Raw genomic sequence first — 144,179 nt, 5'->3', positions numbered from 1 at the left:
ACATACGATTGTGCACATTGCTTTCTGATGACAGTGACAAAGTGTAAACAGTGCAATATACTGTTGTCATGTCAGTTGTTACTATTGTGTTTACCTTCATGGCCTGTAAAATTATTTGATCAAAATCTTCAAGTGAATTTGGTTGGACATAACTTAAATATTGATTAGATAAATCAACTCTTGTAAAGTCTCTGTTGAAACCTTTATAACTTTAATAACACATGCACTTAAAGGGTATACAGTTCTGGTCGAGGTGAGGATTTAGCTTTTAACGTTTTGCGAGATATTCAGAAACCACTCTACGAGATGTCAAAGAGCATGCAGGTCCTAAGGGGTATCAAAAGTTTATTCGATGGAAATCGGTTTTGAAATGGCTGAGATATCCAAAAACAAGGTGAAATAAAGAGATCCTAATAAAGTTGTGGCATGTCGCCTTTTATTATTAGCACTTTTTGGGATATCTCAGCCATTTGAAAACCAATTTTCATCAAATAAATGTTGAATCCTTCTTAGAATTACATGCTCTTTCATATTTCATAAGAGGCTTTTCATTATCTCACTTAGGAATGTTCAAAACATGAATCCCCATCTCAACCAGTACTGTACAGTCCCTTTAAACCACAAGTTCACCTTCAGATACTTGTGGATTGAGGAGAATAACATAGAGAAAATATAAAGAAAATACAACATATTTTCACTTTTCTCACATAATAAAAGAGCACTTACCTCTTTTCAGAAGGCGGGGGGGGGGGGGGGTGGTAATATTACCCTTCACATACAGTATGTCCCCAAAAAATTACAACATGGCCCTCCGCAATGATATCTTTAAAAATAGTGAATCAATCTAAATACAAATTTAGGGTATGAAACTATAACTCATTGCCCACACCTTACAGAAAACCCCAGTCGATTTGCTTCAGTGGTCAAAGAGAAATACGGAATTTTGTAGAGGATGTCAGGAATCTCTTTTGTCCAAGTTCTGTCTATTATTCACACACAAGATCATTGAAATGCTAAACTCGGAAGAATCTGATTCATGACATGCTTTACAACAATCCACATTTCTCTGTGACCGCTTAACCAAATCGAATGGGGATTTCTGCAAAATAGAGCTAAAATGTTATATTTTAAGACCCTGAAGTAGCATTTAAAAAATTTAATCATATTGGGCATTATCAATGCGAAAATCTGATTGTAATTTTTTTTGGGACATACTGCAATAAGCCTCCTCAAAAATTACAACCAAATTTTCGAATTGATAACACCTAATATGATCAACCTGTCTAAGTGCTACTTCAGGGTCTTAAAATATAACATCTTAGCTCTATTTTGCAGAAATCCCCATTCGATTTGGTTAAGTGGTCACAGAGAAATGTGGATTGTTGTAAAGCATGTCATGAATTGGATTCTTCCGAGTTTAGTATTTTGATGATCTTGTGTGTGAATAATAGACAGAACTTGGACAGAAGAGATTCCCGACATCCTCTACAAAATTCCGTATTTCTCTTTGACCACTGAAGCAAATCGAGTGGGGTTTTTTGTAAGATGTGGGCAATGAGTTATAGTTTCATACCCTAAATTTGTATTTAGATTGATTCACTATTTTTAAAGATATCATTGCGGAGGGCCCCGTTGTAATTTTTTTGGGGACATACTGTACATGTACGTCAGTAACAGGTCGAGGGAGTGTGTACTTGAGAAAGAAAAAGGACATTTTGTGGAATTCTCTTTGTATTTTCTTTATATCATTCTATACATGCGACATCACAAACTATTGTTTGTCTTCTCATCCAGCAATGGCGGCACTGAAACTTCAAAAATTTGTAACTTTTGAATGGATTGTCTGATTTTCCTCAAACTTTCACTGATGTGTTCTACTAATATTTGCATCTACCCAATCCACATGTATTTAATCTTTAACATGAAAGTGAGCTTGTCATTTAAGGCCAAAGGCCATAGTGCCATGGGAGTAGATGCACACCATAAAAGAAAACCCTGCCATGACAATTCAACCATAAAAATGTCTAAGAAGCAAGAAGACATGACTACTGCTCATTTGCATACAAGGTACTTGAGGTAACTTCAAATATTGTGTGCTACGTAGTTCCATGCGGAAGTAGAGCAATAATCTGTTTTGATGTGCAATTACAGCACTACCTATATGCATAATGAATATATAGCTCATTACAGTCTCTCGATAGCTCGCTACCTTGGGGGGGGGGGGGTTAGGGGGTGGTGATTTCAAAACAAAGCATGATATCCATTGCCTTTGTTTTGCATGTATAGTTGCTCAAACATGAAGTGTGCCAATTTATCTCCATGTAGTCTTTTGTAGCCAAGCCCAATAATGCCATCAGGGAGCATTCTTGAATGTTGTTTTAATACAGGGATATAATGTTTTAAAGTCGTCATCATCATCCGTCAGAGATACATGTACATGTATGCTACATGTCAGATATTTTGAGTCTTGAGTACATACCCTCTCATTCCAATGAAGGTCTTGTCATAAGTGTTGGGGATTTATATAGCACTGAAACAGAAAGTGTCAAAGGCTAGATTGATCAGGCACATGGTTTTGACAACTAGTCATTATTTCAAGTGTTCCAGTGTTGTACGTAGTTTCCTCAAGTGTTGAGGAAGATATCAGGTCCACAGGTAACCTGAAAATATAACATCATTAGTGGCCTTCACACTGATGCAAATCAGCATGATACAAATCTTGAGATTTTCATTACTACCATATCTTAATTTTTTTCTTTTTTTTTTGCCATCAAATTTCAGTGTGGACATAAAAATCACACGAAATAGTGTGATCAGCATCACGATCCACATCACAAGAAATCTTGTGATTATTACCAAATTACTGTGATTGTGTATGAGCAGTAATGCAATAATTTGCACTTTGGCTAGTGTGTGAAAGCCGGGGCAAATCTCGATATTTTTTGTCCTATCATTGAAAACATTCATTATGACAGCTCATGAATACAGGGGCAAGGGTTACCATTCTTCTGCAGATTTCTGGCATGTGCAGTTTGGCCAACATATTATTGTGATCAGCAATTAGAAGGATAATTTTGCACGTCTGAACGGGCATAAAAAATCATGGTATTTGGATTGTGGTCATTATCCCGCTTTGTTGTGTGTGTGTGTGTGTGTGTGTGTGTGTGTGTGTGATTGACACTGTTGATATTATTATGATTCCAAAGGTATAGAGTTTATAAGGTATGATGTTAGTTTATGCTGTAGTGTGTTGTGTGCATTTCACCCCTCAATGTCATATCGGGGGCCTGTTTCATAAAACTTGTCATCAGTGACAACTGCCACATTTCTAAGACAAATTTGCTCTCAGCCAATCAGATGCAAGGATTGCAAAGATGCAAGCCAATCAGTGACAACTCCCACATTTCTAAGACAAATTTGCTCTCAACCAATCAGATGCAAGGATTTCAGTAGCTTGTCACATCTATGACAACTTGTCACTGATGACAAGTTTTATGAAACGGGCCCCAGATGTAGAGTCACATCAAGAATGATGTAGTAATTGTCATGATAAACTGTGCCATAAGTGGCATTCCACATGTATATGACATCCAATTTAACATGGATGTCCAATACTTGTATTTTGAGATACTGATTCAACTTTTATGAGAGAGAGAGTCTACTGCCATTTGATGCACACACACAGACAAACACACTTGCAATGAACGAAAGAAAAAGAAATAATGTGTCATTTTGCTAATATATAGATATGTATGTGTATATATATATATATATATATATATATATATATATATATTTTTTTTTTTTTTTTTTTTTTTTTGGGGGGGGGGGGCATTCCTGCTAGCTACAAATTCTGATTGAGGATTAATTCTCCTATGTCTTTTTATAATTTTGTGAGCATACACATGTGTATGTAGCTGGAGCAAGCATGCAGCATCAATGAGCATAAACCCTATAGTGTAGAAGTTTCTCCCCCAAACATGATTGTATTAGATAGTGATATGCTCTTTAAGAAAGTCTGAGAAAAATCAGCCAGACTGTACAATGTCGCCATATAAGTTTGATATGAAGAAAACTATACAGAAATTTCACAAGTACTGTTAATTTTGTTGTAAAAAAAAAGTACATCTGCATGTTCCTTTGGTATGTTTTGAGATTACGGGTACATTATGTATGTCAAATATTAACCCCCATGCCTTCTGGGAAAGCTGCAATGTACACCAACTGTAGGTCAAGTGCTGTTTTGCTGGTCTTCGCTCCTTTCATGTTTTCTGTAAATTGTTTTATTACTATGGCAGTTGTTATGGATACAGGTACATTGTATTGTCATTTCTGGGCACTTGATTGTTCCGCGGAGGAATATGTAAATAAAGAGTTCGACAAGATGACCGAGATCGACCAAACACCTTGTTTGAGAGTCTGGGTATTTTGGTGGTTATGATGGTTCGCTAGGCCAAGTTAACCTCCGTAACACAGTACACATTGTTCCCATCTAGACTAGAGATTGCTGTTTTAATGATTCATAACTTTTGAACAGATGGTTTAATTTTCTTTAAAGTTTCACTGAATATATCATATAGTCATTCTACATTCACTGGATCCTCATTTATGTTTTAGGGAAATCCCCCCTTTGAATTCAAAGCCCTTAGTGTCACCATGGTGTCACTATTCAAGATTCTCAAGTGAAAGTGAGGCTTGCGAGAAATGTTTTTGCTGTTCATTCTAGTCTTGGTTCCAGACATGTTCATTTGACCCCTCCTGAATGTATATCTAAGGAGATTTATTCCCAATTCTTCTTGATGTTATATGATGTTAGACACAGTGCCTAGTGCAAAATCTGATAGGTGTAGTCTACATTCAACACTTCGTCAATGTATTGAGATCTGAAACTTTTGCAGATGTGCAAGAGCACAAACACCTGGTGGCCAGACTAGGTCTCCCCATGTGATTCACACAGATCATGACTAATGGGTAGGCCTATATAAGACTGACAATGTAGGTTTGATGAAAGTAAAAGATTAATCACCCCCATTCCTGTATTTTGACAAGAATGGAAATCTGACGTATGGGTGAGATGTGGAGAAGTATGGACAGAGGGGAAATTACCGGTAGATGGATAATTCTCTGCCACAATAGCCATACTTGAACATTAATATGTCTATATATGCAAGACACCTTATTCTCTGGACAATATTGTTTCTATTATTACCTAATGCAATGGGGTCTTGTTTGTACAGACTATTTTGTAGATGGTGAAATGGCCTTCCTGCTATATAACAAGCAGAAAGAGAAGAAAAAGTGAAAGGAAAGATATCCTACTAAAGCACCATGATTAGACAGAGGCTTTCTCCCGACTTGACTCACTCATGTCATTTGCATTTGGCTTGAATTCTACCAGCACATGTGCCAGGGTCATCTTCAGTTTCACTTCCTGGTCAAACCAATCCCCCCTACCTCCCTATACTACCCCTACCCCCTCCCCACCAGCACCATCCTTGTTTCAGTGAAAGATTAGTCTTCCCCATCCCCATTTGATATGTGGGTGTGTGTAGACTAGGCGTTAGTTCTGCTCTGCTCTTGTCTGTCTGTTTATCCGTCTGTCTGTTTCTCCTTTCCATGTTGTCGAATGCGGGGAGGAGCAGATTGAGAGCGGTGGGAAATCTCTCACAGGATGGTTTAGGTTTTCCTTAGCCCGTATACTGGTCGGATATCTTCCTGCCTGCAGAGCCGTGGTGGCAATGAGGTGGTAGACGGGAGAGGAAGGAGCGCGTAATAATAGCCCGGTGCGAAGTGAAATTAAAATACAATCAGCGAGACACAGTTGGGCAAGGAACAAGCTATTGTGTGGGGGTAGTGTGTGTTTGTGTGTATGTATTACAAGCACTTTCCCCTGGCACAGGACTTTTGTGGATGCCCCAATATTACCCCCACTTCCCTTCTTGTGGTGGAAACACCAAGCCATAGACTCCTGATTGATTTCGCAGAGGCCGGGCAGTTTAACCAGATTTCAGGGAGTTTCTGCTCCCTGCACACATGGAGGAGGCATTGTAACCTGCCATTGCCCCTTTGAGAGAAGACCGAGTGGAGGCAGGTAAAGTGCTCCAGCAGCTGCAGGTGACCTGATGCAGGTCAAAGGTCATTCAGGGTCAGACTGAGGAAGGTGAGAAGGTTTTGGGCTGGACAGGAAAAAGCAGCGAGTGGCACTGTAGGTCACAGGACGCAGCTTACACTTTGCTAATCAGCTACATTGTTGCCATCAAGCAGTACATCCCATCCAAGCAAACAGGCAGGCCAGCAGCCAGCAGAAGTTGTCGGCTCGCCTGATCGTTGACTCTTGGGACAACCCTTACTATCAGACTGGGCCGTCTGTGTGTTTTGCTTTGCATTTGCTGGATCCACTTTCTTCTTCCATACATGTTGGGGGTGCCAGGAAATTACACAGCAAAAATTATGGCTTCCCTCAGGTGAGTGTATGCAGAGTCAGAAAAACACACTGTCTTTTGCTCACATGCCCTCTTTAGAATTGGCATGAAAATGGCCTCTTGTTTTGTTTCTTCTGTTGATTTTGCTCTTGTGTGTAGCGGTGTTAGCCTCTGGGTATACAAATTGTACCCTATGTGTCACTGGCCAGCATACAGTGAAACCTCTCTTGTAATTAATTTCAATAGCTTACATTCGATCGAATGCTCCCTTTCATCATTTATTTTCTCTAGAGTAGGTCTACATGTACAGCTATGTATGTGTGTGTAGGGGAAAGGGGGGGGGGGGATCCCTCACAGGGAGGGGTCAGATGATGGCTTTGGTTGTTGTTATTGTTGCCTTGTAAAGTCCTTTCTCTCTTCTAGTCACAACTGAGAGAAGAATACATAAGTTAATATTGTGATGTCCAGTACCACTGATGGTCACATTCTCCATATAGCCATTAGGGAGGCAGGCAGCTGGCCACAGGGTAGATGGGAATCCTGATGCACACAGCCCATTGACCTTTCCCTTGTCAGTTTCATGCTTACAAAGCTGGACTTCACTGGGTAATGATGTCCTTAGTAATACAAATGAAGGCACTAGTTGTAGACTGTCTAGCTGTGTACATATGCTGTGGGTGAGTTTGTGTGTGTGTGTTTCTCTTTCTTTTGTGTCTCTCTATGTGTATTGTGTCTATGTGTGTTTATGTGTGCAATAGTGGTCATTATACAGATGGGCCATGCAGCACTTGTCAAATTCATATTTTTTTTTTTCTTGCCTGCCCCTATATACACTCTCTGCAATGCGAATACCGGTACTGGTAGTTTCGAACCCTTTGTGCAATTTTCTATGGCTGTTTAGCAATATTATGTTCAGGCCGTGCCTAACAATTCTCCCTCTCATGTTTCTGCATTTAAGATGCTCACATGTGGAGAGGAAGTGATCCAGTCTATGCTGACATACTTTCAATATACACACTACGTCCTGTCCTATAAAGGAATCTACATAGAAAAGTTAAAGATATTAGACATGTGCTCTATCCCATGATGCATAGATAATCAAGGAGTCATGGGAAGCAGTATTCTTGATGCATAGTACATCAATACTGGATGACAAAATTCCACTATCTGTCAAATCTCAACTTGATGCATAGTACATCAATACTGGATGACAAAATTCCACTTTGGTTGCTATCTGTCAAATCTCAACTTGATGCAGGAACATGCATTGGGCATGACCCAAATATGAACAAGGAAAGATTATCAAATCATATAGGGTCTTATTTACTCTTTCCAAAGTCCAGACATGATTGCAAGAATATTGTTTGATTATCAACATGTTATGGGAATAGTACAGTTTGCTCTGATATCAATATATCATCTGAAGCGGAACAGTATCTGAAAAAAAGTGTGCCAATATAAAAGCTCAAGCCCCTACCAGTATATGTCATATATAATTCTCACACATTTTAACCTGTGTATTAATATAGGGTTTCTTAAAACTTTCGTATTATTCTTGCAGAAATTCTAGGTAATCTATGTGCCAAAACTGATGAACTTACAATTGTATATTGAAACATTTATTTTGAATCAGTGTGTCTCATCTTGAAGCAAGTGGTATCTGATGCATCTTTCTTGCCTTTAACTGCGATAAAGGAAATTCATTCACACAGGCACTGAAAGTAACCACTCAGCAATCTGCATCTGAAACCATTGTTGATTACCAGTATGTATTGGGTTTCAAAGAGAAAGACACTGTGCAGTATAGACACCACATACATGTACCTCTTGTGTGGGAAATGAAATACATGATTAGTTTTGTGCAGATATCTGTGTGTTCATTGTGATTTGGACTCTTTCCTCAAACTTTGGAAAGACTGCAGGGGCACAATTCATGGCAAAATGTACAAAGACATTCGAGAAATGCCTTAATTTCTCACTGCAAAGACAGGTGGCGTTATAAGCCATAATTTGGCACATTTGTCATTTTGATACCAAATGCCCTTGTCCAATGAAATTTTGAAAATTCAGGATGACTTATGAATGTTAGCTGCAGTAGTGAAGATCATTGCTTAAGATTTTATCAATATTTGTCAAGAAGATTGGTATGGTTGTCTTTTTTCTCCTGTAGTGTTAACAGACATTCCTCGTATGATATAATAGACATGGCATGGGTTGGTTTAGTCAACGTCTGTGAGATCATTTATGCACACGCAGCATCTGCTAATGCAATTTGATAATGAGCTGACACTTTTGTGGTCCCGAGAACATCTGAGGTCCGTCTATCTCGGCTCGCCCGTGCTCTGTGATGAAGGCGCAGTGAAAGTTGATAATAATCGCATTATGATTTCATGCTTGAGTATGTGATGACTGTCGGGACTTGGAATGCATTGCTAATGCACACATGCTCACACATGCAACCCCCCCCCCCCCCATGCACACACAAATACATAAAGAAGACACAGTTAATCATGAGTAACACTTTGCCATATGTTGGAGCATACATGCTCAAAGAGCTATTAATCGATAGTCCGTGCAAAACATTTCTTCAGAGATATTGCAAACATTATTAAAGACACTTCCTGATGCACCTGTTCAGATCAAACTATGTTTGACTTGCTACTTCCCCAAGATCTGTTTTTATCTCAGTAGCTCATCAGTCAAAATTCACATTGACTTGTTTTATTGAGGATTCTTTCTCTGCTTTGGATTTCTCTGGAGGTCACATGCACACCTTGTAATACAGGGGATGATTTGATGAACTGAAAATGTTGTGTGTATGTTTGATTTTCACTCTAAACAGAAGGCTGTCATGGACATGGCCATATACTTTCAGGGGAGAGTTTTTATTCATTTCAAAAATTTAATGTGAATATTGACCATCCAAAATTTCATGTCTCACAGTAAAAACACTGATTAAGTATTTACGCACCAATGGTCAGGAGATTGCCATTTTTTAAATTTTTACAAAGATCATGCGTGTTCATATTTCACCACTGCCGAGAATATTATCTCAATTTTAGAGGCAGAAAAAGTGTGTTATTCACTGCTGTCATTGATATCAAGTGTTGTTTGTTTGTTCTTCTTTTATTTTACTTTTTCTTGGATATCCCAGACAATGTAGAGACAGTTTAGGGTCTGAAAATGTAGGCTATACCAAAGGAATGGTCCTTCCATGTATTATCACTTCATTGGTCAGAAGTCAATAAACAAATATGCTGGTGAAAGAAATTCTCGAAATTCTGCCTGGGGCAGTCGGTGAGAGACCATTGTATGTAATAGTATATGAATGTACATTTATGTATATATAAAACACATCTGCATTACTAACTTGATGAAGTGATGTAGGATATACGACCATTCGCAATACATATGTAATAGTTTTAATCAGCATTTAGAGGCATTTGTATTCAACGAAATTTGATGAAACCAGAGCAGTTTGCTATTTGAAAGCGAAATCAGACAGATTCCTTCAAAGTTCTGGCTGTCCAGAGGAGAGTGAGTTATCTTTATCAACCATGGCATTCTGTGGAAATCTTGATATGGTTGCTATGGCAACAGCATTGTGATGTCACAGGAAGTGGCACCATGCTGGTGATATGGCTTTCATCGTAATCCTTGTTTGGTTTGTAAACGAGTTTGTATGCCAAAATGGGGTTCTTTCCCAGATTGACACTGAGGAGCTAACTTCCTCTTTCAGGCAGATTTGGAATGACATGATATATCCGTGATGTTTCATTGATATCATGAGTGAAGTCGTGAAAAGGAGAAAAGAAGAGGTGAAAGTGGTTACTTTCTGTCCAGAAAGCAAGTGGAGATTAGCAGGCAAATATTGCTGTGTATATATAATATCGCATGCTTATTACTAAAACAACTTAACCTGAGGTGCCTATAAATGTATTTTGCCATAACATTGATTTGTAACCAAAATGTGTGTGTGTGCTATCTGTGAATATTCATTTACCACTGAGTGGCAATTAACTGAAATTAGGAAGGATTGAAAGGAGAAAAGCATAAAATTATTACTTGTGAATATTGTTTGATTGTTTGCATTTTTTAAATGTATTTTTTTTTAATGAGGGGGAGGTATTGATGCATAAGGATGTGATTAAACATCATTTAGCACTTTTGAATATATATGTGAATAGGTATATATTTTTTTTTTTTGGCAGAATAGTATACATGTTATTTTCAGCACTGCTCTTGTTTCAAATCTAAAAAGAAAATAAAACAAAGAAAAAAACACCCAACATAAACGGTATGTATTTTTTTTCTTTAAATGGTTGAACTATGCAGTCCATATTTTGACTACTAGTACCAAAAGAATGTCCTCTTCCTTTAAGGAAGGACAAATCTGCTAAAAATCTACATTTGGCGATATAAATGTCAAAGGCAAACAAACATTTAATGATAAATGTGACGCATACAACTACCTCGTCACACACATCGTAGAATGTTCGCTGCAAGACACCGCATTATGAATGTTCAGAACGAGAGACTGCCATAAAATCATCCTCTCATCATCGATTTATCAGAGACATAAAATTGCAGGGAAGGGCTCTATCACCGATGAGACCGTGATGACGCAGGATGGACTCAAAATGTAATCCACAGATTAGCTAATCCTGAAGATTTCTGCCAGTTTCTCCTGCCCTGCTCAGGATTTCATCTTCTGCTCCTCACTCCATCTTCCCCTGTCTTATTATCATTAGATTTTTTTTTTTTTTCAATTGCACTGGATCAGACTCTAGTAGGAAAAGTAGAATGATAAATATCATTATTCAGGCAAGTTGTGACAAAGATGTTTGCAAGACTTATCCTTTTTTGATATGATTTTTTCTTTGAAGTGAGATGGTTTTGATGATGATGAGGAATATAATTGAACATTTTACAATTTTTAATCATCTATTCATTTTATAAACAATGTCTTTATCATTGCTGTAGCCATTCCCTATAAATCTCCCTGTTTCTCTGTCTGTCTGCCTACCTGTAGATCTGTCTGTCTGTCTGTTTGTCTCTCTTCTGTGTGTGGAAAAATGTTATGATATCTTGGCACTATATGTGACCCTGCATCACAAAACCAACAAAAAGTCGCCAGACACAGTTGAGAGCAGATTCTGAAAGATCAGACATTAAGCTTCAAAATGATGTATAACTCACTTCAAATGGACTCTCCTAACCTATCCTAATTTTGGAAAGAAAGCACACAAGCTGGAAAGTGTGAACTGAGAAAAGAGGCTTTGAAGTACAGAGTCTATTCAAGCACTTAAACTTCACCAATCTGTGCTAGCTGTGCGATGAATGGAACAAAAAAAAAAACAGGATGTAAACCACTGTAGCAACAACAATGGAGAGATTATCAGATTACGCTGAAATTGAGCATGCTTCATTAACACATTCTGTAGATGAATAACGTCAACTTTCAAAGCAGTAGCATTATCCTTTCCAAATTTAGTAGAGTTGAAAGTGAAGAGTATGGACAGGGTTTTTAAGAAATGAAAAGGGGATTCTATAAAGATGCAACTCATCAGCTTTTCTCTTTCAGCTAATGTAAAAATCTCAATATTGGGTGGGTGGACCCATTTTACCTATTTTCAGTCCTCACACAAAATCTGTGCGGGCGACTTTTTGTTTGTTTTGTGATGCATGGGTAGCCTGGTGTGTGAGTTTACCTGCTACGTGCATCTTTACTTTAGTTCCTCCGTATTATAGGAAAATGTCTTTTTTTTTTTCCATTTAATTCAGAGAAATTTCATGCATGTCTGCATGCATCTTTACTACGGCAAATAATCTCAAGACAAAGGCTGTAAAGAAGTAATGAATGCATGCTCTGCATGCCAACTAGCTACCTTACAACTTACACCTGCAAGCATTGAGCTAGCACAACAGTCCAAAGACTTAAGTGTAATCGTGTTGTGCAGGTTAACCCGTTGAGGACGAGTCCCGCGTATGCTCGGGCAGGTGTCTATGGGAAATGCATGTTGTAGCAAAATCAGTCAGTCTTCAACGGGTTAAGTGAGGGGGAGGGGGATGGGAGATGCCAACTTGCCTAGAGATACACACTGATAATTACGCACTCAACGCACCCAGCTGCTGACCTTTTCACACACAGCTTCCTCTCCTCGGAGAATATCAGCATATTCGAAAACTTTGCCATCCTGCCAGACCTGTATCATGCCCCGTTCTAATGAGCCTCTAAGAAACAAACCAGAACACCTTTGCACTGCATAGAATGATGGAGGTGTTCAAAATAACTTCCTGCCAAATTTTCTCTCGATGATAACAGAAAGAGATTATTGCCAAATGAACATAGGAAGTGCGAATGGATAGATAAACTTGTGCAGAAATGCAGTTGCACATATAAACTGAAGAAATGAAATGTATGTGATTACCATTCTGCCATGTAGCTGTACAGGACACAATGCCCTCTGTTATATGGCTATCTACTTTTGTTATGATCCAGTTAATATGTGTTGAGATAGTATCATAATTCATATACTAATGTACAAAAAGATTTTCCACTACTTCAAAAGTGAAAATTTTCGCGCAAGTAAGTTTTTGCGCTGGGCCGGGTAAGATTGATTTCGCATGATTTTTTTTTTTTTTTTTCATTTCAAGGATGGTCATGACAAAAGTTTGGACAAGTGTTTCAAACAGCTCACACTGCCACATTGGTGCAGCACATAAGTATGGAAAAAAGGTAGCTGATTTACATTATGGCAACAAATTCACTCACCCTATGGGACCAGCAATCATGACAGAAACTACTATTAACATAGTGGTTATTAATGCCACTACTTTTTAAAGTAAGTCCATCATCAGATGATGATAAAACAAAATGAAGCAAAAAAAAAAAAGCAAAATAACACAGAATATTCTTGAAATTGTGATTAAAAATGTCCCATATGTACTTATTATTTTCTGTGTTTTTTTTATCAGCTTTAAACATGACTATCTCAAATTAATGGGAATGGAGTTAACTCCTTTTGCAGTCAAACTCTTTATTTATTCCAAAGACCTGTCCTGTGCCTACTAGTAAAGTTACGTTTGCCTTTTTAGAAGCAGTAGAGACAAGATTAAATGGGGGGAAATAAAAAAGGTGATATGTGATAAAAGATGTAATTCTAATTAAATTTGCTGGAATTGAAATTCTATTTTGAGACAGAGTTTTCATTACTGACATGGAGGCATAATTCAAAAGGAAATATGAGTAGGATACAATTTGTAGTAAGGAAGAGTTAGACTCATGACTAGGTATAGCTGAATGAGTGAGATGAGCTAGCTATGTACAGTGTGAGACACATGCCGCGTCAATGCACATCCTCAAGTGAAAAGGAGCGTATAGCTTTGCTGCAGGTTTTCCCAGTAGAAATGTGTTCTATTTGCTCTATTGAGACATACTGCTAGTGAGTATACTGTGAGGGATTGATTAGTTTTTGCATAGATTAGAGAATAGTTCCATTTTTTTTTTCTTTCTGTTTCAGAAATGTTTATAATGATTAGAGAAGAATATTTGGTCTCGGATTCAAAAGGGAAACTCCTTTCCATGGTTGAGTTTGCTTTCATTGATGAAGATAAGATTCACGCAAATTGAACAGTGAAAGCTTTTTAATAGAATGGATCCCCCTTTCAAAACAAAACAAAAAATGAAACAATGTTGTGCAGTTTCACACAGTCTTAAGTGCTTCAAAACAGTCACAACTGTAGTCACAACTACTTTTAAAAATCCAAGATTATATGATATAAATGGACCACAATCTGTTTTTTTAAATATTTTTTTTGGTGATTATTATTATTATTACTGTTATTGTTATTATTATCATTATTTTTTATGTACATGAGAACTGCTTTGGAAATTGCATATGTAACGACACAGAAGAATCAGAATGAATCTATTTAACAGATTTTATATTCTTACCTTTGAGCTTGATTTATGAAGAGAAAAATGGAGATTGCTGTACCGTAGCCACCAGGTGATGTCGTGCTATTTACATCCTGCTTTGTACTCCAATGAAATTTAAAGGACAAGTTCACCTTCATTAACATAAGGATTGAGAGAATGCAGCAATATTAGTAGAACAGATCAGTGAAAGTTTGAGGAAAATTGGACAATCGATGCAAAAGTTATGACTTTTTAAAATTTTTGTGTAGGAACCACTGGATGAGGAGACTACTAAGGCTCCTGATGTCATATGAGTACAACAGTATAAAGAAAATATGAAGAAAATCCAACATATTTTCACTTTTTTTGCATAATAAAAGAGCACTTGACTTGTCTCTTTCTAAAGGCAATGGCAATGATATTACCCATAACATATGTCAGTAACGAGTCAAGGGAATGAATACTTTTTTCAAAAGATGAAATTTTGTGAAATTCTCTTTATATTTTTCTTATATTGTTGTACGCATATGACATCATGCACTGCAGTAGTCTTCTCATCCAGCGGTGACTGCACAAAAACTTTAAAAATTCATAACTTTTGAACGGATTGTCCGATTTTCCTCAAACTTTCAATGATGTGTTCTACTAATATTGCTACATTCTCTCAATCCTTATGTTAATGAAGGTGAACTTGTCCTTTAATGAAACACTATGTCACAAAAAAAAAGAAAAGAGAAAAAGATGTGGTAATGAATGATAATCCCAACCTTTAATTAGGCAGCTGTATGACTGTAGGATAACGACAATGATTTGTATACCTTTGTAATGTAAAATCTGAAGGGAAACAGCATTGTATTATACAGTGTATGTAGTTCATCAGATATGGATATTTTAATTCACTCACCCTGGAGGGTACCAGGGATGACATTAATCCGTCATTGTGAATTAGGACCCATTTAGCCTAAGCAGATGAATGATTAAAATTTAGCCATACAAAAACAGACTTTTAAAATGTACTCAGTACAGTGCAATTTGATTTAGCCCATTGGCTACAAGAACCTAAGTTATACACTCTGTACACAGGCTATGCATCTTTTAGAATCTGATGAGAGGAAACTGGTTCATATGCTTCTTGGAACACATACAAATTTGTATATGTGACGTATTGTCAATTCACAACCAAAGGATGTAAAGACTATAGCCGTGGAATAGCTGCAAAGCCCTTCTTGCTCTTAACCACAGATATTCATATGGTACCCTTTGGCTCCGTAATGAATGAAAACGTTCAATGGTAACGTGAAACAGATTAAACAACAATGAATTATGAAAATATGCCCCTTGAGCCTATGACTAGACTAGCAACCAGCAGCCAAAATTTGATTGATTATGATATTATGCACAACTCGTACATCCTTCAGTTGACTGTACTCTTTTTCCCTTCACTCAAACACTGTCTCTTATATATCACCAAGGGAGAGGGAACCATTGTCACAAAACAAAGGGAGTGAGAGTGGGATGGACACAAACAAAGTACCATTCATCATGATGAGGCCCGAGGTACAGTGGAGAAATGGGGGGTTGGGGGAGGGGGGAGTTGAAACAGGAAATGGTAATGCATCATATGTTATTTTGTGAATGCTAATGATTCAGGCTCGGAATATTGGGTCTCTCACTATTTTTCTGCCACTCTATCTCTCTTGCTCTCCCTCGCTCTCTCCTTTTCCCCTTCTTCCTTCTGTGTCTCTCTCGGTACCCCTTTAAGAACCCCCTTTTTAGCGTTGTTTAGGAGTGCTGGACAGGGAACCGTTGTAGGGCTAGATACACGTCAGTTTTATTGCAGTTTCCTGATTAAATTTGTCATCTCATGAGCTGCACTCCAGTTCTCGCTTACCCTCTCCTTTTCTTTCTTTCTTTTTTTTTTTTTTTTTGGTAAAACCCCCCTTCTGTATTTAAGGGTTCGTAGCTAAGGGCTTACAAGCATTCAAGAATCAGAGGGTCTCTCTTGTCGGACAGACGGACGGCGTGTTTGACCCTCTGTTATTACAACCCAGGAGTGCTGGACACGTCTGTTCATTACCTCGCAATTACTCTCACTTTTTGTCTGCACATCCGTGGAGGAGTCGACTTTCCATGCGAGGAAGCATACGGAGAGCATCTCAGCATTTCCTTTGTTCTTGTCGTCATGGCAACCCCTCCAACTGGGGATGACTTTCTCCCTGAAACTTCGCTCTTTTGATACTAATACATATATATGTGTGTGCATCACTGCCTGCACGCAGATCATTAGGAGATACCGCTGTTGGGAAGGATTCACTTTTGTGTGGAGAAAACATTGTGAGGAATTTAGGACAACGATGTACATGAGGACTGTCAAGTTTCGGGTATGTGTATTAGGATAAGAAGCAGTTGCTAAATGATCATAATGACATTTTAATTGCAGTCCGACAGTATATTATATTTATGAGGTCATCATGTTCATAGTACAGCACAGCAAGATGTTATCAAAAGTAGCATCAGATAATATTCTGTGTACAGTAGTGGAGTGCTTATTTGCAGTTAGGCCTAATTCACTTCAAATGCAAGTTTGCTTTTTTGTGTTTTGTTTTTTCAATCAGATGGTTTAAAAGGCAAAGTTGTAAAAAATGATGGGAGGATTTTCATTTAGTTTGCTGTAAGTACTATTTGTATCATGATGCTGTTACCCTTTTATCTTATTTCTGATGCATGCATTTGTTCTGAATTTTCCAATCAGGAAAATAGGTTTGTAATAATTTGATTTGATCATAGAATTGTACTATGGTTAGTGAATCATTCATAAATCATGAATGTCCATTGACCATTTGCATTCTATTTCACTATATCGTATCACTCTTTTGCTGCCTTTCCCCCTCATACTTGCATTTATAATATTGGACTAATATCCATCTAGAAGTATAAATGTTGGTCGCTGATCAAAATCATGATACCTTGTGCATCACTTTTAGAATGCAGCATTATTGATAAGGATGAATAAAGGGTTTAGTTGCACCTATGTGCATTTTTTTTTTATCAGTTTACTACGACATCTACATTACATCTACTGAGTACATTCCTGAGGGCTCATCGTTGTGTGTGTGTGTGTGTTTCCATTCATTTTTTTTTTTTTTTTTTCATGCCTGCAAGCCCCAAGTCAGATCCTACTTGGGAAATATCCTTCAAATTATGGACAATTTGGCATGTGAGCCAAGAATTCTCCTCCTGTTTTATTTCTCCTGCAGGTGGTAGGAATGGTTGGTGACAAGTGACTATTTATATGGGTATTTTGAGTCAGATTGCATTAGTGATCCCGTCTCAAACACAGATGAGGTTTACGCGATAACTCTGAGGAGACGATGGTGCTTGTGTAAGTGTGTGTTCATATTACACACTTTAGTATGACGGATACGTGTTAATGAAAGTGTGGGTATAGGCCTACTTCAAAGCATTGATAAATAAATGCAATTATATAGTCCTCTTGCTAGTGATTACACAGGATCAATGAGAGCAAAGTTTACTCAGTTATCAAACAGAGTAGCAGATTTAGAGTTCCAAAATTTTAGTCATGATTACATTTATTCAAGATAGCAGTACTTAGTAGGAAATGTTTATTCATATCCTACCCAGTGTTACAGGAGTATTCCACCAAAACTGAGGTGCCCTTATGTGTGAGAGAATGCTGTTTTTCTATTTCTGTGTCTGTGTGTCCAGTATGGCAAGAAAAGATGTTAAAGAATGCCTTAGAATAGCGCACCTTTTCTCATGTATGGATAGTTCATTATTTTGAATGAAGGTATTGTGATGAAAAATGATGAAGAGTGAAACCATGATAAATTGTGAACATTAAAGGGATGGTATAGTTTTTCTTGAGGTGGGGCTTCAGGTTTCAAAGTTTTTTTGTGAGATGATGAAAACCCTTTTATGAAATAAATACATTTAAATGCATACAATTCTAAGAGGAATTCAAAGTTGTTGATGAAAATTAGTTTTGAAAAGGTTCAGATATCCAAAAATAAAGAGGTCCTAATAAAAGGTGGGACCCACCTTTTATAAGGACCATATTGTTTTACTTATTTTTTTTTTGATATCTCAACCATTTACTTTCTTTTTTTTTCACATCTAAGCCATTTCAAGACTGATTTTCATCAAATAAACTTTGAATTTTTACTTAGAATTTTATGTTGTCTTTAATGTTTCATAAATGGTTTCTAATTATCTTGCAATAAGATCCCCCATCTCAAGCAAAACTATACCATCCCTTTAAAGTACAAAGGACAGACAGACTATGGAAGATTAATGTGACAGACGGAAGGTATTAGAGGTGAACAATTATAAGAATGCATAACAGATGTGCAAATGTAAAAAATAGTTTTTCTGACCAGATGTATATAATGATGCATCCTTTGCTATTACATACAAATTATATTCACTCTCATTATGCCAGACAGCTTGTATTGATGAGTAGGATGTAACAGCAACAAATAATTTCTTGGTTGATTAAAATATATATCTTAGAACTGAAAATTTTGATGTCATGATCAATGAGCTGTTTTGTCTTTTGGATAGATATAATACTAATTCTTCTAGCTGATTGTATGTAATTGTAATCTGATGTAATGCTGACCCATAATGATGATTATGATGACATTCATTCTTCTCATAGAACAAAATTATAATGGCTGTGGCCTTTTCTCGGTCATGCCTAGATGTATTCAATCTTTGTTGTCATGAGATGATGTGGATCTAGTCATTAGTTAGTCAAACTAATGGACTCACTATCAATCTACTGCGGACTTTACTGGCAACTCGGCCTGTGCAGTCAATTTCACATATCATTGGCGAGCAAATTACTAGCTTTTATGTGCACAGCCGTGCCATTAAGAGCTATACGTGACATAGCCTTTGTGGGGGTGCACAAAGGCAGTCAGCTTGTATACTTGAGAATATTATGCAAATGGCCCTCAATTTTCATTTTCTTTTGCCCCCCCCTTTTTTATAGTATTTTCATAAGTGTGTGAAAAGTGTATGTTGAGGGAAAGTGGTTTTTGCCCAAATAGATGTAACTATTGTAAGAAATGACCATGTGTTGATGTCAGTGTACTTTATTTGATAATGGTACCTTTTCATCTTCTTGACCAGTTATGATACCTCATCCTGCCCTCCTCTGTCCCCTATCCCTCTCCCTCTCTTTTTTTTTTCTGTGTTAGAAAGGGCCTCTCATGACTGAACTTCATGACGATTACCCATATTTTCTACTGGTCAAAACTGTCTTTGTCGGACTAGTAGATAATAAGTTTTTCCAATCTTTACTGGTCCAAACCTAGGATTTACTTATCCTGTTTTCTTTTTCTTTTTTTTTGACTGGCCCTGACAATGTTATTCTTTATTTATTATTATTTTTTTTTTTGTGGTACTGGTCATGTCAGACCAGTAAATTTGCCATTTCCTGAATTAAGCTACTGGCCCAACGGTAAGCTTTACTGGTCTGGACTGTCGGACCACTGTTAAAGCAGCAATACCAATCCAATATTGTATGCATTTAATTTTTTCCCCCACTCCTGAGATATCGCTCGGTTTACAGTGCATGACTAATAAAGGATACTGATCTAATGAATTAAAAGTTTATTATATGGCACATTAGCCCATCAAGATGAGATTGATTGTGTCTTGTGATCAGGTGCAAAATTATAATAGTTTTTATGACTTGATTAAATCTAATATCATAATGAGTTAATTCCATCAAATTATTTTTGACAAATAGAATTAAAGACTAGATATTAATTCATAGTTGAATGTAAGCAACAAAATCTCTTTGACATGAAGGATTAAAGTCTGGGTATTAATTCATGAAGCATATCTTACCATATTGCGTGCACATATTATCAGGGCAGTGGCATTGAAATATATAGGCCTACTGTAAAACATGATATATTCGCGGCACAAAAGTTTCGCAAATTGGAGCCGACGGCCTTTTTCGTGGCATCAAATTTTCGCGAATCGCCACTGGCGTCCAATACATATAGTGTAAACAAGAAATTTCACGTGCATTTTAATTTCACGAATCTTGGCTCTCGCGAAATTAAAATGCACGCGAACATTCCTCGTTTTGCAGTAAGTATTTGTTTCATATCATCAGATGAAGAGACACCTCTGTTCTCCTACCTATCAGGATTTGTCCTATACATTGTCTCAAAGAAACAATGAAAAAAAAGGAGCAAGCTTTTATGCAATTATTGCCAATATCATGTTTATCATTGTTGGTGCTATTATTGTGTTGATAATGAAAGTGATGCAAAATGATGATGATTAGGATCATGATGATTATTACCGATACTAGTATCACTGTTTTCATCATTACTATCATTCATATGATATACAAGTGTTATGATTATGATTATTATTAGGTAATTTTATCATCATTATTGCTGTTTGTCGTATCAGAAAAGTGTTTTGGTTTTGACCATAATTTTGGGTGATACCAGCCTTCCGAGGGGGCCAGGGCAGTGTAAGCAGATGTGGTAGGAATGAAGAAACATGTATCATCGCCCCTGACCAGCTTGTATCTCCAGCTGTGAGACGCTGGGCACAGTTTGTTGGCAAGGTGCTGTCCCCCCTGGCCATAGCGGTCAAGCGATCCTAACTGGATTATCGCCACCTGATGGAAGATTTCCTGGTCTAGAGCGTTATCGCCACCTTGCCTCCTGTCCCTCCCCTCTTTCTTTTGTTTCCCTGGAGATGTTTCTGAGACCGCAGGGAAGTCAAGGGTAGCAGTGATCATCATCGATGTAAACATGTAGGAGCAACATTGATCATCACCAATACATAGGAGCAGATGTGCTCTATAACTGTGCTGTGCATCCCAACTTAATCACTGTTGATATTGACACACTCTCCGTAAAAGTGACTTGATCTAAACAAATGGGGAGAAAAGTAAGAATCAGAGACCAGCTGCAGTTGAATTTACAGTTGTGTGCTTAAGTTGCTTAGGAAAACTTTGATAAGTAAATCCTTGAGCTGTCTAAATTTGAAATACAGGGAAAGTTCACTTATTGTAATGTTTTGCCCAAGTCTATTTCTGTTGATTCTGACTGCCTAGTATTTTGGATCCCACGGTACAGGAAATTTTTATACAATACTTGTCACCATGATCCCGCCAACTTCCTTTGGCATGCACCTTCATCAGTGTGTGATTTTGTGTGTTTAGTACAGGTGTATGCTTCAAGGCATATATGCTGCCCGCAATAGATGTTATCATGCATTCACCATACTATGTGTGTACACATGGGAAACGCAGTAATAGAGAATATGCTGCCAGGTTTTAGATTGGTCTATAAACAATAAATATCCAGCATTTCACACATCACCTCATAATACTAAGTTTGCTACACAATTCATTATGCAGGATGGAGTTTGTTTGAAAAGGAATGTTTAGAGATCTATACTGTGGATGTTCTTGATATTGCACTAGTATGTACTAGTAATTCAGAGAATCACTCTGAACCTGGTCAAATCATCACTGAAATGCCTGTGTGTATTAGGCACTCACACAAGTAGAACACTTGCAGCCCATGAAAAGTATGCATATTTTGTCTATGACATGACATACGAAGATATGTTGTACTTTGCAAACAATGATATCATTAAGTTTGAATGACTGGAATTTGATGGCATTTCATGCATGTTAAACAGACTCTGAAGAGAAGTGCTCACTTGACATGACTGTCATGTAAATCATAGAGCCACTCTCAGTGCTTAGACAAAGTTCCATCAGCTTGATTGCTTGTGTCAAAAGCAAACAGTCATTCTTATTTCTTTGTACTTCAATTACATTTCTCTCAGTGAAAATGCATGTAGTTTACAAGTGCCCATCTAGCTCTCTGAAACGTACAAGTAGTAAGGAGTACCATGCTGTTATTATGTCTGAAGACATGTTTGGGGAAACTTCACTTGACTTTTACACTTTCCTACGATCATGTGACATAAATCATTACCGATAGCTTTCTGTTTATTTCTCCAACCACAGCTTTTGCCCGGTGATCAATGTTAGAGATAAAGTAAAAAAATGTTATGGCAGAGCTATATTTGTAACATGGTATTGGTACCTATTTCATGGGTGGGCAGTGAAGCGACTAGTATACTTGGCTTGTAATCAGAGGATTCTACATACTGTTGTGTTCATGTAGCTGTTTGCATGATTCCCACTTGGCAACTATATCATGACATTGCATGTTCCACCAACCTGATGGTAGAGCTGCAGCTTTATGTTGTGACCTAAACAGAGGCATTTTCACTGGTTGATTGCGGGGAGATCAGGGCTCAACACTATTTTTTTTTTTTTTGTCTCCAATAGCCCATTTGTGCTAGTAAAATCTTTTCAAATTTGAAATTTTGATGGCCCTAAAAAGAAATCTGGTGGCCTGTTACAAACGGAAATGTGGTGGCCCAATATAAAAGGAAATATGAAAAATGTGAATTTTAGTTGCCAAATTGGGCTACCAAAAAATATAAGTTTGGTGGCCCGACATCAATTTTGAGTAGCCCCAGGCCATCGCTGATGTCAAGCCATGGATATGTTCACGAGATGAAAAGTAGGTGAGTTAAACCAGAGAAATCACTTGATAGAACGATATTCAAAAAACTTTGTTGAGGCAAAGACACTCATCACTCTTGATTTCCTAAGCCATTTTTTCTTTTTTATTATACCCTGAATATGAATCAAATTTTGTTAGATATATAAAGTAAGTATTAATCTCGCTCAAAAAAGAAAAGAAAAAAAATCTCAGGATTCCCCCCCCCCCCCCCCCCCCCCCCCCCGCTAGAAGATGTTTAGGAGTGACCAAACCAGGATGCTAGTAATGAATTCCCAGCGTGCTACTTACTACTAGCGTTATGGCTACTATGAATTCCCATAACTGTAGACAGAGTAAGGGAGCAATGAAGTTATCAAGACCGTAATATCAAAAGTTAATAATTATGTGAATGAAATTCTCTGCAGGGGCATCCAGTCCTGTGTACGTAATGGTTCCGGCATTTCGCTGATAAGAAGAAGATGTGTATGTGCATTTGTATATACCGGAATGTGTGTGTGATGGATTGGGCGTGGGCTGCGGGAACCAATTCATTTGGCTCGGACGGCCGCTCGGGAGAGAGAGTGTCTCCCCTCATTAGTGTGGGAAGAGAACTTCGGGAGAGAAGTCCGGGGAGTGCGGGCTGATTTCCCCTCAATTTGGACCATTTCTGGCAGGGTCTTGGCTCGTAGAAGGACTGAGCACTGCATTTCCCCCTTCCTTAATATGTGTGGACAAACATGGCATTAGGGCTATGGATTTCTGTTCATACATGATATATGTACTAGTAGATTATCTTTTTAAAAAAATTCATTTATAACCTATTGAGACGTAGTAGCCATATCTTCAAATCAGGTTTCTTAATCTCAGTAGGTTGTATGAAATGTGACTGCATGAAATTAAAATGCAGAGTAGATCATCTTGTTTCTTGTGATTCATCTGTATGGATTGCTACTGAATGCAAGCATTATGTTCCTATAGTTACAGTACGAGCATAACCTACGTGGTATAATTATGCTTTCCTATAAAGAGTGTATTCTGAATGGATGGATTATTTGGAGACCATTTTTTTTCTTTTTTTAATTCTGTTGTAGACTGTGCCAAGAGAACACCCTTTAATAGTTGGCAGTGTCATTGTGTATTGGATTATAACATTGTTTATAAGATTATAATGTGCCTTCTCTTATCTGGATGGATGGGCTATATTAAGACCAAAATGTCTATTTCTTTTTCGCTGAATTTAAAGATAGACAGAACAGCATCAAGTGTGCCAAGCAAGCGTTTGCTCACATTAGATAATTGATTTGCTCCATGTTTACTATGTAGGATAATAGGAGGTCGTCAAAGCACTTTTGAAGATTGGGGGTTGTAAAGTAAACAGAAAGATGGGAAAGCATGGAATTAGTTTAAATTTCATCTTTGTTGGACTGAATTAATTGTAATAGCAGAATCATTCTTATTCATGACTGAGAGGAGATATGGCCAGTAATACCCCTTTCATAAACTCAATAATGCGGATAATATCCGCAACATTTGGTCGTAAAATCGGAGAGGGGAAAGAATAATGCGCATTATTTCGACCCTTCTATTATCCGCATAATAGCAGCGTCGGGACGAGATTTTGAGTTTATGAACGCAAACCCAAATAATGCGGATAATTGCCGGGGTGCGGTCAAACGTCACCTGTCTTTCCCGCAGAAGGGGGGTGTGCAGTCACCATGACGATTATCCGCCTTTTTCACGACGGGCGCTCGTAAAAATAATGCGGATTATTTTCAGAGTTTGTGAACGCATTTTTTATTGAATTGTCCGCATTATTCTTATGCGGATAATAGGAGGATGAGTTTATGAAAGGGGTATAAGTTTGGTGGGTTCTTCATTTAAAAAAAAATCGTATCTTAGTAGCTCAGGAGGAGTTGGGTGTTTCCCCATACTATTTCAGGCCATTTTGGAGTCAATTACATACAATTCTGCATAGAACTAGTTGTTTGTTGACTGTCCTTGACAATAGTCATAGAGATTGATTTTATTATTGATACATGTTTAGTATTGCAAAACTATTCTTAGGGACCAAGTATATATGTAAGTTAATGTAGCTCACAGAAAGTTGATAAATAGATTTATATTTGCATGTGTAGGTATGTAGATCTTTAGATGTAAAGTTGTCTTGTTTGGACTGCATTGTGGAAGAAAAGGGGAAATAGCAAATATGGTAGAATGCATATCTGAAACCAATCAATGTGTACATGGATATATCCACATAATGTATAAATTTGGTCATGAATGAATACCCATAACATCAAACTCTGTGCAATGTGTGGCCTAATACAAATGCAGTCTAACATAGTAGGTATCTATAAAATGGTAGGTTAAAAAAATATAGGCCTATATATAAGTTATTATTGAAGAAGCACATAATAATCATTGAAGGTATTGCCTTCTATAAGTATACATAAAGCATGATGTCCTTGTAATTCTCTACCAGTCTTTCTTACTGTCTACTCAGTTCATGCAACATGGAGGTGTATAGTATGTTATAATGTGCATGCACATTTGTTTGTTGCTTCTTCTTTTTTCAATGGCCTTGCAAGAAAGGTCTTTACCTTCCCTATCTGTCACTACAACAAATATGGAGTGTACTGTTGCTGGGAACAGGCGTTCCATAACCCTGACCCAGCCATCCTTGTGTTTTGGGGTTAACGGTTTGTGTCATGATAGTGATATTTCTTCTGTTTCTTATCATCAATTTTTTTTTTCTTTTACCATAGTGGATGAGAAGTTTATACTAAACAGAAAAGTGTAGCACCAAGCCTTGTTTTTAGTTCATAGTGTATCAAGGTACACACAACACACAGCGTCATAGGACACCTGCGCTTGTTGCGTATCATATTAAAGAAGAGGAAATGGTGGGTGTGATTAATACTGTAGCTAGACAGGGAGATTGGTAGCTTGACACACTGGACCCCGCGTAATACATTGCGTACAGTTCTCAAAATTTGTCACTTCATTATAACCTGTATTGCACCTACAGACATTTGGAAAATGAAAGATCAAGTAGTATTAGGAGCGATATGAGCTTGGAAAGGAACAATTTTCACAACAATGCCAACATATTGGTGATTTCAAATCAATGAGTGTCGAAAGATCAGTGGAAATGGCAGTCTTAAGTTTGAGGAAAATTAAACAATCAGTTGCAGAGTACTATGAATTTTTAAAGTTTCTATTTGTTCCCAGTGCTGTCCTTTATGGATGGGAACTTTGCTATCAGTTTTAATGATGTTAGAATAGTAGAAGGATATTACACAGAAAAAAAAAATATTTTCAGAAATCGTACTTCTCCATGAAAAGTATGCATTCCCTATACCTGTTTTGAATACTGGTTAGCATTTAAAAGGCAAATGTTATTCTTCATGCCTGCTGTAGTGGCTGAAGTAGGTCAAGTACTCTTACTCAGTCCAAGAAAAATGAGTCTATATGAAATGTGGAGATCCTGAGATTACTTTTGTGCTTTTACATGGTGTTCCATTAATGGTGCCAAAAATGTGTCATCATTTTGCAGTAGATGATCAGAGCATCAAAATGGGGAATTTATCTCGAACATGTGGGTTGAGGGAATGCAAAGAAAAGAAAATATTGGTGGATTTTGAGGAAATTTGAAGGAGCCATTCAAAAGTTATGAATCTTTTGAGTTTTGGTTAAAATTTAAAATCATTCACCTTCAACACTGGATGGGAAATCTCTGACAATTTGTGATAATGTTCCAATGTACGGTGAAAAAATATGAAGAAAAAATGAAGAGAATTCCACAAAATTAAATTCTCTGTGGAAAGTATGCATTCACTTGACTTGTCTCAGACTTGTGCTAAGGGTAGAATAAGGTTTTTGTTTTGTTTTTGATTGTTTCTTGTTTTGCTCCCTAAATCAGGTAAAGCTGGATCTCAAAAGCTCTATCAGTATACAGTCCATATTTAGAACCCTGTGAGGTTCTCGGGTGACAGATGATAGGGATATGATGTCACAGATTTTGTGCGGTCTATACTTATTTTCGACTCATGTGTGCCTGGGAATTTTTTTGATAGCATAGCAGGGGCAGAATACCCTGTAAATAGTGTCGAGCTCACCGATCTCCCTTCAAACATGTAGCCAGGAATGCTATCTGGACCGACTGACTGATGCGAGTGTTTGGTTTTTCGAAATTGAGATGATATCAGCTGGGGTTGTCGATGGCCAGGGGTTATGCACCTCGCATTCGTCCCATTCTTGCAGCATTAGATCGTGGCAACCCGAGACGGGGTCTGGTCTGGAAGTTATCAGGATGGACAATCCCCATCTGGTTCATTGTGAAATACATATGACACATGACTTTACAAAGTCAGCTGTGTACCTATTTTGATCACATGGGTTGATGCGATATTCGATGCAAATTTGCTGTGTAACCTTTTCAATCTCTCAAAACCTTTGAAGTAAACACACATGTACAGTAAGATGTTTTTGATCATTATGTTGCTTAGGAAAATACTCAGAAGCTATCATATTGCATCAAAGCAAGCAACTAAAATGTTATTCCTTTCTCACAACCTTCCACCCACACAGAAACCCTGGAACAAATCAAACTGCCTCTAATGTGTTCCCAAAGTTTGTCATCTATGTTTGTTGTTTTGAAGAAGTGTATGATATTTCAGCAGCTTTGCAGTTTTGATTATTTAGTTAATTTGGTTGTGCTGAAAAATTCACATTCAGATTTTTGTTTTTTTTAATAGAACTTTGCAGTTTTGATTACTTGAGTAGATATGGCTTTGCTGCAGAATCTATGACTAGATGGATAGTCTAATAAACCATACCATCATTGCATCAAACAGTTTATGTTTTGACAGTTATATGGGCAGAATGCATCACATACAAATTATAATGCTGCATGCCTCAATTCTGTAGGTGATTTTAAGAAATCATTTGTAATTGGAAGTTTTCTATTGCAAGTTGTAATTTAACCTGAGGAAATGAAACAATAATATTTGTGAAAATGTGGGATCTCCCATGTGAAAATGGGGTGGGGCACAAGATATGCTTTGTAAATAGCACACGTCATGCTGAAACACAAGGTGGGCGTGTATTCAATGATACATTCAGCATGCATCATAATTGCATAGCACTCATCCGAATCCTTGGAACAATAATAATTGTACCGTACCTGCCATAGAGCACAATATACCAGTAATGTAAAGACTTGCCATGTGGTACAACCAAGGAGGTACTAGGCAAGCTTGCCTAGTACCTCCTTGGTACAACAGCGTGCATGCAGATTACATTGGGACCCCAGGCCACATACGTGATATGCACTTTGCATTGCACTGCAGACATGAGTGTATGGAAAAAGAAAAAAAAAAAACAAGAGAGTAAGAGCGAGATAAAAAGGGGAAAAATACAGGAAAATAAATGACTTGATAAAGCGAGAGTCGGAGAGAGAAGGGGGGGGGGTGAGGGGGAGAACAAGTGAGAGGTTGATATTTTTTATTTAATTATTCCAATCAAGGCAGAGAAGACAAGAAAGGATCCAGAAACACACACACACACACATACACACAAACACGTACGCTAGTAGAAAGAGAGAGAGGGGGGAGATTTGCCAATATATAGGATAATAGTGATGCAGTTTATTGGATTATTGTGAAAGACATTAGGTGGGACACAGACGAGAGGAAATCTCGCAGCTCTATTGGATCAATACGAGAGTTCAGTGTCTATAGAGTGGTCGGGTGTGGATCTGCCGGTAGTGCGGTAATGCGTGTGTGCACAGTGTTGTGTTTGAACGTGAAACCAGATTCTCCTGAGCGTTCAGAGCTAGTGGAAAGTCATTCATGTGAGCTGTGCCGGAGAGAGAAGGGGCGGTATAAGGAAGAGGAGTAGTCTTATGTGCTGAGGAAGGGGGGAAAGAAAAGAAAGGCATTTGGTAGTGCTCCCCCCCCCTTTTTCTTTAAGGGGTGCTGAGGCCAAAGTGGATGCAATCGGTGAGGTGCAGTGATGCGCTTTTATTAAATGATGCTAGTGCGGGAGGAGGCCATGCAAGATGGGTGTAAGTGTGTGGCGTGCCGGCATAATTTCCCGCAAGAATTCGCTCATGTGAGTAAACTGCTTATTATTCGGTCGTGATGCTGTAGACATGCATATCGTGCCATATTGTGTAGCGTATGATGGTATTTCTACTGTACCATTGTGTGCATTGCTACATGTATCAAATGTATATCCATACAATATGTTTCGTAATGGAAACATGGCCTCTCGCATTTTGTGCGGCTTCAAACGCCGTATAAGTCCCTGTATGGTTTCAAGTTATACTCTCTGCAGTTTATGTATACTTTTGTCTGGAATCAGTGGAAGTGATACAGAGTATAGTCCCTACATATTGTTTGTATTTGTTTATAATATGGATACCTATGTATGTGTATCAGTATTTCGGCCCATATTCTGAAGCACAATCAATATCAAGTTGTATATCAAAGTCATTTTAACTGTTTAAAAAAATACTCTATCTTGAACTCCACAATGATGCAGTCAGCTGAGAAAAAAATTGGCTGTTATTGCACTTTTTTCTGTGATTTTGATACCCCTTTGCCAAGGAAGTAAAACATTACCCTTGTTCATACCTCATGCAGAATGCATCTATATTTAGTAAAGACAAAATGAGTTACCTTGTGTCTATCTATGCTGCCCAACCTCCATGATTTTTCAGGAGGCTACCCCAAAAAATTAACTATTTTTTTTTACACCCTGATAAAATGAAAAGTCTATCAAAGACTCACTGCTTTAAAAGAAACATTAGCACCTACATTACCAGATACATTTTCAATGTATGTAACTCACAAATACCTCTGGGATAGGATTGGTACAATTTCAGGAATATATGTGTTTTGCTGTGTCACGCAAATGTATTGTGATGACATCTCAAGCATAATCTCAATTTGAGAATAGAATGGAAAGGGCATCTTGCAGTCAGACATTATACCAGGTGGTACCCAATCAAGAGGATATCACCAACCTGCATTGCATGGAATATTCCTAGAAAGATTGCTGCAGCACATGCTTAGAAATAGCACATTGTGTTTTGATTGTTATTTTAATTGGTATCATATCAAGTATTGAGTTGTAGGTTCAACCTTCTCTCCAATGTATCGATGTTGTACTCAAAGGAGAGAAAAAAACCCATATATATATATATATATATATATATATATATATATATATATATATATATATGATTATTAAGTTGTTCTCAGGAACTGTTGGGTGATCTACCATGTTTTCTGAGTTGGGAAAATGCAGCATTACAGGATTTTGTCTTTATTATCTACTCTGTCTTTTATACGAGATGAAATGAGAGAAAAAGAGAGGGTGAGAGGGTGAGAGGTAAGAAAAAGAAAGTGTGAGAGATGAAGACAGAGGGAGATGTTGAACAAGAAGGAAAGATAAAAAAGCAACAACAGATTGTGAGATATAGAAAATTGGAAAGAGATATATACTGCGTAATGGTAGTGCCCAATATACCCGAGTGTTGTCATAAATATATTAATTACAGTCTTCTCATAGGCTGTATACATACAGAGAGTTATTTACAAAGTAATACATTGGTGATTACTAGAGGTTATGGCCCAATGGTAAACAATAGGGGACTGTCTGGTTGATTAGGTTATATGGATTTTTCACAAGTGCCAAGGATGCAGTCCAAATTCATGCATGAATGGTCACGATATTTTGTCTGCAGACAATTGCCATGGTACGAGATTTGTAAAGGCAGATGGATAAATTGATATTGTGTGTGCCACCTCTCGCTGTAGATTTGAATGAGTGGAGAAAAAGGAGCATCAATTCGTATAACAGCTAGGACTGTTTTGGCAGGGAAATGAACCACAGGAAAATATATACCATTGCAATTATTAAACTGATTTTAGTATGACTGATATTCTCCACAGATGAGTTTTTCGTAATATTTCTTAAGAACCAGTATATAAATATTCTAAAGAATCTCTCTATTTTATCAGTGCTCTTGAAAACAAGTGACCAAATTCAAAATGTTGTAGTTATGTTGTAAACTTTTGCTAGATTTGATACAACTTATCAGCAACATTACAGTTCATAAGGCATCAAACATTTTGAGGCAAAGGGTAATGTTAAAAGTAAGCTATTGACTGTGAATGACCATTTATAGAATACTAATAAAGCATATCTAGGTAAATGAAGGTGTATGTTTTGGGGTTTTTTGAACAACTTTGCAAGGAAAACAAAAGGAAGGAAGTAGGGTTATGACAATAACAAGATGTGAATATTTTTGTGCTCAAGTACTGCTCATTTCTCTCTCCTTGAAGTGAAAGTATAAAGAGAAAAATAAAGAGTCATAAATGTATTTTTAAGAGCTTTTTGGAACTAATAATATTTTCACATTCGCTAATATACCAAATGTATATGTAGTGAGTAACTAAAACTGGTTTGGGATGTGTTCATAGCGAGGAGGATATGATAACCAGGCTGTGGCATATGGTATGATGTGTTCACACACACTCAACACACACACATAAATGTACACACACCAACACAACTGGATACTTCTCAATGGAATTATGTGTCATGTCAGTGACCTGCGGGTGCAACAGCAATACACACATGCTCCCCTCATTCATAAGATGAAGTTCATGGCAGGCCTACCGGATGACTCTGTCTGTTTGCACTGCGTCACTTTTAAGGCGTGAACACACCATTCCCACACTGAACCAAGGCTGTGGTGCTGTGATGAGGCTGTAGTGGTAATGCCCTTTGAATGAAGGGGGGTGTGAAAGAGGAGAGTTCAAACACATGAGTAAGGACAGTGTTTACTTGGCCACACTAACTGCTCACACACACACACACACACACACACACTCAAAGGGTCTTCTCTCTGGTCAGTGACTTCTTGAAACGAGGACAATAAAAAAAAAAAATCTGAGTCAGCGTGGATATCAGGATAGTTTGGTTGCCACCTTTTAGAGTGGCTTCTCTGTTTGATGATTACTGGTAGCTCTGTTGGGGGATAAGACAAAGATACTCTCAAGCACAGTGAATGCATGTTTGTACACCATTACTGCCCTAACAGTTTTACGTTGATTTTCATTTACACAGTGCAGATAATGCAGTGGCATTGATGTGGAAACATTCTCTCTTTTTCTGAGACTAGTCAGTTGCTCAGCCATAAAATTTAAGTTTCCTTGTTTAAAAGACACATGTGTTTAAAATCAGTGCTCTTTGCTCTCTTTGGAAGAGAGAGAGAAAAAAAAAATGCATATGTCTGCAGTGAACTGGGTCATGCTTAAAAACAAAGCACTTGGCTAATGTGGAGAGCGTGCTGTTTTGGAAGTGTCCAGTTTCTTATTCTTTAACTTCCTGTATGATGTGGAGACACAGATAAGTTTCGATATGCTCATTTTCACTCAGTGAAACAGAAGAGGTAGGTGTAGATGTCGTGTGTATTGTGCACATTCATGACTGTGTAATATGAATACATACTGTATATATGTGTGTGTATATATATATATATATATATATATATATATATATATATATACCAGTAGATAATATTTGTGTATACATATATATGAATATATGATACATATTTTGATGTATGCATTGTAAGTCATGTATCTTTTTTTTTTGGATGACATTTGGATGACCTCACATGAACCAAGTTAGCTCTTTAATATGCCATATTATACATCACTACTCACACAGATCATACAGTTTGCTCTTGACTCAGCTGAAACTGGTAGTTTAAGTGCATATTGTGTTGATGAAGTATAAAGGGAGGTGGGAGAAAGTTTGAGTAGAAGGTGCAAAATGTACCGATATTAAAGTGGCAGGTTCTCCTTGACACCCTGTCTGACCAGCTTGATGCAGCAGTGATGTCAAGTTTAATGTTTAATGTGTGATTCCACTTGGACCAACAGGTGCAGACCACCGATAGCGGCATGGCGGAAGGGGTTGGGGTGGATGACACCGTCTATGCTGTGAGGGTTCACCCGGGCACTGTGGACCCCGATCGGCACTACGTGGTCATCGACGCCACCAAGCAGACCAGCACCGCCGACCTGCTGGACATCCTGTGCAGAAAGCTGACACTGAGTCGGCCAGAGGAGTACTACCTGGCCGAGGTTTGCCAGGATTCCGGCCAGAGCTGCAAGGAGCGCCGACTGGACCCTGCAGAGTACCCCGTCAAAGTGCAATTACTCTGGCCCAAGGTTTTTGTGGGTCAGGAGCAGGACGCGGCCACCTTCCAGACGAACTATCGCTTCTTTCTGCGCGGGGTGAACGAGACGCCGGGCTCCGTGCCCGACATGTCCGACATGCAGAGCATCGACTCCTTTGTCAGCGGGTACTTCCCGCAGCCCTCGGCATCGGGGGACTGCCATGACCTATGCAAACTGCCGGACCTGAACGAGACCACCCTCCTGGACAATCTCTCGGCGCGGTTCCGCAAGGGGAAGATCTACACGTACGTCGGCTCAATCCTCATAGCTGTAAACCCGTTCAAATTCTTTCCCATCTACAACCCAAAGTATGTCAACTTGTATCAGAACCACAGATTCGGGGAACTGCCCCCTCACATATTTGCGATTGCGGACGCTGCTTTCCATACAATGCTTCAGGAGAAACAGAACCAGTGCATTGTGATATCAGGAGAGAGTGGGTCAGGAAAGACGGAGAGTACTACGTTATTAATCCACCACCTGACTGCACTGAGCCAGAAAGGAGCGGCCAGTGGGGTGGAACAGACTCTTCTTGGGGCTGGCCCAGTGCTTGAGGTAGGGAAGTTTTGTGCATGTTCCTTTATCTGCTAATCCACGGAGTGTTCGTATTGTGTTCATGATTATAATGCAATATCCAGAATATGCAGTTGTACTTCTGATAGTCATCCAGTAGACCTATGTTACAAAATCACCTTAAAGCATTCATGTGACTGGGTATTGTTACAGGTGTCTGTCTGCTCTGGACTCAAATAGACTTACAGAGCTTTCGAAAATTAACACAAATTTGCTGCATACCACTTATATTAAAGGTCCAGTTTACCTTTGGGAGCAGTGATTTCAAAAATGTTCAAGATATCACATTTGATGCATATGTGTAGGTCTGCTGTATCATAAAACATCCTACCATATGAAATATTTGCAATGAAACCTAAAATATAAGGAGATATCAGGGGTTTTCTTCATAAACCATAACTGTATACGGTTTAGTCTGGAAACATCTTTATTATAACTATTGTTCACATTTTGTGTATTAAACAACACTTAACATCGATTATACGGATTCAAATTTTGACAGTGGTCGTTTCTATCCCTAACTCACATTTTAGAACTATTTTAAAGCACTAATGCTGGGTTTTTGTTTCATCTGCAAATGGTAAATTATGTGGATAGAGATTTCTAGCCTGAAACTAAAGAGTGAGAACCATTATTGTTCTGTTTTTCACTTTAAGAGGGGGGATGAGTGGCGCTTTCATCTAATACAGTATTTATGTCAATAGCATGAAGATTTGGTCTGAGGACTCTTCTTTAAAGGAATAATGATTTGTAGCCAAGCAGACACCAGCTGGTTGTGATGATGGTAGGCCCTAATTGACCCTTCGAGGACCCCCATCCAAAAATTGCATAGAGATTGCACACATTAATGATGTTGATGGTGATAGGAGAGTTAATCTCCGTGCATTGATACACCCAATATCTCACTTTGTTTTCACAATCTTTAAGCCAGACAGTAATGATACTTGTGTTTTCAAGTACAACATGTCTGCATGCATAAGTAGGAACTGTAGACAATGATTAGAAAAATAATAACCAGTGTGGACAAGAATTTTGAAGTTGAACTTGCGAAATGTTAGGTAAACGGTATATTAACCTGTTGAGGACGAGTCCCGTGCATACTCCTGCAGGGGTCTATGGGAAATGCGTGTTGTAGCAAAATTAGCCCGTCCTCATCAATGGGCTAAAGAAGTACTCGGTAACATAGATAATTTGCTTTAAAAGAAATTGTGTTTGTATCCTGTGTATAAGCTAAGTTTCATATTACAATTGACACATTTGATACCAGCTTGATTTTCCTGTCAATACATGTAGACATACACTGTACATTGTAAAAGCTGATACGAAAAATATGGTCATGTTACTGCCTGTAATGAGAGATATAATCTAGTAGGAAGCAAATAAACTGCAAAATTTGCAGAATTTTAGTCTATATTTATACAGCCTGAGTTTTTCTTCTTCTTTTTTTTTCAATTATGTACTAAAAGCAGTTCCATTCTCTTTCGCTTGTTGTCAAAACTGTCAGTTTGTGTCGGTGAAAGCATTAGATGTTCTATTTTGGGGGCAGTTTTTAATGTTTTGTTTGGCCAGTTGCAGCATAGAGTATTAGATGTATTATATTCCCAAACCCAGGGCACAGTTTAGCAGCTAAAATCAATCATCTGAAAGAATCCATTAATAGATGCTCTAGGGTTAGGTCAGTCGAAGCAGAAAGCTTTTTCCAACTATTTTTGGTGCGTGAATTGGTCGGAAAGTCATGTAAGAATGGAGCTGCTGTCGTCATATGTGCGAACTATTTTGAGGCAAGTCCCAAATTCACTTAAAGTCTCCAAGGCCAAATCGTGGGACAAAACAGCCTTGGTGATAAAGAAAAGTGGCCGAGAATGGCTAGGGATTCTTTTTTCCCTCTTTGTTTTTCTTTGGGTGCATATTGGAGCCTTTCATATTCCTTCACTGTGGAGACTGTGATCATTTTCAATATCAGTTATAAAAATGAAAGGGGAATATGATAAGATCATCTGTTGAATTGATAATGTAATGTAGTACCTTCTCTTTATTCTTTTCACCCAAGACATCAGTTGATGACATCTTTTCTTTAGCTGGAAGTTTTTAGAAGACACAATTTTTGCTAGAGGAGATGATGGCATGACATCACAAAGGTAGTTTGAATCAAAGCCATGGTTTAAATTTAGTCTATGAACTCTTAAAAACAAACTGTGCAAAATAGGCACACCTTTCACATGTGCATGTCAGCACACATTCAGTATTGGATGCCTGTCTGCGTACTTCAATCTACAGTGTATTACAGGCATTTATGCAGACAATTTGCATAATCCATTCTGACTATATTCAAACGACCTTTATGAATGCTGCCTAGTGACTTCTAGTTGAATTAATAGCTAATTAAACAACCATGTTTGCACCATATAATGTATAATTCATGATGATGAATTAACATTTGTACATCAGAAATCATTTACAAAAGATGACATACATGTACCACTGCATATTTTAGTATAGAATTAGGCCTAGTCATGTGCAAGGCATAACACTGGACAATCTTGATACAAAATGCATTATGTGATTTTGAATTCTCCTATTTAGCATTTACTGTATAACAATAATTTGCTCTTGGTCAGGCCTTTACACTATGTGCAAATTACTGTATATGCCATATATTTCGCGAGTCTAAATTTTCGCGAATCAGGTCTTCCCGACAATTTCACAAGTGGTTAAATTTGCGATTGTGGAGTCCTGTACTGAACGTAGAAATATTATACGCGTAAGTCACATTCATATCGGCATTAGAGTCAATATTTTCGCGTGTTTGTGATTTCGCAAATTGCAGCTGACTTGCAAAATTCACAAAAATAAAAACCTTGTGAAATATTCGGCGTATACAGTAATGAAGTGATCTTAACGCACCCAGGCGCAATACACGGAGGTCCAGTGGGTCACACTTTCGGTGCTGACTTGTGCATTTCTGGTAATGTTTAAAGCACAGGCAAAGCATTAATGCAGTAATCACATTTAAATTTTCCCTTTTTATCATGACTAAAATGTCACTTCACAATAGAAACACAATTTCAGAGTTAAAACTTGATATTTCTTTTCTCAACATTAAACAATTGCTGAGAAAATCTACAAAACTACCTGGTAATTTGGAGATAGAGATAGTGCTCCATGTATTTCATGTACGATCATATAGAGCTTGTGCTGTGCAACAGCACAGTGTTGTTGACACATTGTTACAGAAATTAAATGGCGCCGGCGCTGTTAAAGGTTTTACAGTTATATGCGATTGAGAAAATTATGTAGCTAATGAAGGGTATCACAAATGAAGAGTATCATTAATGAATATTGTAACCACAAAATACCCCTTCTAGGATCAAGATTACAATCTGTCAATCAGCTATAATTAGTTATAATGTGATTATGTTCCAATCTAATGCAGGCATTTGGGAATGCAAAAACTGTCGTGAACAACAACAGCAGTCGCTTTGGCAAATTCATCCAAATCAACTACAGAGAAAATGGCACAGTTCATGGGTAAGTTCTGTTTCCTTCTTAACCACTTGTTGGGTTCTGTGTTGTTGAGTTGTGTTCTGTTTTGAAATATAAAGATGTAGCTTTGTGTTTTGTAAGGTATTTTATGGTGAATAGTATTTTTTTTTTCTATTGTCCAGTCATACATGTGCAATTGCACCCAAAAAGTACAGTGTAAAAGTGCATTTATGTGTTTAATAGTACATTGTATGAATACTGGTGTTATACAGCTGGATTTGGTTCATTTTTAGCTGCTGAGATGCATTTTACGATAATTTTTATTTGTTTGCATGGTGAAAACTTCAATAGCAGTGATGCAATAACATCATGATATGAAATGGAGATGTGATGTCTGTTGCTGCATTTTTTTGTTGCAATATGCAATTATATATAATCTACATGATAAGATTTTGCTCTCAGGAAGTTACTGCTTACAAAGTTTTGACTGTCAAAATTCTGTACATCGTATGTGAATTTGGCTTTACCAGTCTGCTGCACAAACCTATAATTATGATCAAATATTTAAAGGGTAGGCATGAGATGTTACCAGAGAAATAGAATGTCTTCAAAATTGCTTGAATACAATTTGTATTGACATGTTTCTGGAAAGATTTTGTGTGCTGGCTTTTGTAAAATGTATATATGCTGAATGAAATTTCAATGTGGTCCGACTGGTTTCATTTTGTGAATATATCTGTTTTTTATTTTCTTTTAATTCATCCTTTGCTTTGATGCTTCATATCAAAAAAAAGATTAAAAAAAGTTGGCAAGGGAATGCAGAAAGACAGATGTCGTGCTAATATGTCATTTTGTTCTAAATATACATCCCCCAAAATGTAGTCTTTGCACCTTCCTCCCATTCTGCAGATGTTCAATAAATACAGAAAATATAGAAAGTAATGGGTAAGCAGCACCCCCCTGTGTGTGGAATGGAATGCACCAGAATTGAATAACTAGCATGCCATATTCTTTTGTTTCTGAATGTGACTCAATTAGAGAACAAAACAAATACACAAACAGCAAAGAGAGCTGGATTGGAGAAGTGTTTTTACGAATTTACCACTGTCATGAATGGAATTAGATATTTCTAAAATGTATGACATCATTTGTTCTTATTTGTTGCTCTGAATGTGGACGTGTTGGATCAGAAAACTTTCTTTGCTACTGCGTTTGAGATTGTTTTAGTCTCTGAGCATCATGCTATTTACTTCATATGACCTACATTGTACAATGTACATCATTTCTCTGCCTTGGCAATGACACACAGATGCTAATTAATGCAATAGAGAACACCTTTATGCCATGTGATCTAGATACTCTTTCTATTATTCTCATGGACCAAAGTTTATATTGTAGTGCCTAAGAGTGCTCATCATTGATGTAACGTGTCACACAAACTTCACACAATTACATTATATTACCAGCATCATACATGTTCTATTGCTCATCCCATTGCATCGTAACATGGTGTGCTGTATGGTGATATCATCCAGCTTCAATATTCTATAAAGAAATTGTACATGGACTTTTACTGTATACGCCGAATATTTGCAAGGTTTTTATTTTCGCGAATTTCGCGAGTCAGGTGCTATTCGCGAAATTAAAGACACATGAAAATATTGACTCTGATCCCGATGTGGATGTGACATACACGTGTACATTTCTCCGTTCAGTACAAGACTCCACGATCGCGAATTTATCCACTCACGAAATCGTCGGGAATTTCTGATTTGCGAAAATTTAGACTCGAGAAATATATGGCTTATACAGTATTTGGTTTATCACTCATATGAGCTTTTTAGTATAAAAAGACATTAAAGTGTGTGCGTAATTTCTACTTATGAAACTTTAGGCATTCTGTATTCAGTAATTGACAGTTGAACTAATGAATTTAATGACATAATTATACTGTTTAAAAGTATGGTGGCTTAGCTGACTGAACTGAACTACATGATGCTGTTCAAATGGATAAAAAACTGTACACACAGAAAAAAAAACCCTCCAGCTTTATGTATGCTTTTGATGTTATTCACAGATTATCAAGTTTTGAGGCAGTTAGATCTTTTATTTTCAACCTTTATTTTTTTTTTGGTCATAGCTTCATATTAACAAATTGTGAAAGATACTGGTACATGCAGCTTGAATAATCATGCAGCTCAGAGTTTTCAAACTGGAGATATTGTTAGACAGTGCCTGTAACTTGCGACATGGTTTCTATGATTACAATATTACATTTTATTGTACAAGTAGATTACATGTAGTGTATTTCTGATTATGACATGATCAATGTGTTTTGACATAAAATGCAGATAATGCAAGTGACAGTGTAGTGGAACTACATGTATGAGCACCTTTAGGTTCTGAGTGACTTAGTTTGACTGCAGTGTGGTCCTTGCAGTATTTATTTTTCCCCCGAGATTCTGAAGTCATAGTAACATGGCAGTCACTACATCCACCTATTTGCAAAGTTAATACTGTGGGGATTTTTGGTGCAAAAATTATAATCTTGTCATCATTAAAATGATAAGTACCTCTCTCCCTGCATCATTGAAGAAAGATTTGATGGAACTGACAAGAACAAATTATTGAGAAATCTGCACAAAATCAAGAAGAGATTCACAGTATTCAATGGCCAATTTGAGAAAGAAAATTACCCTTGAATCTTCAAAAAATAGACAACAACAAAAGTTGTATATTTCAAGAATCACTGGAATAATTTCACCAATTCTAAAGAAGCTTCAGAAAATCTGCAACAGAAACAAACATGTATGAAGTATAGATGGATCGCATTAAAAGAGTTATTTTTTAAACTTTACCTTATGAAACACTGAAAATGAATTATTAATAAACTGTAATAAAGATATTATAGCACCAAACTCTAAATGGGTTAGTAACAGGCATCAGGAATGTTGTGGTATCTGTCTATTATAAGGATATATCACATTAATGTACAACCACAAATTTATTTTGTCATTTCTATTTTGATACTCCACATCAAATTATATAATTAATCAGTCAAGGTGCATAGGGTAATTATCTTGTAATATTCTTTGATAAACATTGACATTTAAGTTTCTGCTGACCTGATTCAGCATATTATGATATTTCACATGAAAGCCATTAAGAGGAGGAAGTTTCTTATGACCATTTTCCTGGCTGTGTAAAGTGTACATCCGAACCAGAAAGTTTTCATAGCTCTGCCAAGTTTCCATTGCAATATCACTAATTTTTTTTTCCCAAGATAAACTCTCTGATTTACCAGTTCAGTGAGTTTATAACGAAGAACAAATAGTGTGCACAGTGCATTTACGACACGTGTGCCATGTAGCAACTTCAGATAAATTAATTTGGTGGACAATACACAGCAGGTTTAGAATAAAGGGGACTAGACTGTGTAAACTCTTGGAATGATGTAATTTTATTTACAAGCAATGTCCATATATACATGTATAACATTTTAGGCATTTGTTGAAATTGTCCAGAGTAGATTGCGTGTTTGTTTGTTTTTTGGGTTTTTTGTGTTTCACGTGGTCATATAATCTTCTTTACAAGCGTGTTCAGAAATGACTTCAATGCTAATTGATTTTATCGATTTAATCAAGATCATCAATACGTAATAATAAAGCAGAATCACATTTCATCAGTAATACCAAAATGTGGTCTGTGGGTGCATTTCAAGTGAGATTTCCTCTTTCAAGGCGTCATATCAAAGAGCTTAACCTGTGAACTTTATAAATGCTATCATGACATGTGTCTTATAGACATGCTTGCAAATGGAGTTGTTGTTGTTGTTTTTTTTTTTTTAACTATCTGAACACCCTCTTAAAGACCCCTTCGAGAGTTGTCCATCTACGGCCTATAGTTCAAGGCGATTCCCACCCACTTCTCCACAGATGGGTGTTTTTCATCAACTGGACAGGAAAGATGTGGAGAGTGGAGTAATCTTAGGCATGCTAATTGACATTTTTCAAGTGTCACTGGCGTGTGTAGGCCGGTGACTCTGTCTCCGGACAGTCCTTGGTAAGATCTGATGGGGTGGGAGGAATGGGGGACAGAGCTGAGGAATCGTTTTTTTTTTAAAAGACATTGCTTACCATTTGCAAATGAAGCAAAAACCTAGATTTAGTGCTTCAAAATAGTTCTAAAATGTGATTTAGGGATGATAACAACCAATGTAAAAATTTGAATCAGTATAATTAATGTTAAGTATTGTTTGATATGCAAAATGAGAACAATAGTTATAATAAAAATGTTCTAGGCTAAACTGGCTACAGTTATGGTTTATTGAAAAAAATAGTGATATCTCCTTATATTTTAGGCTTTATTGCAAAATTTTTACATGATAGGATGTTTTATGATACAACTGACCTGTAACATACATCAAATGCGATATCTTGAACATTTTTTAAATCACCGCTCCCTATCGTAAACAGTACCTTTAATGCATTTATTTCTGTGGTCATTTGAAGATTTGAGTACACTGTGATGTATACATTTGTAGCAATCACTAGTTATCACTAGGAAAGTATTACTCATTACAGGCATTGCGCATAGTTCAAGCAAGTGCGGCAGATGTTATCTTCAGTGTTTATGATGATCCTTGATAAGTTTTTAATGTTGTCATCACCTGCATGCAGTTAATATAACGGGTATACCGCTGTGTGTTTGTGTGTGTGTGTGTGTGTGTGTGTGTGTACACTGTATGTGTGAGAGAGAAAGAGAGAGAGAGAGAGAGAGTGTGTGTGTGTGTGTGTGTGTGTGTGTGTGTGTGTGTGTGTGTGAAAGGGGAGGAGAGCATGGAGAATGAAGAGTAGAAGAAAAAATCTAATTTTTGAGACTGTTTAACGCAGATACAGTTACTCAGATACAGTGTTTGAAAAAAAATATGATATTATGAAGGGTAGTTTGAGCATAGTAGTGAAAACACCAATCTTTCATATGGACAGATTTAATCCATTTCATACAGTATTTGAAATGTGCCATCACAGGAATTTATTGATTTAATTTATATGGGCTGTCTCATAACAAGTTTTTAGATCTAAAGTGTTACAAATACAAATGTGTACATGTTAGCAAGATCTTTGACTACAGTGTATACGTGTAGCATCTTCCTAAAGTGTCAGCATGGGAGATGCTTGTGTCTGTTTCTTCGTGCAGTATATAGTGCAATGTACATTTGCAAAGACTGGGAAAAAGTAGTTACTCCTGATTGAGAAAAAATGTATCATTGCTTTGCTATCCAGCATCATTATTACACAAAGTTGGTACATGTAGCATAACAAAAGATAAAAAAGATATTTTGATTAGGCTGATTGAGTCATTAAAATTCAATATCATTTGGTATCTGAGGGTGCAATCAAAGTGTTTATTTGGATCCTGCAATCCAATAAGACGAATCAATGGAGATCACTGTGCATGTTGTAGGGTGTGCTTTGTGTACTGGGATAAACACACCCTGGTCCCAGTTAGGTGTTAGTCTTTATAATAAAGACATCTTTTATAAAGATATATTTTAGTGGGTTTAAGCACTAACCCTGATTATCCCCTCCACTACTTGATATTCCACATTGTGATCAAAATCAAATAGATTATTTCAAATCAGATGAATCAGGACAATGTCAGTCCAGTGCTTCAGTGTCTAGACTTTTTGAAAAGCAATTGAGATGGTACACCTACAGTCATTGTACATTGGATGTGTCTTCAGATAAATCATGCATATTACATGTGTACATATTGGGCCTACACATAGATTGGTTGTAAAAGAGAGCAAGATTTGACAGTTACAGTACATAACATGTAGGTCTACAATGTATAACAACTTATCCTCGAAAGAGTGCACCATGCGGTAGCATTATAAAAGTAATTTGATTTTTTTATTACAATTTACGATACTATCTTCTGTTTTCTAGCTTTTAACAACTGTCCACTTCAAAAAAAGGAAATACTCCCGCAAAATACACATGCGTATGTGATACAAAAGAAAAGAAGGGAAAAAATTACATAATTTGACACATAAAATATATGAGAAACTCCAGGAATTAAGCCAGTTACTGATACTTAGTGCAGTAAAGTGTCTGAAGCTGTACACTAGCCAAGGCAGATCACCAGGCTAGTTAAACAAGCCTCATTGATTTATTGATCCACTGTTTTCACAACTAGGCATTGAGCTTCGAATAGATCTTGTTATGGCATGCTATTAGCCATTACTTATGATACAGAGGCGAGTAATTGTGAGGACGTGTGGCCGAAAGGAAAGAAAAAGAGGGAAAAAACCCACCAAGAATTGAGTTGTGATATATCAGATAATTTGCATATATACTGTAGATAGTGTGCTCTGTTTGATAGTCAAGATGAGTGTGAATAATTGTGAGTTCAACTCTGCCACAAGGGCTCAACTGTCAATTAATATGCAAGACCAGAACAGTGACTAAATGAAAATTAGTTTCTGCATCCTACATAAAGACTAAAATAACTCTACATTGAATAATCACAAATACATTGCACATTGCCTATTGTCAATTTCTTCATAATGCAACAAACAAATTCGAGATTTGCATAATTCATACTATCAAGATGTAGGTTTAGTAACTAACTTAAGTTTTTGTTTTGTTTTATGGTGGCATTCCTCAAAGACAGGAACTCACCAACAAAGTAGAAGAGATGTAATTCGTATATCTACAAATATTAATTTTTACCATTGTTTGATAATGTTAATATTGCAATGATTGTCTCTATGTACCGTAAAACGGGGTGAAAAGGGACGGCGAGGTGAATAGGGACAAAACCGAGAAAAGTTTTTTGAATGTGCATGTTTCAAATTTGCTTGAACTTTTTTTCTTATTTTTATCACAGGATGGAAGGACCATCCAACAGTGTCCAATAAGTGGTCCTCCTGATGTGAAAATTTTTTAAAAGGGTACTGGAGGTCCAAATAAAAAGTTTTCAAAAAATCACAAAAAAATCAGGGCGGTCAAAACTTTTCTGCTCCTGTGGCCATTGATTAATGAAATTTGCTGAAAAGGTTCATGAATCTAGCCTATTAGGTACTACAACACACCTTTAAATTTGAAATCATTATTTCAACAGGAATTTGTGACAGCACATTTTTTCTTCTCTTGGGCAAAAAATCAGTTAGACTGGGGTGAATAGGGACACCATGGTGTCGTTTGACTGGCCCTTTAAATTTTCTGTATAATTAACTATTATATTGTCATAAATTGCTCTGAAATGTTTGTTATGTCCAGCTATTTCCAAAAGTATGAATTTTTATTCTAAAGCTCTTGACAAGAGAGCAATAAGATCTTTGGATATGTGGCTTCACTTTTGTATACATAGATGAGAGTGAACTTTGCTGTCTTAACCCTAACTTGGGGAGGAAGGGTCGGGGAACCCCGGCCCCACCCACCCTCTTGGGATTTTTTTTCACTGCCTAAGACAGGCTAGGACTTTTCCACTTGTATTTCATGACCCTTTTCTCTGTTTTCTGCATATTTTAATGCCAATAACACATCTTTTTGGGTCAGACCCGTACTATAGGTGCCAGCTTATAGTTGCTGTAAGAACTCCCAAAATATTCCCGACATCATAAGGGTCAAGTTACACTGAATTTAGAGTGTATGAATAAGATTGTACATCATAATTTGCCACTTAAAGAAGAAGTGGGTTAATATTTGAGTGCAATTCAATGGATTAGTAAAGTTTTGACTCACTTTTCAATCTTAACCTTTGACCTGATGGGTCACATTTTTTTATATCAGCTCATTTTGTTGGGCTGTTGAAATTTTTGTTAAAGATTGATTTAACAATTGAATAGATTGCTCTTAAATGTTTGTATATCATTTTTAAACTCTGTAGTTGTTCCCTTAATCCAATTCATTGGATGGATTGAAAAAAAAATGCCTCCAAACAGCTATTTTTGGATCAAAATTAGTGTTGTCCCTGTTGACCCCAAATTTGGGGTCAACAGGGACAGCATCATTTTATTAAAAAACATACTTTTCCCCAAAATATTCATTTTCTTTCACAATACCAAATTAAAGGTATTTTAGGTGGACATAAAATCCCCACATAAGATTAAGTCTCTGGGCTGCATGAAAAAAAATAAAATCATTAGAACGTTAAATTTGTCCCTATTCACCCCGTTTTACGGTAGAAGTTTTAATAGACTATGCTGTCATCTCTTGTTCTATCTTTAAATACACAGAAATTGGTTCAATGTAACTTGAAATGTCATCCTATAGATCAGCTCAAATACAGTGTATCTCAACAGTTGGGGTACTAGACCCTCAAGACCTACACATTCTGTAGCTGTCAACTATGTTAAAATTTAGTAACAATTAGTACTGTTAATAGCATGTGTGACTCTCATTTTGGCAGCGTGAAATATCTGCATATTAATGATTTTGTATGATAATGATATGTACTGTGAGCCTCTATGCAAAACAACCCACTATTTAAAATTGATAAGAATGACTAGTAAATTGTATGCAGACATGTTGGCAGCTATGCCTACATGTTTAAGTCTGCAAGGATGATGTGCTATGTTGCATGTGTGTGGATGAGATGTGCCTCGTTGATCAAGGTTGTTGGTAAAATGGAACATCTTGCGCCACGATATGCAGTTTTTGCAATGTGAATCCATTAGAATTTACAGTGTATTTGTAGGATGAATAGGGCATTGAACGAAGTGGAGAAATTAACTTTCAATTCAAAACCGCGTAATGAGTAAAACAATGAATGTAGGTGAAAAACAAAGAAGGGTTGCGAAGTCTATCAATTTAAAGGTTAATACTAAAGATATGTTTTTTCTCTGAATTATTGAGTGCCCACTAGAAATCACATATCTGATGTGTTATGTTACTGCTGTGATTTGCGGTCCTGACATCCAGACTGCCCCCCCATTCCCCCCCCCCCTCCATCTCTCCCTCCCCACCTCTCCCTCCCCCCTTTCTGTCTCTCATGAGGTGATTTGATGTTGACTCATTCTGCGTCATCCATGGGTAGCATGCTGGTACATACACACACTGTTCATGATCGTGATGCTATGCCTCGTATGTAGTGTCATCACTTCTGATGTGGTATTTGTATAAGTGTATATATTCACTGTATGCATGCATGAGCATCACTGTCAAGATATGATGTATGCGTGTTTGTATTTGTGTCTCTGAGCCCCTCCCTTGTGGAAAATCTCCGTCTCGTCATTATGACGTTGTCGTCCGCCTGCCGCGATAGCTCTTCCGGTGGAGATGCCAGCTGGATTGCTTTACTGGATGCGGGTTGGCTACATGGACTAGAAAAAAAGGGCTTTGTGTTTATGTTGCGACTGTCCTGGCATCCACTAACATTATAAACATTTTACAATTATCTTGTCGTAGAGTGTATCGGGGTTTTTGAGGCCGATGTTAACATGACACAACTGCAGATTTGTTTGCCTATATACGTACAGTTGTATCTGCACATGTACAAACATGTATAGGCGTAAAGCTGTTAGAAGAATTCTGGTATGAATTTGTTGTTGTTGTTGTTGTTGAGTTTGATCACATACTTCAGACAAAACACATTCATGTATGTATCTGCATATTAAACATCCAAACAGTGTACACTGATTCATGTTTGTGTAGTGTTCATTGTTTCTACCTCAAAGGGTTCTGGAGGCATTATTACAGTTCAATTCCTCAGCGTATTTTGCAGCTCTGTCATATGCCAGGATGTTTTTGTGTTTGGGCAAATGATGCTACATCTCCCAAGTATTGCTCATTGAAACTGATGTTAGATGTACTGTGTTATCTGTACATAAATGATTTCTTCCTTTTGGAATAAATGCCATAGGTTCATTTCTATTTTGTACTTTCCTCAGTACAAATTTAGGCTGTTAAAGCAGACTTTAACATTTTGAAGGAACCATTTTGTTTTTGAAGGAACTGCCCATCATTTCTGTCCCCACACAAAGTGGGGTAAAAATGAGGGAGAAAATAAAGGTGTGCATAAAAGTGAGGAATTGTGGTATGGTGCCTGAAATAGCATGCTGAAGTTTGCTCTTGTTGAAGCCAGCTGCATATAACAGGCAATGAGGTCATGCTTTTCATGAAGTCTTCTGCCTGGTGCCTGGAAATACAACTGTTTTTAAATTTTATAATGTCCTGACTTAATGATGCTGAAATCCGTTCCTTGGGTCCCAGCCAGGATACAAATGATGTTTGTGGATATTGTCCATTTGTATTCTCAATCAAAGGCAATAGTCATGTTACTGATCTAATTACAAGTGTATGTGTGAATGCACATGCAATACAAACAAAACCTTATTCATCGGTACATTGGTATGACCTAGCATTTGAAATGAAAAATCCTTTCCACATTGGGATTTTTGGTAAATAGATTTTTTAACTCTTTCTAAAGGAAGGTGCAGTGTAGATATAGCCTATAATAGCCAAATACAATGTATTTAGCTTCAGCATTAAAATATGAATGCTTTCATTTACTTATTTTTTTTTTCTGCAACAGTGTGTACAAATTGATATTGGCATGCAAGGTATAAGTGCACAAATGAAATGAGATACACACCATTCAAGAAAGCATTAAATTCTTACTGTACAGATGATGAACATTTTTGTCACCTGTGATAGACAAACAGTGCATATATGGGGCTAAGTCTGGATATAACTCAGTGAAAGTCGGGTGGCTCATCTGTTATAGTGTATTTATGAGGATAGCAACTGTTTAGTCAGTGAGACAGGTGAAAAGTACACTGTCACTGTTTTCTTTGCCCTATCGAATTCTGAGTTTGCTTCCTCTTGATCTGAAAATCCTTAAAAAAAAGAGAAAAAGTGTGCATTATTCAGTACATTTGTCACAACCGTCTCTCCAAACATTCTGTCTCTGTGTATGATGTAATGGACCGAAATGCCACAGGATCTTTTTTGTTGTTGTTATTTTAGCAATTGTGCTAGAAATCATGCTACACATTGTTTCTATTTACTGTACAAGCTCTTATTTTCGTGAGGGTTTAATTTTCATGAATTTCACAAATCACTGTTCACGTGAAAATGTTGCCTAGCACTAGGGGTGATAGTGCTCTCATGCTAGCCTGGGTGTCAATTCGCAAAAATAATATCTCTCAAAAATGTCTGTGACGACCTCATTCGCATAAATATCTGTACGTGAAAATAACAGACCTGTCACAGTATTGTATTCTTCTCCAAAGACTCCCTTCCAGTCCCTTGTATTATCCTGCAATGTAAAATTGGTTAGATGTGTACAAGATATGTCTAGTTTGATACAGAAACACACTGGTTTATATGGCTTATGGAAGACATGAACATTTCTAGAAGATGGAATGAATTTAGGTGATCTGATGTGTTTGTAAGCAAGAATATTTGGAGGATCAATGCTGTGAGGATTTTGTTTGCTGTTACACCTTTAATAAGTTTATATTCTGTTGACAATTTTGATCATGCTTTTCTCTAAATTTATGATAGAGAATGGTTATTATGCAAGTTTTGTTACTGTTATTCTCACAATGTATCATTATAGTTCAATTCATAGTTGTTTGTTTTTTTGTTGTTGTTGCTGTTTATGAGTGCAGTTATGAGTTATAAATGACATGAAATGCATCTTTGTTTTACCTGAATGTACTCAGCACATTTTACAGATCATAGCTATGTGGTAGCCATGTAAAACATGTGATTGGTTGCAATCTATGAAATGAGTTGTTGATTTGCTGTGCTCTGTAAAATATCCAGTAAAATTAAAATCTTTTTCCTTTGTGCAACTTTTGACTTAATATTATATTCCCATATCTTGGTCCGATGTAAATCCCACTCATTCAGTGCCATCGTAGAGCAGTACTTGCTGGAGAAGTCTCGCGTCGTGTCGCAGGCGACCAACGAGCGGAACTACCATGTCTTCTACTACCTCCTGAAGGGGGCCACGGACACGGAGAGGGAAACACTCTGGCTGGAGGACCCCAGGGAATACTACTATCTCAACCAGGTAAAGGCTGCATTTATCTATTACTTGAGAGAGAGAATCACGTTTCAAAATGCGTTTGGAATGGTGTTTGCGAACGTGGTTTGAAAGGCAATTATTATTATTATTTTTTTTGAATATGTTTTATTGATTTCAAGTATTAGCATACAAACATTAATCATAATTATGGCATACAAATAACACAAGTAAGAAAATAAATTTTGCGATAAAAGAAGTATGGGGGTGTCGCATTTATCGAACCATCATGAAATTGCAACTCGAGTGTTGTCTCTGCGCAGCTACTTTGCGCCTTTCGACCCGGGAAGTAATGGTCAACTGCGTACCAGCAAACATGCCTCATCAGTCACACACAAAAATGGCATTGCGTTTATCTACTCACAGAACAGCAATCGTGGTCTCAAACATGTTTCAAAATGCCGTTTCTGAACGCTTTTGAAAACACGGTTGCGTTTATCTAACCTCTGAAAATGCCTCAAACGCGTTAACAAATTAGGATTGTGATTCTGCCTCAGCAAATTTTAAGATAAACGCAGCCAAAGACACACGTCTGATATACGTCATGTATGCTGCCAATCATCAACTCTATGCCTTGTAAAGCTCATATTTGCAAACCAAAGTCTGTTTCTGATTGGTATGATTGAAAGGGAAATTTCCCCAAATGTATAGTGGGGACTTTAGTTTCTTCATGAATGGTGAACATTCTCTGAACTTAGTACTGAGAGATATTAAAAGGTAAATATCATTAATTCTTCATGTCTTCCGGCAGAATATGATGACATAAATGGTATCCCGGGGTACCAAATAAAAATCATCCATTTTGTTGAATTATTTATTTTTTTTAAAGGGTTGTACTTGTATCCTGGGTGCCAAAAAGAGGAAATTATTTTGGTGCTGGAACTAGCACGCGCTAGCCACTGCACTGCACTGCTCTAAAGCACACGCTAGTGGTATCGCAGCTTCCTTGCACGCATAGTATAACATGCAGTGGCATGGGAATGACTATGTACATGCACACACAGTGCATGCATTTTTCCCTGGCTGTCCTCGAGTGGACGTGAGGTGGCGCTACACAACGCGGTTACCCGGGGTACTACGGTACCCCGGGGTAATGCGTGATGCATCATATAGTCAAGTGCTCTTCGTCAGAGTCTGAGAAAAACAAAATGATGTACTATCCATATCCATCTGTTGTGAGCTTCACTTTGGCATAGTGATTTGCACTGTGACCCTCTCAGCAGTCAATATTTTATTAGCTGCCACTTTAAACAAGTAGCCCCCCCAGCACTTTGATCTGAATATGGTAGGATCAGTCGTTGAAACACTTAACTATTGATACAAGGATATGGAGTAGTGGTGATAATGAAAGTGAAAGTCATACATCGTCTGGTCCAAGCCCCAACAACCTTCCCATTACCCCCCCCCCCCCCCTTCATTACCAACAAAAGTTCACATGTGGTTTAGCTGGCATAATTGTATGTACTCATTTACATAGAATGAACTTGCTTACAACATACTTTTTTTTATGTTTCGGGATGAGAAATCTTCACTCAATAAACCACTGTTTTCTTTGAATCCTTCAAATATCCAGTCTGCACATTTTGCAGGTAGTGTTTTTTAGGGGGAGCATTTTGTTTGTAAAGAGGAAAAAAAAAGGTAGTTTTGCTTTAATAGATTCTTTGACTCCACAAAATTTCAAATGCATACCGCTGAAAAATATACTGTAAAGCCACTGGCTGTAAATCCCATGCAGCTGCACGGCGGCATACCGTACAAGCTACCGAAGCTCCGTGTATAATAATATACACAGAGTTTATGTATTACGAAGACATGCTGTGGATGATTTACCCAAGAGGGTGTGTTTAACTCGTCTTTAATTGAAAGCAAATTAGAAGAATGTTGACATGTGGGGAGTCATGTTTTGCATAATGCCCTAATTGAGAGTATCCTGCTGGATGGGCTGCTTGACTGCAAACTGCCAACGGAGCTCTTGTGTTTGGTTGCGACCGATGCTCTGCTCCATACAGTCTCGTGAAAGCCGACATAGATAGAGAACGGGCTGATGAAACTTGGAGTCCTTTCATTATTCCATTAAAGATGACAAATTTATCATCGGATTCCTTCATCAGTGTAACAATTATTTTTCACCGTCTTGCTCATAATTTCTCTCTCCCTCCCTGCTCTCCCTCACCCCTTAAATTCCCTTTCCATCTCTCTCTCCATCTTCCTTTGCCATACAATTTGTGTGTCAGTGTGTGACATTCTCACTCTTTCTCTCTCTTCTCATCTTTTCTGTACAGTGTGGTTATTTACTGCTGTGACTATGTACAGTTGGACCTCGATTATCCGGCCTCCTTTTATCCGGAAATCTCTATTATCCGGACGCGTTCACGCAGTGAAGGACTTTTTTTTTCATCCAAAAATTGAGAAAAATCAGTGACTTTCATGGATCTATTTCGCTAATTTCATAAGATGTGCATGATAGGTTTCTCAATATCTAACGAGGTAAAACATGTATGATTTTCACATAAAGATAATACTTTATTTTTATGAAGAAGGGACTACAATTTTGCGCAGGCTAGCATAGATTACACCACCGTTTGCGGGGTACGCTACCTGCCTAGCTGCCAGTGTACTGGGATGGCAGCTTGGACGACAGCTATATACATTAACATTGTGTCTCCCATATCCGGCCAATTCGCTTATCCGGATGAGCGCCGGTCCTGACATGGCCGGATAATCGAGGTGGAACTGTATGTATTTGTGTGTGTGTGTGTGTGTGTGTGTTTCTGTCTGTCTGTCTGTCTGTCCTGTCTGTCGCTCTCCATTGCTTCCCACCCCCCTCTGTGTCTTTCTATCTACATCTTCTGCATGTACGTACATGTACATTGCAGCATGACCATTTGTGACCCTGCACCTCAAAACAAACAAAAAGTCGCCAGACATGATTTTTTAGTTAAGACCATATTCTGAAAGAGCAGACTTTAAGCTTTAAAATGATGTATAACTCAAATAAAATGGACTCTCCTAACCTATCTAAATATTGGAAAGAAAGCACAAACTCGGGAAAAGTGTGAACTGAGAAAAGAGGCTCTGAAGTACAGTGTCTATTCAAGCGCATAATCTTTACCAAACCGTGCTGGCTGTGCGATGAATGGGACAAAAAACAGGAAGTAAACCACCAGGGTAACAACAATGAAGGGATTATCAGATTAAACTGAAATGAAGCATGCCTCATTAACACATTCTGTCCATAATTAACGCCAACTTTCAAAGCAGTAGCACTATCCTTTCAAAAGTTATTACAGTTGAAAGTGAAGAGTGTGGACAAGGTTTTTCAGAAATGAAAAAGGGATTCTAAAGACACACCTAATCACACTATTCTACCAAAAGTGTTCGAGATAAACTGCTAAAAAAACACACTTTCCTGCCCGTTTTATGATACCAAATTTTAGCATAATGTAAAAGAAGACCCGCTCTTTCAGAAAATATGAAAAAGTCAAGTTCGGCTAGGTTGACCCATTTCACTTATTTGCAGTCCTCACGCAAAATCAGTGTGTGCGACTTTATGTTCGTTTTGAGGTGCACGGTCACATTTTCTACACATGATGGGTTTTTCATTCGTTGAAGCGTATGGCACAACGTGCCTGGTTGATACCATTTGCTTACTATTGCCAAGGAGGTAAGAGAACAGTTCTCTCATACCTCCTGGCTATTGCTACTAGTTACCTGGGGTAAACCATGACGGGTTGGCATCATTCACCTTGTTTTCTGGTGTTGCTGTAGGTAGGGGGACTGCTTCTCTCCACGCTGATGTACACTCACTTATGTTTTTGTGGCATTCATATTATGTGCAAGAAACATAGGTTATCATTTCTCATCCACTTTACAGCAACATTAAATGTCTTGTTACCTTTCGATATCATGGGATACAACTTTATCATCGGCAGAAACAAAAGCATATTGATCTGATCTCTTTGAATGTCCCTTTTGAGAAAGATTTGATAGATATAAGGGATAAAGCTTTTGATGCCACAATCTATGCTCTCTAGTAGATTCCCCATAGAACGGCTGTAGAATAGAGTATCGATGGCATTTCCAGGTCCAATACTCAAAGGGTAAAGTTCTGCAATGCCTTTGTCCTTTCTTTTTATCTTATTCTGTTTTTTTTTTTTTTTTTTTTGAGGGAGGGTGGGGTATGTGTTAATATAACAATTTTGAAAAAATTGCGAATAAAGCAAATGCATCTACTACTATGATTGCTATTGGAACATCATTAGGAGAAATTAAACAGTTTAACCTGAAATATGAACTATTCCATACATGTTCCATTTCATTCCATTCCATGTTAGGTTGAACATGCAAAATGAGAGTGAAGAAAAAAGTACTGTATGTGGAATTGAAGTAAACTGACAAAGGAAGGGCTTAGAAGAATTGGGCATTCTAAAAATGAATATATAGAGAGATTCTGGGTCGTATGTCAGGTGACGTGATGAAATTCTCTGAAAGCTTATGTTGTCAAAAGTGATGTATTACAGTTTTTCCCACTTTCTGCAAGTAAGAGTTAAAAAATATGTAAAATCACTCTCCAAAAATAACTGTTTTGATGACTCTGCAAAAAAAAAAAGAAGAGAAAATACAAAATACCAAAAAAAAAATGGAAGAGTCACTTCAGTCCTTTTTAGAGTTGGTTCAGAATTTTGAGCTGCTTTTCATATCTGACTTGCAGAGCAAATGTTACACCCAGGAAGGCGTAGACGAGGCTTACGAGTTTGGACGTCTGAAGCAGTCCATGGAGATGGTTGGATTTTCCAAGGAAACGATGAAAAGGTAAGATGATAGCATTTGGCTTGCCCAAAGGAGGAATGGGAAAAAAAAAGGATGACTGAAAATTAGGATTGAACATTTTGATACTTTTCTTTAATACTTCACACTATCAATGTGTGTCAACAGATTTTGTTCCATGAACTCATTCATACAATTTCTCTGTATTTGTGCTGTGAAAGTCGTATGAAGCGTACAGTTTAGTAAAGCCAAGAAAGCTGTGGAATGATTTATGGCCAAATTTTAGCATCCTAGAAAGTTGTAAATTTAAACACTCTTTGTTATGATTCAAATGGACCACTTTCCTATGGTATGAGATATTAACCTGTTGGACTGAATTTACAATGGTGACTGAAATCAAATCAATTGGTATTAGACATGAATTGAGGGTATTTTATCTCTTGTCTTTAGCTCACCTGGGCCAAACGGCTCAAGATGCACTATTGTGATCGTTAACCATCTAGCATCTCCAAAGTTGGGTCGTCTGCTGTCTGTCGTGTATAAACCTTTTTACATTTTCAGCTTCTTCTTTTCGAAAACTAATGCCTGCATTTGAGCAAACTTGACAGGAATCATGGGGGGGGGGGGGGATTTTACTTTGCCTGAGTGGTGGCCGGTGCCCCATAGGGGTTCCAGGGCAGGTCTCAAATACCCCAAATTAGGAAAGTATTGCTCGAGGGGCCTGCAGCAATCACCAAATCTCAAGATTTTGGAAAGAGTTTGCGTTATCATGTGGAATGCCTTAAAGGTGAAGTGCATTGCTCAGGGGAGCACTAGATTTACTGGTCTTCTGTTGTAGTTGTTGTTGATTTTTTTTTGAGGAACAGGATATTGTTTTCTCGTATCTCAAAGATGTAGTTTGTATTAATAGTGGTACATTTTTTCCCCATTCGACATTCCATGCAGTCATTGCAATATGCTCGTCATATCCTGTGAAAAAAAACCCCAAACCTTTTGTTTTCTATCTTTTGCTCTCACAACCTTGAACTTTGTAGCAAATAGTGTAGAAAGAACATGCGTTGCAGTATCGTATTTTTGTCATGTTTTGGGGATACAGAAATGGCATTGTGCCACATGAGCAGGCCTCTTGTGTGGTTTCTTTATTGGCCTATTGATTTTGCAATTGGATTTTTGTTCTCTTTCTTTTTTGCCCCTAATCATCCTTGAATTCTTAATGGATTCTCAGAAAATCAGCTGTTGAGTCATATCATTGATGTTGTAGATGTATAGAACAATGATACAGCAATTAGATTACTATAAATTTGGCAGAGCACACCACAGTAATAGCAGACACATGCTGCTCATTGGTGTTAAATCCCTTGGAAATCTTTTATCAAGTTGCAACACACTCTTGCCACTGCAGATCCCAGCCTGGCTGATACTCGGGATCAATTCTGAGTCGGTTGATACAAGTTCTGTGTACTTTTCATTGTGTTTATGTGACAATGGAGCAAAGACATTTTACATGTGTCAACCCAGGCGACATAAGTGCATCTTCTATTTGACTGCAGAGTGCACACAACTAAACAAATTGCCCGTGGTCTTCTTAATACCTTGATGGTTTGCTCAGATTTGTTTGAAATGGGATGGCACATGCAACCTGTAGAATCCGTTCGTGGCAGTTTTCACAAATGTTCCATGCAAGCTTTTTTTGCAATACTCCAAACAATGATATACATTGAAATTTGGGATTGATGAGTGTTAGAAGGTAGGTTACCAGTTTCTTAAAATTGGTTGAATGAAGATCAAGTGCCATTGAAGCCTTTTCTTTCTTGAGGTGATGCATCAGACTCTTTCTACATCGATTTCATTTTGAAAAGGAATTGTGCACAAAATTTGTACATTGCAGCTATGCATTTCTGTTTGCAATCAATATTAAGCTCATCTCTATATGAGTATGTTAGATTGAGGAAGTAATTGTTTTAGTACTATAGTAGGTGATAGAGATGAAAGTCCAATGACTCCAGCTTAAGGTTTCAATGCCCTTGAGCAGACTTGTGTGTCCTTAAAGGTACAGCATAGTCAAATGTATGCTTTTAGCATTTGAGGTACTTTGCAACTCATGCTTGTACCAGCTCAGAATCACATTCTACCTTTCATGTTTTGTGTTCATTTCGTGATGAAAGAAATCTCAGTCAAAATGAAAAAGAACATAGGGTTAGGAAATTCTTTGTTGGGATATCAAGGTCTAAACTTGTCTTCCAAGTTATTTATTTTGATATTAATAGGATTCATGGAAATAGGAGAACAACATAAATCTTCTAAACTTGTCTTCCAAGTTATTTATTTTAATGATAATAGGATTTATGGAAATAGGAGAACAACATAAATCTGGTAATTCTGTATTTTTTTGGTAAATTCATGGTGTATCGATTTTTCTCCCCCAACAGGATATTTTCGGTGCTCTCGGCAGTCCTTCACATCGGCAACATCAACTTTCGGAAGCCCACGGAGCAGGACTACGTGACCATCAAGAACATTGCAACGGTGAAGGTGGTATCGGACCTGCTGAAGGTGCGCATGGAAACCCTGATGGTGGCGCTAACCAAGAGGCGATCCGTGGCTCGCGGGGAGCAGTTCTTTGTGCAATATCGCATGGCTGAGGTATGTCTGATTTATCATGTAAAGAACAAAAGGGTGTATATCCATAAAGAGTCATCATAGTGTTACATAATTTTGTGAGGTTGATGGATTTCACAGTGCTCAGCTATTAACAATGTTTCCATGTGAACTTCATGCTAGAGATATGGGCCTTCAAATGTGTGAAATGTGCAATCTATGCATTTATGAATGGTACAAGTACTTGGTATATTCTGTTGATATGAATTCTGATTAAATTTTGAATTTGAAAATGTAGATGCATTTTCACAGTGTATTTTGACGGATATTACAGTGCTCAGCTATTGACAATGTTTCCAACTGAACTTCATGCTGGAGATATAAGCCTTCAAATGAGTGAAATGTAGATGCATTAAGTTTATGAGTGGTATATTTTGTTGGTATGAATTCAGATTAAAGTTTTGATTCTAAAGTATTTGAAGAAATATGCATTCATTCTTGATACACATTGTATCTTCCTTCAAGGTTGATAGGGAATATCAATATTTCAACTGCCAAGACTTCTTCCACTCATGATTTGAAGATTATGCAATATCGGTCTTTTGTTTTTATAGCCCTGTTGTATTCTTTCTTTGCCAACAGGCCATAGCAACCCGTGATGCCCTTGCCAAAGGCCTCTACTGCGCTCTCTTCGAGTGGATTGTACTCCAGGTCAATTATGCGCTGCTGTCGAGGTACGAGGTCAAAGGTGAACATCAGGTGAGTAAAGAAAAGGACTCCTTGCAAAGGTGGAGCAGTAGAAAGTTGAATCACAATTCTGGAGGAGATGATTCTGGGATGTGTACAAACATATTTATCTATTTTATTGCTTTCTTTCTTCTTTTCTTTGTTTGGTATTCTGTCACTCTTCCCTTTCTTTCTTTTTGTCCTCTGTGCCTTTCTGTTTATAGTGTTGGAATTCAACAGCCCTATGTTGTTTTTGTTTTGTTTTTTTCATGAAAACTTGTACCTCAATATCACTCACTTTCAGGCTGTTACATTGTTTTTATCCTATCCTTCACTTATCAGTAATAGAATTGATTTCCATGCCCGTTTATTTTATTCATTTTTTATTGATATAGTACATTTCTTTTTTTTTCTGATTTTTATTCTTCCCAGCATTTTTCAGTTCACTTTATTTGGTATCATTTCTGTGCTTTATCATTTCTTTTCTTTCTTGGTTTGCCTTTGTTAAATCACCATTGTTAATAATGATAATGATAATAACATTAATTAGACAAATTTATAAAGCACAGCTACTATGTTCAAAATCTACTGCACTGTGATGTAGCAGAACTCCTAACGTTGTTGCTGATTAAACATACAAAAAATAAGTAACAAATTGATCAAAAGCTTGTGATTGATAACTATGAAAAGATACATGTAACATGATGTGAAATGATTGTAAATTGGAGAGCTTGTACCACAACATATGCTTTTGTAATTTTAGAAAGTGTCAGTGTAGTTTGAATAAAGCTTAGACACTAGACACCTTTTTCTTTTAAATGATCATTTAACCCATTGAAGAGTAGTTCCGATTATTCTGGGGGTTGGCCTGAATGGAAATGTGTGTTACAGAAAGTCAGTCCGTCTTACAACGGGTTAAGTATCAAGGCCCCTCTCTAAGAGATAGAAGGTCTGGGTTGCAGGGAATTACCAATAGGTTGGGATTCTCAACTACACCTGTGATAGTCATGATACTAAGGGGATTTTTTTTCTAAACTTTTTATCAGGCAACAGCCAACATTATGTACAATCAAAAGCACAATATCAACATATGTTATGATATATGTCTTGAAATTTTAATTGGCATTGGGCAATAATACATGTAGTTCATATATCAACAAAGGCAATCGTGCACAGGGCAAATACAGTGTATGTTACACTACCAAACAAAACAATAACCTTTTGGACAGAATCTCCTCAAAATATCAAACGTCCTATTACACTTGCTGCATTGTTGGTGTGAATTGTCAACTAATGTGATAGTTATCAAAAGTATTTTGTACATCACTCACAACCAGAAGAGCCCATGTGTGTCACTCTTGAGAGGTCAGCTTACTTGCCTTACTGTCGTCATGGTTATGCCATTGTTCTTTTGAGTGCATATCTTTAAAAGAGTTCACTTCCTGCTGTAGTAGTAGTGGCTCTTGAATTTCACAGTGTGTCGTAAAGAAAAAAAAAAATGAATGGCATTGTATATCACCAAGGGACAGGCCTACAGTGTTACAGAGTGTGGGTGAAAAAATGTATTACTTCATTTTATATCAAGAAAGGCTACATCTTCAGGTCCCTTGTATCCTATTCCTACCTATTAATAGTTTTTTTTTTTTTTTTTTTTTTGTTTGTTTTTTTTTTAATGACCTTCTTGTGTGTGTGTGTGTGTGTTATACACACAGATTTGAGGACATTACAAAATTCCACAAGGACGAAGTGTGCCATTGAGTGGTCGGTTGAATTGCCATTTTAAAACATTTCCTTCCTCAATGTTCTGAAGGTTTGGTCACTATTCAATTTGACCTCAGTCCACATAAAACACATTAATTGACCACTATTTGGAAACCACTAAGGTTATCCACCCCCCCCCCCACCCCCTCATTTTGTGATCTTATACTTTTTGGGTTGCCACTGTCTTCGTTTAGGGATGTGCTCTTTTGTTTGTTAGTTTGTTTGTTCTTTCTAATTGAGGAAGTTGGTCAAACATGTACAAAGGAAGGAGGTATACTGTTATGCATTACAAAATTGATGTTCTCACCCTTATGGGTGGGTTTTTTTTTCTCTCTCTCTCTCTCTGTTATCTCTCTTAATTATGTAAAAGAAACTGTGTAACTGACACCCTATTGGAGGCTGTAGAGTTCAGTTAGAAACACTAATCTATCAGGAAGAATTAAAAGCCAGGATTATTTTCCTATATTTGATGCAGTGGAAAAGGTTATATTTCAATATCAATTATATCGCTTGAATGTAATGCAATATTCACAGGAATTAATCACTTACAAGATGGTGCAATAATACAGAATTGATATCTGTGATGAAGCTTTTCATATACAATTAGAGTCAATCATGAAATACACTCTTTTTGACATCCATTGGTACATTGTACAGAAATTAAGCAAATTCTGATAACTTGATTTTTATAGAAAAGAAAAATCCACTTCAAAGCACAGCTTACACTTGCAGTGCACATTGATGAATAATGCTAATCTTTTGTAGGTGAAATTCAATTCCAATGTTTTCTTGACTTGAAAAGGTAACAGGTTGATGGTGAAGTGCATTTTGTCTTCCACCTTTCTGTTGCCAGGGCAACTCAATTGGTGTGTTGGACATCTTTGGGTTTGAGGACTTCCAGAGGAACAGCTTTGAACAGTTCTGCATCAACTTTGCCAACGAGCATCTGCAGTACTACTTCAACCAGCACGTGTTCAAGTTGGAACAGGTATGTTTAATAGCATCAGAGAGATGACAGTGAAAGTGAATATAGGACAAGGTGGATAGATAGATGGATGGACAGATGGATGACAGAAAGGAGAGACGGATTGAGAGAAGGATTGATATAGGATGTAGCTGGATAGTTTGTTGATGGTATGATAGTTGGTTGACTGGAGAGATACAAACTGTAGTAGAGTGTGGAATTGATGAGTGATGCGATGAACGCAAAAAGTAATGAATGGATAATGATGGAAGAGATATATGGATAGATTTGGATTTGGTTTATGAATGGTAGAAATGGTGGTTGATTATACAATCAAGAAGGATTACTTGGATGGATAGATTGATGTGTCAGTGCATAGGTAAATAATTGGTAGATGGAGAATGTTTGGATACATGGACAGATGAATGAGAGAAAGCTGGATTGGATTGATAGGTAAATGAATGGATAGATAACCTCATTGACATGCATGCATGCATGTTTGAGGTTATGTAAAATTGTGCTTGCTCATGTGGAATGTGACATTTTCTTGAAAAAAAAAATGGCATTGAGCATTATATGTAATGGCTCTGACATTATGAGAAGTATTTCTCTATGTTCAAGCAAGTCCATATATTCAGTTGGCAAGTATTCTTTACAAAAAGGGTTATGGGTTTATTGTACTACAGTGGCACAGAGAAAATGTTTTGAGGTGAGCATACAAGATTCACGCTGACAACTCTGTTCTCAACTCAAACTGTTCCCCCCAATAAGACAGTGCCTTATCAGAAATATTATGGCACAGATATCTGAATAATACCCAGAAATATCACGATCATCGTAGGAATATTCTGAGCAGTCAAGTAACAGGAAATTGAGATGATGATAATCAGTCTTTCTCTCCTTCTCTTGTAGCTGATTGTATTTTAGTACATTGTCAGTTCAGAGCCACAAGGGTTTAGATATTAAACTCCATATCAAAGTACTTTTGTTGGGTGGTGATGCTTGTTTGATCATCAGCCATTGATATCAAGTTGATAGCAAACTTTAGATCTGCGACAAGAATACAAAGATGGCGTTAATTGTGCAAAAAATGCTGCTCGGAACATATGCAAGGCTGTTTCCATCTTCAAAGCTGGGAGGCTGTGTTGTCTTAATAGTGTTCGTGGACAGATCTTAAGATTGGTATTATATGTGTGTGTGATGTTTTGATCCAATGACAGGAGGAGTACAAGAGGGAAGGTATCGCCTGGAAGGACATCGAGTTCATCGACAACACAGGATGTCTCCTGCTGATTGAGAAGAGGCCTACGGGGCTGATGCACATTCTGGACGATGACTGCAAGTGAGTTGCCATGGTTTCAAACAATTTGCATCCCCCTTCTGCAGAGGGTGTGCTTTAACAGGGAATTCTCACATCAAGAACTTGGTGGCAGCTGTCATCGTAAATGCACAACCCTGTGCAATAAGATACATTATGATTTTTTTTTTTCTGTGTGTGTGTTATTAAGTTTGTGATATTTCTCATTTACAGTGTGACTTATGATGATGACGATAGTGATGTTATGATGGGAATGGTATTTATCATGGTAATGATTGTGATGATGTTGGTCATGATAGTGGTTGTGATCTGACTGGTAATAAAAATTTTATACAGCTGTAAGTAAAGAATGATGATGGACGTAAAATAAAAAAAAAAAAAAAAACAACCACCACCGTCACCAACACCATGATCATTGCTGCTGACAACAACAGCAACATCAGCAGCAGCAACAACAACAACCACAACAACATCCCTATAAACATCAGCAACATCATCTTCACCACCGCCAGCAACTATAGCAGCAATAACAACATCAAGACCCACCACCAACCAACAGCAACCACAACATCACAATAATATCGACAACAACAACCACAACATCAACCCTGGCAACACCAACAACAACACCACCAATAACAACACCACCATCAACAACAACAACAACAACAACAATTACCATCACTTCTCATCCCATGTTCTTCCTCCCAACCAGCTTCCCAGCCAAAGACACAGATGGTAGCAACCTGCTGAACAAGTTCGTCAAGGAGCACACGGGAAACGAGTATTTTCAGCAGGTCCCTATCCAGGAGCACGCATTCATTATCCAGCACTACGCAGGGAAAGTTAAATACAACATCAAGGTGAGGTTTCCTTGTTTTACAATCTTAGCTTTAATAAAGATAAAACATAGTCCTCAAAATAGCGCAAAATTCATCTCCCACTATTTCAAATTTGCTTGCAATAAAACGAAAGGCTCTGCCAAAAAACTTCTCTGGCTAACAGCGATTTACCAGGATAATGAGGTGTTTTCGAGTATTTTGAGATGAAAAGTGTGAAATACAATATGTAATAAATGTTGATGTACCCGACTTCATTCATGAAGTGCTCTTCCTGTTTACTAGTGGGTAGAAGGTTACTGGTACATGATGATCGGAATGTGCCTCAGAAGTAGTATTGAATTGCTTGCAGTTAAACCGTTAAGGACAACTCCCGAGTATACTCTGACAGGGGTCTATGGGAAATGCGTGTTGTAGCAAAATCAGTTCGTTCTCAATGGGTTAACAAGCTGGGAATGTGATTCACTCTGGCTCGATTGATACTGCTGCATGTTTGCAATGGTCTGATATATTGTAAGTGATGTACTTGATTATAAAAAAATCATGCAGCAACCAAGATCGGGAATGCTCTGAGATTGCAATACTTCTGGTGTACCTTTTGGGGGGAATATTTCACATTTTGGTCATTGGCCAACTGAAATTGTGTTATCACAGCCGTATTTCACACATTTCCTATACGTGGGTTTCCATTTTAGAGCGAATATCGCCAGTTTCTGCAGTCATATGGAAACTACAGTATGTTTTACCTTTAGAATACTATCATAGTTTCTATAAGGAGGAGTATTTGTTTCCTTGTCAAGAAACTCTATTTTCTGTTCTTCCAAATTGATTGCAGTCTCAAGTTCTGTATTTAGTTCTTATTGGACAGATTATTACATGTAAGTTGCATAGAATCAGAAAAAAAACGATTATTTGCTCCTAAACATTTAGATGATATTTGAATAAAAGTTAGCATGAATGTTAATGTAATGGACCTAATGTGATACTATTTTCTACCCAAGAATTTGTATGTATTGTGTAATTTGTGACCCGCTACAACAAAAGGATCCTAAAGTCGCTGACGGGTGAACCGAGAAAATTGAGTTTGAAGTCAGATCATCAAAATCTGTCAAAACGTGCGGATTTCTGTTTTTGACATAATTTTGCAGTCTAATGTATCCTCTATCATCTGCCGAAATTTCGAAGCTAAAGGATCAAAGGAAATGCAAGAAAATAGCATTTTTCTGGGCCATGATTTTCTGACTTTCAACGGAACAGAAACATGTCCGAAAATTTTGATTTAGCGCTGCAGCTAGACTGCGCCCCTAGCAATGAGGGAGTGATCTCATTGGTCAGTGCGTGGCATCCTGGTTACTGATTGGTCAAGCGTAGACCGCTGGCGCTAAGCCTCAATGAACATCACAGAGGTTGCTAGGATCGTATCTTCTATTGTCAAACGGTGAAAACTGTCTTGCTTCCCCTTGATCATGATAGCGTCGGAAGGAAAACTTTTAAGGCGGTTTTCTCGAAACACTGATTTCTTAAACCACTCGACATGCGCTAATAAAATCATCGATATCTCCGCAACCGAGTACTTTTATGAGTCATGTTATATATGGCATTAAAGTGGAAGAGTAAGGGAATAATGTCATGTCATTTTCAGAAAATTGTCCTTCCCCGACTTTCTGATCCTTTTGTTGCAGCGGGTCACTATTAGTCTTTTTTTTTATCAGCAACACTCTATTCATAGGGTTTGTGAAGACAGGTCTTAAAGTAGGATTTATTGTGAGTGTCTGTGAATATTGAGTCTACAGTAGTGTGTAGATTATAGATTGAGAACGCGTTTCTAGTAACATAGAAGAATAACATTGCTGTGAGGGGGACTTGGGGGACCTTGAAGGCAGTATGAATTTGATACGGAGAGCACCAGTATATTTCTTTGCCCCGCTTTCGTCGATGCAGGACTTTCGCGAGAAGAACACCGACCTCATGCGGAACGACATTGTGTCGGTGCTGAAGAACAGCCGCCTGGCGTTCGTTGGGGAGCTGGTCGGTAAGAATCCTGTTGCCGTCTTCAGGTGGGCGATACTTCGGGCCTTCTTCAGGTCGGTCAGCGCATTCCGGGCAGCTGGGACCAATGTCCAGAAAGATGCCAGTGAGTCAGTCACATTTTTCTCTGGTCGCGCCCAGTCAGCTCTGAGACTTGTATCACAGTATCCCTTAAACAACTTCAGTGGCCCCTTCTGAATTTGTAATAATACATCTCCCCCCCCCCCACATCTCTCTAACCATCTATCAATCTACATGTACAACTAGTCTATATATACCTGTATCTACAATTTTATATCTATAATGTTTCTGTCTGTCTATCTGTCTTATCTATCTGTCTATCTATCTATCTATCTATCTATATTTCTCTCTCCTATGTATCTCTCTGTGCCTTATTTATTATATATAAGCTTTCCAAGCTTCTCCTTCCTTCACATATGTGTAGTACATGTTTGCATATGATTCTTGTGTCATGCCATATTCTGTCAGTTGTCTGCAGTGGTGTTTTGGGAATGATATTGGAATATCAGTTTTGACTATGATTCAGATGATCAAATTCATTACTTAGGATTTGTTACTTGATTCCAACCCATCAATTGTCGGTGGCAGAGTACACATCCTTGATTTCATCTACGGTGTAGCTGGTCAAAGCCAAATCGATACTGGATGTATGTTTACTGTATTCTATTGCTGGTCAAGTCATGATTTAAAAAAAATTGTGTCTGTCGCTGGATTAACTCAGTATTGTTTGTACAAGGTGTATATCCTGTAAAGATAGGACTTGGTATGTGAGTCAGTGCATTTTCCAGTGGTTGGATAGTGACCTGTGGCAATGTCTTTGTGTAGGCTACCCTCTGTTGTCAGTTTATGTAGCTGTTACAATGCTGTAGAATTTGGGGGGGGGGGGGAGGGTGTGGAAGAAAGGGCAATTCTACGAACTGCATGGGTGGCAGACTTTTCTCTTGATTGTCAAGTGGAAAACAAGCAATGTATGATTTTTGCAGAGAGACGGGGGGGGGGGGGGAACTGTTTTTTCACTCGAAGCATGAATTACTCAAGTACAAAGAAGCCATTGTACTCATATCAAAAACTACAATATTGATACAATAATTGTGTATTCTTTGATTTGTTTTATGTGTTGTCGTGTTCTCCAGATGGAAAGAGCAAGAAAAGACCCCCAAACCTTACTCTGTCCGTCGATGGCAGGGATGAAAGTGTCTTGAGGTAAGGCTATTCAGGTCAAGATGACAGTATGTACTCTGTATTTCACTGTTGCCTTTCCTCACATTTCAACTGAAGCGGAAAAACAAAACGGAATCCCAGTGATATACGTATTCCAGATCTTATTAACTCATTCTGCAAGCTGAATTGTGTTTATGTAAAGTGAATCTGAATATCAGTGTCTAGAAAATGCTACTCAAAAAGGAAGGAATAAAGAAAAGATAGATGCACTCACATACAAAAAGAAACCCACGTGTCTTTGTTTGGAAACAGATTTTTAAAAATGCAATCTCTTTCATAAACGTTATATCGAAATGCAATATTAAAATTCAGGCTTCTTTATTGTAGTATAACTAGCAGGAAACAAAGACAGGAATCTTAAGTCTACGACTTGATCATAAATTTTGTGTGGAATTTGTGTGGGTCGTACGTGGAATATGGTCTAACATTATTCGTATGTACATGTACATCTACATGTATTCATGATTTTATTATGTTTGTTGTTCAGATGTCAATATAACAATCTACATGTACAACTCCTCTTTATATGTGATTATTGTCATTGATCATGCCATTTAAGTGAGCTACTAAAAAGATGTTTTTGTTTTTTTCAATGATGAGACATTGTTGTGATATTAATGTTTTTCTTACAACAGGTTGTTAAAAACCACTCTTTGTTGTTTGTTACCAATGAAAGTTTTTTTCCTATGATTTGGTGCAATTAAACTGTAACAACCTGTGACCTTTGACCGTGTGCACTCCAAGCAGTACTGCCCCGTTATGTTTTTTTTTTTTTTCGCTTTCTACCTACGATCCAATCTGCCTATCACACAAAACTAGTCACACGTGCCCTAATCCAAGGACAATCCACTGAAAAATTCTGGCAAAACGGACTAGAGAATTTGTTTCCAAATCACACTCTTGGCATACCTTAATCAGAATTTGCCATGATGGTGCTGTAGAATCTACTTTAGAGTCTATGTATAGCAAATGCCCATGAACTATGTATAGCAAATGCCTATGAACTACTTATAGCAAATGCCCATTAATGACTTTGCAGTTATTTTTAGGGCATGAAATCATGTGCAGTATGTCTGTCAGGAAGTTTTGAAGTATCTTTATGATCCCTTTTAGCTCATAACGATATATTACCTCAATACAGCTTCTCTATGGCAGTTCTCTTGTCATAGCCAGATTTCCACAGTGTGCAAAGGGACTTTACTAGTAGCACAGAGAAACATCAGGCAACATAGCCACTATTAAAAGCAAACAGTTTCAAGTATTGGCTGAGCACCCAGAGAATATGAGCAATGTTGCCTCAATCCTTAAGAGTTCATAGCTGCAGAGGTAAACTGAAGAGATGTAAACTGCATTCAAACTTCTGTAAATTCTATACCAACAAATTCTACTTGTGAATTGTGTAGTTGGCACCTTGGTTAAGGTTATGTGTGGCTGGTCTTTGTGTGAGAACTCCACAACACTTACAGTGTGTTCTGCCCTAAAGTTGTACCTCTCTGTAAAGTCACCCGCTGAATTACAATGTCGACACTACACGTCTCTCAACTTTCTAAACCCTTGTGTTTAGATGTGTTCACCACTGCGCTTCGCTGTAAGTAAACTTAGAGGAGATGTATTATCACTGTCAGAAAGGCCACTGCAATCCTTTCCTTTATTCTTCTCTTTACACCAAGGCACAAGAATGCTGTAGAGAATTCAGAGTTTGATAGAAACACTATTAAAGAACACCTGACAGATGTTATATAATGATATTTTACACAATATCTGAGGTCTCACTGTTTTTTTCTTCCATTCCTTTTTTTTTTTTTATTCAGAAGAAAAAAAACCCTTATCATCAAAATACGCAGCTACACATACACATCACTTCAGATTTATGTTTCAGATAGCATTGATTCAAACACCAATGTTATACAAATCAGGGCTCAACATTAGCGGTGGCCTGGTGGCCCAAGGACATTAAAAATCGACGTCAGGCCACCAAGCTTTCAAAAAGCATATTTCTTGGTGGGCCGATCGGGCAACTACAGATTCATACTAAATTGCTATGGATGTTTCCTTTCATTTAGCGTCACTACACTTAACGGGCCACGAGCATTTCAGGTTTAATGATTTTCGTGGCCCAAGCGGGCTGCTGTGAGCCACTCGGAAAAAAAGTCACTGTTGAGGCCCGTTTAAATGTAGATGATACCGCAGAGATGCTTTTAATAGAACAGCTTTGATGGGAAAATTGTTCAAAGTTCCTTGAGGGGATTATACAAGATATTAACCAATATTCATTGGAATCGTGAACCAAGTCACTAGGCTAAAGATTTTTTTCTCAACAGTGTGTGTTTATAAAGGAGAACTGGTCTGCTGTATTAGCTTGTTTTTGTGCATGATTGTAGAATAAGAGTTTGACACTTGCACAATGGATATCATTTACATATCTTGTGTTTCAATACTTGAGTATTTAACTTGCAGATTTGATTCCTGTTGAAAACACAGACAGTTTCTTGCCTGTCCATTCAGGGGCCTATGGCTCTAAAACCTGGATGTTATCATACTTCACACCTGCCTTGGTGTACGGAATGGATGTCGAATGTTTCAACTAAAAATACAGTCATCCAAACCTCTCTTTTCAATCCGTCTGTAAATTGGCATTTGATGAAGCATGGTCCATGCAAAGGCCATAAGGTCATAAGAAAAGTCTGTGAATCTGTTGACAAGTGTTTGTCATTGATGATTCAAGATGTTGATCAATAAAACCATTACTCTGTACATTTCTGTACATTTGTAGAGTACATGCCTAGATATACTGATCATACTTCAGCATACTAAATCAGTTGTGTTGTTGAAGAATGCAACAGTCAGACTTTTTGTTGGAATTGATGTTGGAAACATCTTAGATGCACATACAAATGTACTTTCACTTTTATGAGTGATTCAGTTCTGTCACCTGAAAGTTGTTTCGGTATTAAACTACTGCATACGATTTTTGAAGGAAGAGATCAGAGTTCAAAGATTCTTATGCATTTGTGTAATGTGTTGGTAGCAGCAATGAATTTGAAGCTTTACTAGAGGCAAACTTGCCAATGCTTTATAAGTGAACCAATAATGGAAAGAGAATAACATGGTATGACATTATGACAAACTGCACATGTGTGCAAGCAAGCTTGTAGCTGCACTTCTTGTTGCTGTTGATTTTTCGGTCACAACATATACAGATTATCTGTGATTTGATCATGTTTTAGAGCAATCCTTGACAGAAGTGCTAGTCGATGCAAGCTTAAAAAATGCACCAAAATCACTTCTCTTACCGTGTTCGCTCACTGTGTCTTTTTGATTTCAGTTAGTCTTTAACCCCCAGTCACTTGTTTCCAACCCCTCCCCCCTCAGAAACCTGTACACGGCTTCTAGGTGTTACCGCATAATGGCCCTCATCAAGTGAGTCTGAGCAGAGAGTTCATGTGTCACGCAGAGTTGTCAAATCCAGGGCATGCTCACCACTATATTCCCGCCGTCTTAATCCCTCCGATCATAGTACTGTCATCGATCCCAGACCATTCAGCACTCCCCAACCTCCCCAACCATACATATATGTAAAATGAAAAACGGATTAAAAAAAAAAATACCCAAATATATCCTGCATTTTGGTATGCTCGCTGTTGCTGTGAGTCGAGTATAACATAATATGCTTCATTGTGTTGTGTGCAAGAGCATTCTAACATGAAGCAAGCTGACCAACAGACATTGACACCTTGTCGTGATTGGTTGTCATCGTTACGTTTATACGGTGGCGCCGCTTGTGCACCGTCATCATTGCACTGATGTACTCGAGACTGGCTGTCGTCACTTCCGTGTTTATTTCGTGGCTGCACCGTGGAGATGTATGCGATGCTCACATGCATCATTTTTGCACCACTAAGTCTCGAATAGCTGTGCCATATTGAGAAATGTATCTCTGCATGTCGAATGGTAGCAGATTTTTGTGGTGCACACTCTCACAAAACAGTGTATATGAAGTGGTTTGTCTTTACATGTTTATAAACACTAACTTTGTTTTGATAACATAGCATACCAGGTATGCACTTTGCAAGTACTTGTATATGTTCCACGATCAAACATTCATACACAAATGCTATATCATATTGGATTTTGCAATATTGCACTCGGTAGATAAACATTTGGTTTTAATAGTAGAACCAATACGTACACTGTATTAATCAATAAACAGCTTTCACCAATGACAAACAAATGCAGTGAAATACAAATGCATCGCACATTGTTGTACATGTTATATACTGAGTTTGTAACTCCCACAGCTTTCATTGATCTCAATACAGATGTAGCTGGTAGCTTGTCATCACTATTTTACGGAACACTGTTTTTGATTTTTAAAGACAATGTTTTCACTTACATTTTGTACATACAAATTTTACATAGGTGTGTGTAGTAGCTGCTCCCATACAGACGTGACAGAGTACACCACATAGGGAGCACAGGATACCTCACCATAGCACAGCCATTTTGTTTTTTTGTCAGCCAACTCTGTTTTTTTTTTTTTGCTGATGTATAGCGAAACATTCTGTTATGTTGGCCACAGTGTTAAAAGTCACGTCATGGCATTAACCTTTACATATCCAAAGGCAGGACCATTACACGTAATAGCAATAAAATTGTGAGCCTTTGGCCCTAAGAGGCTTAAAATACTCACAATAGTCATCTACTACCTTTATGCACTGAGTGCACCACTAGCATATTGCAGAGTTGATAAATGGATTTGGGGAGGGGGAAGTAGCAATTGAGTTCTCACATGATCTATGTGCAGAAATGTCTGGGTAGGTATAGAGGCGATACTTCATAGACACATTAACTGTACCCTTGTCTCTCCGTTGAGGTCACATCTCAACTCTTGACTTCACATAATTCTGCAGAGAAAATAACACGTCCTACCAAGTCCAGATGGTTTCGTGCAGGCCTGCACATATTTCAGACACATATACCACTTGAAGTCCTTTGTGTGAAATCTCACACTTTTTTTTAAATTTTCTTTTTTCTTTGTGGAGTTGCTGCTTTGCACACCCCATCCCTATACTCCCGATCCCCACATTATCCAGGTTGTACAGTTTGATGTTACTACCTTCTGTTACAAGGTTGTGTTCCTGCATTTGTACTTGTGTATTACTGTATTGATGTTTATTACAGTGTTCAATGTTTTTATCAAGGGTTGATGTTTATGATGCATGCAATCTTAGGGCTGCTTGTCCTAGGCATCTAACCAAAAAAAAAAAAAAAAAATGGAAAAAAATTATTTTGCTCATATTTTTCTTATTTTGAAAATACAAAAACAAAAAATCCTGGCACTTTGGTAAATTGTTTTGCATGACATCGCAACACAAATTCTGTTACTTTTGAAATGTCATGTATAGTATATCGTACTTTATTGCTAGAGGAGCCTGTCAACATAGAACCTGGACAAAGGTTTTGAAAAAGATTATAGCAATATGGTATATTTCCATATTGCTGGTAATACATATTTACATAACCCATCAGGTTTGGGGGGAATTTTCCTGCTGTAATTTTCATCAAGTCATATCAGATCAGGGAATTGGCAGCTCTAATTTTCACTGAATTTATCTTATTTCAGAAAAAAAAAATGAGACAGAGCTGGTTAAAGTCATTAGATCCGCATGAAGTCAGGAAGATGTTTCACAAAAAAAAAAAGAAGAAGCAATTTGAGACAGAAATGCTAAATCTAAACTTCTAAAATGGGTTGCCAATATAGGGAGTGAGTATTAATTTAGAGATTTGTGGGGGTTTTGATAATTCTGCAACTAACATAAACAATGGTACATGATCAAAAAGGGATTCAAACGAGAGAGGTTTTTTTTTTTTTTCTACCTGATGAAACACTGATGATAAAAAGCAAAAATTATGCTAAGAAGCATAAAATCACATACAAGTAACAAATGTAGAGTCTGGGATGTTATGGGTTTCAAATACTAGTAGACGGCCACACAAAATAATGTGTTTGTATTTCATCTATCTTACAATGGAAGGATGAGGTGTTGCTGTGAAGTTACAGTAACCACAAAGAATGTTCTAAAGATATCTTCGCTTTGACCTTTAAACTTTGTCTAGGTTTGTTGCCGACAGGTCACACGCAACTATTATCAAAAGGCGCACACAACGGTATTCAAACTCCCTAAGAAGACAAACCTATGTTTCCTTTTTCTTTTCTATTCTTTTTGTCCCCATAGAGCCTGTTCGAAATGCTATTGAGTCTACGGAATGATTAGTGTCTGTAGACAGATAAGCAGCCTAAGCATTGCATTCGCTTGTCGAACGGCATCATAGTACACCATCCTCCACTTCTGCTACAGTACTGTATGTGCATGCATGACCTGCAAGATACTCTTTGAACACGTCTTTTTATGAATTTGTGTACCGGTATATATCCATATATACATGTGTATCTATTACATATATCTATATATATCCTCTTCCGCCATCCTTATCACTCTCCACTTGACCATTCATACCTGCCTGCCTGCCCCGCCCCACTATTGCCTGCACCATCATGAACCCCATCCTCCTCGTGCGGTCTTGCCCCGCCCTGCCTGCAGCCGGACGACCCGTGGAGTGTCCCCGTTACTAACCAGCCCCCTGTTGCTAAGCCCTTCGTCGCGCCTCAGTCTCAGCAGGCTGAAGCCCATGCTGTTCGAGGAGACGTACCTTAAGGCATCCAAAGTTGTCAAGTACGTTGAGGAATGGATTCCTTCTATCACAGGCGACTCCCGTTATAACGAAATCCTCTGGATGGGCAGTTTTCATTCATAATATAGACATTTCGTTATAGCCAAACAATAAAAGAGTGAATATAAAAATATACAGGCAATAGTTTTGGAACCAAAATTTTTACTTTGTTGTTATGAGAGTTTCGTTATAACCGTGTTCGTTATAACGGGAGTGCACTGTATAAATCTTTTAATGTTTCTTAAAGATATGTATCCCTCTTTTTCAATACATTTTAATTATATAGATAAGTGATGTATAAAGAACAGCAAAGTAAAGGATCTTGTACAAGTACATTGGCATTCCAAGATTTCCTTGTGATGCTATACTTTTAAGAAAGAAATTTCCTCGAGCTGATGCCTAAGAATCGTTACATTTTGCCAGCGAATGCCAAAAAGTACCGAATGTACAAAATGTCGAATAACGTTGCTTGCTTATACTAGCAAAAACGAAAAATAGAAAGACCATTGCTTACCAGGCATGTTCGATTGGTAGTGATGTTGTTGTTTTGCATGAAAATGAAAGCATTGCTCCTTAATCCCAGTGCATTTCTTTCCTGCCCAAAACTTGCCCATCTGTATGCCGAGAAGAGAATTGAGATGCAAGAGGGTAAAAAAGAGATGAAAAAAAAGCCATGCCCTTATTTTTCATGAACACATAACATTGCAAGATTTTATTTCCTTTTGTGCAATTTTAGATCTCAACAAAGAGCAAAGGATTTTTATTTTAAATGACACGTGCAAAGCCTGTCTTACCTCACTTCACAGAGATGCTTGCAATGGAGGGAGGCAGGAATGTTTTGTCAGAACTTGAGAGAGCATAATTCGTCGCTGGGGCGACAAGACCTCGTATCTACAAAATGTCAAATGTTCAGGAAAGCAAAAAACATGGCAGCCAAAGCACTATATCAAATGGGATAGATTTTCCTTGACATGCCATGGTGGCTCCATTTTGGGGGTAACAGCTGGGATTTGGACAGGACATTAATTAACTGATTGTCTGACCATTAATAAAAAAAAGTCATTTTCACCAAAATTTCAGATACAAGGTCTTGTCACCCTAGCGACAATATGTGATTGTCAAAGAATCAAGGAAGCAACCTGCTCTGCCCCTCTCCATGCACGCTCAGATCAATATGGATTATGAAAGGACCAAAAAAGGCCTGGAAATCCACCTTTCAGATTCTCAATAGACCATTTCGCATCTCATTTTATATATGTTCTCCAAAAGCACATTCATATTCTTCATTACAGACCCATGTGTAATAGCACAATGTGATGAAAATACAGTTATGATTCAGATCAACAGTTTATTAGGCTCCCATCTAGTCATAGCATAGACAAGTACTCACCAGTACATGCAGCAGTGTACCATTCCGCCAGTCCCCTTGACTTAATATTATTATAATAATAATAATGATAATTATTATTAATTAATCAAAGGAACCAACCAAATCATTGTAGGAGTAGATCCATCAAATCAAATAGTTTTAGGGGCATCCCCTTTCCCTGGATCCCACATTTATCATGATTGTGTGAAGCATGAGGTTTCTTGCTCATTTCAATTTGTCCAATCAGTGTGTCCCTACTGTTTTTGAATGATGCCTCATAACCCAATGTGCCCATGAAAACTTAGATTTCGATGCATGCCTCTCTTGCGAATGAGAGCATTGAACGTAAACAATGTGTTTTCACAGCCAAACATTTTATTGTTCTGTATTATGTGTTTCATTCATAGAAACTGTTACATTCCTCCCAAAATGAATAAACCTTGAATAAGCCAACAAACATTCACAACAATAGTTACAAGAGTCACTTATTTATATATATAGTTACATGAATTAATTCCGGGATAGCACTCACTTATTTCATGGGAAGAGCACTGCTAAACTGCAAACTAGTGAGAATATGAGCTTTAAATACACTCTCTTTTCTTCAGCATCTCAAATGGGCATTTGAATGTATGTTTTGAGCACAAAATAAAAGCAACTAATTCATGCACAATTTTAACCAAGTAGATAGGAGCAGGATAGACAGTTTTGAAAGACTGACAAAGTTGCAGAGCAGACAGCTCCCTTGGACAGCTCCATCCGACCTTTGCATGAGATCAGAAGTTTTGAAGGAGCACTTTTAAAAAGTATTAATTTGCCATTCTTAATATATTTTAGTTGTTGCTACGTAGGACAAATGTCACTAAAATGCAACTTTTCCACCTCTCAGATATTTTTGGCAGCAAAGATTTTCAGTTGCGTCAATACCTGCACATTAATCCTTACAGTAAGCAAATTATGTTGCACAAGAATGCTGCTAGGTGCAAGGGGGGTTGTGGTAATTCTAAGAACTGGGTGTGTGGCATGTATGCACAGTAAAAGTTACATTACTTATCAGTATTTTTTTTTTAAATTCTTTTTTACCCCTGACGTTGAGCAGAAGAAACAGATCATTCCGTGGAGCCCAGGTCCAACCATCAAAGGTGAGATGCATAATTTTTTTTTTTTTTGTCATTATTTTAGTTAACAGAAAGAGCTGCAAATTTTCTCTTTATTTGGTAGTTATTATTATTATTTTTTTTTTTTGGGGGGGGGGGGATAACTTGAGATAGCAACTAACTTAGTGGACTTGTTGGCAAATGAAACGTTTTTGAGCTCTGTCAAAAACTACAGTGGTACAAGTGTGATAGAGACTAGAGAGAACTCACATTCAAACCAAGGATTTGTGACAGCATCATCTCACCACTGCTTTTGAAAATTATTGTGATGTTTACCAAAGTTTGAATTGTGAGACATGATGCACTTTAATATGCTGAAAACATAGATATTTGAATCCAAATCTAAAAACGGATCCTTTTTTTTTTCATATTTGTTTTCTTTTTCATCTCACAATATTAGATGTTTTTAGTGCGGTAGTCAGTATGGTCAGCTTCCACTCTGTCCTGTCTTATGTATTTTCTTTGGAGAGGGAGGTGTACTTTGTATCTCCAAGTCAGTAGCATATTGAAACTTATAGAATTGAAGGGAGCTGACATAGATTCCAGTAGATTTAAGTAAGTTAATCCCTTTGTTGTTCATGGAGCCAAACGCCTACCTCCCTCTTTCTCATAATGACATTCTTTATATTTATTTTGGATTGCCACCTCTCTCCCTCTGCAGAGTCTGCGAGATCTCAAGTCGGTCAAGAAGATCGCGGGGCGGTATTCGCCCAACCGGAGAAAGTCCAAAAAGCACCCTCCAACAGTGTGTGCACAATTCCAGGTAAAAGAAAGTCTGTGTGTTGGTATAAAGCAATCATTACCTCGTGATTTCACATCTTGCTTATCCTTATTTTCTTGTTTTGCTGGGTACTTTATGTTTTTAATAGTCAATTTGCTGAACTAGGCAAAGTTTGCAGATGTTTCTTCATCAATGAAGAATATGAAAAAGGAAGTTTGAAATATAGATAGAGAGAAAGAGAGATTAAAATGAAAAGGAAGTTAATTATGTAGATAGACATTTGGAAATTGTTTTGTCAAATATATCGCCTTTCTATAAGTGTACAGAATAGAGTCAACACCTTCAGCCTATTTGTTTTGTCACAATCTACTCTTCAAATTCTGCTTTTATTCTATGTATGTATTTTGTTTTGTTAATTTGTTATATTAAACTGAAGTTGCTTTCTGACCCTTTATGTTGTAAAAGTTGTCTGAAATGCCGAATAAATGATGAAGATAATAATGATACTCAACTGCCGACATTTTTTGATGTGATGAGGAGTTGATGAATAATGTCTCTGGAAATCTTCCTTGGCAGGCATCGCTGAGTAAGCTGATGGACACCCTGAACCAGGCCAACCCTTTCTTCGTCCGCTGCATCAAGTCCAACTCGCAGAAGGAGCCCTGCCGACTGGACGAGGACCTGATCATGAGACAGCTGCGCTACACGGGCATGCTGGAGACAGTCAGGATACGGCAGTCTGGCTACAACGTCAGGCTCAAGTTTGAGGTGAGTCAGCCGTGTTGGGGGGAGGGGGAGGAGGCTCAAGGGGAGGGGGTAGTTTGCATTTCTTCACGTGAGAATATCAAAGAGTTACTCATTGCAGAAGCCCTTTTTTTTAACTTCAGCCAAAACACAAAAGCCTTTAGTGGCTGAGATATTTTACGGTGGTTTGTCCTCTCTGGACTTAGAGGGCTGAAATATGTGGCCAGTTTTCCCTGCATGGAGATTAAGATGATTTCAGCTTGACACTTCCTTGTAGGTAGACTTAAACTGCTTGACATTGTGAATATATGTATGTGTGTGTGTTTATTTGCACATGTGATGTGATAACTTTGAGTATGCCAGTAAGTCCACAAATGTAGGGTGATTGGGGTAATATGATCTTTTCTGTTTCGTATTTAAAAAATGTATTTGTGTTTTATTCTTTACTCCTGCAAATCTGTATAATGTTACTTTCTTCCTTGCAGGAGTTTTGCCAGAAATACAAAGTGCTCTTACCAAAGACAATGAAGCCCACAGCCAAAGAGATCAAAGCTTTCCTGGTTGCCATGGAGCTGGATGACACAAACTACCAGATTGGACAGAGCAAGGTGAGAGTGATATCTGTTGTATACTGTATACGCCAAATATTTCGCGGGGTTTTTATATTCGCGAATTTCCCCAGTCGGGTGCTATTACCTCTACATTTCTCCGTTCCGTACAGGACTCCATGATCGTGAATTTAACCCTAACTGCACGGGGGGGGGGGACCTGGGAGGGCCCCCCCCCTCCTCCATACTTTTGGCGATTGCATCGCAACTGCTGGGAATTTCGGATTCTCGCTTCATGACTTCTTCCCCTGAAGTCTTGCGCATATTTTGATACCACATTTGTCCATATCGGACCTACCTAGGGGGTGTTATGGGCCAATTAGTATGCGCATGTCAATAAAACGGCTAATCGCTGCATATATTTGTGTGCAGTTACATACTGTCAATAGACCATGGCTTGCATTACTTTAAACATTTTGCTCAGGAATTGGTTTTCCACTTGGTTCATGCTTCTATATTGTTCTGAAATAAATTGGGCAAAGTTTAGAAACAATGATATACATAAGGAATATAAAACAATAAAAAACATAAATAAAAACAATACAAAACATAAATAAAAACAATACAAAACAACAAAAAAGTTGTTTTTTTCTTGTTTTTTTTTCTCTCTCTGAGGAGGAAATTGAGTTTTTATCCACATAGATGATTCAAATAACTCTTATCCTTCCACATGATTTACTGGGCACTCTTAGAAAACAATAAAATACATAACAAATGTAAACAGTAAAAACAAAAGAAATAAAAACATTGGAAAAACAAAAGAATAACAGTGATATTTTCACTTTTTGAGAAAAAAAACATGATTCTGTAAAGTTAATTTCAAAAATGTTTTATGAGTATGGCAAATAACTTGTTTGATTTTTCTCGCATTTCTATACTTTTTGTATTCATTGATTTTTCTTATCTTTTGCATGCAAAATCACATGTAAGCTAATTTTTATTTAAAAAATCATAAATTTACATAAATTTGCATAAATTATACTTCAAGTTTACAATATCAGGGACATTAGAATACAGTTGAAAAGTATGGTAGTGCCCATGGGTCCTGTAAAAGGATAATTTTACTTCCAGTTTCATTTTAGTACGTCATACATTTCAAAAGTGTGCAAAAATTCATAAGTAGTAAATTTGCACATTAATAGTTTATGCAAATCTGCTGTACTTATAAGAATAGATAAGAATTGATTTATTTCACATTTGGGAAACATTATTCTTCATTATTGCACAGTTTTCATGTAATTTTGTACTTGTTTAGGCTGAAATTATGAAAATATCCCCCAAATGCATGAAATACGCATTATGAATATAAATTAATTAGCTAATTATGCAAAAAAATTGCATAATTGATTAAAATAAATTACACCATCAGATTCAGCACGCAAAGATCTATCAGCATGCAAATTTTCAAGTTCATCGGACATTGTGTTTCCGAGATCAATGGGGGGGGGGGGCCTCCCAGGCCCCCCCCCCCCCCAGTATTTTCATGGAGCCAAATAGCCCAGTATAGTAAGGGTTAACCACTCGCAAGATCGTCAGGAATTTCCTGATTCGCGAAAATTTTGACTCAAGAAAATATATGGCATATACAGTATTTCTGAATGTCTTAATATCTTATCTTAACCCATTGTCTGTGTTACCCTGATGGATTGTGTGTGAAGTCTATGGAGATGTCAGAATCTGATAGGCAAGGGATTCATTGTGGAGGTATTGACACACCTTAAATTAATTATCAGAGACCAATGAAAAGGATACGGGTATTCAAATTTCCCTTATCTAAAGCCAGATGCTATGCATCAAATACCCCCAAACAGGTTCTCCCATTAAAATGGTTGAGCAGTTCAGTTTACACTTAAAAAACAAAACAAAACAAAACAAAACAAAACAAAACAAAACTTTTAAGTGTCCTTTGTGGAGGTATTGACACACCTTAAACTTATAATTATCAGAGACCAATGAAAAGGATACTGGTATTCAAATTTCTCTTATGTAATACCAGATGTTATGCATCAAATACCCCCGAACAAGTTCTCCCATCAAAAGGGTTGAGCAGTTCAGTTTACACTTAAAAAACAAAACAAAACAAAACAGAACAAAACTTTTAAGTGTCCTTTGTGGAGGTATTGACACACCTTAAACTTATAATTATCAGAGACCAATGAAAAGGATACTGGTATTCAAATTTCTCTTATGTAATACCAGATGTTATGCATCAAATACCCCCAAACAGGTTCTCCCATTAAAAGGGTTGAGCAGTTCAGTTTACACTTAAAAAACAAAACAAAACTTTTAAGTGTCCTTTGTTCACCCATTGGCACGTATGTTGGGGTGCTTACTTTGCTGATCGGTACAGATGTGCAGACAGTACATGTAATTTCCAATAAATACCTATTGTGTCATTATGGCCTTACTGTTGGACAAAAAGGCTTAAGTGTGGCTGACACACAGAACTACTGAGTAGTTGAGTTTTGTGCATTATTCAAATTGTAGATAACTGTTGACTTCCAAATTTCTCAGCAGTGGCCTAAATAAGTCCCCTGAGGTTCATATTTAATGTTTTGCTGCATTTTGGGAGGTCTGTAAAAGGTATCCCCTACCTTTAAGTTCCCGTCATCCCTATTGTGTCATTATGGCCTTACTGTTGGACTGCGGCACATTGCTACACCTTTTAAAGTGGGCTTGCTAACTTACAAAAGTTGGTCAAGTTTTAGAGGAATGATTAAAAAAGAACAAACAAACAAAAAAACTTGGTAAGTTATCGCTGAGTGCCTGGATATGTAAAGGGTTAGACCACTTCTTACTTACTCCTGATTACCATGTGCAGGTGTTTCTCAGGGAGAGTGAGAGGGTGAAGATACAAGAGGCGCTGCATGCCTTCGTCCTGCAGCGCATCTGCCGGGTGCAGTGGTGGTACCGGGGCATCCTCGCGCGGAGGAGATACCTGGAAGTGCGGAACTCCATCATCAAGTTACAGGTGCGTTGGTGGCTGCTGACAGCACATTCTCAGCTTTGGTTGAACGAATCTTGCTTGACATTGACTTGTCAATTTAGGTCAATTCAATTTCATTCAATCCAACTCGATTCAAATTTTATTTTATTTTATGTCCATTATCACAAATACAACACTTAAAACAAATCAATGTAATGCAAAATATTTTAACTTCCATTTAAAAGCTAAAGAGGTGTTGAAGGAGTTGAAACCATGAAGTGGGATTGTGTACATTTCTCTTAAGGCTCATAAGACTTTCCCAACAATGAGGGAGTTGAACTATAAAAGTCAAGGGGATGACAAAGAGACCATTGCTAACGTCCGGATTCTTACGTTTGCCATTTGTAAACCCCTTGCAATTTGCAGGCCCACTGCCGAGGCTCCCTGGCGCGGAGGAGGTACGTGGAGCAGCGGCGGGCGGCTTCCACCATCCAGGCATCGTGGAGGATGACGAAGGAGAAGAGGCAGTACCGCAAGCTGAAGCGGGGCATGGTTCTTCTCCAGTGCAGAACGAGGGGCATTATAGCAAGAAGGAGGTATGTATCTCAACACCAGAGATGGTCATATGGATTTTGGTGGGTCTAAACTAGGTTTGTTTAAACGGGACTTTTTTTTTTTTCTTAAAAGCAGTCACCTTGTAAACACAGCGGTACTATCAAATACTCATAGGACGAATCATTTGTTTGAATTTTATAGTTGACTGCAAGCATACTCTTGTCAAGGAAGAAAAAAGAAGTATTTGAATATGTCTACAGTGTTCTTGAGAATGAAGAGGACTCATGATAGATTACATAATACAAATACATTAATGTCTTCCATGAGAATGGTGGTAATTGTTCATGGGACAAATTAGTCTCCGTCATGTTGTCTTCTCCCAGAACTTTTAACCATGATTACTCATAATGTCTCACATATGGTATTTTACCAGTACAATACCTATTTGTTTGCATATGATGGACATATGATGAGAACTGCTCTTCAGCCTGATAGATTATTGATAAAGCACTCAGCTGTCTTGTCCTGTTTCATGTGTAGTGCAGGTTTAGGTGAATGAAATGCTCATCATTGCCAACTATGACACCACACTTTAATCTGTTGCACTTGTTAGATAAGTGTCCTGTTTCATAAAATTTGCTATGTTAGCATCGTTAACATGGATGTTCTCACATACCAGTTCCAACATTATGTTTATCATACTCATATTTTACCTCTAGTTTGTGTAATGATTCTTTTTAAACATTTATTACCATGGCTACTCACTGCATTGGATGAACTTTCTTGGCTACAGGGTTCAAAGGATACGAAGCGAGAAGCTGGAGAAGGAGAAACCAGCTGCAGTCAAAGGTCGGCCCAGACGAGCGGACGAGGAAGGGAACGAGGAGGAGCCGTCCGCAGCGGTCAGGCCTCGGGGTCGCCGGACAGACGACGTCCACTCGGCCATCAGCGACGAGGGAATCCTCACCACGGACGACATCGAGGACGATCTCTTCGAGAGGAATAGGACGAGGACCATGGAGTCTGAAGAGTAAGGAAGATTGCATCACTTTGAGGGAGGGGGGGGGGGGGGAGAGGAGTCGTTACCACAAAATCATGGTATTCCAAAAAGTGTCCTTTTCATAATAAAATTCTTTTGGGGGAGAGAACAACCCACATTGTGATCAAAAGTTTGCACGGCAAGACACAGTCCAGTTTAGAGCCCAACAGTGAATCTCCTGACAAACTGCAAATAACATTTTCCATAATAGCTTTGTTGAAATCCACATGGCTTGTCAATCATAAGAGCAAATCATTATACGCACATGTATATTAGAGTGTGTACTTGCAATACATGCATGCCTCGTACATAATTATGTACAAAGAGAAAGTGGTTCTCCACAAGCAAATATGAAGACAAGCTATTAAGCCTTGTCTCTCCAAATGTAGTGTAGATGATAACAGTGTACCTACCATGTGAAGTTTTGGACCATGATTGGCCGAAGTTGATTTGAGATAGATGACTATGTAAATTGTTGGTAGCGGTACAGGCTTTTGCAACAGTCCTGTCTTAAAGGGACTGTACAGTTCTGGTTGAGGTGGGGATTCATGTTTTGAACATTTTTAAGTGAGATAATGAGAAACCTCTTATGAAATTTGAGAGAGCATGTAATTTGAAGAAGGATTCAACATTTATTTGATGAAAATTGGTTTTCAAATGGCCGAGATATCCAAAAAAGTGATAATGATAAAAGACGACAGGACTCGCCTTTTATTAGGATCTCTTTGTTTCACCTTGTTTTTGGATATCTCAGCCATTTCAAACCCGATTTTCATCAAATAAACTTTTGATACCCCTTAGAATTGCATGCTCTTTGACATCTCATAGAGTAGTTTCTGAATATCTCTCAAAACGTTGAAAGCTAAATCCTCACCTCAACCAGAACTGTACACACCCTTTGATATGACAGCTTAATTTCTGTCAATACTGTCAGGAAGTGATGATGTTTGATGATTGTCATTCCTAACCACATGACAGGAGCAAAAGGAAACTTACAGGATTGCAAAGGATTTCCAGTGCCTCATTTCAGATTTGAATCTCTGTACCCCTGTGCATGTTCATGCAGGAGCAGTGGTGTCCACGAGGGATCGTTAGGGTCGGATGAACTCCTCTTGGATGACCCCGCGACCTCATCCGCGACCACTGCGGTGACCCCCTCGGCGACCTCAGCACCGCTAGCCATTCCAAAACCCACCGGGGTGCCAACCAGTCCCGGTCCGGATGCCACCAGTCCCGGCTACTTGCTCTCACCGTCCCTCATCAATGATGAAAACGTGGTGGTTGGTCCCCCCATCAGTCCCATCCCGGAGGTTTCGCCCCTCAAGAGAAACCTTCAGAGGTAGGCTCCCTGAAATGCAGATTAATACTACTCTGTGGTATGATGGTATATTACTGGCATTACATCTTGCAGCCAGGAGTACATCATACAGGAAAGTTTCAGTGCATTTCAGTGCACTCATAGAAGTGTCCAGTTTCACCTGTATGTGCTCAAAGGGACAAGTCTCCATACACTCTGTTTAGTGAAAATCGCATGATAATATCCTGTTTGCTCTTAACATACATTGTTAACATGATGCATGTCGTAAAATACCTCTTAGCAGTTTGTGTAATGGAATGTATCAAAGTATTTTGGTATCGGTGTCTTTGAAAGAGATGCTTTGGATTTGGAGCAGCAGTAACATTGTAACTGTACAACTTTCATTGCGTTTCAACTTTTTGTGAGGATAGTCTCATTACATGAGTTAAGTTAGAAAATGTTAAATGCTTTAGTGAGTTTACTCCATTCTTAATGTGGCGATAGAGTAGGTTTTAGATTACATCAGCGTGGAGGGGTTCGGCAAGAGTATTTTGCACAGTCACTGAAAATATTGCTGTCACATTTATTTTGAATTTGCCAAACCCTTTCTTGTCTTCTTTTATTTCATTGATAGCTTGTGTTCCAACATCTTTAAGGCCCAGAGAAGAAATGAGCAACTCATAAAATTTTGTATGAAGAGTATCATTATCAATAATCTTTGCACAGTTTGAATGACCTGGCAGTGTAATGTTACTTTATTTTGTCTGTTTGTGTTTTGATAGACCTGGGAGAGTAAAGGACCTAGCAAGGGCTTACATGGCAAGGGCAGCCTCCCAAGAGAGACTTTCATCTCAACCAGGATCCCGAACCAGCTCCAGATCATCGTCACTGGAGCGGAAAATGGACGGCGAATCCCCGGCCGACGACTCGGAGCCAAAAGCCGGTAGGGACGCTCCCCAGGAGAACAGGCAGGGCGTCGTGAAGAACTCCAAGAATGCTGACCTCAAAGACCCGTCTAGGATTCCGACAGTCCCTGCAAATGCACTCATCAGTTCCAGTAACATTGTCACACGGACATCATCAATGCAGCTCGTGGATCAGCTGGCTGATCTGCAGAGTGTGATCGACTCGTTGGAGGAGACAAGTTTTGGCGGGGACGATGATGATGCCGAGGAGGCTGGTGATGTGGCGCCTCACGAGGGAGTGAAGGCCGGTGATGCAGGAGTGGACACGGGAAGAAAAGAGTTGCCTGGCAACCAAGGGGTGAAGTTGAATGTTGTTGACATGGAGGAAATTATCCTGGAAGAGGGTGGAGATGAGGATGACCTAAAGATGGAAGAAAGGGACAAAGTCCTCCCCATTGGGTCTCCTCCAGCCAGCCCCAGGGGCAAGGTGAGTACGGACATCTTATTATCAGAGGGATTACATGACCTTGAAGACAACATTTTGGGTGAAAATCACTTTTTTTTTAGATTAATTGTTAGATAACCATAAGTGATGTCCTGTCCATATCCTAGTTTTCTGACCCAGAAATTGAAGCCACCAGAGTATGGCAAATGAAAGGTGATCCCATCTGTCGTAGTGCTTTGGCTGCCATGTTTTTTGCTCTCCTGAACATTTGAGATTCAAGGTTTTGTTGCCCCAACAGCATTATGCCCTAGCGAGATTGGAGCAAAGTTTCCATGAATTTGTGCAAGGATTTTGTTGGTCTTCTTTCATTTATTCATTCAGTATTTTGACAATATCATAATAAGATTCATCATGTATGAAGGCGGGGGATCCCACATTACTTTTATGAACTAATGAGAAACATAATCCATGTACAGTTTTTCAAATTTGTGGTACATGTATTTCATTGCCACTGTTATAGGGAAAAGGGATAATTGTGGTGTTGTGCTGCGTTATCAAAGCCCCAGCTACAGTAAGCATTGCTTTTCACTCCGAACGGAGGAGAATATGATAGTGTTTCAGACAGAAGAAGACGTTTTGGCAATCTCTCCATTTATGCCACCAATGTTTGTTTGTTTTTCTAGGGCGACGATGCACCCGGTAGGCCGTCATCCGTCATCTCAGACAGTTCTATGACAGAGGAAGAATTGGTAGTGCCTGGTTCGCCCAAGTCTACATCCTCGGACCAGGATCACAGTCTTCCGCGGACCCCCGACTCGCCCAGCGCCCCCACGAAAAACCTCTTCAAGCGCTACAAGCACAACATCCGGCGGCGCTTCAGGCGTTCGCCGTCGGACCAGGCCCTGCTCATCGAAGAGCAGGTGCCCCCCGACAAGACTGAAAAAACCGACAAGACCGGCACCGGCACTGGCACCAAGAGTAACGTCTTGAACGACAAGACCAACGAGAAGCCCTCGGGCCGGACGTCTCCTCACCAGCTGAAGCCCCCGACTGGGAGGAAGATGTCGGTGGCCAGCTCGCCCCTCCCCAAAAGAACTCGCACCCAGCAGGGTAACATTAACTTTCAAGGCATGTCCCAGTGGCGGTACCCTACAAACCGACTCATCACGGACGGGCAGACTCTGGAGCAGATGAACATGTTCATCCAGTCCAAGGTAACTTTGTGTTTCAGCTTCCTATAAGAGATCAGAGGCAGATCTCATCATTTGGTAATATTTGAAAGGCATTAGAAGCTTTTGTACAATGTACTTTGTGTAGTCTTTCATAAAACTTAGCATCAATCGATCCACAAGTGCTGTGCCTAGAATTTATCCGAAAATTTTCATTTGTGAATGTCTTTTCTCAAAGTTTCTCCATTGTTAGTGGTTTGAATTCAGTACCATAGTATAGGTGTGTCATCCTGGTGATGTTTGCTATATAATATGTTGATTAAGTTTTATGCATTGAACAAATTGCTCTCACTGGTTTTGTTTTGTTAATACATATATGGCTTTCTGTTAATCATTGTTATGTTCCTTTTTTCCCTCACCTGTTGTTGATGAAATGGAACAAAATTAATGCCTACAATCAATCTGCAATGCCAATGAAGGTTAACATGGAGCTGTATTCTTACTACTGCTACGTTTTATTAGTCTTGAGAAGAATGCATGTCAAAAGTGATTTTGGATAACATTCAACGGGCAACCAGTGATGATGGGAATTTTGGCAATACAAATGTGGGAATGTGCACTGAACCTGACTCTGCTGGATTAACATCATGGATGGGTGTTTTTTTGTTTTTTTTTTCTTTTGTATTGACAAATGTAGTTTGGGGAGGTGCATAATGAATAAGGTACACTTTGATTCTTTTTTGTTTTTGTTTTTGTGTGTATGTGTGTGTGTATGTGTGTCGAGGACATGGTTTCTTTCAGCCATTGAGTACAAACGAGAGCCTCATTTTTTTTTCTGTCTCCTTGTGTTTTTTCTAGATTAATGAGATGGGGCAAGCATGCAGTGTGGTCGACCACCTCTTCAAGAAGGCGTTGAACCAGTTCCGATCAAACCTCATCAGCACTTATTCCATAAGCTTACATGTGAGTCTCACCAAAAAACAAACTCTAATTGTGTCCTGCTAATGTATATCTATGTCTCCTCCTTCTACTACTACTACTGCTGCTGCTGCTACCAATACCGCATGAAAGTGATTACTTATTGTTGACCTCTATTTGTCATTTTGCAATACTTGGAATCCTTTGTTCAGTCATAATTTTTGGCAGTATTTTGAGGATTTTTTTCAAATCCAAATTATGTATACCCTAGAGGTTGTGATTACATAACTTGAATGTACGTACAAATTGCGTGTATGTATGTATGTACAATGTGTGTGTATGTGTGTATGCACAGATCATACGAGACTGTCTCTTTTCACGTATCTTTGGTTCGTACAGGAAGGTAATGAGGTCAACCTACAGTATCGCGACCTCATGAACAACTTTGAAAACGTGTTGACGCATGTTGCCAAGCAACACGAGGACGCCCACCAAATGACATTCCCCCTCACCCTGGGCATCAATGCCTTCCGGGGCTACCTCGACGAGTTCATGCACCAGTACAAGCCGATAGACAACCGCAAGAAGGTGAGCCAGATTTTGCACGAGGTTGGAGATTCTACAAAAGTCACGGGTTCTGTCAGGCAGAGGGAAACAGCATCAAATCTGTGTGTTCAAGTTGTCATTACAACCAACATGTACTCATTTCATATGTAAACCGTAGTTTCATTAATTGTAAGTGTATGTGGCTGTAACAAGCAGGGCTGAACTTTGAGTGGTCATTGTGAAATCTCGAGGAGAGTACACACTTTTTCAAAGTTTGGGAGTACCAAATTTCAAGGGAGGGAGGGCTATAACTTGTGTACCCGCTCATCAGTGAAGCTACATGTACCTTTTCTTGATTGATCAAGGTGAGACCTAGCCTAGTCTGAGTGACAGATATGAAATTAACAAGCTGTAAAGTATAGACAGAAGAGAATGTTGTGTTGGGGAAATCAGCAAGCTGCTTAGGCCTGTAGAATACTGAAGTGATGATTGAACAGTCTTTTGTGACACATGTACTTATAGCTTAGTATTGGTTCCTGACAAGATATCCTGTTGTACAAAGCTTTGGGCAGTGACTTGGAACTGGGTATCAGCATTGTTGGCAACCATTGTATTCACAGATATTCGGGCTATGTGAGGTTGTTTAGAACCAATTTCTGTGGTGATGAAAATCCATGACATCTCACTTTGGTACATTATTATGCAAGGTTGTCTTTTGGAAGCGAGAAGCAATCATACATCTAAAATTTTATATCTCTGTTGCTGTCATGATAACCCTTTATTTCTACCTGAGAGTTAATGAGTTAATCTCCACACATTATTATGTGCAGGCAAAGGATCAGAGGAAAAAGAAGGATAAGAAGGAGGAGATATTTGAGCACCTTGGTCACAAGTTTGTGAACATCCAGTTCCGTATTCCCACGGCCTGCGAGCAGTGCTCCAACTTCCTGGGCCTGATGGAAAAGGGACAGGTTTGCCAAGGTAACCATGGGGACGAGGATGAGGAAAGAGAAGAAGATGGCGAGGAGGGTGATGACAAAGGATGTGTTAGTGCATGGTGATTGTGATACTGATGATGATGGTAGTAGTAGAAGTGGTAGTGGTAGTTGTAATGATGGTGGTTGTGGATGTGGAAGCAGTGATGAGGGTGGCATATTGTGTCGTCATGGTAATGATGGTCATGATGATGAGACAGGGGGAGAGGGATGTTGGTGTTGATCCTGGCATTTATTTCTGCTATAGGGAAAGCAGTGAGTGGTAGTGGTATGATTTGTTAAGGTGATGATTCTGGTGTATTGTTGATGGAGGAAATGGTGCTACAATGTAATTATTATTAGGTGGATGCTGTTACTGGTAAATAGTGTTTTTAATACTGAAGAGAATAATGTGCGATGATAATGCTGGTGGTAATGAAGATCATGTTTACTGCCATGATACCTACCGGAATGACCTTCGTGATTAAGGTTACCATACCATAGCACAGTATACTGCTGCTTACTGTAGTAGGGATGGTGGTGATAATGACAGCCATTGAGGTAATGGCAGTGATGATAATGATAATAGCAATGTTGGTTGGGACAAAGACCTTTGGAACAAGTATAGCCACTAACTAGAGGTGATTGTGGACACAAAGGTGATATTGAAAATAGTGGTTGCAACAAGTTTTGATGCCATTTGGAGTTAACATTATAATCACTACTGTCACTGAACAGAAGCCATTGACTTTGCATGATAATTTAGTCAACTTGGAGGGTACAGTAAGAATTATTCAATCTCTCTATCTGCTTTTGCATATATTCTTTGCATCCAACAGTTTGCAAGTACACCTGCCACAAGAAGTGTTGTCTCAAGACGACAACGCCGTGCCGCGGCTTGCCCCAGCAGTTCGTAAAGGGCCGCGTAATTGGTGCACGCCTGGAGGACCTGGTCAATGACAATGTGAGAATTCCTCCAATCCTGGAGCGCCTTATCACAGCCATCGAGCTGAATGGTCTCTACACGGAGGGCATCTATCGCAAGCCGGGCCCAGCGGCAAAGGTCAAGGAACTCAAGCATCTCATCAACACACAGCCAGGTGGGTTGTTAATCTCTTACAGTGGTGCAGGAGATGTAAGTAATTCTTATTTGCAGGGAGCTTGGGGAATGGGTGATAGGTAGTGACATAAAGATGTGCTGAGAAGGTTTATCGTTTCATATAATGTAAACTCACAGTTTTCATTCTGCTTTAATTCGTGTTGATATAATAACATTTGTGTTACAGATAATTATTATATTCTTATTCTCTTAGCATTATCAACACTTCAAACCATTTGTTGTCGTTCATCACAGAGTGAGAGACCATTGTGCAAAGATATTAAGAAGTGGAAGTCATGTTTTGAAAGCGAATTTCAGCCAAGTTTTGAAATAGATTTTATATCAATTGGAACTAAAAGATACTCAGATCACTGAAAGGAAGCATATGAAAAAAGTTTGGGATCTTCCTTCGTTTCTATTAAAGTAAAGTAAGATACATGTAGGTAGGGTTCAATTCAATTAACCCATTAAGGACGAGTACCGAGTATACTCTGGCAAGCGCCTATGGGAAATGCGTGTTGTAGCAAAATCAAACCGTCCTCAACGGGTTAAGATTATGTCATACTTTATTTCCATTAATGAAAGGATACACATAATACAAAGACATTTATCAATTCAACTGATAAAGATAGGGTTGAGGAGCATTTGCTTCATAACTTATGACTTTTGAATTGAAATCATGAGAAAGACAGTTGTCGTCTAATATGGTACATACTTCTGCTTACCACCAGTATTATATAGAATTATGTCAAGAAAAATAATCTAATATTTTAAGTGTGATAAACCCTGCTGTACATTTAGCTTGAACAACTCCCTCTTTGGGCGTAAATTCCACCAAACAAGTTAGATGGACTCAAGAAAATGAACACATCTTATTGGACACAAGTCAAAGAAATCTGCTCTGATATGTGTATTTCCATTTCTATCTGCTAACATCCTCCATGTCATCTTTACAACAGAGGCCGTAGACTTTGGCACCTACAGTGTTCTGGTCATCGCCCAGGTCCTAAAGTCCTTCTTCCGTGACATGCCGGAGCCGCTCCTCACCTACCAGCTCTACGAGGAGTTCCTCCGGGCGACGGAAATTGCCGACAACAACGAGAAGCTGCAGTCGCTCCAGAGCAGCATCGAAAAGTTGCCCGTGGTGAACTGCGACATCTTTGAGAGGCTCATATTTCATCTGGCGAGGTGAGACAGAGTTGATGTCCTCATTGGGGAGACAGAGAGTGTATTGTGTGTGTGTGTTTTTTTTTTTTTTTAAATGTATAGGCATAGCTAGGTATAGCTATAAATTGCAAAGATGCCTTTTGAAATGGAGTGTAAGTCAGGGGTGAGCTGTATGTCTCTATGTGGTCACTGCATATTAAAATGCTGTTTGTCTGAATATCACATATTTCATACATGTTTCAAGTGTATCCAAGTATAAGCACTTCACATGAGCTGAAGGCCATCTCACAATTCCGATGTAGATATTTGTGGTGGAACTTTTCTAGAAGGATAGAAAGTAAAGAGGTGCATACCTTGTAACCTTCAAAGAAGAGAGAGCCGTTTCTGAGTAACATGGAGAATACTGGGTGTTTTATGCAAGCATTGTTGTTTTAAGACATGGGTATTGTAGTTTATAATAGTACAGCCCAGATTTCGTACATGTGAATGCATTTCCATTCTTACATGTTGCTTATCGTAGTAGTAGAAGTGAATTGACAATGCCTTGTCTTATTAAAAAAAAAACGCAACAACTTAGAACTCTTTTGTTGACACTTAAAGAGATTGACCTAATTAAAAATCTATTTCTTTTGGTCTTCCAACAATTTTGTGAGAGAATGTCTGTTGATGGTTGATTTTTTTTTTTTTTTTGTCTCAGGGTTACGAATCACGAGGACTCAAACAAAATGTCAGCCAACAATCTAGCCATCGTCTTTGCGCCATGCATTCTGAAGACGGACAAGCAGGTGAACGCATGGGAGTCACTGCAGGATGTGGAGAAGCAGGCTCAGTAAGTCTTTGTTTTTTTCTCACTCTCTCATCCATTATAATACAAATACAGATTTGTAATACACATCAGTGAGAGCATTAGTAAGAATTACCCACATTAGGTACAGTTGGAACACTCTAACACTCCTGGGGCAGTAGCCAATAATGGCTTTTGGACTGTTTTGAAGGTACTGTGTGTGAGTAATTGTACTAATGTCCAAACAAATGATGTGTATTATTTGTTTTATAAAATGATGAAGCAGAATCTTGTCATTTGATCTGTCCCACACAACAGCTTTTGCATTCTTTAATCCAAAGAATTTCTAATGTAGGAGCTTTAAATTCCGCAGCAGCTAGTTTTCATGAGTAAAAAGAACTGTGAAATCTTGGCTGGCCACCACTTTGACTTGAAAGTGCTAAATGTGACTTGAAAGTGCTAATGACCATTCATTGTAATTTACATATGACTGGTCATAAGCAAAATTATTTGTTAGGCAAAATAAATGCCTGGTCAAGTGTACTTTCTTTTAGCGAATCATTTGATTAGTATCTGCTTCATTAATTTGTTATATAACATACTTTCTTGTATTCTTCTGCTACAATCGAGGACGACTCCTATACACACTTGTGTGCATGGGACGGTTGGGAAGTTCCTCCTTCAAAAGCCAAATCGACCGCCTGGCTATATAGCACTATCAATAGAAAGTACAATTTCATTAATTAGCAAGCAGTCTGTTTTGCTATTAAAAAAGTGTTTAGAGCTGTAATTTAAAGTACATGTCTAGACCCTGTGGTGCTAAATACTGTGTAACCTCTGCAGTTGTACCTTTTTTCTCTCTCAGTCTTTTGGCATTTACATTTTTTTTTTTTTGGGGGGGGGGTCATAATAAAAGTTTGTGCTGAATGAATAAAATATAGTACTTGCCCTGTCTTCTTTAGATGGCATAGACTAAATTTGTTTTACGAAAGTTTGAGAGTTCCTTGTTATTTACTGAAGTTAATGCTGATAAAAAAGTGGGAAATATAAAGTGAAGCAGTCATGGTAAATATTGGCCTGCCCATCTTTTGTATTGCTGTTAATATCACTGAAGGGCCTTCTTTTCATATCAAAGAAAAATTAAAGAGAGAAAGGACAAAGATTATTAAAGTTTTCATTTTTGGATTTTTCTCTAGATGCCTGGAGATCATCATCCGAGAGAAGGCCCAGAAGCTCAAGAGAACGCTGCATGACATCACCACCCTGGAGCGGGCCTATAACTCTGCCTCCATGCATCTCTCTGACCTACGCAAATCTGTGGTGAGTACGATGCCAAAGTTGTGCTTTCCCTTCATGGATCTTGAAAGATGAGACGTTTGTCAGTGGGGCTGGGTCTTCTGCTTAGCAGTGAATGGACTTGTACAAGTTATGACCGTGGCTAATGACCCTGTGTTCATTATCGCTCAAGAGTTGTTGATGGTTTTGGTTTTGTTCGTGTGTGCTCGTGTATGTGGTTGTCAACATGAATACTGACATATTGTGAGGATGTATTTAACAACTCATTTAGATGGCTAGTCTTTACTTCAAACGTTAGATATGGCATAAGTGTGTTTTTTTGTTTGTTTCTGTGTCAGTTTGTATGTTGTTTTCTCTGCTTAGACGCAGGATAGTTTTTGGTTGGTAGTGTGTCTACCTTTACAGTTCGGAGGACTGTGAGTTTGATAACCTGTGAGTCCAGCAGAGCAATGGTCATACGTTATCATGCCATCTCTTCTGGTATACAGTGTATACCAAGGTGAATTAGTCTGCCCATTAGATAGGACAAAAAATGGAGGTCCCTTGTGTGAGAGAGTCCCAACTCACACTTGTGAAAAATCCCTCTACATCTCTTATCCCAAGGTCTGGTATTTAGCCAAAACACATCAAGGCCCTGTGTGTGAACAAGTCACACCCCACCTCACACACATTAGAGATTTCCACTTCACTTTTTAACTAGTAAAGGCTAGGATATGTACACAGTGAAGTGGCCTGTCACTCCAGTGCCTCTGAAGAACAACAGGCAAATACCATCCAGCCTGCCCCTTGTGATTCATCCCAGGTGACTGGCGGTGGTCAGTAACTGATATGAAAAGGTTATTTTGAAAGAAGAAGATGTGTTCTTGTTGTAACATGTTTCTTCCTTCCTGGAAGGAAGTAGGAATCACTGAATCACCAAATTATGCGTCATTGGCCGCTTCTTTAAAAAAAATAAAAAAATAAAAAAAGCAAAGAGGTGAATTACTGAAGATGTTGTAGTTCTAATGACAATTCTATGCTTCAAAAATGTCTTTTAAAAGATAACAATTTATTTGATTTTTTTCTATGTTTGTTTTCTTCCCTGCCATTGAAGCAAGGTGTAGATCCTTGTCCTTAAGTACAATTTTACATTCCTCAAAAAAAGAAAGTTAAATTGATGTATTGGTTTTGTTTTGTTTTTTCTCATTCCCATAGAAATTGTACAACCTTTTAAAATAAATCCCATTTTAGACTTAAACACCCTTACACCATTTCAGTACTGTTTTCTTCTTTTTTTTTCTTTGATTAAACCTTAGCTTCATTTTTACCTTTAAAAAATATGTAAGAAATTGATATACATAAATATACAGGCATATGAAGGATGTCTGAACTGAATTTTGTTGCAATTACTGCAGCTGCAGCTGTGACCTATGGACCAAAAATTTGCTAACAACACAAAAGAAAACTCTGAGAAAGTAAAGATACCATGATAATGTGACTCCAAATTTAACGTTAGTCCATGCTTCCAACTTCCATTTCGGCCTGTACTCTGCTATGGTTATAATGAGATAGAGAAAAAAACCCAGAACAACAACATTTATTCCTACATGTATCTCTGCCAACAATTAGTAGGCTGTTACAAGCAACCAGATATTGATTACATTCCAGACATATTTTAAAGCATCTTGAAATTCTATAGGAAGCAAAACTATGGTCAGGTTATGCAGTGTGAATGGTAGTAAATTTGTGCAACTTGAATTTTAGTGAAATTGATTTAAAACAAATGCTCAAATGAATGTTGACAGTTGGGGAGGGGGAGGTATTTGAATGAGAACACACTTACTGTTGAACTTTCTGATTGTTGTTGAAGGTCCTTTGGCTCACTCTTAGAACACAATGATTTCAACTTATCATATAAAACTGATACCCAGTAAATTAATTTTCCCTTTTTTTACGCTTTAAAACACATCGCAATGTTTTCATGACATGTTTATTTTCCACCATTACCATTTACTGTACCCATTTCATGGGTATCCATTTCTGAAATATTCCATGAAAATTTAGCTCATTCCAATTTGACACTGTTATTGGTATGTTATAACAAAGCAGTCATAAATGGCATAAGGATAGTATTCTTTAAATGAAGACTATCAGCATTTTTACAAGTAAATGTGATCTGGATGCAACATTGTACTGTATATGCCATATAATTTGCAAGGTTTTTATTTTCACGAATTTCGTGAGTCAGGTGCTATTTGCAAAACGCATGAAAATATTTTCTCTGATCCCGACATGAATGTGACATGCATGGTACATTTCACCATTCATTAGTGTACTCCGTGCTCCATGTGAATTTTACCACTCATGAAATTGTCAGGAAGTCGCAATTCGCAAAAAAGAAAGAAAAAAAAAATGAAATTAGACTCACTAGATATAAGGCATATACAATTACTGGAATGCCTAAATGTTTGTATAGATGAGGAGCCCTTCCTTTGACAAATATGCTCATAGTCACATGCATACACATGCTGTGAATAGGAAACAGAAAGCAGGGAATGAAAGACAAGGATGGTTAACCACATTTGTGTGAATAACAGATCATATATAAATATTTATCTGTAGAGAAAAAAAAAGTAAAAGAATAACAAACAATGTTTGCTTGTAAGCCTACAGTGTAACAAACTTCTGATGATGCAAGTCATAGTGCAGTGAGGTGTCAGCCATATTGTCACGTGGAAAATGGAACTACTTTGATAGCATATGCACAAATCGTCAGCTGAGAACCAGCAGTAGGGGACTATTGCATTCTAAGATTTGAGCGTAAATAAAAATGAAACATCAATTTTCATGAAATAAAAAGTTTATTTGATCAAAAGTGGGTAGATTTATAATCCTTGTTCCAAATATAGAGTAAACTTGTGGTTTTAATTTGTAACATCTTACAGATGGAATAACTCATCACCCCCCCCCCCCCCCCCCCCCCCATTGCACTAAAGCCCTTCTGGTCCTCAGCCAAGGATATGCAGTGCCTAGACCACTGCCTGAAGTGTATATGCCAAGTTCAAGAATGTGTACTTTATCTGTTGTTTCATTTGTGAGTCATTGACAGGAAATATCAGCTGATCTTGGTTGTGTTTCACGTATCGAGGGTGAGCGAGATCACAGATTCTGAAGGGTCGGAGATGCAAAATATCCCACTGTGGCTAGGCCTAGTCTCATGATAGGTTGATGAGCAGAACAGTAACATTAAGAAAGTTATGAAATAGTGAAGTTTTGCTAATTTTCACAAAGCACAACTTGGAAAGACCAATATATGTAAACAAATGAGTTGATGATGTAATCACCTCATGACTTGCCACATACGTAGTTAGTACACAAAATCTTCCATTTCCATTTTTTTTTTTTTTGGTTCAAATGCATTTGTGCCCAAGTCTAACATCCTGTTGTGGCTGTATATCTAACTGATTATTATTTGAAGTTATTTGGCCAGGATAGCATTTTGTTGTACACGTTTTATTGCAGAAAAATTGAATTTTCAATAGTTTTTTTTTTTTCACGATCAATGGAAATTTGTGAGGTGATGACATCATCAACTCACCCACTTGCATCTTCATACCAATTGTTCAAGAACTGTTCAACAAAAATTAGCAAAACTTCACAATTTCTTAGCTTCTCTAATTTCTGTCCAATTTTGATGAAATTTTCATTGTTGTGCATATAGATTTTTGTTTTTGAATTTGTTTCTTGAACTGTGAATTTCATTGCAGAAATAATTGCAGAAATAACCGTCTTGTCAGCGTTAAACTGTCACCTCCGAATTTTGTTACACTTCTCATATTGGAGAATGATAAGATGGAGTTGGTTTAATTATTGAAATCTGCACAAGATCAGCAAAAAAAAAAAAACCTCACCAAAATATACTTGATTGATTAACTTTAATAATCTATTAATGTGATGCAAATTTGAGGATCAGTTACAAATTTTGCGAGCTATTGACTTTCGATAATCAGTGCGACTGAAATGATTATGATTATGTATGAAGAACAAATTGCTCGAATGAAAGAAATTTTTCTCTTTTGTATCAGGACAATTACCCCCGGGTACAATTACACCCCTTGCTAAATACCAGTTAATTATAGGGTTAAAAGATTAGGGTAAGGGTTATGGTTGGGGTCAGGGGAAGGGTCTGGGTTAATTGTCGTAGAACCTTCTTTTTAATCTACCTGTAATATGACAAACTAACAATGAATAGTCAAAATTCTAAATAACAAGGCCCACCATCAAACCACAGAAATGTGGTGTTTGGGACTTGATGACTTATACTCCTTGAAATTTTGGGTTGCGTGTAATACTTTATATGCCATGTATTTTCTCCAGGTTTTAATTTTTGTGAATTTTGTGAGTCATACTGTGCTATTTGTGAATTTAACAATACAGAAATATTTGCTCTGATCCCAATTACATGTGATATGCATGCGCCCATTTAGCTCTGTTCATTACTGTATTCCATAATCGTGAATTTACCAACTTGCAAAATTGTTTGGAAATCCCAGTTTGCAAATAATTAGACTTGCTAAATGTATGACATATGCAGCATAGGATCGGGCCATGACAGCTTCAATGAAGTTGATGTTTACTGACATCATGGTGTATCCTGGCTTGTGCAAGTCTTGCAAGTATAAAATGCAACACTTATACATGATGGGACGTGTCAACTTTCAGAGCGGTCACATGACACCATCAGATCACCCCTCTTGTACTTTTCATTTCTTTCAAATTAAAACAAGTTATTGGCTTATTAGATGTCTCTTTTTACAGTGGCACAACAAATTCCTCCAGTGATTATGTCAAAATATTGCTCCAGACACACCCACTGCAAGCAGTGCAGACATACTGTATGACCATCATAATGATTGTGTTAGCATATATCCACCTGAGTTTAGGAAATTAATCCATATCACTACTTCTATTTCATCCACCTCAAACATAAAAACAATATTTTTGTGTAAAAAATCTGTTTCTGTTGGTAGTCATGCAATACCAGTTATCTAGCTCTTGAGATAAAGCAGAAATTACATAAGAAGCTCCTAGTCAGACCAAATTGACTTTTTTTTTCTGCATAGAGATGTTGAGCTTTTAAATTGTCAAGTCAGTGGACGCTTTCATGATGTGTTATGCACAGGGTAGCATCAAAATACACTGTGTGTATTTTTTTTTTCTTTTGATTTCATCCTATGACGAAATGTGATGGCTAGATTTAACTCATACCTACATTCAAGGTTGACCATGGTAGTTGGTTCCTGTTGATCAAACTTCCTACCAAATCAGCCTATGTCAGACAAGTACCTGCAGTGACCTGGTACAGAGATAAACCGATTGTCCCCCCCCCCCCCAAAAAAAAAAAAGAAAAAAAAAAGAAAAAGAAAGAAAGTTTGTAAAGAAATAGAAACATGGACCAACAGCCTTTATTCACAGACATTTCTTTTGTTTAGTCATACTTTTTGGCAAGTGGCAAAGCCCCGAGCAACACCATGAGATGGTATTGCTGTGTTACCAATAATCATTTCTGGAATCCTCATCTCACTGAATGTGGCAAAGATGGGATCAGTGGAAGTATCAGATATCACCTTTTTTTCCCCCTTTTTTTCCCAGCGTCTTTGTATGAGACATCTTCCGTTCACCTGATGACACAAGCCATCCCATTTCCGAGCAAGATGTTTGTATGTGAAATTTAATCTTTCTGTGGCTGTGACATCATCTGTTTTGCTTTGGTTTGAGATCAGAATGCTTTCATGGCAAGGACCACTTTTCCCTGAATTCCTAGTTTCTTAACTGTGACATATACATCACATATATACATTGTGTATATATATATACCATTATATGTTACACACAATTGATTTTCCATCTCTCTGTGACAAGGTAGGGCAAAAATTGTGGTATTTCATTGAGAAACTAACATGAATTAAAAGTAATCGCTGCATAGTAAGATGAGCCCTTATGAGTAAAATTTCCCAAATGGCTAGGTAACAATTTCTCGGAACTTTGATAACTGGGCTATGTTTGTTTTAAAAAAAAAGAGAGAGAGAGACAATCAACACTGGTGCTATGTCAATTGATACTGCAAAATATCTTGCATCCTTTGTGAAATACATGTACTAGAAATCTGAATAGCACTGGCTCATAGTGCTCAAAGCTGTTCCATATCAAACCAGCTGAATTCCTTCTGCGTACTTGTTGGGTTGTGGCGTTCACAGGATGTTTGTGTCAGAGTGCCGAATCGCTGTCATCGTAGACATTGTCTACTATTTCCTGACCGTAATTTGCCATGTCAGACTGACGGAAGAAACTCGGTGCAAGAGTCCCAAACCACAATGAATGCAGCCACATGAAAAAATGGGGGGTTTTGTGGTCGTTCTCGATCACATTTCTCACCTGTGGCACGATGCAGAAGCTGGCAAACTCAGAACAATGATCCTTGTCATTTGCAAAGAGAAAGTCTGCTCATCTTATAACTAAATGAGGAGAGTAGGCGGTGAAATGATTTGTCAACTTCCTCTTGAAAGCGAAACCATGAAAGAGAAGGTGATGATGATATTCCTTTAGACAAATGAGATACGCACATCAAAGTCAACACCTCCTCACACTTGTTTGGATAACTTTCATCATTCACTTCCAATCACTACTTGTAAGAGAGTCTCGAAAAGCTTTCACGCCTCCTCTCTGTCACTGACCTATTATCTGAATTCTGCACTGAGTTTCACTACAACACAAACAGTGGATTATATCAGAATGTTTTTTAAGAAGGTATTTCTGTGGCATTTAAAGTTTTTGTAAATTATGTATACATAGATAGATAGATAGATAGATAGATATATAGATAGATAGATAGATAGAGATAGAAAGATAGATAGATAGATAGATAGATAGATAGATAGATAGATAGATAGATAGATAGATAGATAGATAGAGATAGAAAGATAGATAGATAGATAGATAGATAGATAGATAGATAGATAGATAGATAGATAGATGGATGGATGGATGGATGGATGGATGGATGGATGGATAGATGCATACATGATTCATACATAATTATCTTACTGTACATTTCATGTCATGCTTATGACTTTGAAATGAATTATCATATACATGTATGTATTCAGTGAGGTTAATCTTACCAAATTTGTGCATAAACATGGGGTACAGCATGCAAAAGTAAACATTGGCAAATACATTTGTATCATTGAATGATGGTGTGAGAATATTAGAAGACAAACAAAGAGTGCAAGGAATCCACACTCACACAGACACAAATAAACTATTGATAACACACAGAATTATTTAAGCATTGTAAGGGGGAGGGTGTTTATACCATATTTTTTTGTGAGGGGACTCTGACAAATATCTCTAAATCCTGCAAATTCAGGGCTGTTGTGAATTCTTTAGGATGTGCATTATATTTGTGCAAATCCGTATCCACCCTCACTTCTGAGTTACTGAAAAATGTAACAATTGCCAGGTTAGAAACTATGAGAACAGCCTGTCAGTGAGTGGTCATTGTCCAGGCATGAATGAGGTCTAGCAGTTACAGCCAATTGGAAGTATGCAGCATTAAGTTTGTTAGTTTGTTTTTTTCTGTGTTTGAATTATTACCCACAATATGATTGCCATTACAATTTCAGAGCAACAAAAGTGATTTGTTGTTTATGCTTTTCTTTTATTCCCTTCAAAAAGAAAGGAATTTTGATACTTTTTATAGCTGCCAACTTGCATGTTTTCATGATAATATTTTTTGTTCATCATCTGAAAATCTAGACAAAAAATAATAATTTTTAAAGAAATTTGATCGAGTATAACTGATGCAAGCATTTACACCAATATTCAACAAAAGTATGTTTTTTTCTTTACTCTTTTAGACCAATCTGTTGCTTGTTTCTATTTTTGCTTTTTATTCATTTTGAGTGATTGGTATTCCTGTTAATATTCATTATATATGCATCAGTTATTCAATTTATACAGATACATCAGTATCTTGATAACAGTGGTGGCCTTGTGGCCCTGGACCACTAAAAATTGATGGTCTGATCGGGGAACTATGATTCGAAATGGATCGTTATGTTTCTGTTCATTTCAGGCCATGGGCTACATTTCCTTTTCGGGCCTCGAAAATTTCAGATTTGATGACATAAATGGTATTCTAGGGTACCAAATAAAAATCAGCCATTTTGTTGAATTATTTATTTCTTTTTTAAGGTTGTACCCTGGGTGCCAAAAAGTGGGAAATTATTTTGGTGCTGGAGCTAGCGCATGCTAGCCACTGCACTGCACTACACTGCACTGCACTGAAGCACACGCTATTGCTAGCACAGTGTACCATGCATGCACAGTATAACATGCAGTGGCATGGGAATGACTATGTACACGCACACACAGTGCATGCATTTCTCTGTGGCTGTCCTCAAGTGGACGTGAGGTGGCGCTACACAACGTGGTACCCCGGGGTACAACAGTACCCCAGGGTGACGCGTGATGCATCATTTAAAGATTTTTGTGGCCTGAATGGGCCACCAGAATAAAAAAGTTATTGTCAAGCCCTTCACATATATGTACTTCATTTACTGAGACAGCACGCTATTAGATTACCGTCCTTGTACCGGTATTAGTGAACAGTCAATGTGTGTAACATACAAAAGATGAGGAGTCACAATGCCACCAAGAATGCAACCAGCAGACAATCTGTAATTTCCTTGTTAGCACTTGGTCATTAGCGAGTCTTTGGCAGCGTGGGATTGAATTTATATAGAAGCAACAGGTTTGCAGTAACATGACTGATGGCCTAAATACAATGTATAAAATACCTGCGTTTTCACAGTATCTACCTACACACACACACACACACACACACTCACATGCGTGCGCTTTCAACATGTTCACATTCCACCTCTTTTTTTTCTTTTTTTTTTATATGTGTGTATGTTTGCGATGTGATGTGTAGTTTGCGGTGTTTTGTTAATGAAAGCAGACAACTGGTAAAGTGCAGTATTAAGGATCATGCATAATTTAGTCAATGTGTTAATAATAGCTTTCTGAGCATTTTTTTTTTCTTTTTTTAGCATTTCCATCCACAGGTGCTATCAGTTTTATTATTAAGTTAAGTATCAAAAATGAGTAAACTTTTCATCAATGTTGCAATTGACTGTTGGCACTCTTGGAGAATTCTGAGAATCACCTTTATTTTATACGGAATTTACTAAACAGTTTTTTTTTTTTGTGGTATAAGTCAAGAGATTCCCCCTATCACTCTTTAGCCCATTGTGTGACATCATTCATTATTTGATTTACAGTATGTAACAAATGGTGCACAGTGCCCATAAGCGTGTTGCGTGAGTCATTGTTTCAGGCATCAAATGTGTTTGTTTGTACTGTGAGAGATATTCGTAATGGATTACAAACTAGGGCTTCCATATTAACAAGTCAAACAGAGGATAGAAAAAAAAATGTGAATGTATATAGACACACACACACACAAACATGTATATATATATATTTTTTTTTTTTAATATTATTTATTTGTATTTATATCTGCATGCTCATATGCATTTGCAAATATGAAAAGTAAAAGCACCCTGTAAAAAAGAAGTAGCCATTATTTGTTTTATGGAAATGAGATGATGACATTGAGATTTCAAATCAGTATGATACCATACTTATTTATGTCAGTGGGTTTTCCTTTTTAATCGAAGGACATCCTAGAAAATTAAGTGTTACACATATCCTGGTGAGTTTGATTACAGAGGATGACTATGCGCTGCTTCTATATTGTGGTTTGTTTGTTTTTTTTTCCAAATAAGGGCTTAGAATCAGTTACAATGTATATTTTACCCGTATTGATTTCCTCTGCTTTTTCTTTTGTGTGCTTTTTCTTTTAATCTCCCTTTTCTGGAAAAGTTGTAGTGAAATTCATCCCATTCATTATTGACAAATTGTTGATTTCTATAGGCTTTTATTGAGAATAAATTCTTTAATATGTTTTAAATGCTTAAATGTATGAAGTTATTTGGTAGGATCAAAGATGGGTAATGACTATCTGATGAATTCACCTTTGTTTACTATGTGTGTGATTGTATTTTTTTTTTTTGAAGAAAATCCATTTTTGTGTCCTTTTGTTTATTTTGCAGAATAATGTGTAAGTGGCCTTGAAGTGTTGGATGGATAGTATGAATTGTGGTGATAAAATTTGAAATTACCACATAACCTGGTAACTAAGTAGATGAGGATTAGAGAGGATTGATCCCCAGAATGGGGGAGGGGAGGGGAGGGGAGTGGAGGGGACCTACAACCGTTATTACAAACCTCCCAACTTTCTCCCCTCCCTTGCCCTTTCCTTCCCCATACTCCACTAACCTCCTCTTCCCCCTCCTCTGCTCACACAGGAACCTCCCTCCTTTTCTTTTTGTTTGGCCCAATGTGGTACAATTCTGTTCTGCCAATGTTGTTTCAGAGTGGTGGTAGAGAGATTTGGAGGTTGACTTGTCCGTATAGAAACATGGAACACACTTTCAGTGGGCATTCAGATGGCACAACGAAGCCACAATTGGGCGATGGTATTAGCAGGAAGAGGAAGTGTGGGTGATAGGATAGCCTGTGCCGACCCTGCTAGACAGAGTAGGTATTCAAAACGTACATTGTACCCGTGGAGAGTGGTATAGGTCCAGTTGATCATGTGACTTCGCTGCCGCGGAAGGATGTGTTACGCAGGAGATGGGAAGTGATAAGTGTTGTGGGACAAGGTGATATATGCCTGTACATTTTTGCTGTTGTTTTTTTTTATCTGTGGAACCGTGGTAGAAACGGGAGAAGCGTGACTCCTCTTCATGTGGGAGGGTAACACTCGACTCGACGGCCAGTCCAGGCTTGTGTTGGTTTCAGGCGAAGTGGTTTCACTGTCTATCTATGTTATATAAGTGATCTCGTTGGCTCGCCTCTTCTTCTCTCTTATCAAGAGAGCTTTGCTGCCGGTAGCATGGCATGGTGTCAAATTCTCGCCATTGGTGTCTGAAACGTTTTATATGGAGCAGTGATTTGTGCGGCAGAGGACGAGTTAAAGTCCATCCATGCTGCAGTGTCTCTCGTCACAGTGGAAGCCTATCTCTGTGGGGGAAACCCTGGAATGACATAATGTGAATATTAGTGGCTCACTTTCATCACGTCGCTTTGCCAGTGTGAAACATTTCTATCAGAAAAGGACTGAGGTCGGGTGGAGTCAAGTAGACTAGTCAAAATGTTGCCAAGAGTCGCTCTCGGCAATCTCCATGTGCAGTCGTGACACCTGCTGGTCAGAAAACTTGTGTGTTGCTGTGTATTCGCATTGTGTGTGAGTGCTTCATCTTGTGCAATACGTGGGATCGCATCCCAGTTCTGCTGTTACCATGGGAACGAGCCAGAGCAAGAAGGCCAAGAAGGCTGCCAAGAAGGCAGCCGAAAATGCCAACGAGAAGGCAGACCACCAGATCGACGAAACGGCCAAAGGGATCACAGAAAACAGTAAAACTAAAACTGTCAAGGAAAATGGTAGCAAAGAGACCCATGAAATGGCCAATAACAAGACCAGTGACCATGCCAATGACCATTCCAATGACCATGCTAAAGACAGAGTCATTGAGAAGGCCAACCACAAGGCCAATCACAAGGCAAACCACACCAATCACAATGCCAAGATGGGCAAGAAGTGCAAAAAGAAACGCCGACAGCAAACTAAACACCCGTCTGTTTCTCCCATGCACACTGCGCAGATGAAGGCGAGCTCCGAGTCGGCCGAGCCCGCGGCGGATGACACGACGCCTCACAGTGGGGAGACATCGGAGGGAAGTCAGGAACTCGAGAGTGTCCTCACGGAGCAGATCAGGACGCTAGAGAGAGAAAAGTGAGTACAATCATTGTTTTTCTTTTGTAAATGCAAAAGTACATATTTATTACTCTCTTACTTCAATCCTGAACTATAAATGTAGTACAATGATTTGTAAAATGTAACAGATCCATGTGTTCAAGCAAATGCCAAAACTTTTGTATGTTGGTACATGCAGCATGTTCTTGTGTTATTTTCTATTGCAGAATCCATGGAATTCAATTTCCTGACGCATAGATTTCCCCCAGTAAATGTGGGAATTTCATTATTCACCCAGAGCTGGGAATTCTGACAATGCAGGATGCACATGACAAACGTGGAAAATCCCCTTTTAATACAGCAAATTCTCTTCATACCAAACAAACAATCAAACAAACAATCAAACAATCAAACAAACAAACACACAAATAAATAAACAAACAAACAACAAAACAAACACAAAAATAAAACAAAACAAGATCAAACCAAGCATACCCATGTTCATCTTATTTATCATACAATTTGTACACAATACATACACATTCATATGTACTTACATTTTGCATGCATACACAAACACATGATACATTCATACACACTGACACAAACATACATATGTACATAGATACACATAAAACACATATACTTTATGGACACGTGCATTGTATACATACATATTGTATGTACATAAGATGGACCAAAAATAGAAATATGCAATATATATATACTATACAGAATATACATATGCTGTATATATAGAATGGGCATCCTGCCACGTCGACCTTAAAAAGAATCCCCTGCTAAAAGTACCTGTGTGGCCTCCTGGTTTTAATTCGTCGATCAGTTTCTGATGCAGCACACGTAGGCCAGATGTTGATCACGCATTATTAAAGCAGCCAAGTCTCAAGAAGCAAAGCAAAAACATTGAGATACAAAAGAAGTGAAGGAAGTTCACAGGATCATAATTTACAGGATCATAAACATATAGAGTGACGGAAATGATATCCACGAGAATTTCATCTATGGGCGTTATCATACTGCAATATGATACATGTACTAAGTATGTGCTTATGTGCAGTACAGTTTATATCCTTTCTGTATGATGAAGTGGTGTGTAAATGGATCTGCCCTTATACAAAATGGCTGCCTTAAGTCTGTACAGAAAGGTCACCTCTCTCACTATGGAGAAACAATGAACAGTCACTGTTTATTGTTTCTTCAGAGTGGCCTTTCTGAACAAATTGACCATTATTATGTTTACAATATCCATTTGGTTTATTCATTCATTTTATTAATTTAAATGCAGTCCTGTGTAAGAGGATGATTACTGATGAAATGAAAAGAAATGCACGCCATTAAACGTTCAAAAATTGAATAACTTTAGAATAAAATAGTGATTACATTGGTATATGCTTAAAAAAAAGAATCTTCCAATGGAGAATGCAGATTAAAATGCTTTCAAAAGGTTGGCAATTCAACCGTTCAGGCATGCTGTGTACTGTATTATAAATAGAGAGTAACAGGAACACCACTGTCTTACTGTATGAGCTGAAATTTTCGCGGTGGTTTCATTTTTGCCAATTTCGCGAATCGCCTTTGAACCGCAAAAATAACAACATGCGAAAATAACAATGCGCAAATAAGTAAGTTCAGTTAGACCCTCGCAACCGCGAAATTAACAACACATGAAAATGTCCTCCAAGTAGCAATTCGCGAAAATATCTGTACGCGAAAATTTCAGCTCGTACAGTAACATTACATGATAAAAGTAACCATTTAGCTCCAATAATACTTGAAATGCAAGAGGGTAGCCGTGGAACCTGTGAATGGTAAACAAAATGACCCAAATGCTTTTCAACCCTTTTCGGGACACGAGGAAATCCCGCACAAATCCCTGGATTTGACTGGCACAACCTCCTCCCTGTGCACTTTTTGAAGGGGGTTACATCACTACAGTCCACTGAGTCCAGTCATTGGCTACATTCCTCTGCAGCTGCACAAACTGCGCTGCACAGAATGTCAAATGTTTACTCGGCCACAATAATGCAATTACAATCCCATCATCTAGATTAATAGGTGCAGACAGTCAAGTCGAGCCAGCCTGTCAGAGAGAATTCCAATTTGCTCCTGACCTAAGAATTTTTATTAATTTTTATTACAAATCACTGTTACAATATACTTTAACTATTGACATCTGGTAGAATTTCATGTTCTCTATCCAACAGTTCAGTTTATATACACTTTGTATTCTAATCACAGAGTTGTGAAAAAAAAAAGTCAATATATTTTCTAGCCAACATCATGAGGAAATCATTGGGGGATATAATAGACTATTTTTAACCAGAACAAGGGACAAAGTGCATTGATATGTGAGCCATTCATAACACATGACTAAGGAATATATATTGTATGGTGTATTATGATCATAATGATCGTATGATGTGATCGAAGATATTCTACACTAAATCAGTGAAATTTTATGAATAATAAATGTCAGTTAAACAAGATGGGCAGTGAAAAAAAAAGACAAATAGATAACCAGCAATTCTGTGTGAGTGAAAAATGCATAATTGAATTGATTTTAATTAGGAGGTATGTAGGAATGGAAATTCCGTGAGACAAAAACCAAAGAAAACAAGGAAGGGAAGGAAGCTCATAATTTGCTATTGTGAACCTGGAATAACGTCAGATCCTGTGTTTGTAGTGCGCCTTTGTGCAGAAAAAGCAGTCACGCAACAGAAATGAGAGACATTTAGTAGCCTGCACACCATGTCAGAAAGCATGAGAAACACACACAGTAAAAGCCCAAATGATTCTGGTGCAATAGGCGCATAAAACCTTTGCACTTTCAAATGGAGTCTGTACTATCAGCTGATTAAAAGTTCTCATCCACCGGGTATTTTATCGCATTGTTTTCAGACTTGTTATCTGTGATGATTTTTATTCTTCAGTAGTTTTTGTAGCGTATCCAGGGGTATGGCTAACTTTCCTGTCACCTTTTGTGGCCGTACAAACAAAATTCCGTAGGTCAAACCATTGGAAATCTAGGACTTTGTGTTGACTTTGTTGCTATGGAGACAAATTAGTATGGCTTAGGCCTTTCATAATTGGTGCTCGCTCACGTGACTACTTAAATGTAAATTAAAACATCCCATCAATTTTTGATGCTTAGGGAGCCTGAGAGTGATGTCTGAAATGATGGCCTCATAGTACAGTTAATATTTTTATGGCTAGGAGAGCGATTGGTTTCATTTGCTCATCCCCTCCTCTTCCTTTCCTTCTTTGTCTCCTGCTCTTCTTCTTCCTTTTTTTTTTTAATCTTCATCCTTAGACTTGTCCCTATCCTTGTCTTTTTTACTTCTTCTCTTCCTCCTCAGCTCTTTTCTTACTTTCCTTCTCTTCTTGTTATTCATGTTCTTCTTCCTAGTTCTTTTTCATTTTTTCCTTCTTTTTTTCTTGTGCCCTGGCTTTCTCCTTCTTGTCTTCTTCCACCTAATTCTTTTTCCTTTAGTTTTTGTCCTTGTTTATTTTCTCCACTTCTTTTCTTCTTTCTTGTTCTTTTTTTTTTCTTTTTTCTCATTGTTCTTTTCCTCCTCTTCCTCTTTATCTCTCCCTTATCAGTCATCTGTTGTCCTGTATACCCATCCTATCTTGTCTGCTATTCCAGTTATGACATCCAGAAGCTTGTTTCTAACACAGAGTACTTTCGGAAAGGTTGAAGATATGCCTGCCTATTCTGCATGACCAGCATGTTTTATATATACAATACGCACATTCTTCTCTTTCCCGGTCTATATGCAAAGATAGATCAGAGGACTGTAGGTGTTGTTACTACAGAGAGTTGCTGGCTGCAATATCCTCTAGCCATGTTATCATGTGTAAGCCTGTTTTCAGGATATCCTGTGATCATGGGTAGCTTGTAAGTGCAATAACCAGTTCTATGGGGGTAGTCGTCAGTCGTGCTTGTCACTGGCAGAGTTCGGGGTGCACCAGCGACATGTCAATCCATTGTCGGTCTAGCTTTATTTTTCTTATCACTCTCGCTTTAAACCTGTTAATTTGCGTGTGTGGATAAAAAAACTAATCTTAGGGATAATAGAATTAACTCGTTCACACTACGTAGTTTGCCCCTATTCACTGCTAACTGACACAGATGCAAATATGGCAGTCAAACTAAACATGATGCACAGGTATATTGTTATTACTCAATCTTCTGCAGTCTGAAAAAAAAGAAATATCCTTATAATAGCTACGTATACCTTAAAAGTTGGAAAAGAAAGCATCGTGTATATTTGCCAGGTGGCAGATTGTCTTTGAAAAGTGAATGATGCATTTTAATGTAAGGTTTAGAAATGACGCACATATGAGTCATTATCGTTGATCAATCTGAAATTGAAACAGATACATGTATTATGTCCCTCTCTCTCTCTATTTCTCTGTAGATGTCTGCATGTCGATATGTATCCGTTTATGGATCTGTGTAGATGTGACCCGCTACAACAAGAGGATCCAAAAGTCGGGGGAGGACAATTGTCTGAAAATGACATTGATTATTCCCTTGCTCTTCCACTTTGAGTTCATATACAACATGACTCATGAAAGTATTCTGTTGCGGAGATATCGATGATTTTATTAGCGCAGATCGAGTGGTTTAGGAAATCAGCGTTTCGAGAAAACCGCCTTCAAAGTTTTCCTTCCGACGCTATCATGATCAAGGGGAGGCAAGACAGTTCTCACTGCTTAATAATAGAAGGTATGCTCTTAGCAACCTCCACGGTGTTCATTCAAGCTTAGCGCCAGCGTTCTACGCACGACCAATCAGTAACCAGGATGCCACACTCTGACCAATAAGATCACTCCCTCGTTGCTCGGGGCGGAGTCTAGCTGCGGCGCTAAATCCAAATCTTCGGACACGTTTCTGTCCCGTTGAAAGTCGGAAAATCATGGCCCAGAGAAACGCTAATTTCTTGCCTTTCCTCTGACCATTTAGCTTTGGAATTTCAGCAGATGATAGACGGTACATTAGACTTCAAAATTATGCAAAAAACAGAAAACCGATAGTTTTGACCGATTTTGATGGTTTGACTTCAAACTCGATTTTCTCAGCTCAGTCATCAGCGACTTTAGGATCCTTTTGTTGTAGCGGGTCACATATATCCACCCATCTGTCCATCTATCTCCATGTACCTCTGTGTTTCTATCTGTCTGTCTGTCTCTCTCATTATCTATCTATCTATCTATCTATCTATCTATCTATCTATCTATCTATCTATCTATCTATCTATCTATCTATTCATCAGTCTATCTATACCTGTCTGTTTTCCAATCATACCCTCAAGTACTTTTTTAGGGCATATTTTGCCCGCAATGTGGAGCACTATTGATAGTGTGTTAAGACTTTTATTACTCTTGATTAATAGTGTGGCTACAGATATTGATACGAATTGTTTCCACTAATCTTTCTCAGCTCTCTGACGTGGATACAACGATGGTAATATACAGCTTGTGAAAGCAAAAATCGGGTTAAAAATATGATGTGATTGCATGCATTGTGAATTGTTGTCAGTTATCATTGCTTGTGGATGACACAACATTTGTATCACCATGGGAATTAATATTGTTTCGTTTGAGCTGAGTATTGGACTTACAATACCTCGCATGAGTCATTTTCCTTCCTTTTGTCGGCTTTCTTTTAAAAAAGTCAGTGAAATTTTTGAGTTTAAAAAAAGTTCTCAGGTCTTGGTATTTGGTCAATGCTATGCTTCGTCTGCGGTCGGTAGTCTTACATCTGTCCAGCATGTAACTGTATTGTAGTTCGCTTCAATATTAGACAATCAAATGTATGATATGAATATTATATGCTTTGGTGGTAGCTGGTGTAAATGGAAAGCAATTACTCTCTCTAATTATGTATATTATTTTATAGTGAAGTATCTAGAATACTGACCATGTATATTTTTTTACGCCTCAGTTTTTGATTTCAAGCAGCTGGATGGTGAACAAGGAAAACATTTTGATATCATCACATTAGTTTTGTAATCAAATGGAAGATTTTACTTTCTGGGCCACGCCTGTACTGCTGTCAAAGTCTTAGCAGAAATTCATGACATTGAAGTACATCCCAAGAAGACGTATGTTTTGATACAGATGTTTATCAAAATTGGGACTTTTTTTCTTTTACTCGGAAATGGGCCACGTAATCCTATTTCATTCATTTTTCTTTTCTTTTGCAGCCAAGATGAATGTTTGCTATGAGAGATTTCTCCATGAATGATTTTGTTTTTAATATGAAATGTAGAATGTGTAGCTTGTGCATGACCAAATAGTAGAAGATAGGGTAGTATACTGCCCTACTTTGGCAAAAGGAAGCAAGTGACATACCATCCGAATTTGAGTTATTGATGTTTTCATAATTCACATAATGAGCTCTTGTTCCAGGCCTCACAAAATGTACAATGATATTTAAGAGTCTCCATTCCATGGTGTCCATCACTGCAGGCATGACCTCACTGCCGACCTTCCGACCCTGAACGTTGGACCGGTGGGGAGCGAGGACGACAACTACAGCACGGGAGATGACCTCGACACTTGCAGCATGGACGATCTGGACACGTGCGTCCACAATGAGGCAGTGACATTTGACATGCCGGCGTCGCCCGCCAAACTGAACCACCTGAACAAGAACCGGGCCCCAAGGCAAAAGAAGCGGCCGCCGGCCCGCTACTCCATGCTCCTCGGCCCGGACGAGGCCTTACCAGAGGGAGGGCAGGAGGAGGTGGCGGCCCCTGCCTCCAACCAGCCGGCCGCCCAACCCGCCACCGAGCAGCCGGAAAAGATCAAGAAGAAACGGGGCTCCAAGGAGAAGAAGAAGAAAAAGGGAAAATACAACAAGAAAACTGATGCAAAACTAGATGATTCCACAGTAGAAGTATAAAAGAGATGTTCCACCTTCACCAGAGTCATCTTGTTTTTCTTTCTTTCTTTCTTTCTTTCTTTCTTTCTTTCTTTCTCTCTGAAAGACAATTCAGCATATAGCAGGAGGTGTGATGATACAAATGAAAACCTAAGTGATATTCGTGTGATGTACCAAAGCGAAAGTCACTCTTGTTTGTACGCAGCAAGAAATACTGCATCCCATCACAGTCCAGTACACAGCGGAAGGTTCAAAGTCCTGTTTGAATGCATTCTTGTCATTAACAAAGACACAAAAACAAAACAGGGGATGCGTAGCATTCAGCTGTTCTAGGTTGGGAGCAGAAGAAAAGCAGATGCATGTATCTTGCTCATGTCAAGAAAAAACAAAAGACCTGCCTATTACTGTAGGACATTGCTCCCAGAAATGTCTGTGTACGCATTTCTCTTATGCAGAAGACTGCTAAAAATGAGCTATTGCAGAATTTGAATTGTCATAAGTTTACACAGTCTTCATTTCTACATGGTTGTCATCGTAAGTTTACACCATTTACAAAGTCACAAACAAAGCTTTCTTTGATATGCCATCCGATATTACCATATCTTCTTAAGTCCCTCCAGTCTGTTACATTTATATTCTTCTTACTGTGACATATAATGTCTTATTGCTCTGCCCGTTCAAGGCTTAGGGGATGTCAAATCTCAGTCATACAACTCACATTAGTCACATTTCTTGTCATTACCAACTCACTATCTGGATCCAAATACAAATATATACATATACATTAAGCTCTCAGCTTCTGATGCTAAAAAGATATGCCCTATGTAAGTCCTTCACCTTTTGGTTTGCTCCTTTTTTTTTTTCTTTGACAGTCTGCGTTGTCATGGCGTTGCAGATTGTAAGCATAAAAAATCAGTAAGCTTTGTACATTCACTTCAAGTAAGTGTTTGGATGCCAATTCCATGCAAAGGTCATGCAATTTATTGTAGAATATATTCATATGCCAAATAGTAAACATTGATTATGAAGGTGTTGTTTAAAATGATTACAAAAGCGAGAGAAAGAACGTTATATATATTTTCAGTATTGACACTCTGATTGTCCGTGTTGTGTGTGCAGTAGTCATGAACAATGTTTATAACCAAGGAAGTGCCTTTATGCTCTTGTCTGTGTTTAATAGCTAAGAACATTCGTATTATACCCCCATTCTACAAAGATATTTTCTCATGGGTCACTTATCGGAAGCAGAGTTTGGTGCTTCAGGCCACCCATCGAAGTGTATGGGATCGCAGTCTGATGAATGCGACTTGGTTGATTGATTATCAGGTGAGTGTCAGACATGTCGTGCGTGATCCTCATCGGATCACCACCCAACATGTCTGACACTGACCTGATAGTTGACCAACATTTGAGTGCGATCCGATACACTTTGGTTGGTGGTCGGAAGCGACAAACTTTGCTTCCAATGTGTGCCCGACGAGAGAAAATCTTTGTGGAATGGGGATTATTGGATGCACTCTACTTCAAGGTGGTCATTAGTCTCATACTCTGACTGAGAAGCAGAGACCATCTGACCATAAAATAGTGTGCTTTTTTAAGTAAAAGGGGCGAGGTGATGCATTCTATCATCAAAATGGAATGTGAGGGGTTGTAGAATTGATTTCAGACTTTCTGGGAAAGTTTTTTGAATGTTTCCATATGGTTCTATCATGATTGGTATTATTTGGTGTCAGGTGTAGGATTCCTTTTTTTTGTGTGATGAAATTTAAATGAAGAAAGAGATTAAAGGGTGGGTCATAAAAAAAGCTTTGCAATTATTGATGTTGGATATACAGGGATTTACATGCATTGATCCTATTCTTGTGATTACTAGTAAACACAATTATCGTATGACTTTCTTTTGGAAGGCTTTAAAGAATTAACAGTTTGGTTGGGAATATTTGCTTTATTGGAAAGTCTTCCTGTTGAGAGATGATCATTAAGTTGGGGATTTCTGTTACATGTATCAAAATGCATAAAATCAGGATAAATGTAGAATCTTTACCTAGTATTGGATGGAGGGAGTTACCAGGTATTGCTATCCAGGCCTCAAAATGCGCTTTGCGTGCAAGTGTGTCGTGGCTTGACATTAATAGCATGTAATTTTACTCATCTCTAAGAAAAAAAAAAGAAAAAAGGGGGGTTGGAGAGGGACACAAGAAAAACAAGAGATATTTTTCTAAACTGTTTATACATTCTGACAAGATGCACAAATTGCTCATTGCTCTGGTAGCATTTCATAGAAATATCCACTGACAAGGGGCAGAGTTTCTTGTGGCATTTCCACGTATAATGTAACAACACCAAACAAGGAAGTGCAGTCTTGATGTCTTGACTGTGATTTATATTTCATATTTGCCATAAATGCAACTCTCTGATATCATATCGCAGCCCTTGTCACGAGATGAGATGATAATTAGCAGTCCCACTCACATTTCTTTGGATGTCATGGAGGAATCTTCATCCATCATAAAGTATCGGTTGATGAATATCGTCAATGATCCAGGGGCGGTTCCTGACAGAGAGCTTATGGTAATATCTAAGTGGACACTACATTCCTAATAGCCCCTTATAGTCTAGATAGACATCCTGTAGTGCTGCTCCTCCCCTACCTTCATTTAACCCGTTGAGGATGGGCTGATTTTGCTACAACACACGTTTCCCACTGTCAATGTCTTACAACTATATTTAAGGGGAAATGACCCAAATTTTTCCCCCCTCATACCCCATCTTTCCAAAAGTTTTGCTCCACTTTTCATTAACCTTGAATGGCAGAGAAAGACAGAGAGAGAGAGAGAGAGAAAGAGCAAGAGAGAGAGAGAGAAAGAGAGGGAGAGGTAGAGTGAGTAAGAGAGTATATAAATGTATAGAGGGTTCTTATTGCATTTTGTGTGAGCGGCGTTGACTAGAAACAGCACACACAATCTGTGAGGGTTGTGTGTGCCTTTTGCATAGTTGGCAATAGTAATGTGTGCATGTAGTGACAGTGCAGCAGTCTTTTCATTGTTCCCTGCTCACCAACCGGGGCATTAATCAAACGGCAACCAAATAAAACCAGGCAACAGCATTATGGGGTCTGTTTTGCAGCAGCGTGAAATGTTTCCACTTCACGCTGATTTGAAAGGTTATTTCCTGATGAGATAATGGGAGAGAACAAGGGTGCTCAAATCTGGCAAGTACCAGGATCGGTACAGTGAGAGAAACAATCTGCAGAGTCATAGAAATTCTACTGTGTGTGTGGTTGTGTATCGTTATGTGCAGGATATTTTACGAGCATTCATTTGTTTCTGCACTTCTAAGCTGTTTACACATGTTAGAGGGATACTGTAATGCTAATGACCAGTCGTTTCGGGTTTTTACCTCCTATGCAAGGGTGCTGAGAATTATTAATGACTTGTAATGGAATAACTCCAGATCCCTTCAGCGTACATTCTGAATTTGGTTTTGGTCATGTCTGATTTTCCTTTATTATGTTCTTATCAAGATGGTGATAGCCAAAACAGTAACTCACTAGTTCTGTACTCATTGGAAATACAACTTACAAAAACTTTGCTATGGGAACCTTTTTTTTTTTTTTAATTGTGTTAAGAAACCGATAATGATTGTCAAAATCTTGATATTTTGCCTTGCCATTTGTGAGCCCACGGCAACAGTAGTGTGTGTTTGTGTATGCCTTATTTAATTTTGTGTTATTTTTCTGCAAGAGCGTAGAAAGAAATATATATATATGGGTGGCAGAGATGACAAAAATTGATCAGTGAAAGCATGTTAAACCCTATTCTTGCTGAAATCTTTGAGCAATGTATGCTGATTTTAGGGGCTGGTGGGGAAAGGGTTACATGTAGGTAAGGTATTCTCCTGATTGCCCTACAATAGAGTTCTATAGTTTGTGTTCCTTAGACTTTCAGAACGATGAACCATGGACAGAACGCTGTCCATTTCTACAAGGAGAAAGAATATTGATGCGATTTTGAATATCTCTGAATGCAGTGCTGTAATTGGATGCTTTGGTTTCCTGACACAAGAGTACATGTACACAGAAAGCTGCAATCATGTGAGACTGTGTTTTCAACTCGGATCTTGTTACAAAACATGTTGAATCAACTCACTCTGCTATTTCGGATGTTAGCAGAGCAGTAGATCGTCATTTCGGGACTCGTAATATGTATATGATTGCTATCTCTGATTCACATCTCTTTCTGAGTTTCTCTTAGTGTACATGCGTCGGCATTTTAAGTGTTGTTGGGTAGGAAAGTTTCACAGATCGCAATCAACCAATTCATTATATTGAGAAGTATGGATTGCAAAGAGGTGTACTGGGATACAATTTACTATGTTAATTTTTTTTTTTTAAGTTGATGTGTAGAGTTTCTCCACCTTAACTTTTGTGTTGTCTCATTGTAGCTATTTTCACTGACACTTCATTCGTTTCCTTTGACAGGTATCACAAAATGAGGTAGTGGTAATACACTTTTGTGCTCAATTTTCAACAAAGTCAATACTCCTGATGTTATTTGCTCCAACAGTATTTACTCAAGGAAATAAGGAAAAATATGGTGAAAACCATTCCAACAGTGGGTAAATAATCAGCATTGACCCCAAAAAGGAGAAAACTTCAACCAACTGATGAATTTCACATCAGGGTCTGCATGCCCAAGTGCAAAATATTAAATCTACTTGCATGGATCCATTTAGACTATTGATCATTATGTTCCCCTAAATATCTAATTTCTTTCAACACACCATTAGATGGTAAAGATTATTTTTCGTGCAAACAGTGTTTTATTTCCAGCTGTTTACTTCTGCTTGTAGCGTTCTGATTGCCTATTTGCATAACCTGCAATAACGTGCTATTCTTTAATATTATTTTTGTTTTAATTCTGTGAAGAAGTTATTGCATGCAGAAATACGCAAGTATGTTTCTTGGGAAAATGTTTACCATCAATCGTAGATTGCAATCAGATACAACTTTGAGCCAAAGACAGCCATCTGGTTAAGTAATTGATACAAAGGGTAAAGAAACAGTAACAACTACAAGTGCCAGGAAGCATGTCCAAGACTGCTGAATGGCGCCCTCTTTTGAGGGAAAAGTGCAATTTATCACCTGTTTGTTTCCCTGTCAGATGGTATCCACAATAACAAGAACAACAACTCTTTGTGATGTAACAGATGGTATAGCGTCATTTATAGTGTATTGTCATATGATGTTGAACCTATGATGAATGCTTGGTATTGTATGTTGGGAAAGGGAGGGGGGGTGGTGGGAGGGGTTGCCCAGTTGTAATAAGTTGATACTCTGCAAAGAATACTTTCTCCAAGGCAATTTGTAAATGCTCTGGGCTGGGTCACATGAAGATTTTTACTGATATGAAGAAATGCAGGAAAAATGTGGTAAAAGCTTATACCTTTCATTGTATTATTGCATTACCGAACAAATATGCCTGCTCATCAGTACTGTATATTATCGATAACTTGTGCTAACTCATGTTTTTTGAGAAAGTGATGCAAAGATGAAATATTTCATTTTTGCTTTTCATACAGACCCACTGCAGTGGCCTGAAAATGTGTCTTTTTCCCCCTTGTACAAATGTTTATGAGATGTATTTAATGATCATTGTGAGCTTCTGGACATTAGTGATCTTATGTGTATATGATGAAGTCAACATTAACATAATTTGTACGTTCATGTATTAACAAACTGTATAAAAATGAAAATGTACCATGTGAAAAAACAAAACTACCAAATCAAGGGCATACTATGATGTAAATATGATGTACATTGTACAGATACAAAATATATTTGCTGATTATACTTCCTAAGTGTAATTTTTGTATTAGATTCATCAAGAGATGAGAAAGTGCAGATGAAAGTGAAAATGTTTTCTGAAAGCAAGTGGAAGTCACAAAATGTTTTTCGTCACTCCTAGAAGTCAAACGTCTTACCAGTCTCTTAACTCATAACAGAGAGCAGTTAGTTTTTGGAGCTTTTTGTAGTTGAGCAATAATGGCAAGATGCCATGTTGATCGTTGAGAATACACACCATAAACTCTTATTAGCCATATGACTTGATTTACTGCGCTTTCATGAAAGCTGTGATGCCGTACAATAATTATTGTGATCATTCACGAGCAAACGTTCCTGATTAAAGATTAGCGATGAAAACAACAAACCAACAAACTTGTCAGAGTTGCCATGTGTGTTTTTATGATTTCATTCATATTGATTTGTGGTCAAATGGGTGACATCAGCTGACACCTCATCATTTAATATCAACACAGTTATTTGAGATATTTGAGAAGGGTACACTTATTATATCATCAGCTGAGAATCAGGAGGGCATTATTGCATTATGAGATTTGAGCATGAATGAAATAGAAACAGTTAAAGGGACTGTACAGTACTGGTTGAGATGGGGATTCATGTTTTGAACATTCCTAAGTGAGATAATGAGAAACCTCTCATGAAATATGAAAGAGCATGTAATTTTAAGAAGGATTCAACGTTTATTTGATGAAAATTGGTTTTCAAATGGCTGAGATATCCAAAAAAAGTGATAATGATAAAAGGCGACAGGCCACGCCTTTTATTAGGATCTCTTTGTTTCACGTTGTTTTTGGATATCTCAGCCATTTCAAAATCGATTTTCATCAAATAAACTTTTGATACCCCTTAGAATTGCATGCTCTTTGACATCTCATAGAGCGGTTTCTGAATATCTCGCAAAACGTTAAAAGCTAAATCCTCACCTTAAAGAACTGTACACACCCTTTAAATGTCATGAAATAAAAAGTTTACTCAATCAAAAGTGGGGAGATTTGTAAGCATTGCTCCAAATATAGGGTAAAATTGTGCCCTTGTGGTTGTGATTTTTACCATTTAACTGAAAATGAAAGAATCTGAACTTGAAACAAATAATGTAGAGGAGATCAATCTCTAAATGTGATACAAATAAATAATCACCAAAAAATTGTGATAGTGCCCTTCTAGTTATCAGCTGACGATATCACAAGCTTGGTCCTGTCAAGGAGACATACAGTCTGATCATCCAAAACAAAACAAGTGAAGTAATTGACCTGCTTATAACATAACAGTCAAACTTGACAGAAAACCATAGAGACTTGGCAAATATTCTTGAGACACATGTACAAAAAGGATACAGCTAAGGCAGTGAACGTGGACCAAAGTGTAGAACAGTCAGTTTTTACATGTGCACCAGGTACACTGTCCTTTTGCTTGTTGTTCTAGCAATAATAACTTTTAAAGATGTAATTGAGTCATTGTGGAATATGATCCCCTCCCCCCCCCCCCCGAAAAAAAAAATCATTAATTTAATTTTAATAACATATACAGTGTAAGATTTGAATAGACACACACTCGAAAAGAAATCAAACCCTTCTAGTGCTAATCGAGGTAACAGAAAACGAGGTGTTTTTAGGATACTTTATTAGGATGAGAATTGACGGAAAGTTTGGTGGTTATGTAAATTTCCCCACCTTAACCAACAGTTCACTGGTGAACATGATCCTTGATCGTTTCGTTTTGTAAAGAATTTGCCACAGTACCACCACAATACTAATGTGTGTGGAGCAATCAATATCATTCCATTCCATTCCATTTGTCTATTTGGCAAAATATAAAACAATATACAAGTCATAACAGAGAAGTAAATGTAACATTAAAGGCCAGGACTCCTTAAAAGCAATAATGTGTTTGCAGCTGAACCCCTTAAAAAAGAGAAATACATAGCACTTTTAAACCATCACTAGTTGTGACATGGACCAAAGCATACACAAAATGAAATAATACATACATAATGCATCAGTACATAATACATACATAATACAACAAACATGTACCTCAATTTGTTGGCACAAATGTGCCCTCACACATCCATCATAACTGCACACAGAATGAGAAATGAGAGAAAGAAAGGCAGAGGAAGGAGGGAAGTCTAGTCAGTTATGGATACCAACTGTCTAAATGCACTCTGTTTGTATAGAACTTTAAACCTGGAAAGTGTAGTACATTGTACTAGATTTAAGATCACCATCACCAGAATTCCATTCCTTGACACCAGTAAAACGAATAGATTGCAATCTTAGAGTTGATTATGTCAGGTTTGCGAAAATTATATAGTGTTCCCAGGTGGGATACAAGTGAAATGATGAATTTATCTGAAGCATGTTGTTGCATACTTCAGGCAACATATTTTGATGTTATTATCTGGCAGTATTACGTAGTTCTTATAATTATGAGAGAGAGAGAGAGACAGACAGACAGACACACACACACACACACACACACACACACACACACACAGAGGGAGATGGAGGGAGGGGAGTGATCGAGGGAAAAGTGGGGGGGGGGCATTTTAAGGCTGCGGTCTTTATTTACAAGTTTCTTACAGTATCTTTTGGTAATGAGATACTTCAGCTCCTGACCCTTTTCCTAAGTATGAAATAAGTTGCATCATGAGATGGTTGTCGAGCATCCATTTTTTTGTCATCGTTTTTCTTGGTACAATGTATTAAATGAATTTGAGATGGATATATGTCACATATGGTGTCACTGTAAATTGCATGTTTGCATGAGAATATGCTTGACTCTGGATGTTTCATATGCATTAGTATACATTTGATACAATATCACGCGTGATGTATTGCCTTTATTCACGTTAATTTCTCATTTCTTGAAATAAACCTATTTAGGGCTATAAGTTCCTTTTGACAAAAGCTCTCCATGACATGCGCGCACCTACTCGCGAGCCAGTGCCTACTGCCCTCTACCGTTTGATTCATTCGAGGCATCATGACGTACTTCAGCCTTGTGAATAATTCTCCATAGAGACACACGATGTGAAGTAGATTTGTAAACGATTATTATTATTATTATTATTATTATTATTATTATTATTATTATTATTATTATTATCATTATTATTATTATTATTATTATTATTATTATTATTATTATTATTATTATTATTATTATTATTATTATCATTATTTTCCCTATTTTATCCATTAGCATAGATGTCGTAATACTGTAAAAAAAGAATGATTTCCGGTTTTGACAAATGCAGACAGAACAGAAACAAAAATTGATTTGACTTGTATAGGAAAACCAATCGAATTCATTTCTATTCATCATTTTATTAATATGCATTTCCTCATTTATCATTCCATTAATCTAATATTCACTCTTCAGTCATATCACATAAAATTGATAAATTCACTGAACATCAAAAATATAAACAGAAGTTCAATTCTTCATAGTATATAGGCCCTACATGCATGATTTTAAGTGAACCACAATTTACTTTACGACCTCCTGGTGGCCTTCAATTTAAATCAGCAGTGAATGCTTGTACGCAAGCAACAACGGGAGCAGCATATTACTCATTACGGCTCTGGCGAATGACTTGATGAAGAGCCTTGCATAGAGGGGACTCGAACCGAGGTCCTCGTGATTGATACTCCGTGGTCTTCTTCTTCTTCTTCTTCTTCTTCTTCTTCTTCTTCTTCTTCTTCTTCTTCTTCTTCTTCTTCTTCTTCTTCTTCTTCTTTCCTTAGTGTTAAAAGGGAGTTTTTTTTTTCATCAAACATTTTATAAAACGGAGCCAGGCAAGTTGACGGTAACCTTGGACTCCTATCTTCAATTTGTCTGTCTGTCTGTCTGTCTGTCTTATTTGATATAAACAAATGATTGAATGAATGTATAAATAGATAGATAGATAGATAGATAGATAGGTAGATAGATAGATAGATAGATAGATAGATAGATAGATAGATAGATAGATAGATAAATAAATAAATGAATAAATAAATAGAAATATTATTAAATATATGATATCAAATCTCCCTCTATCTCTCTTTATGCCCCTATGTATGTATATATGGAGTGAAATGCAGAAAGGAGAAAGGAGACAAAAAAATATTGAGAGACTGATATAGAATACAAAAAACTCGATGTGAAATGGAACGTATGAAAAGTAAAGACTTAAGGTGCATGTGAGTTTGAGAAAATAATACACGATTGCTTTCAGAGATTATCTCTACTCCCTAACTCGAACACGCTTAAATGAGTGAACTATTTTGGAACTTTATGTCAGCAACATAATTTTAGAGCACCATGTTTGTTACATAACAACAAAACCCACCAACAAAAAAATGGTAGTCATGGCAACGCTTTCAAATGTGTATGGAAATGTTAACACAGGGAAATTCTCTCATGCCTGATATTATGTTCCCATGCACACCTATAACTTTATGGTCATCACATAGAAGGATCACTCAGTCTTGAATGAAACAAAATAGGATGGCCGAAATGCATTGGGAATCCCATTCATTTCCTGACTGAGATTGACGATCGGAACATTCACTTGGAATAGAGCCATCTTTCAACAACGATCGGATGCTTCTGGATACAGATACCCTATCCAGTAATATGTCCGCTTTGTGTTACAACCATAATGTGATCCGTGCGTTACTGATTAGCTTGTATGCAAACTATGCACCGACGGAATGTTGCTTCGATGGTTCAATGTTCGGTTATACGTGCGCAACATGACAAGTGGCTGGTCTATAACAACACAGATTGATAGCCAATGTCAAGAGATAAAGTACGTCAGAGTCATTACGTAAGTTATATTTAGGTGCACGACATGACGATTGTGTCTGATGATTTCTGCAGAACTCGACGCTGTAATAAAACAAACTTTGAGGAAAACACAATCCACTGTGAATGCTGAAAGCAGGTGGACAATACCAGCCTCTTATAATTTACGATGCATGCCATGGTTGTAAAGGTAAACACTATCAACCACACCACATCACAATGGTGATATATATATGTATATGTATATATATATATATATATATATATATATATATTCATGATAATCAAATCCATATGCAGCTGTGATACAGAGACGACGTTTAATAACTAAAAACCTTTTACCGGAGATTGATAAAATATGACAAGTATATGTGCCAAGTATCATGGCCAGAATATTAAAGACAAAATCCTGAACTTCTTGGATAAGGATAATGCCAAACTTATAAATCAAACCCCAACCCGCGGCATTATTTTCTGTGTGTCTCTATAGGTGTGTACGTTTAGTTTGGGACCGTTCTTTTGAAGATGATGTGATAGGTTAAAGGCATTATTTACTATTTGCAGATGAAACAAAAACCCAGCTTTAGTGCTTCAAAATAGTTCTAAAATGTGAGTTGGGGATATAAACAACCAATGTAAAATTTTCGATCAGTATAATCAATGTTAAGTATTGTTAAACATACAAAATGTGAACAATACGTATAATAAAATTGTTTCTAGAATAAAATGTCTATAGTTATGGCTTATTGAGGAAAAAAAGTGATATCTCCTTATATTTAGGCTTTATTGCAAAATGTATATGGTAGGATGTTTTGTGATACAACTGACCTACACATATGGATCAAATGTGATGACTCAAACATTTTATAAATCGCTGCTCCCAATGATAAACAATACCTTTAAAGCGAACATATAGGCCTATATATGCAAATATGAAAATAGGTCTTGTCTTTGCAACAAAAATACTAATTTATGTTTTGTCTAATTTATAACGATTTTAAATACTTTCCTTTGCTCTTCGTGTAAAGGTGATCATCGTGGTAAGTGGGTAACAATACGTATTGCAAGATACCCAAGGGAAAACACAAATAGGAACCACCCCAAACACAAATAAACAAGCAAACAAACGAACAAACAAACGAACAGACGAACGAACGACAAAAGATATATATACAGTGTTGTATAAAGAATTTCAGCATTGTATGAAATTGTGGTTAAACTGACGATATAGAGAGTGTGGAGAGATTGTATGTTGAGCATAAAGGACACGAAGCTTTAAACAAGTATCAAAGGAATGTAGAATTCATTAGTCTCTGACAACCCGAGACTTTCAAAACTTTCGAATTCAAAGTTGTGGGGGGGGGGGGGAGCAAGATGAAACTATCAACAGTGATCAAGTGTATATCAGTGGAAAAGATGGAAAATAATTATGCTTGAGAGGGTTTTCCATGGGAGGAATAAGGAGAGACTACAGACATAGTTGAGGGATGAGAGTTTCACGGAATGAGACATAGATTGATGCTGCGCCATGTCCCAGCAGCTGTCCTATACTTGTATCAGATGCCACGCATGAAATGATAATTGCAGATCAAGAAACATCTCTGGATGACGTGGCGCGTAAACTCTACATCCGGAAAGTTGGTGCGCTGTCTGTCCGTGATTTTCACTTTCTCTTTATAATCCCCAACTCTGTGGGGCGCGCTCCAACTCCATTGATCGTTGATAAGTCATCGACCGAGAAATAGAAAGTGCGCTGATGGCGTGGAAATGTTGTTCTTTCTAAAATCGTCTGCGCAAGTCGCACAGCTGATGGGGGTATATAAGGCGGTGGTCTGCGGACTCGACCGGCAAGTCAAGAGATCACGAGAACATTTTGTGACATCAGGGTAGAGCACCTCGAAGATAAGAGTGACTGAATTTCAGTGGGTATCACTTTAAAGCTTCTGCATTCGAAAAAAAAAAATACAAGCTAACAATATCACTTCGTTCTTGAGTGTTACGTCATAAACGGAACCTGATACATCAAAATGCCGCAGAATCATGTTGAGCAGGTTGTGCTGGCGAGGAGACTGGAGTCCAGTGTTACCGTCAACTTGCTTGGTGAGTTTATTCATTATTATTATTTTTTTTTTTTTTGGGGGGGGGGGGTGGGGGTACTCGTTTTTTTATTCATGTTAAATATCCTTAAAACTTTTTGGCCCGAATTCACGAAGGTGGTACAAATGAAACCATGGTTTAAACCATGGACAAAAACTGTGGAGTGCCAAGTGTCGCACGGTATATTTCGTTACGAAATTGGTCATTTCGTCGACAAAATGACCGTTTCGTTAACGAAATTATCATTTCGTGGACGAAGTGTTCATTTAGTTACCAAACGTTGTCATTTCGTTACAAAATAATCATTTCATTGACGAAATGACTGATTTCGTAACGAAATATTCCATGCGACACTTGGCGCTCCATAGATTTTGTCCATGGTTTAAACCATGGTTTCATTTGTACCACGTTCGTGAATTCGGTAATTCGGGCCTTTGTGACTTTCGTACCTGTGTCTCCCTCTCTCTCTCTCTCTCTCTCTCTCTCTCTCTAATATGTACATAGGTAAGTTTATTAAACAAATTTTACTGTAATCATGGTACGTAATTTTGGGGGGCAGGTTATAGAAAAGAATAAGTTCACGCAAGTCATTTAAAGTATAGCGTCGAACAAAATTCCTTCATTCACTCATTTATTTTTTTTTCCATTTCCAGCAGAAACATATAACTTTTTTTAAAACAAAAAATGAATGCACAATTACATTACAATGTATGATAAAAGAAATGTATAAGTTTGTAGAATATTGAAAGTATACAGAAATGCTGGAAATGTTGAGGAATGCTTATAATGCAGCTGTCATTTGTATGACGCACCTCTTGACCCCCGGGAAATGTGCGTCATGGTCGCGTCAAGTACCACCAATTTGATGACGCGTGGTGCCGTAACGGGAGCAAAATGTCCGTCACAATACTGACCCATTATGTGCGTCATAGTCGGTCATTTAACCAGAGTGTGTCAAAAGGTTCGTTAATGGGACCGTCATGTAATTTTGCGAGGCTTCTTGCATGGGGCATGGTATCCCTCCGTAACAGAATAAAACAAACTCGCGATCGCGAGTCGGCCGAATTCACCGGCTCCTGGAAACGCGAAAATGACACAATTTTCAATCAGTTTTATTATAACATACTGATACTCACTTCATTCTCGTATGTCTTCTTTTTCTATCTGATGTCAGACTAAAGGTCTTTTCAGAAAGTTTGAGTACAAATTTGCTCCAAAACCACACTACCAAACACGATTTGTGATGAAAATCATCACATACAGCCCGCGGCATCGCGAAGCTCGCTATCCTTCAATCGCATTCACTGTAGTGTAGCATCGACCGTCGACCGTGGAACCTGCAGCGAGCAAAACCACGTGCGTGATGTCGACCATGTGGTACATGACGGTATTGTATACATACAGTACACGCGTACATACGTATACAGAAGGCGAGGCATGGCAGAGGCCAGGCCCCAAAACACATACAAACGATTATGGAACTAACATTACTGAGAGTCTATTAAAACCTGCATTAACTTAAAATAGTAAATTCTATTTAAACACTAGCCATATAAACCATGTACCTAACTTGGGTTTAATAAGGTTCGTGTTTAAATAGGCAGGGGCTTCAATCAAGCTGTTTTCGAATCGGGGAAGGGGAGGCGGGAGGTTACGGAAAAAAAATTACTGTGGCCAGGCCGTAGTTTCGCGAAACTAGATAGTTTGCCATAGCAACGTGTATATCAAAACACGCGTTTCTATGGGATGTCCATGAACTAGGGAACGGTTTAGAGAAATTCGAAGTCATTCGAGGTTGAAGTGGTTTTTTCCTACGCATTTTTTTTGTTGTTGTTGTTGTTGTTCATATCTAAAAAAAAATTCGATTTCTTAATTTTTTTCAACTGGTATTTGGGAGTCTTGTAATATATTTAAAATGTTGATAGAAATTTCTGAATATATTCAGAAAGTACGCCTAGAGGCGCCTACTGTTTGGATAAACGGTAAACATGCAGTCTACGTTCGATACGAAGAAATCATTACGTCTTTCACGAGGAAAAACATACAAAACAAACAAAAAACACCTACGAACGAATGTTGATAGCCAAAACTTTGATAAGTAATAAGCAGTTATCATGAGCGTGAACTGAAATTAATTGTCATGATTTTGTTGTCTAACCAGGTGATGACTGCATCTCATTGAACCTACTCGTAGTGAATTTCTCTGGGCATACGAGACCTTTTAAGTATTTCTGGCTCAGTTGCATTTTCAATTGACTGATTAATCGATCTTTTTTTTTTATTGTTCAGGGAACATAAGATATTCGATTACGTACATTTTATTCGACTGTTTGATGTTTCCTACTATGCGCCAAAAGAAAGGCTATAGAATCACGATATCTTTGCAATGATTCCTTTAATTCAACTAATGAGCTGGTTCTTCGATCGATATTTCCATGATATTTACACGCTGTTTATTCCAGTGCGCGCATTCTTTCGTCTGGCACGCACCTGGGTGTGGCACATGCTTTTGTGGAAATTTCCACAAGGGGAGAGGGGTGGGGTGTCAAGTTTCTTCGAGCCGAAGAGACTGCATGTAAAACAATCTCTTCGCTCTAATTTATTGTCATTCGTGCTTTCCCCTTATTCTTTGCTGATATTGAACATTTAGATTTAACTTTACGAAGGTTGGTAGCACGTGGTTCTATTTTGTTGTGAGGTGTATGTAATTTCTTTTTTTTTTATCATTCTTGGAAAGGAAAAGAAGAGTAAGGGGGAAAGAAGAATAAGAGGGAAAGTAAAATGGAACGAACGGCACGTACGCTCAGCATTCACAGTAAGCCGTCTTTTTACACCAGCATAGTTATCATCATCACCATCAGACATCACTCAGACCATTTTAGCCTTTTCCTATCAACATTAAGAAAAATAAATAACAAATACAAAGTATCAACACCTCCCAACAACACAAATATTTAGAAAAGACAACACACGGCACACTACAGCGGCTGGTATCAAACTTCGTCGCTTCGATTCGAAAAAGTATTGCAGCAAAGCGGAGAAATCGCCGTTACGAAAATAGCAGTGCGAGACACTTGAAAGAATTACGTCAAATACTTCAAAGTATAAAGGGAACGGATAAAGTGATATAAAATGGAAGAAATCGTACCAAACGATGTGTGAGAAACGACAGTGGAGAACGGCAAGTTTAGTAGTAGGCTTAGGCCCTAGCAACAGTTTACAGCACCGAAAGCTACGCGAAAATAAGGTGAAAATAAATACACATTGGAAACTCGGTATTGCGACAAGATCCTTAGGATCAAGTCAATAAACGATACAAAACAAAGGAAATCAATTCATTTTGACCGGAAAATAGTTTGTTATAAGTATTCTGTTGTATGAGATCTCCTTTGATAGGCCGAGAAATACATCGAGCTTCCACGATACTCGGGAAAGACAGTTCGAACGCTTTTCACCTGCACATACTGCAGTGCACATCAATACACGAACAGAAACTCACCTCTTCCTTGCAGAAAAATGATGCAATAACGTTACAAAAAACACACACAACACTCTAAAAATCATTTCATACTTGGGAGGCAAGGGACAAGCGGATGAAGAAGAAGAGAAAAAGAAGCAGACATTGCACAACGGAATGCTTCTACCCCGATTCGAATCGAAACAGGGTACTGGAGTGTAGTGGCAGCTGGCTACAGTGTGCAGCTAAGCTACTATACTAACGCTCCCCAGCCGCCCACAACATGGGGATACAGTACCACGGCGATCGAAGTAAACATCCAGGGTCGACAGGGATTCACGCGGGCGAAGTTCCGTTCGGTGTACACAGTTCGCAGGCAGCGAATTGCGTGAGCGCACACAGAGCTCTGCAGCATTCCAGTCTGGCACGTACTGCGAATAACATGTGCGTCAAGGGTCAGTCATTTTCACGAAGAGGTGCGTCACCATTTTGACTGGTTAATGCGTCAATGTCTCATAGAGGTGGGTCACTTTTTGTGACGGAGGGTACGTCATGGTACCTAAAAGGTATGACGCACATTGGTACTTTGACGCACCTATCCCGGGGGTCAAGAGGTGCGTCATACAAATGACAGCTGCATAAAGCAATGCTTGTATGGTGCATCCCCCTCCACGTAATACAACATGTCATATGATTAATATCTTGTTATACATAGGAAAATAATGACTTTTGAACAAAGTACGAATTCAATATAAATGTTTTATTAAATTGAACTTTTAGTTGTAGGCTATCATCCATTAGCGGTGTGCAAGCTTGTGAGAATGCGAATGACTTATTGTGAGCCCTGGTCATAACAGTGTTCGAATCTAATATTGTTTTAACTGATATTTGTCAATGTGTATAAAGAATTCTGACGGCCGATTTTAGCATATTTCCCCCGTTGAGTTTCATTGCGATCAGGATGAATATGAAGATGCCATCATCAAAAACTAAAATCTAGAAAGAGCAAAATTATTATTATCCCCTCTCTCAATCTCTCGATCTTCTTACATTTTCTTGTTCTTTATCTCTAATTCGTTCATGGGGAAAATTTCTCTCAAAATTATGCGGATTAATTGCAGTCAGCAAGTTTGAAGGAAATCACACAATGAGTTCAAAAGTTCATGAATTTCTAAAGTTTTGGTGCAGCCATCGCTGAATACTAAGAAGGCTAGGACACTTTGCGATGTCATATTAGTCATTAGTGGACTGATATAGAAAAAAAAGATAATAATAAAATGAATTATGTATTATTTTTCATTTTGTATCAAATATCAATATGAAAGAGGATTTGACTTACCTCCTTCAGAAGGCAGGGGAAAATAACATTAACCTCGAGACATGTCAGGTTTTAGAGGGAATATACGCTTGTTTGTTAAAAAGTGAATTTTGTGGAACCACCCTTATTTTTCTCCTACTGTGCGTCACGAATAGTTATAGGCCTTCTTATCCAGCAATGAGAGCAAATGAATTTGATGGAAAACTGAAAATTAATTTCTTTCGAACGGATTTTCCATTTTTTCTCAAACTTTGTTTCCGTGTTCTTCTATTATTTCTGCATTTACTGAATTAACATGCCAAAATTATATTTGGGGTATATTTCCTTTTAACCATAATTTATATACCCCTTTTCGTCGTCGACTTTTTAGCTATTTCTTCGCATTTTTCTTAGTCACTTTTTTCTGAACGTGCGAGAAGTGGTTGCTTTGTTTTACTTTGGTTTGCTTGTTTTGTTTGTGTTTTTCGGGTCAATTTGATTCCCACTTCGCATTTCTCTTATTTAGTTATTAACGATGTCAAAACAATGTACATGCAATTTTCTTCCCTCAATGACTTACACGGCGTAAATTATAGATTTACTTTCGCTAACTCTCTTTCTGCATGTGGTGCTTGGAAAACAGAGAGTTTTTCGAGAATTTTTCGAAAACATATCAATTTCTCCTCAACCGTTTAAAGAATAGTTCCCCCCTAAGAAAAAACAGAATTAATCAAAACCAAACCAAAAACGACGAGTCCTTTCTCTTCGCGAAAAGGCCTTTTGAGTGGGGCATCAGAAGAATTTTATAGCCTCGGGCGCATCAATCTTAAACTGATTATATGAATCGAAACAAGCGATATCAATTTACCAAGAATAACATGTATTTGCGGGAGGTATCGGTCTGCTCTTCTGGGCCCCCCGAATCTCTCACGATCTCTTGGCTTGTATTACGCCCAAAGGGATACTTTCCCCCGCCAGTTTGTCTCAATCGCAGAGCGGCCCGTATGCCTCAGTTCAAATGTCAAATACCGACGCGTGACACTTCGTCGTTATGGGCCAGCTGATATTCTTGTGGTTTTCTTTTTCTTTTCTTATGAAACACAACTGTAGACATTCGATATCTGAATGGAGTCGTCTGCACAATTCATTCATAGGAATTCCACGGTTAGGGGGTAATATTTCTGACATCATTCGACAGCCATGTGTTCTATCTTTAGATCAAGAACTTGAGATTGAGATAACTGGATAAACAAAAGTCGTGCGCTGAAAAACGTGCGAGTTCAATCATCTTTGCATAACTCAAGAAATCTTGGCTCCACATACTTTGAAGTTGCTGTCAACAACCCTTAGAGAAAAGAAAATCATGATTATATGTAAATGATTATGAAATATTCAACGTCAATTCATTTTTATCCTTTTCCATAATAGATTATGTCTTTCTCACTGTTATTTTATCATTCCTCTCTCTTTATCTCTCACGAGCGTGGTTCCTCTTGCAGAATTAAAACACACACACACAAATGCGATGGCAGTCATAGCAAAACATTTTCTAATACGTTTTATAGCCAATAGAGTATTTATAATTCTATGAACACAGCTTTGCCGAATCTTTCAGCCTCCTATGTCTGAATGATGAACCAAAAATAATATTGTCTCTCTGCTACTCCTGTACATTGTTCTAATATATAGGAATGTGCATTTCATTTTTTTTTTTCAAATTGTATAATTCCATCAAAATGGACAAACTCGTTTTAGAATATGATTAGGTGACAATCACATAGTGACCGCTGGATTTTTGTGTGCAACCACCGAAATTTGGCTTTGCACGCTCGGTTAATTTATCTCTTAAATTTTCACGTTCATCAGAAGAATAACAGATTATCAGTATGATATAGCAGAAATTATCATACGTATACATTACGAGGAAATAGGTAACTTCGCAACTAAGCATGTGCTGTATATTCGTATCATGTGAAAGCAAAGCAAGAGAACCATGATGATGGACCACAGAACTTTATAGGCCTACACATGTGCATAGACATGATAGAGTTCTGTGTGATGGACCCTACATGAAAGCTAACTTGCACAGCAGCAGCAGCAGCACCCCCTCCCCTTACCCCCTCCCCCCCCCCACACACACACACACAAAGTCGATATTGACACAAAGTGGACACAGAGTGAGCTTAATAAGAGATAAGACAAAAAATTATATAGGAATAACAGAATTTGCTCAGGGTTTTGAGAGTCATTGACTAACATTTTCAATTTCAATTCCAATTTATTTTCATATTTCTCACAAACAGCACAGAAAAAAAAAATGTAATAATACAATACAAAATTGTATAAGACATAATATAGATAAAACTTAACCGGAATGTACAATAGTTTATTTTGTCTCGTTATAAACGCAAGGGTCTGTTACTAGAGTTGAGCTATGGTCATAATGCGAGAAATATGATGGGGCCTACGTAAAAGTAATTAAGCTTGTACAGCTGCAGATCCCGTTATAAATCAGATTAGGGGAATTAAGAAAATATCTATATTTTTTTAGACCATACTATGACTAGGGGAACCGATTAAAACAAAGTGAAAATGATCAAATAAATATTACTAAATAAAACACAGAACACACAAACACATTGACTAATATATCATGACTAACTTATCATGTATTAGGCCTATACATGCAGAAAGTGCAGAAATGAAGTAGCCTATTTCTTTGATGATAAGGATGCAAACCAACTAGAATTTTGCAAAGGTGACATTCTACGATGAACAGTGCAAGCAAGGACATTTTGAGAATTTGATTTATTCGCTTAAAGATAACTGTCCAAGTCAAATTCGAAGATAGGCGTTTTTAATCACAAGGTACAGTAATGATAACACTGATCAAGGATGACGGTAACAGTAAGTGAAGCTTAGTTCCTTAGGACGATAATGTTTTTAAGCATTACTATAAACCTGTAAATTCTATGACAATTACAATTACAATGCATAATGATGATACTGATAATAATGATCATTGTTCCCGTTATCTTAACTGTTGTTATCATTATCATTATCATCAATGTTATGATAATAATAATGATAGTAATAATAATAATAATGATAATAATAATAATAATAACAACAATAATAAAAAAATATTTATCATTATTATTATTATTTTTTTCATTATTATTATTATTATCATCATCATCATCATTATCCTTACCACTTATACAGTGTAGTGATGCACTCCAATATTCCTGCATAAGGAACATCTTCTTACAGTACAAGCTGCCACAGTCTTGGAAAGAGATTATTCCATGTAACGTGTAAGCTTATAAACGCATGCCTCTGTCTTTACATCATGTTCAAGAAATGCTCGAGGTTAACTCGTGGTTGAACCATAGTCATTTCCTATTCTACACAACACGAGGAGCAAATTATTCAATGTCCAGACAATCACATCCAGCAGCGATGCGAAATTCCGCGGATGCCGAGGCGGTGAGTGGATCGTCAGCTATATTATAGGCGAAACTCGGCGGGAGATGCCTGCCCGCGCGCTCCGCGGTATACTTGCGAGGGGTTGTCTAACCAGGGCGTGTCTCGCACCACCGGGATCCGGGTATAGATGCCACTGTGATGCGTTCATTTCGCGGTAACTTTTTGGCAGGTGATGTTGACTTCCGGTGAGGATACATCCGAGTCACCATCATTGTCACGAATGAAATGCAACAGCTGTGTTCATTTGTCTGTTGAAAAAAAAAAAGCTGGTATCATCATCAGAACTTGGTAGAGTGAACAAATTTTGAGAAAGAGGCGAGAGCATTATGATTATTTTTGCTCTTGATGAACATTCTTGAAATAAAGTCAACAATGCATTCCACTATGTTTGTATTTGATCTGTTTAAAATGGAGATCGGGCTTCACATTATCACTTTGTTTTTCTCACAAATTAGTGCTCAGAACTCTTCTTGCATAATATGTTCTTAATATGCATTCATGTTTTGGATTGAGTTTATTCCACACACGTAAGGTATAATAGGAAAGGTATGCTATAGTTTCTGCTGGAGGCAAATTGAAAAATTAGTACTTCGTTGAAACGAAATCTAACATTTGCATTACATTGTTGGTGAGTATGTCGTCTGGCTCAGCATATAAGACCTCCCGTAGCCCACATTATGTTTGTAATCATTCATAAAGGTCGAGCTCAACGAGACACAGTCTGCCTTATTGAGCAGTTTAACATCTGTTCGACTGGCTGCCCAGTTCTTTATTCTTGTTACATGACAATCAAGAGTATTACTGTCATGCTAATCATTAATTCAATTCTGATTCTTTGCTTTACAGGGGCCGCGGTGACGTCAATGTTAGTCAATGGCGTCGAGAGGCTGTTTTTAAGGTGAGATTACTATTACAATTTTTTATCATGTATCGCCGGCTGGCAGTTATGTACGACTTGTTTCTGATTACCCTCAATGTCCTAAGGCGAGTTCTTGAACTTAACTGTTGATTCTTGGTGATCTTTACTTCCATTATTAATATGTCCTTGCAAGTTCATGACCTTTAAGCGTGTCGTGATTGGCAGCTGAATGAATAGGCAAAATGAAATGAAAGGAGATAAACGGTGCATTTCAGGTTTTCTACGCTCGGTGTATTTGATTGTATGATTGTTACACGGTATTTGGTTTGATGTAGCATTGTTTAATATGACAGGCGAAATGTGTTATTTACCATGAATTGATTCTGAAACTGTACAGAGAAAAAGTGAGAAAAAACGCCATTATCTGTTTCGGAATCACGGTCGATTAGTTATAATGACTGCTAACGCAATTTATATGTGCGCTTTGAGAATACACCTAAACTATTAAGTGCGTTTGTTTTGAGTTCATTTATGCATGTCTTTGTGTTTTATGCAATTGCCTAGCCACGTATCATATTTTCTTCCCGCTTTTTATTTTTAGCAAATCCACGGTGCTAGACAACAAATCTCCAATTAGGAGCGGCATTCCATTCATCCTTTGTAAGTAAATTCATTAAAAGTGGTAAGCGTAGTTGATATAGTAGTAAAAGTAGTAATAGTAGTAAGAAGAAGTATTAGTAGCAGGAGTATACACCTTGTTATTGTTGTTTCAATGGTAATAGTAATAATGACAGGGGAAATAACTGTGATGATATCTATAGTGATAATGATGATAAATAGAAATTATACAAGATTAAAAAGAAGAAGAAAAGTAGAAAATATGCGCATATCTGTAATTTGCAATAAAATGTATTTCACATAGCGGCGAACTTATAAGTAGGTTCATACGTTAAACGCCAAGTGGAGTATACTAGTTGTGAACGATGAAATGTATTTTGTTTGTTTCACCAGCCCACGATCCCGCTCACGACTTCTTCAGAACAACTCACTGGACTTTGGTGGAGCAGAGCAAGGTATGTTTCTGTAAGGTCGCAATCACCGACATTCAGTGATTAATTTAGCTATGCCGTGTTTTGCATTTAATAGGGGCGGGTCTAAAAATGTTCAGTTTGTTCACCAGCTGTTTACCAAGATTGGGTGGATGTTATTACTCCAACAGTGATGCGACATTCTATTATTTGTTTTTTTCTTGTTTTTCTAACTTGTTTAGTTATTGTTGTTTTCGTCAAAAGAAAATCTACCACTCATTAAATCATTTGTGTATTCCCCACCTATTCTCGACCAAATCAAAGCTCGACTACAAAAAATACAAAAAAAAAAAAAAAACCAAAACATCTTATGTGCTTTTTCTCTATTTCCAACTCACCCAGAACCCAAATGGGGATGTCAGTGCGTCTTTTGGCCTGGAAGACAGCGATGAAACCAGGAAACGATGGAACTTCAGGTAAAGCCATCTCTTTTGGCGCTGAACATTCACATGACAGTGGTTATGATAATTAAGATACAGACGATATGAATGAGATAATGATTACAATTATAATTGCATCGTTATAGTAAGAGGATAATGATTGTGACAAAGATATTGAGTTCTACCATCACTGCACATAATCGGAATTTAATTATAAAGAGGACATGACTATATGATAATTTTATTGTCATGACCTCCATGATATAACATCACCATAACAAAGTCAATATCATAAGACTATAAACAAACGTTTACATCAAGTATGAACAACAGCTTATAATATAGGCTGTTGCTCAGAGTTGTTGTGAACTTTATTGCTAGTTTTCATGTTGTATGTTATGGTCTGTTATTTCCAAATAGATACAAACCCCACATTTCCAGCATTGTTCCAGTTTTTTTTTTTTTGCAAGGTTGCTCAAGGTGCTGCATTTGTAGCGTAGTATTATAAGAAATACTTATATTTTTCAACGTTGCTGTGAGAAGAGAAACACATGATTAAAACTGTAATCTCTAGAGAAAAGGGAATCGAGCTAACGGTATAACCATGTCTGCGAGGCACCTGATCAATATGTTTCCAATTGATTTCATTTCATTTCACCTATTTTCGTAATTCTCAACTGAAGATCATAAAAATAAAAAATACGACTGAGCATGGACTCAGTGAACAAAAAGGTCAAAGACACAATACTCTCGAAGTACCAAAAGAATATAGATGAATACGGTGGCACCTACATAAAAACAAGCTTGTAAATTGCAGGTCTCTTTAAATCCTTGGTAATTTTAGATAATTTAGGGGAACTGATATTTGGTGGTGGACTGAGGCTTGATCACCTTAATGTTGCACCATGAGTTATGTTTTATTTCTTTGTTTTTCTTACAGATTCAAGGCAACGTTGAAGATCTCCCTGCGAAAGAAGGAGGTGGCATTCGATTACAAAATTGAAAATAAAGGTAAGAAGATAAAGGAAACAAATGGAATGAATAAAAGATTGATATGTATAAGTGGAGACAGAAATCTGACGAATTGAGAAGGGCGAATCCTCCTCCCAAATACACCTGTTTTGAATTGCACCTTGATCGCATCTCTGTCAAAAGGAATCATCTCCTCGGCATACAATCTTTGAAAAGTTGAATTCTATGTATATAACGTAAGAGCTATACACTATTTGAATTTGACCCATCTATCTATTCTCTTTTTTTTTTATTTCTATCTGTCCATTTTATGTATGTACATATCTTCATGGCGATGATTTCATATCTATCTATGTAAATATAATATGCATTTATTCATGTATCTATCCATCTATCTATCTATCTATCTATCTATCTATCTATCTGTCTTAATTATGTAAACATATAGCTTGGTATCTATCTTTATAGAGCTATCATGCACTCATTCAATCCATCTCCTCACAGATTCGAAACCGTTTGCCTGCGCTCCGATGCTTCAGAATCATTTCCTGGTTGATGACGTCACAAACACATCTATCCTGGGGCTCCACGACTCATATTCATCAGATGAGGTAACGGTGATATCAAAGAGGAGAACTGATACTCAAATGATTTTGTTACGTGTTATTCGAAGACACTTTACAGGGATTATAACCGATTTCGTAAGTTCAAACAGAACCAGTACATCATCTAATGGAGTCAAATAGCAATTGTTGGAGTAGCAACTTGATTGATAAAATTAATCAATAAAATAATGTGAAGAATAAAGATAATTATCAATAGTATTCAGTACTTCACTCAAGGTTACCACCCAGCCATTTCATTCATTGTGTCATTCCCCCCCCCCTTTTTTTTCTTTCTTTCGTTTCAAGGTGAGTTACGGCGCCGTTATCCCAGAGGGCAGTGACCGAGTCTCAGTAGAAGGTCCGCTAGACAGGTACGCAGTCTTGACTTTCACGTTCAATTCTTTTTTACTGTGTATAGTGTATTGCTCCTGTGCCTGTAGTGCACTGCACACACCTTGATCGTTCTCCATGTGCAAATGCATGTCAATTTCCAGAAAAATATACACGATACTTTTTTTTTTCATACATAAATCATTCGAGTGAGGATAATTCTAGAATAGGACTTAGTTCTTGACAGTTGAAAAGCTTTAGCTGAAGTGGTAGACACAAGATCAATAAAGGTGCCAGGTCAATATACTCCTAGATAGGAAGGCATGTTGAATGGAAACTGATAAGAAAATGATAAGAAAATATAGAAGAAAAAAAGGGGAAGGAAGAATAAGAAGAAGAATAATAAGAAGAGATAATCAGAAGTGCTTATTGTAGGAAGGAGTCGAAGACGATGAGGAGGAGGAGGTGGTGGGTTTTGTCCATGATCTGAATACTCCGCTGTATAATATGCTTCATAATTACATACTTTTATTTGTCATCCCGCAGACTGTACGCGAACTCTTCTGACGAGCATGTTCTAAAGAACACTCAAGAGGGCGCTACACTCACACTGAGGAAATGGAATCTTCCTGATTCGGGTAAGAAAGTGCTCCAAGTGACAAGAAAAGGGCTTCGTAATTAATCAAAACTGCAATGACGTGACGCGCAACAATGCTACATATTCACTTACAGTACAATATTTGTATTATGTGTTCATGTATACACAAAGTAAGTATTCACTTCATGATAAATAGTCATGGTATACAATCAGAATATTGAGACTGTGATTAACAGCTGGATGGAAATGACATTCACAATGATAACGAAAAGTACCATTTGTTGGCGTTTATTATGCAAAGGTATCATTATTTGTTTCCGTTTGTGCGTCTGATGAAAGACATATCGACGGTTTTCGAGATTGATTATCCATGTGGCTGATTTTGAACATGAACACCAGAATGGGTTAATATCTATAACTACGCCCCTTCCTCTCTCGCTCGTTCTAACAGTGATCTGGAATCCTTGGAACGAAGACGCCCAGGGCACACACGACATCACCACCGATGAGTACGCCGAAATGATCTACATCGGCTGCGGTCATGTTAGCCAACCTGTCACCATCCTACCTGGTGGCACCTTCCACGCCTCGCAAAGCTTCTTCATAGAACAGAATAATGCTTCTAGCAATTAGTATTCCAAACGATCTCCGAAGAACTGTGTGCATTTCCAGTGAAAAATGTTTTTCTAATCCGTTTTCTTGCTTCGTTGTACAGTGGTGAATTTTGTACTCTCGCCGTCCATGTACAAGATTCCATTTCGCAACACGTCCGTATTTGCACTTTATACGTTATTTGTTACATGAAATCTATATCAGTGGACAATCTGTTGAGGACACTACTGTCAACAGCAAATCATGGCAAATACGAAAAAGTTGGTATTAAGTTGGAAAGATACAAATTTTGATCACTTCTTAAATTACAAGGAAAACAAACATTGAAAGAAGCAACAATTTAATCATGATAATCACTAATGTGGTCCTTGCGATAGAATGAATAAACCATATTTGTATAGAATATGCACCTCAAATGTAATGTCCCGTTACCTTTACCTAGATTCAAAAGAAGGTACTTCTGCGATTAAAGTAACAAAACAGGAAAAGATATTCTACAATTTGACGGATAATAATGAATCTGCGAATGCGTCAAAGAGAATGGGAAAGCTTGGTGTGCAATGTCTGTTGTACACTACATTGCTCTTCCAAGAGACAATGATTACGCTAATTGCTGTAATGAAAAATGACGGATGAAACGAGACTACTGATGTGGAAGAAGTTAACTGGTTCCTTACAAGATCGAGTTAAAAGTTGATTGAAGTGTGAAGGAATCGTATCATACACAGTGATGATTCCGATCATACACAATAATATTAATGATGATTCCGAAAGGTATTGATGCAGCTGGCTGTATCAATGATTTAAGATGTACTATGCCAAAGAAAGGTGACATTTGTTTGATTTTATAAAACAATTTCTGTTTGACGATGTTTCTATTTTCCCATATTGTTGACCCGTTGCACAATCTGTTGTAGTCTATTTCAAATTGTAAATTTGTACGAGAAACACGTGAAATTTCAAATTCAATTTCAATTTCAATTGTTGTGTTTCGTGACGTCTGTGAATCCGTGATGTCTTGAAAAGTGTAAAAGTCAAAACCCTGATGAACAAAGAGACAGAGATATTGCTTGTCGCTGTTGAAGCTACACTTCACGTTGATAGCACTACCAAACATACTGTAGGCAACGAACATGGTCGTTATTACACTAGCAGATATGGACACCACGTGAGTCCGTGGTGCACTTTGTCGCTTTGTGGTAGAGCGCCATCAGTGTTGCTCAAGACTCGTTGAACGCTACCTGCGACCTTATGCAGTTATGTACATTTATGTCGGCGTTTCAGAAAGTCTCTACCGCACTTAGTTTGACATCTCTGTAGTTTCGTTCTGTTGTAAAGTTCATGCACTGTGACATGTTTTACATTTTTACTGAAACACTATACACAACGTGTATATAATGTGAGATATGAAAATGCTTTATAAAAGTATGTCTTTTGGTTCGCTCGAACAAGACCAATGCGCATTCTTTTTCTACAATTTATTTTGTTCCAACATGTTTTGTAGTATAACAAGATGATTTCTTTTTCTTTGAATATATGTTTTAAAGTGGAATAAAAAAAGGTAAATGAAAGCAATCAAGTGGTCTTTTTGTATTATGTCTAACCGCATATTGTTTGCAAGATTCATTCCTTTTGAAGACTTGTAGATATAATCAAATGTTTATATGTTATAGTGATGAGTTTACCATTCACGAATGACAAATCCAGATGTTCCGCAAACTTTACATTATTGTTACAAAGATAGCTTCCGTCATATCAGTTAATCACTCTCTTTAGAATGACAATGATTATGATACTTTAGCTTCAATATACATATACGTAAATAACACGTACAAAAAAAAATACTTATTTTTATAGCATAGCAAACGTCTCGCTAACTGCTCTCGTTCACTTTGCTAATCAAATTCATTCAGAGAATAATGATCGATAAAGAACTGTGAATCTTTGTGCAAATATAGCTCGAAGTCCATTCAAATTCGCAATTTTACGATGGTAAAGAGGATGATCACCCGATAATTGACATATCACATTGTCTTATAGTTCCTAAGCGGTCATATCAACTACTTTTCACAAAACTCTGTGTACAATGTTGCAGCTGGCATCATTAAAATGTACAAGATGTTCTGATGTGGAGCTATAAGACTGTTGATAAAGTTTTGGATGATTAAATGAAATAATCAAACCCAGTGCACAGACGACGAGTTTTGTCTTATCTCTATCTTTCTATCTTGTTCTTTCCTTCCTGCTCCCTCTCTATTGTTTGAATAAAGAGCAATAAAAAAAGAAGAAAGTCGTGATGAATGTAAAATGACAAAAGGACAAAAAGTAACATTCCGAACACAAATTCTTGTCCATCAAAAACCGGCTAAGGATACCGACTCCAATTCTGGCACGCATCACCCGTCCACCCCCTCAAAGAAACAATGAGCAGATTGCTTTGTGTCAGATATCATGAAAAAGAATGGAAAAAAAAAAGTAGAGAGAGAATGGAAAACACAGGATGTATGTAGGCGTAGGTCTACATAATACGTATACGTCTGACGTATTTTGTTTGTGGCAGCGTGGATTTGTGCAGCATTTGATGTTGCTGTTGCTGTTGTTGTTTGAGAGAAGTCCACAAATAATGCTCATGTCTTTTCGTACGAAAATGATGAATAGTGTGGACATGGTAGACAAATCATTCTGGCACAACTCTGGTAAGCCCATAGTGTCATCAAGTCAATTTTATATACACAGGTAGATTCCCCTAATATAGCTCCACCTACTTATCTTGACATCCTCTCCTATAGACAAAAGATTGTGAACTTCAAGAAAGGGATATACGTATAATATGTCTGACGTATTTTGTTTGTGGCAGCGTGGATTTGTGCAGCATTTGATGTTGCTGTTGCTGTTCTTGTTTGAGAGAAGTCCACAAATAATGCTCATGTCTTTTCGTACGAAAATGATGAATAGTGTGGACATGGTAGACAACTCATTCTGGCACAACTTTGGTAAGCCCATAGTGTCATCAAGTCAATTTTGTATACACAGGTAGACTCCCCTAATATAGCTCCACCTACTTATCTTGACATCCTCTCCTATAGACAAAAGATTGTGAACTTGAAGAAAGGGAAAATAACAACAACAACAACACCTAATTGCTAGCATCGACGAGGAACACAGTCATTAAGTAAAAACAAAAAGAATAAAAAAGAGAAGAAGACAAGCAAAACATGAAATCATATTTATTTCATTTGCTCTTCCAGGAAAGCCGAATCCCAAGGCAGTGGGTATTTCCATAGAACTTGGCTCGCCCCACCTTCCCGAGAGCGCTTCGCCGGATACACCTACATCATCAGCATCATCGTCAAAAGCCCCACTATTTGGCACGGCTAGAATATCTAAAGGTTTACACCAGCTGATAGAGGCTACAACATTATATGTCCTTCGCGAATGAATCAGAGAGAGGATAGCCCGATACAAGAGAAATGACTAATAAAAATTAAAGGCTCCTTCAAAGCGTCAAAGAAGCTAGCCTTTTACATCAGAATGTCTGTTTGTATATTCATTGTTTTAATAATTAAGGATGAATTAAAATACAGGACTGTGTGGAATGTTGGATAATCTGCGAACTTACTCGACATTGAAGAAGGAGAATGAGTGTTGAAAAACCTTTTTCCAAATAAAATGGCTAGATCTCACTCTGTCGCATTTAGATGACAACAATCGAAATCTAATGCCACCTATACACGATCTACGGTTTACAATGATTACATGCGATCGACTGTACTGCTTTAAGCCGAGATCACGTCGGATAGGGGTCTCGATCGTGCGATAGCTTTTGGCTACGATAAATAAATTGTGGCCATGGTGGCGTACCACAACATCGTACGTTGTACTTCCTACCACTGGCGTCAAACACTGTTTCGAAATCGAGCAAAGATGGACACACAATAAAGGGAATGTTCATATTCGACTCTCATTGTGTAAACATCGGGTCATTCTTGAGGGCACTTAAAAGCCACGGTAAGACCGTCGGGGAATTTCTCAGGCTCCGCAGCAACTTCATGATCAGTGGCAAACCCAAAGACCTGTGTAATTTGCGACGTATTCGGATATTGCCATCTTGTGTCGATTTTGAGACAGTGTAACGTCACCCGACCGATTTTGTTTTTGTTTTTGTTTTGTCTTTTTTATGCGTTCACATTGTCTACAAGGTACATGAGGGTGCAAGTCCAAGGTTGAAAATGGCAGTCTACGATCGGAAACTGGGAGTGTTTCACGAAAAATTTAAGTCAAACTTTAAAAGTTAAGATCGACTTAAAATGATGACATGCCGCTGGTTTCTCTTTTCAGTTTTAGGGAATGTTGTAAGAATCCACTTCAAATTGTTATCAAAATTTACAGGAAAAAAAATCCCAAACCTTTGTCCCCTTACTTTATTTTGTTAATTAATGCCTGTATGAAACACTCTCCAAATTGTCATTCCTATATGAAAGTCAGAATATTTTTGAAGTAACACACATCAGCAGCCTACCATAGTTCTAAGTTGAACTTAAAATTTAAGATTGACTTAAATTCTTCGTGAAACACCCCCTGGATCGGGTTCTCGACTGAGGCTCGCATAAGCAATTCGTGCGAGTGCCAGTCACATGATACGCAACGCGTGTAGTCCGGCATGCAGTCCGTGCACCTACTGACCTAGCACCTTGACCAGCACAGGAGGCAAAACCGGAAAACGGAAAATTCAATAACAGCTTTGACTAAAAGAAAACACATTTGGGGAGAGACCATAAAGAATCAAAAAAAAAAATCGTCGCAACTGATTGACAAATTGCCCTACATCGACGTAAATAAGCACTGAATTGATCAGTGTTTCAGTAGTAGCCATTGATTAAAAAATAATAATGGGCGTATACGTACTCGAACAGGATTCCAACCTGCCACCGCCTGATCTCCGGGCAGGCGTCATCTCCACTAGACCACCGAGCTTTCGCCCGATAGCAAGTATTGGTTCTAATCCTTATCAAAATTATGCAGCGGGTACTGCGTAATTATTCAAATTCATGATGGCTATCTATTTATCATGGCTACTACTAAAACACTGATCAATTCAGTGCTTATTTACGTCGATGTAGGGCAATTTGTCAACCAGTTGCAATGAAAACATCTCGACGGAAGAATTTCATGAGTTTGAATTAAAAAAAAAAAATCGTCGTAAAACATACAAGAATGTCAGAAGGGTATCGCACGATGATCGTACGAGGAGGTTCACGATGCTTCCCGGGCTTGCGATGCTACGCTTTCACGAAACAAAATAATTAACTCAGAATCAAAATAATCGCAGTACAACACTGATGATTTGGAACTCGTGAATCCTTGGGAACACATTGCCAAGGCTGTAATGTGACCTATTATATAGGCTTACGGTGTAGGAATAGCAGGGTATCTTAAAGCCACTACTTACCATTTGCAGATATGAAAAGAGAAAAGCTTTAGTGCTTCAAAATAGTTATCAAACACCGATAAAATGTGAGTTGGGGACAGCAAATATAAATATTCTAATTAGTATATTGTTAAATACATGTATGCAAAATGTGAACAAAATTTTTATTGAAAATGTGAGTTGGGGACAACAAATCCAAATATTTTAGTATATTGTTAAATATACAAAATGTAAAAGAAAGTTTTATTGAAAATGTGAGTTGGGGACAACAACTTGAAATATTCTAATTAGTATATTGTTAAATATACAAAATGTGAACAAAATTTTAATTGGAAATGTGAGTTGGGGACAGAAATATAATTATTCTAATTAGTATATTGTTAAATACACAAAATGTGAACAACAGTTTTATTGAAATCGTTTCTAGAATAACTGTCTACAGTATGGTTTATTGAGAAAATTAGTGATATACGAGTATCCCCTTATAATTATATGTGGGTTTATTTTGAAATTTTTCTATGGTAGGATGTTTTTGATACGAGTAAATACGTACGGCCTTTGCATCAAATGTGATAACTACAACATTTCTTTTTTTTTTAAATTTCTGCTCCCAATGGTAAACAGTGGCTTTAATGTCTCTATCGTACCCGATGTCAATCATGTATCTTACCATTGTAAACATTCCATTATTTTTACATTTGAAAGATGTTTTCAAGGAGCATAATGATTAAATAAAACGCTTCGGTTGATCGCTTTCTTGCTGAAATGGTAATACAAGTGTAGTGTAATCTTTCAAAAGGCATACCAAGTTTACAACACCTGCCAGAAAACATCTGTTCCTATCGATTGTCAGTGTGACATTATACTCCGAGAGAATGTCATTACCCTTTTCATCTAGACTTGTTTACACCTGCTGTAACGATAACAGTCATTCAGTTGGTATGCAACCAGACCGAAATATTTACACAGGGAAGAATGTAAGTGAGAATGGGAAAAACAACTTGAAAAGAAAAGAAAAACAATCCCCCTCCAAAAAGAAACAAAAAGAAACAAAAAACGAGAACAGGTGTTAATGGAAAACTGTGATGGTGGTGTTTGTGTCATTATTAAATGCATTCAATCACGTTTCAATTGTTATATCTTTGTGCAGCAATCCGTTTGGTTTGTCCTTGTTGTGTGTGTGTATGAGTATGTGCGTTTGTGGTATTAAAGTATGTGTGTGACGTATTGAATGATGGTTTTGGGGACCAAATTACATATGACACAAATCACAACCTTTTTTATCTTCCACTCGAGAAAAAAAGGGAATGCGCACACACACTTAACTCACACACACACAAAAAGTAGTGCATGAATATATAGAACAAAACAGCAACTTCTGCACAACGGATGCTTCGCGGGTTTTCCTTTTTTTTTATTCAAGGGATGAATCCTTGAACTTTCCCACGGCAAGCCACAATACCTAGCCTAGTTCAGCTTAATCATAGTTTGCATTTAATTAATTTTAGTCTCACAATCAATCCACCCAGCGGGCACAAGCGACGCTATC

At 37.8% G+C, this 144,179-nt stretch overlaps 2 protein-coding genes across 2 annotated transcripts; both read left to right on the top strand.

Moving 5' to 3' along the window:
- Positions 1 to 32,911: 32,911 nt before the first annotated feature.
- Positions 32,912 to 110,790, top strand: LOC140230478 (unconventional myosin-IXb-like). The gene is made up of 33 exons (XM_072310631.1): positions 32,912 to 33,745; positions 37,197 to 37,291; positions 49,114 to 49,276; positions 54,000 to 54,100; positions 56,485 to 56,698; positions 57,296 to 57,412; positions 59,994 to 60,128; positions 61,325 to 61,446; positions 62,138 to 62,285; positions 64,203 to 64,395; positions 65,444 to 65,513; positions 67,096 to 67,119; positions 68,904 to 68,951; positions 72,134 to 72,265; positions 74,732 to 74,774; positions 75,451 to 75,552; positions 76,087 to 76,278; positions 76,740 to 76,862; positions 79,684 to 79,833; positions 80,215 to 80,384; positions 81,137 to 81,373; positions 82,449 to 82,721; positions 83,462 to 84,071; positions 84,713 to 85,243; positions 86,057 to 86,161; positions 86,516 to 86,704; positions 87,493 to 87,643; positions 88,476 to 88,736; positions 89,695 to 89,923; positions 90,600 to 90,731; positions 91,883 to 92,006; positions 103,757 to 103,887; positions 110,347 to 110,790. Exons 1-33 carry the CDS (start codon positions 32,912 to 32,914, stop codon positions 110,780 to 110,782), a joined length of 6,585 nt encoding a protein of 2,194 aa, XP_072166732.1. The 3' UTR covers positions 110,783 to 110,790.
- A 12,655-nt stretch (positions 110,791 to 123,445) lies between these two features.
- Positions 123,446 to 137,223, top strand: LOC140231136 (uncharacterized). The gene is made up of 10 exons (XM_072311287.1): positions 123,446 to 123,518; positions 132,605 to 132,656; positions 133,219 to 133,277; positions 133,629 to 133,690; positions 134,048 to 134,121; positions 135,026 to 135,096; positions 135,562 to 135,668; positions 135,969 to 136,033; positions 136,539 to 136,630; positions 137,042 to 137,223. Exons 1-10 carry the CDS (start codon positions 123,446 to 123,448, stop codon positions 137,221 to 137,223), a joined length of 837 nt encoding a protein of 278 aa, XP_072167388.1.
- The last annotated feature ends 6,956 nt before the right edge of the window (positions 137,224 to 144,179 follow it).

Source organism: Diadema setosum, chromosome 7 (genome assembly GCF_964275005.1).
Source record: "Diadema setosum chromosome 7, eeDiaSeto1, whole genome shotgun sequence".
Lineage (NCBI taxonomy): Eukaryota > Metazoa > Echinodermata > Echinoidea > Diadematoida > Diadematidae > Diadema > Diadema setosum.
Note: the sequence above shows the minus strand (reverse complement) of the source record. Positions and strands in the feature narration are given on the sequence as shown.

Excerpts from the sequence above, each read along its gene's own strand:
- LOC140230478 (XM_072310631.1), top strand. The coding sequence starts at position 32,912 with ATGGCGGAAGGGGTTGGGGTGGATGACACCGTCTATGCTGTGAGGGTT. Across the intron at positions 57,413-59,993 it reads AGGTCAAAGGTGAACATCAG|GGCAACTCAATTGGTGTGTT; the intron begins GTGAGTAAAGAA and ends TTCTGTTGCCAG. Across the intron at positions 62,286-64,202 it reads AAGTTAAATACAACATCAAG|GACTTTCGCGAGAAGAACAC; the intron begins GTGAGGTTTCCT and ends TCGTCGATGCAG.
- LOC140231136 (XM_072311287.1), top strand. The coding sequence starts at position 123,446 with ATGCCGCAGAATCATGTTGAGCAGGTTGTGCTGGCGAGGAGACTGGAG. Across the intron at positions 134,122-135,025 it reads AGGAAACGATGGAACTTCAG|ATTCAAGGCAACGTTGAAGA; the intron begins GTAAAGCCATCT and ends TTTTTCTTACAG. Across the intron at positions 136,631-137,041 it reads ATGGAATCTTCCTGATTCGG|TGATCTGGAATCCTTGGAAC; the intron begins GTAAGAAAGTGC and ends TCGTTCTAACAG.